We start from the raw sequence: 143,660 nt of genomic DNA, 5'->3' as shown, positions 1-143,660 counted from the left end.
TTTTATAGATACTCCATTCTCTGGTATATATATATATATTGAAACACATATAAATAATATACACATACATATGCAAGTCCTAATTGCTGTTGTGCTGTGAAGAGGCGCCGTGATCAAGGCAACTTAGAAAAGAACGCACTTAATTGGGGGCTTGTTTATGGTGCCAGAGGGTGAGTCTGTGACCAGCATGGCCGGAGCACGGCAGCGAGCAGGCAGGCATGGTGCTGGAGCAGGAGCCGAGAGTTCACATCTTATATGAAAGATGGAGCCACAGAGAAAGGAAGGGACTGGGCCTGGCGTAGGCTTTTAAAACCTCAAAGCTCAGCCCTAGGGACATTTCCTCCAACAAGGCCATGCCTCCTAGTCCTTCCTGAAACAGCCCATTAACTGGGAAGCTGGCATTCAGATATACGAGCCTATATATTCTCATTCAAACCACCATTGTGTGTGTGTGTGTGTTGTGTGTGTGTGTGTGTGTGTGTGTGTGTGTAATGCTAGGGATGGAGCCCAGAACTTTCAACATGTTAGACAAGTTTTTTTTTTTAAATCAAATGAGCTACATCCTAAGCCCCTTTAAGTTTATCTTATTTTATTTTTTGACGATTTCATAGCCAGTACAATGGCTCTGTGGGTTAAAACACTTGACTCTAAGTCTGAGGACCTTAGTGTAATCCCGGGACCCCACATAGTAGAAGGAGAGGACTGACTCTTGCAAGCTATTCTCTGATGTCCCCATATGCTATCTATAAAGAAATAAATGTAACACAAAACTTAAAAGAACGTTTTGTAGATGTACACAATGTATCTTACTCATGTGTGTCCCCACGCCCTCCCGCCCTCCCGCTACTTCTAGTGCATCACCCTTCAAGCTGTACGGACTCTCTTTTTTCCTTTCTTTTTCTGTCTTTCTCCCCCCCCCTCCTGCCCCAGACAGGATTTCTCTGTGTAGCCATGGCTGTCCTGGACTTGCTTTGTAGACCAGGCTGGCCTCGAACTCACAGCGATCTGCCTCCCTCTGTCTCCCGAGTGCTGGGATTAAAAGCATGTGCCACCATGCTGGTTCATTTTTCTTTTCTAACCCACTGAGTCCAACTAGAGTGCAGTTCCTGATGGGTCACCCATGCCCTAGTGGAAGGCCACACACCTAAGAGTATATGAGCAGCACAAACTGGCCTTAATGGGTTTTAAAAAAACAAACAAACCTCCAAACTGAAATGACACAAAATTAGATGACATGGGAAGGGGAGGGCGTGCAGATCTGGGAAGAGTTTGGGGGAAGGGAGTGAATATGATCAAAATGCATTATACAAAACCCCAAAGAACTAGCGACATAGTGTTAAAATAAAGAAAATGGTTCCTCCAAATACTATAGTCAAAGGCCCTAACAGACACAGGTTTCAGACTTCTGGGCAGAAGGGCCTCTCATAGCCCTGTGACAATATGCAGAGAACTGCGCAGGGCCAGGCTTTGAGCCCAATAATTGCCTGGTGAGAAGTGTCCCATCTTCCCCAAACCCTGCTCTCTAGGCCTTTCTATATGTCTTGATGCATGGTCTAGACTCTAGACCTTTACTGTCTGCTATCATTTTGAAGTGTTTAAGGTTTATGGTTTTTGTAGAAAATATGGCTTTGTTTTCGTTTAAACTTTTTTTGTGTGTGTGTGCCTCATCTGTGGTTCAGCCATTCACTGCCCCAGAAAGAACATCCTAGAATAAAATCTTCAGCCCCTGAGTATTTGCGATTACAGATGTATGCTGCCATGTCTTCCTCTGTTATTTATTTATTGAAGAGACTGTGTCTTTGGGGATATAGGAGCTCAGGGGCAGCCAGCAGAGGGTACATCCTGGGCTAACAGTAACATCATCTGCGGACAGGCAGGCAGTGTTTAAAGGGTTTGCCTTTGCTCTCTACCATGTACATCCACTTTATGTTCCCATACCTGAGGCCTCTTAGCCCCTCTCCTGCTCAGTCCTGCTCATGCCCAGTCACCAGGGGCTCACTCTAGCACCTCCCAAGGGCACTCAGGGTCTTCTGGAAGCCTAGTTCCTATGGTGTAGCGAACATCTGGACAGTCACAGCTGGGCCACTTTGCCACAGGAAGCTGTCTTACTCAGAGAGAGCCCCACAGACTCCTTAGGAGCAGATGAGGTCGCATTATGTAAAACAAGACAGAGTTTCCACTCACTGCCCTCAGCCCTTGCTTGAGAGTTTTTGTTTTTTGTTGTTTGTTTGTTTTTTGTTTTCATTTTTTTTCCCAGAGTTTTTCTGTGTAGCCTTGGCTGTCCTAGAACTCACTCTGTAGACCAGGCTGGCCTCGAACTCACATCAATCTGCCTGCCTCTGACTCCCGAGTGCTGGGATTAAAGGCGAGTGCCACCATGCCTGGCTCCAAAGCAGATCTTGTGCAGCAGACTCGGGCATGTGTCTATTTGCAGGCAGGGCACAGACAACCAGGCACTTTATTAAATGCTGGTAGACAGCCAGTTGCAGCCTACACTGTCCCTTTAAGGCGCTCTCCACACTCAACCCAAAGACACAGCAGCCCTCCAAGTCGAATGGGCTTTCTCCTTCTCCTTGAGGTACAGGAAGATGTGTGCAGCTTGTTCCTCCCTGCTTAATACTCCCTGCACAGACCGGGAGAAATCGGCCATGGCACCCCCCCCCCCCACACACACACACTATATGCGCTGGACATAGGAAGCAAGGGGAAGCAAGCTGCAGGTAACTACCTGGTGTATTAGATGACCCCCAACTTTGGCACAGATTTTTTGGTGGGGGGTTGAAAAATCATCTTATATGGTAGATGCCCTGAAAAGGAGTTACAGGTCATTGTGAGCCACCTGATGTGGGTGCTGGGAACCAAACTTGGCTGTTTCGGAGGAGCAGCCAGGGCTCTTAACAGCTGAGCTATCCCTCTTCTTCCCCAGCCTTCCGGGTAGTTTGTACTGCAGGCATATGCCACTGTGCCCAGCCTACCTTTGGTTCCTTACAGCACCATCTGCTGAGTACCCAGGCCAGTCCTTCATACTCTGGCACTGAGATGGCCATTTGCTGGAGATACAACTTTTGGCTTGTAGCTTAGGGTGGGTCTTCAGCTGGAGGCGTAATTCGGTGGTAGAGCACTTGCCTGGTGCGATTTAAGCCTGGGCTCCTTCTACAGAACCAGGGGAAAAAGCCGGGCATGGTGGCGCACGCCTTTAATCCCAGCACTTGGGAGGCAGAGGCAGGTGGATCACTGTGAGCTTGAGGCCAGCCTGGTCTACAAAACGAGTCTAGGACAGCCAAGGCTACACAGAGAAACCCTGTATCCAAAAACCAAAACAAACAAAACAAAACAAAACAGAATCATGAAAAATGTTGAAAGGGTCTTTTGGCAAGTGTGGCGTGACTGAGTGGCCTGGTTAAATGCGTCCAGGAACCAGCCACTGACGAAGGGAAGCAAGCAGTCAACCCTTCTGAGGTTTGATGCAGAACTATTTCATAACCATGTCCTCGAGGAGCAAAACTGTGAGGACACTGACATAGCTCGGGGCCCTCCGAGCACCCTGAAGAGTGTGAGAATTCTAGGACATTTTTTTTATTAATACCCCATTCTATTAATATTCTGTACATTCTGCATATACAAAGTTAACCTTTCGACTTCACGTTCACATTTTAGAGCATCCTTCTAGCCTGCGGGCTAGATAAACAGGTCAGCAGGTCAGCTCTCTAATAGTAACCGTGGACCTAATTAAATGCAAACAGTACCACTGTGCCTGTTATTTCTAGGCCTTCGCTTGTGTGGGATTGCTGTACGTCCGCAGTAAGATGAAGGACAAGTTTCTGGGCCTTTCCACTGTCCAGGAAGCACCAAAATGGCTTAGAACAGTGGTTCCCTCAGCCTTCCTAGTGCTCCGCCCCTTTGACACAGTTCATGTTGTGGTGGCCTCCTATGTCCCCACCCACCCACAAAATTATTTTTGTTGCTACTTCCTCAGCCTCAGTGTCTTGTCATAAGGAAGACATTACAGTGCTTGTTGGAATAGGCTGGCCCCATGGCTGAATCACAAGCAGCCGAGAAGACACCAGGTAGTTAGAGATTAGTAAAGGGCACACAGGGCCAGCTGGTGTATTCTTCAAGCATATAACACAGATGCAGGAGCACAGAAATGGTAAGGAAGGAAATGGTTGCATATGAGGCTAAGCCCGGAGCTTAGGAGTGGATCAAAAGGCAGGGCTCATCTCCAAGGTGGGGGGTGGCCTGGCTGCGTCGAAATGCAGGTTTAGGTACATAGGTTACATCAGAAGTAACAGTGTGCCCTGCTGCATGTATGGGCTGCTTATTTGTTAACGCTTTTGTGTCTTCCCTTCATTAGGAATTCATTTATTAACCCGGCTTATTGGTATACACATGTGATGTCAGCTATACAGGAGCCGGAGGCAGGAGGGTTCAAGGCCTGTATGTTACAAAGTAAGTTCAAGGCCAGCCTGTTGCAATTTAGCAGGATTGTCTCAAAAGAGAAAGAAAAAAGTGCTGGGAGCAGCTGGACATGGTGTTTGCCTGCCTTTAATCTCAGCACTTAAGGGGTAGAGGCAAGAGGAAGTCTGTGAGTTCAAGGCCAGTCTATATGGAGATTCCAGGTCAGCCGGGACCATATGAAGAGACCCTGTCTCAAAAATAAATAAATGAAAACAAAAGGCTGACAGTGTAGGTCAGTGGTAAAGCTCTTGCTCATCATGTGTAAGGGTCTTGGGTTCCCTAGTCTGTCTCTGTCTCTGTTCATCTGTCTGTTTGTCTGTCTCTCTCTTCTCCCTCTTCTCTCACACACTCACGCTTATTCTTCTCTTTTGTAATTCAGAGGATGATATGCAATTCTTTGCATGCACTAGTAAGCACTCGCCACCAAGTGATACCTCAGCCTCTCTATGCCTTCCCTTTATAACCTTTCCCATATACAAATCTTACGATTTGCTTTGTTTCGTTTTTTGTCGAGATAGGATTTTTCTGTGTAGCTTTGGCTATCCTCGACTTGCTTTGTAGACCAGGCTAGCCTTGAACTCACATTGATGTGCATACCTCTGCCTCTCTGAGTGCTGGCCACCATGCTCAGCAATATACTATCATTATTTATGTATTTATTTTTGGTTTTTTGAGACAGGGTTTCTCTGTGTAGTTTGGCTTTCCTTTGGGAAGCATTTAGCTCCTCAACCCTTTAGACATATACATCTGTGATATGCAGTGTTTACCGCAAGCCTCTTTCCCCACTGCCAGCCTGGGTGTGAGCCCTGTGGAGTGATTCCCAGCAGGAGGGTCAAAGACACCATTATAGAGCCCTGTGTTGAATGGCTCTTCCTTAGGGTGAGTCCTTCTCCCTCCCAACAAATCCCCCAGCTCTGTTTTCTGGGGTTCTGTATGCCTCTTGGAGACCCCCATGGATTTCCAGCTGTCGTCCGTAGCCTAAGCTCTTTAGACGCCCAACCCTTACGTCACCGGGCCCTGTGTTCACTCTGTCCTCGCCCTCGAGCTTCCCTGTTCAAAGGGCCCTAGTGGCTTCCCAGGACCTGGTCTTCATTTGCAGCTCCGTTTCTGTTTCCCGATCATCGGATCTGGACATATAAAGTCTGTACTGGGAATGGGAGGTGGTAGCTTGGAAATCATGAAAAAAACAACAGATGAGGAGGACCTTGGGTTCTGTCCTTGGCTTCAGGGGGCAGGGCCAGAGACACACCAGGGAGACGCCAGTTCCCAGTCCCTGTGTGGTTGGCCTGCCCTCCCTACCTCCCTCCCTCCCTCTTTCAATAATACTGGGGATTGAATCTAGAGCCTTATGGATGTATGTGCTTTACCACTGAGCTGTATCACCAGCTTTTTTTTTTTTTTAAGGGAATGGCATCTTGCTGTTATTCATCTGACCTTGAACCCCCTGGCTCAAGTGAGCCTCTCACTTTAGCCTCCACAGAAGTAGAGACCATCGGTGAGCTACCCCCAGCTGGCTTCTTTTGATATTTCTGAGTGGCTCCTCTCCTGCTAGGGCCTTTTCCAGGTCAGTTCTTGGAGTAAAAAAGGGTCCCTGTGGAGCATTAGATTCCTGGGTTTGTGTAGGATGGACATCTTCGCAATTGACAGGTGCCCACTTCTAGCTTAACTTGAGGGAGTTCTGTATAAGAAGTATAGTCAGGCTGGGCGTGGTGGCGCACGCCTTTAATCTCTGCACTCAGGAGGCAGAGGCAGGTGGATCTCTGTGAGTTCGAGGCCAGCCTGGTCTACAGAGTGAGTTCCAGGGTAGCCAAAACTACATGGAGAAATCCTGTCTCGAAAAAAATCAGAAGAGGAGGAGGAGGAAGAGGGCGAGGAGTCAGCACTCCATCTGTGGATCCCACCAACCACAGATAGGACAGATTTGAAGAAAGTTTCATCTGTGCCAAAAATGTACAGATATTTTTGGTTTATTACAGAAATAATAGAGAATAACAGCTAATAACATTTGTCGCATTTGAAGTATTAAAAACCACCAGAAGTTTCTTAAAGGACTGCAGAAGATATATGTTGGTTTTAGGCAGATGTATGTCATTTTATGATCCCTGAATATGTTTGTGTATATTTTGGTGTCTCTGGGGAGTCTTGGAACCAGCTTCTTCAACTATTAAGGGATGTTTCTGGAGGACAAGAATTTTCTCACCAATTTCTGGCGCAGAGCACCTGATCTTGAGTAAGAGGATTATTCATTATTCATAATAAGCCCTTTAAAATCTTTACTTATCAATTTTGTATGTGTGTACATGTTAATGCATGCATTCACGTGTGCCATGGCATACATGTAGAGGTCAGAGGGCAACTTTTAAGAGTTGGCTCTCAGGCTGGAGAGATGGCTCAGAGCTTAAGAGCACTAGCTATTCTTCCAAAGGTCCTGAGTTTAATTCCCAGCAACCACATGGTGGCTCACAACCATCTATAATGAGATCTGGTATGCGTGTGTGCAGGCAAAACACTGTATACATTAAAAAAGAAGAAGAAGAAGAAGAAGAAGAAGAAGAAGAAGAAGAAGAAGAAGAAGAAGAAGAAGAAGAAGAAGAAGGCGGCTCTCATCTTCCACCTTCTTCAGTTCAGGTGTCTCTTATTTCTGCTGCTGTTCAGTGTACCCCAGGCTGACTGGACCATGGGCTTCTGGGGGGATCCTGTCTGCTTCCCCTCTCAGCATAGCCACGCTGGGGTTACTGCATCTGGAGTTTGTAATCTACATTAGTTACTTTGTGGGTTTTTCTTTTTTTCCACCCTTCTCCACTCCTTTTCTTCTTCCCTTTAAACTTCCTAACATTAGATATGAGAGAAAAAAGGGATAGAGAGGAAAGGAAAGAGATCCCTGAGTAAAGTCAGGGGTTGGAAAGGGAGTGATGTCATTGTTAGACTACTTCCTGCTGATTAGAGGAGGTCATGCTCCTTGGGGCAAATTTGATCTTCAATGTTAGGATATTTGATTTCTTCTTCTAGTTTTTTCTTTGCTCATGACTATTTAACAAACAGCGACCAACAGCAACGGACAATCCATACTGCCTCTCAGGGCCCTAGCTTTATATACCTTGAAAGGTCTCCAGAACTCCAAACGTTACACAGTTGCAGAAACTATCTGGACCTGGCACAATCATGCCTCCGCTAGAGCATGAGGCAGATTATAGTCAGCTGCTGTGAAGCAGATCCATCAACCCCCATACCTGGGATTAAAACAAAAACATACATTTGTTTTGTTTTTTCCAGACAGGGTTTCTCTGTGTAGTGTTGGCTGTCCTGGACTCAATTTGTCAACCAGGCTGGCCTTCAACTCTCATAGATCTGCCTGCCTCTGCCTCCTCAAAAAACATCCTTATAATATTGCTATCTTTTAAAAAGAAAAAATTCCAACTGTTCAATTTTACCAATAAAGACTCAGGAGCCGGAGGCTGGGGTGAAAACCTGCTAGCTCAGAGAGACAGAGAAAGCATCCGCTGACTTTCCTACTCCGCTCACGTCTCAGAGGAAAAAACCCAAGAGGCTCACTAGCTTAGCTGAGGCCCTGGGAGGAAAAGGCTAAAAACCCAAGGCCAAAGGCTTACTAGCTCAAAGCTCAAAGGCCCCTTCTTATCCACACTGTCTTAAATACTCTTCAACTCAAAATCCCTCCTACTCTTTAATCCCTGTCAGATGGTTTCTTGCTTTGCCACTTGACCTACCATTAACTTTATTAACTCCTGTGTACAGAGAGCTCTTGGATTAAAGGTGTGTGCTAGGGCTGAGCCACACCTAAGTCACCTGTTTACAATAAACAGAAAGTTCACAATCTTGGGCTTCACATTGGGATCAAATATCCTGCAACAGTCACTTCAGACTCTTTTTTTTTTTTTCCCTTGACAGGACCTCACTGGCTAGCCTGAACTCGGTATGTAGACCAGACTGGCCTTGAATTCATAGACCATCCTGTCTTTATTTTTCTGAGTGCCAAGATCAAAGGTATGTGCTACCATGTCTGGTCTGCATCTGGCTTTTACCATGGACTCCAGAGATTACACTCAGGCCATTAGGCTTGCATAGAAAGCCCTTTTACCAATTGAGCCATCTTCCTGGTCCTATAGTATGCTCATTTGACAATACCCAAGTATACTGAGGTGACTGTTGGTGGGGGTGGGGGTCACTACAGAGCTTCAGGATGGGGTTTGTTACCAGAGGAGCCAACCATCTTATTTGAAGATGGGAACTTTCAGCCCCCTTACCCCATCTTAGGGAGAGAAAGAGATTGTATCAGTCACCAATGACCTACAATTCGTTCACCCTCACTGTCTCCATCAGTGTTCTGTTGCTGTGAAGAGACGCCATGACTATAGCAACTCTTGTAATAGACTAAGTCCCTGTGAGACTGAGTCCCTGACCTATACAGTTGGGGGCCACCCTTAGGAAGTTAGTGTCGGGTTGGAATTGAATTGTGGGATACTTCGTAGTGGTTGTGAAAGCGATGTGGGGGACAGAACAAGTTCCTGAAAGAACTTAAAGTCTGACTCAGGGCAGCAGGACTGGCACACAGCAGAGATGGAGAGGCAGAGTGGATGTGCAAAGAGTGGTCTGGGAAGGCTGGGAGACTGCTGTGGGGCCAGAAGCTGCTGGCTCTGAGTTGACTCAGGAGAGTCGCAGGCTCACGGTGGGAAAGTCAGGGCTTTTTAAAGAGATGTCATTTGCTCAGGAAGATGGGCATGCGCCAGAGGCTGCGTGATCTGAAGATCCAGGGCCTGGGGCAGACTTTTATTTTTATTTTAAAATTTTTTATTGATTCATTTTTCTATGTATGTATGTATGTACGTACGTACGTACATATATACATATGTCCATGCACCTGCCGCGGCATGAGTGTGGAAGTCAGAGAAAAAACCTTGTCAAATTTTTCTATAGGTTGCAGGGATCCCAACTCAGACTTGCTCTGCAAGCTCTTTTACCTGCTGAGCCATCTCCCAGGTGCTGGGTCAGTGTTTTCAGTCCAGGGTTGTGTCATGCTGACCAGGATCCCTCTGTGTTAGCTTCTCATTGCTTGACATAAGAGTTAAGAGAGGCCGGGTGTGGTGGCCCACACATTTAATCCCAGTGCTCGGAGGCAGAGGCAGGCAGATCACTGTGAGTTCAGGGCCAGCCTGGTCTACAAAGTGAGTATAGGCTACACAGAGAAACCCTGTCTCGAAACCCCCACCCCTCAAAAAAAAAAAAAAAAAAAAAGAAAGAAAGAAAGAAGAAAAAGAATTAAGGGAGAAGGGATTTATTCTAGGCTTGGTTGTTTTTGATTCTAGATGGGAGGTAGCAGCTGCTCACTTCATGACAGGCAAGAAGGGGGGAGGGGAAAGGGGGGAGGGGGAGAGGAGAAGAGCGAGGAAGGGCTCCCAGGACACATTCCCAGTGACCTAGTTCCTAGTTTCATCCCCTAAAGTTCCCAGCATGCCCCCAAATAGTGCCACCAGCTGGGACCAGCCCTTCAGCGCGTGAGCCCTTTGAGGGATGCTTCATATACAGACTAAGGCGCAGAGATTTCCTGTATCCTCCCTGAGCTCCCATGTGCGTGGTCCTCTCTCGTTATCAACAGCCCCCACCAGGAGAGAACATTTGTTTCCACTGATAGTCCTGCACTGATGCCTCGTTACCACCCAGACTCCGAAGTTTGCACTGGGGTATGTCGGGATGCTGTGCGTTCGGTAAGCTCGGGCCAGTTTATCATTTGTACCTATTCACAGCCTAGCATATTTTCACAGCCCTGAGGATCTTCAGCATTTTGTCTCCCATGCCTCCCAATCTCTGGAAATAGCTGGTCTTTTTTCTGTCTCCAGGATGGTGTGTTTTCTAGAATAGGGTGTGCTTGGAGTCATACAGGTAGACCTTTCAGATCCGTTTCCTTCAGTTAGGAAAACCCATCTAAGACACCCTCCCCCACCCTCCAGTCCCCCTCCCCCCTCCGGCTGGCCTGGAACTCGCTGTATAAACCAGACTGGCTTCAAACTCACAGAGATCCTCCTGCCTCTGCTTCTTGGATTAAAGATGTGGCCACCATGCCAACTCAACTCTTAAAAAAAAAAAAGAAAAGAAAAGAAAAGAAAAAACAAACCTCAAATGTCTTTATTTTCATTCACAAGTGATAGGAAAATGAGAAGGAAACTAACCATCGAGTAAGTGCAAATGTATGCGTGTGACCGCCCCTCACCCCCCACCAGTGCAGATGTGCTCATACAAGGATGAGAAAGATGTACACTCTTGCCAGCTCACGTGGGGCCGTTAGCTGATGGACTTACACCGGAAAGATTAATAATTGTTTATCTACCCATCCAGTGCACAGGAGGAAAACGTCAAATTCATGCCCGTCACTACCAAAGACCAAAAGCTCACAACAGCCAAGGGAAACGGATTTACTCTTTCTGGGTCCATTCCAGGCTTTGTTTTGCTAATGGAAAAATTCAATGTACTATCTCAGCGGCTGTTCCCAGACTCTGGTTTCAGAGCAGGCAAACCATCTTATAGGAACAGATTTTCAGGCTGAATAGAAGATAAAAATGATCGGCCCAGGAGGCTAGAGAGATGGTTCAGAGGTTAAGAGCACTGTCTGCTCTTTCTGAGGTCCTGAGTTCAATTCTCACCAACCACAAGGTGGCTCATAACCATCTATAATGAGATCTGGTGCCCTCTTCTGGAGGGCAGGCATGCATGCAGGCAGAGCACTATACATTAAACAACAACAACAACAACAAAACCTTAAAAAAAAAAAACAAACCTTAAAAAAAAACTAAAAAAAAAAAAGGACAAGCCATCGCTGAGCTCAGATCTGATGCATGCCAGAAATCCGGGTCTGGCAAAGCTCAGATGCTTACATGCACTGTGCTCTGCTAGCTTATTGCTCCTAGGGCCCAGGGGCTGTGCAGGAAGTGAGAGTGCCGTTAGTGTGGTAGTGGTCTATACTGGGGCGAAGAGACACATGGAAGCAACCCCCATTATCAGTGCTCCCAGGTGTGAGGGAAGCAACAGGCCGAACTGTTACATGTGTGCTTGACATTAAAGTGTGAGGTTGAAATGCGCAAATGCTCAAGACTGTTCAGTAAGAACGTGCGTCCTGTAAAAAGGACGAAATGAAGTCGGCCTCTGGGAGGCCATGATTTTTAACTCATGGGAAGACCATTGTAGGGCCGGAGAGTTGCTTCAGTGGTTAAGAGTCTTGTGGCTTTTGCAGAGGACCTGGGTACTAGCACCCACATGGTGGCTCACAACTGCTTCTTTTGTTTTATTTTGTTTTTTCATGATAGGGTCTCATTACATAACTGTGCCTGTCCTGGAACTCACTGGCCTCGAACTCACAGAGATCTACCTGCCTCTGCCTCCCAAGTGCTGGGATTAAAGACGTGTGCCACTATGCCCTGCTGGCTCACAGCTATTTGTAACTCCACTCCTAGGGCATCTTCTGGCCTTCACAGGCACCAGGCATGCATATGGTCCGTACGCCTGTGTACCTTCAGGCAAAGCACTCGCACGTGTAAGATAAAATAGAAACATCTAAAATATGCTTGTTCTGTTTTTTAAGGGAAGACATAACAGAGGTGAGTGGAGGAGGAGAGCAGAGTGTCCCTGTGGCTCTGTCCTGTGACACTCAAATCACTAGAGGGGTCTTTCTTTTCCCTCTCTTCCTCTCTGCCTCTCCCTACTCTCCGAAATCAGAAGCAAACTGCAGGAGGATGTTTAGTCAACCAGGAGAAAGCTGGGGTGCTAAAACAGGAAGCAGGACCAGGAGCGACTACATGAGAGAGGATGAAATGAAAACACCTTCCTGGCAAGACTAGGAACAGGACAAAATGGCGTTTGATAAGGAATAGAAAATATATTAAACCACAGTGACAACAACAACAGCAGTAACAACAACGACGTGTCGCTTGTCTAACATGTGTGAGACCATGGGTTCAATCTCCCCTGAGCCCACAGCCATGCAAATGAGGCCTTTCAGGAACTTCTTCTTTTTCAGACCTGGAGACGCAGCACCCTGAGTGGAGCCCACCCAGCCTGGCCTCTGCCTGCACTGGGGCTGCCAGGATCCATAGGCATCAGCTCTGGTGGCCACATTTAGAAAACATGGCCACTTCATCCTAGGTGTACCCCCACTGTCCTCACTGACATGACACTAACAAGACAAATCGCTTGCAGCATTCAGGCTCAAACTGGGTTTTTTGTCTTTTTGTTTCTTCTTCATCCTGCTTAGGTGCTCTGCCACTGATCCACATTTCCCACCTCATTCAATATAACAATTATTTAACAATCAATTAATTAAAATATTTATTTATTTATTTATCATGTATACAGTGTTCTGCCTGCAGGCCAGAAGAGGGCACCAGCTCTCATTATAGATGATTGTGAGCCACCATGTGGTTGTTGGGAATTGAACTCAGGACCTTTGGAAGAGCAGACAGTGCTCTTAACCTCTGAGCTATCTCTTCAGCCCAAAACGATCAATTCTTAACCCCGAGGGCAAAGTGGCTACTGACAGCAGGCAGGACACTTTCATCCACATGTTTTTATGCTTCCTGGGGATTTTATGACCTGGGAACCCGGCCCAGGATACCATGTTAAGTATCACCAAGGCCCAGGAGGTGCTTTGATGTTACAACCTGCACAGCTTTGGTCTTGACATGACTGAGGTGACAGGGAATAAAGAAACGACAAGACACAGGGAACATTAAGCCGGGACCAGTCAGCTGTGTGCTCAGATGGAAACAGAGCAGCAACCTGCACAGCTGGATGAAGAGGAGAGTGTACAACTCTCGGTAGGGAGCAGTGTCAGACTGTGGTCATCGCGGAGAAGGACACTGTGATTGGTATTTTCTGCACACACTGTCAACATCTGTGCTTGGACCTGGGGGAGACCTTGCCATTCCCATGGGTCTGAAGCATCAGAGTCCTTGACGTGGCTGTGTTCATGTCCCCAGCATTCACTGAGGACTTCTGTCTGCTCCCCAGACTTCAGAGTATGTTTCTGTCCTTGCTTCAAACCAAACCCAATCCTTTCTGCTTTCACTTGGCTATTTGCAAACCGCATCAACGGTGCGTGAACATCTGTTAATTAAAAGGAGGAACTGGAGTAGCTGTGGAAGCCACCTGCACAGCCACCTGCCCCTTGACCAAGCACGGGGCCCTCCCTGAAGGGTCCAGGTGGGAGGGAGTGTGGGCTCTTCTCGACGGTTTTTGTTTAATTTGCTTCTGCATACTTTGGGCTTCGTGTGTGAGTTAACACAAATGGTGCCCTACATATCTGTGCTTATGCAATATGCTCTCTCTGCTTAATATAATCTGGAAAAAACTTCCTATCTTAGTACATATAGGGCAACCTGATCCTGAGGAGACGAACACTGGTCGTTTATTTGCCCTTCTCTGTGTTGACAGGCATAGGAGTTCTTTTATTTTGTGCATTCATATCGTGATTACAGACAGGGCCAAGAGGAATGTTCTGGTCCATGCCTCTGTGTAGGAGGTGGGACTTTTGGTCTAGGGTTTGCACAGTTTGATTTTAGTAGCTATGCTCAGTTGTCCTCCCAAAATGCTGTACTGACTCTACTCTCATCAGTGTTTACCAGCTGACAGGTGGACATGCGCTTTGTGTGTTGCTGTTGTCTATGGTTTAATGCTCTGGTATTTGTAATTTGTCTCGGAGTCACCTGTTCTCTCTGCTGAGCTGTTGATCTTCCTCACTGAGGTGGCAGACTTTGCCTGTCAGAGGTGGTCTCCAGACTAACATCTTTTTTAAAGGTAAAATTTGAAGTTAGCATGTAAAGTAATGTATTTCGTTACAGTATTTTCTTCTTCTCCTTTGTCGTCTTCTTCTTCTTCTCCTTCTCCTCCTCCTTCTTCTAAGATTTATTCATTTATTATGTGTATAATGTTCTGACTGCACATATACCTGCAAGTCAGAAGAGGGCATCGGATTTCATTATAGATGGTTATGAGTCATCATGTGATTGCTGGGTGCCCCGGCCCACCGGGGTTCGACTAACGCTCAGGAGGAAAATTTTCCTGTATATAGAGAGAACACTAGACACGAAGAAGGGGGCAAGTCTGCATTCTGATCAAACCCCGTTTATTGAAAAATTTCACAGAGTTTATATAGGCACAGAGGCATGGGTATTTGCGTAAGCAAGGGTTGCTATGGATACCTAACTCTGGAATGCTTCAGCAGGTTATCTACCTTTACAGCTTCTATAATTGCAGGAGAGAAATTCCAGGAAAGTCGTGAAGGATCTGGTTAGTCAGGAAAAAGCTCCCAGAACTGCTGCTCACAGGCAGCTGGCCTTTAATCTGATCTTATCAGTAATCCTACTGGAAAAGGAGTAACTCGGGGGTCGAGAATGACCAGCCTCCACAGTAAACCACAACAGGTGTCTAACTGCCGTCCTACGACAAGGTCAGTTGGTTTCTGGTGAATGGCAGACTGCTGGAGAAATAGGAAACTAGGCTCTGACAAGATGGCTGAACATTGGTCATGTAGCCTGTCCCCTACAGCTGGGAATTGAACTCAGAACCTTTGGAACAGCAGTCAGTGCTCTTAACCTCTGAGCCATCTCTCCAGCCCTCGCTACAGTACGTTTTTAATGTTTAAGTTTTGTATTTGTAGGTGTTTTGCTTGCATGTATATCACAACCACATGTGTGCCTGGGGCCTGCATAGGCAGAAGAGGGCATTAGATCCCTGGGCCTGGAGTTGCAGATGAGTGTGAGCTGCCGCGGGCGTGCTGGGACTCGAACCCAGGTCCTCTGTAGTGCAGCCCATGTTCTTAACTGCTGAGCCTGCTCTCCAGCCCACTACACTTTACCCTTACTGTCCCCACTTGCTCCGCTTCTTGCTTTCCCCTTCCCATGTGCTGTGACGTCACACTACATTCTATTGTTCTCTTTCCTTTCTCCCATTCTTTTTCCCTCTTTTAGTTTCCTTTTTCATTTCACCACACAGCTGAATAAAATTTGCTTGTGCTTATGGATCACTCTTCTTCTTTCTCTTCTTCTTCTTCTTCTTCTTCTTCTTCTTCTTCTTCTTCTTCTTTTCTTCAAGATTTATTTATTATTATGTATACAGTGTTCTGCCTGCACGTACACCTGCAGGCCAGAAGAGGGCATCAGATCACATTACAGATGGTTGTGAGCCACCATGTGGTTGGTGGGAACTGAACTCAGGATCTTTGGAAGAACAGGCGGCGCTCTTAACCTCTGAGCCATCTCTCCAGCCCGGATCACACTTCTTTATCTGTGTACCCATTGCTGGATGCCTACCCTTGTTCCATTTCTTAGTTATTGTGCATTGTCACTGTGGTGTGCTGACCTGTGCTCTCCAGGTATACACCCAGGAGTGCGCCAGCTCGTCACATGGTATTGGTTCTATTTGTAGTAGTAGTTGTTGTTGTTTTGAGACACATCTGTACAGAATTCCGGATACTGTGGTCCACTCGGTAGAACCCCGACTCACCTGGGAGATGGGGCTCTGGGCATACCTGTGGGGATTATTGTGATTCATTGATGTAGGAAGATCACCATAATTTTTTAAATTGCCCACTCTTTTTGTTTCTTTTTTGGCTTTTGGAGACAGGGTTTCTCTGTGTAGCCTTGGGTGTCCTGGACTCACTTTGTAGACCAGGCTGGCCTCGAACTCACAGCGATCCACCTGCCTCTGCCTCCCGAGTGCTGGGATTAAAGGCGTGCACCACCATGCCTGGCAAAAATTGCCCACTTTTAAGTGTGTGTGTGTGTGTGTGTGTGTGTGTGTGTGTGTGTGTGTGTGTAGGTATTCAGGTGCCGTGGAGTTTATGTAGAAGTCAGAAGACAACTCGCTGGAGTTCTTTCCTTTGACCCCAGGGGTCAGTCTCAGCTGATGAGCACTGAACTGAGGGTAAGACCTTTCCCTGCGCAGGGAATTCTAGGCTGCAGAGTGGAGACCGGGAACTGGGCGGCTGTGTGCATTCACTGCTCTGACCTCAGAAGTAATGTGAGCACCTGCTTCCTGGTGCCTTGACTTCCTGGCATGGTTTTACTGTGCCGGGAGCTAAAACAAAGCTCCTCCTTGAAGCTGTTTCATTAGACCATTTTATCCACAGCAACAGAAACGGAGTCTAGGCCAGTCACCTCTCTATTGCTGGTGAGTAAAGATCCCTCTTTCCCCATATCTGCCCTGGCATTTGCTGCCATTTGTTTTCTTGATGTCACTTTGAGAGTGGCGTGAGGTGGAGTGTCAGAGCAGCTGTCATTTGCATTTCCTGATGGCTAATCGCATTGAGCACACTTCCAAATGTGTGTCAGTCATTTGTTCTTCTTTGGAGAGTTGTGTATCCAATTTATTAGGCCATTTCTCGATTGGATGATTTTTTTTGAGGTTACTTGATTTTTGCAGTTCTTCATACATTCTAAATATAAATCTTGTCTCTAATACGTAGCTGGCAAAGATGGTTTTTCTCATTCTATAATCATTTCAGTGATTTCTTTTTTTCTGTGCGGAAGACTTTCAGATTTCATGTAATCTCATTTGAGATTACTTTTTTTTTTTTTTGAGTATGTTGATGAGTCTTTCAAAAAGTTCTTGCCTACGCTTCTATCTTGAAGTCTTTGTCACACCTACATGTTGCCCTAGCAGCTTCGAGTCTTCAGATCTACCTTTAACAGTCTGATACGGGTTGAACTGGTTTTTGTGCAGGTTGGCAGGTGCAGGTGCAGGTGCAGGTACAGGTTGGCAGGTGCAGGTGCAGATGCAGTTTGGCAGGTGCAGGTGCAGGTTGGCAGGTGTAGGTGCAGGTTGGCAGGTGCAGGTGCAGGTTGGTAGGTGTAGGTGCAGGTTGGCAGGTGCAGGTGCAGGTTGGCAGGTGCAGGTGCAGGTTGGCAGGTGCAGGTGCAGGTTGGCAGGTGCAAGTGCAGTTTCACTCTTCTACAGGGAAAATGCAGTCCTCCCTGCACCACTGCTCAAGACACCATCATTGTTTCTCAGTGTTGGCTTTTCCATATTCTCTTCACTTACAAATTTATTTAAAAATCTTTCCCTTAGGTTTTACACTTCATAGCTTACCTTAAATTTGCCAGAGTTTTTGTTTGTTTGTTTGTTTTGAGACGGAGTTTCTACATAACCTTTGCTGTCCTGGAACTCACTATGCAGACCAGGCTGGCTTCAAACTCACAGAGATCCACCTGCCTCTGCCTCCCAAGTGCTGGGATTAAAAGTGTGTGCCACCATGCTTGGTATGCCATAGTTTTGTAAAACAAAACAAAACAAAACAAAACAAAAAGCTTTTTTTAAGTTTGATCACTCTACAGCCTGATCCCAGCCCCCTCCCTCCTCTTCTCCTAATCCTGCCCTATTGCTCCCCACCCCTCCATTCTGTCCTCTCCTTCTTCTCAGAGAAGGGGAGGCCCCTAAGGGGTACCAACCCACCCTGGCACCTCAGGTCACAGCAGGAATAAGCACATCTTCTCCCACTGAAGCTAGACAGGGCAGCCCAGCTAGGGGAAAGGGATTCAAAGGCAAGTGACAGAGTCCGAGACAGCCCCTGCTCCCATTGTTAGGGGACCAAGCTGACCATGATGACCAAGCTGCACATCTGCCACACATGTGTATGGGGTCTAGGTCTGGCCTATGCATGCTCTTTGGTTGGTGGTTCAGTCTCTGTGAACCCCCATGGGCCCCGGTCAGTTTACTCCGTAGGTGTTCTTGGGAGAGAGCCAACCCCTGACACTATTAATGATACTTTGCTCTTCTGGCAGACAAGAGCCTAGCATAACTGTCTTCTGAGAGGCTTCATCCTGGAGCTGTTGGAAGCAGATGCAGAGACCCACAGCCAAACAATAGGTCGAGCTTGGGGCGTTTTGTGGAAGAGTGGGAGGAAGGATGAGGGAGCTGGAGAGGTCAAGGACACACGAGTTTTGTAAAATTTTAATTGATTGATTGCTTTTTTTTAAAAATGCTTTTAATTGAAATAGAATCACCTTACTTTTCTCCTCCCTTTCCTCCCTCCACCCTACCCATATTCGTTCCACTCTCATTGATAACCTTTTTCTTGTTGTTATGGTTACATATGTCTGTATATGTCTATGTATGCACGAATACATAAATATAGCACCCTGAGTGTGTTTTTGTTGTTAGTGTGTATAATGTTTCAGGGATGACCACTGTGCAGTGGACAACCAATAAGAGAGTTTCTCCCTAGGAGAGGGCAGCTCTCCTGGCAGCTGTTAGCTGCCTGTAGTTTTTTTTTTTGTCTAGGAGTGCTACCTTGTGAAAAAATTTCTCTTCCAGTCTTACTGATGCAACCATTTCTAGGGAAGACTGTTTCACTGCAGACTTCCTGGTGTTCCGGCTTTTCTCTATAATGACCCCTGAGCCCCAGATGCAGGAGCTGTGCTATATGGACAGCCCCACCAGGACTGGACTGATGGGTCAGAGATGCGTTGTGTCCAGTGTGGTTTCCTGTGATGGTCTCTGTTTGCTGTAAAGACAGGCTTCTTTGACGAGGGCTTGGTAGCTGCACTTATCTTTGGCATAAGGGTAAGATTTAGGATGTAGTTACACCCTTACACTTAGCTGCCATAGCAAAGTGGCAGAAGTAGACTGTTTGCTAAGGCCCAACAACCGCACCAACCCTGCAAAGCTAGGGAGTCTAAATGAGCTAGGGAATAGAAACAGAGTTCTAAATAGAACAAATAAAAATGGCTAAGAAATACCTCAAAGAGTTGTCATGATTCGTCCTTCCCAGTTAGGGAGACACAAACTGAAACAATCCAGGCACCGCTTCCCTCCCGTTGATTGGGCCTTAAATCCAATTAGGCAGCTGTTGGCTCCTGTGTGAGCCACATGTTGGTCACCTGTGAGTGCCACTTACAGGGCTTTACCGTGGATATCCTGCCATGCTGGCCATCGCTGTGGTTTATCGGTATTGTGGCTGGATAGGACTATTTAACCGTTTCCCTCTCTCGGCACCTTGCATAGTGTTTTCTGGAACCATGGAAGCTAGACCATGGGGAAAAGGCTTTCAGGTCAGATTCAGCTTGAATCATGAGTCCTGTGTACAAAGTGTGTGGTAACTTTAGCAATACCCTTCCCTCATACGCCCAGGAGGCAACCCAGGGCTACCTCGGTAGTCTGTGCTGTTTTGGGAGCTACTTGGACTACCTTGGCTGACCGCTGGCAAAGGAGGTTTCTCCTGCCTCGTACGGGGACTTTATCTGCCAGGGAGTTAAGGTCAACAATTGACAACTAGGACTTCATAAAACAGAAGTACAGTGCTGGGCGTGGTGGCGCACATCCTTAATCCCAGCACTTGGGAGGCAGAGGAAGGTGGATCGATGTGAGTTCAAGGCCAGCCTGGTCTACAAAGTGAGTCCAGGACAGCCAGGGATACACAGAGAAACCCTGTCTCGAAAAACAAAACAAAACAAAGCAAAACAAACAAACAAACAAACAAACAAAAAAACAAAACCCAAAACCTCTGTACAGCTTAGGAAACAATCAGTTGAGTTGAAAAAACCTCATAGACTAAGAGAGAATCTTTGCCAGATGTTCAATGACACAGGATTAATATCTGGAATATAAAAAGAATTGGGAGAGAGAGAGGGAGAGAGAGAGAGAGAGAGAGAGAGAGAGAGAGAGAGAGAGAGAGAGAGAGAGAGAGAGAGACAGACAGACAGACAGACAGACAGACAGACAGACAGACAGACAGACAGACAGAGTCTCAAGAAAATGAATGACCCTATTTATTATTTTGGTTTTTCAAGGCAGGGTTTTCTGTGTAGCCTTGGCTGTTCTAGACTCATTTTGTAGATCAAGCTGGCCTTGAATTCACAAAGATCCTCCTGCCTCTGCCTCCAGAGTGCTAGGATTAAAGGGATGCACAACCACTGTCCTGCCCCAAATGACTCAATTTTAAAAACGGACTAGGAAATCTAAATAGAGTTCTAAGTAGATAAATAAAAATGAATAATAAATGCCTCAAAAAGTATTCATCATTCTTTGCAATTAGGAAAACACAAGTTAAAAATGATTTTGAGATTTCATCTCACCCCCTCGGAATGGCTAAGGTCAACAGAGCAACGGGCCAGGCCATGCTGGTGAGACTGTGAGGAAGGGGGCCTCACCCGCTGTTGGTGGGATTGCAAATCAGTCCAGTCACTCAGATAATCAATAGGGAGAATCCTCAATTGGCCCAGCTGTACTCTTCCTCAGCACATGCCCAAAGGACTTGGCATCCTACTTCACAGACACTTGCTCAGCAGCGTTCGTAGCTAATCTATTCACAATAAGTAAGAAATGGAAACAACCTAAATAGCCTTCAGCACATGACAGATAGTGACAATGTGGTACATATACACTATGGGATACTAGGCAGCTACCCAGAAAAATGAAGTTATGAAATTTGCAGGTAAATGGATGCAAGCGGAAAAGATTATACTGAATGAGGTAACACAGACCCAGAAAGACTCATCTGTAGTTCCTAGCTCCAAGTCGTCAGATGGGGGTACATAGTATGAAGTGACCACAGAAACCAGGAAAATATAAGGGACCCATAAGTGGTGGTGTGGTGGTGGGGGTTGGGAGGAGCTGAGCCTGAGGGAAGAATAGCAATCCACAGATGATATAAAGTGGGAAATGGAGAGATGGGGAGGGATGGAGGAGAGAGATGAGGGGCGAGAATCACCAAGGATGTCTGACAAAGCCACAAAGAATCATACTATTTTATACATCTGCCTAAAATAATACACAATGCATATAAGTGTACACATACACACACACACATACACACACACACATACACACACACACACATAAAGTTGAGCTAATAATGTTGGGCTAACAATGCTCCTCACAAAATCCATAGACCAATTTATCTATTTGGTGTGTACAGGTGATTGGTCTGCATGTATGTGTGTGTACCAACCTACATACCTGATACCTATGGAGGCCCGAGGAGGCTGTCAGGTCTCCTGGAACTAGTTCCAGATGGTTGTGACCGCCATGTGGATGCTGGGAATCGAACCAGGATCCTCCGCAATAGCAGTCAGTGTTCCTAACCGCTGCGCTATCTCTCCAGCCCCAGTTTGTCATAGGTTTGATAGACACCTCAAATTTGTTTAGTGCTGTGAGACGGCTGTTTATATATGATATTACAAATGCAGTCAGGCAGCGCAGTATCATTTTTTTCGGTGCCGAGGATTGAACTCAAGTCTCAGGCATGCAAAGGGAGCACTCTACCAACTGACCTGTGGCTCCCAGTTTTGTTTTTTTTTTTAACATTTATTTCTTTATTATGTATACAATGTTTTACCTGCATGTACAGGTCAGAAGAGGGCGCCAGATCTCATTATAGATGGTGGTGAACCACCATGTTGTTGCTGGGAATTGAACTCAGGACCTTTGGAAGAGCTGACAGTACTCTTAACCTCTGAGCCACCTCTCCAACCCGGCTCCCAGTTTTTAAGCGAGCCATTTTGTCTGTCTGTTTTGAAGCAGGATCTCACTATGCAGCCCAGGCTAGCTTATAATTCACTTTGTATGTCAGGCTGGCTTCAAACACTCACAGCGATCCACCTGCCTCTGCCTCCAGAGTGCTGTGCTGGGATTAAAAGCGTGTGCCACCACCCCGGGCACTTTTAGGTTTTAAGAAGCTCTTAAATGTACAGGCCAGTTACAGGACACTATTCTCTTCCAAAGTGAGTATATATTTTACACAGTCTTCCACATAGTTTCAATAATAATAGTTTATTACGTATATTCTGAATTAAATTTCTCCTTTGGCAGCTTTATACATGTATATAGTGCATCCTGGTCACTCTTGCTTCTCTTTTATCCATCTCATCCCATCAACCTTTCCTCCTCTTCCTCTCTACAAATCCCTTACTCATATTCATGCCTTTTATTTTGTCACCCACTGAGTATAACCAGGGCCATGTGTGACCGTGGGTTTGAGACTATCCACTGGAGGCCGATGAGCTCCTCCGTGGGTAGCAACAGAAGACATTGGCCTCTCCCTCCCGAATCAATTCCTAGGCAATGGTTCAACAGGGAAGGCTACTGGTCCCTCATCTGCTCATCCACATCTGTCTATTGACAGGGCCAGTCTTGCTGAGGTTCAGTCGGCTGCTGTGAGCTCATGATTGCACTGGCTGTCACACCCCGAAGGTGGCACCTGGCAAGCTCTCTTTCTGTCTCTGTCTCTTGGGTTTTTTCCTGTTTCTTCTGTGATACGGTTTATTACCTATTTTGTGTGTCACAGAATTCCTACCTCATTTTTGATATCTGTCTTTACTATCCTTGCACGTATTCACCTTCAAGTATTAGTCTGTCAGGTACACAGGGAATTTTCTACTTGATGGTAGTTGATGCCAAATTTGATGAAACTGGAAAGGTTGACATTTATAGCATATTTAATCTTCCCGCCCAAAACCACAATCTATTTTATTTATTCACACAGTTTCCATTAAAATGTATATATATGATTTATAAGTTTATCTGTTCCACTCCATTTTGTTGGATTTACCCTAGCTGTGTTGTTGAGTTGCTGTCATGACTGACACCTGTCTTTGCATATTATAACTTACCATAGCTGATAGCTGGGAGGTTTGGCATAGGCAGGCAGCCACTTAATGGATTTGATTTGTTTTGTTTTGTGACCTAGTTTTTCTTTAGGGGTTGTTAGTTCAATTTTCTAGATAGAGGACTCTGCTGTTTGACAGCGTTGCAGGGTAAATCCTGACTCCTCTCCGTTTCCCACTCTGTCATTTCTGCCTGCTGTGGCGTTCTCATTTGTTTGGAATATTTTGTGTAATTAAAAATAGATTTTTCTTTGAATCACTATTTTTTTTTTAACCAACAGGAACATATCTCAAAGTTACCCATGGAGGTTTTTAAACCTCACTCTCAGAAAAAGTTACAATAGGCGTCAGGGTTGGTTTATTCTGATCCTGGGGATCAGGAAGAAAGGTTTGAGCAGACCAGCGAATGCTCTCCTGAGCCACAACCTGGGTCTGAACCTGAGTTTTTCTTTTGATTTTGAGACTGGATCTTGTTATGTGACCCAAGCTGCCCCCAACTCACAGTCTCCATCAGCCTCGCCAGGGCATTTCATTTATGGATTCATCTCCCACTTCATGTTGGGCTCTTAGAGGGGTTTTTCCTTTTGGGACCCAGAGTCCTTCATCACTGATTTTATGTGCCTTGTCACTTTGACATAGGGGCAATGAAACCTTCTTAATCTTTTGTGTCAACTTTTAAAAAATAAAAAAAATATTATATTAATTTATTCATATTACATCTAAATTGTTATCCCATCCCTTGTATCCTCCCATTCCTCCCTCCCTCCCATTTTCCCCTTACTCCCCTCCCCTATGACTGTGACTGAGGTGGACCTCCTCCCCCTGCATATGCTCATAGGGAATCAAGTCTCTTCTTGGTTTTTGTGTCAACTTTTAATTTTCCTTCAACTTATTTCTCATGATACTTTATCTTTTTTTTTTTTTCCTCTGTGACTTTCTTCAGACTGGACATTATGTAGTTTTCATCCTGATGGCTGCCAAGTGAAGAGAGGGAAGGAAACTGTCTTCTAAGTTTTCATGAACTGGTTTCAGGTGCTTCTCTGACAACTCCCCTCAAGTGTTTCTTCAGAAGCGGTGCCCGGAGCGGTGTGTGGAGCCTCTACTCCAGCTCTTCTGGAGAGGAGTGTCGCAAGGATGAACCGCTTTTAGAAATGTTTGCGACAGTCTCACCTACGCGTCTCCAGACCAGTTCTTACCCAGGTTTACAGGTGCTGGAACTGTCTCCCTTTGATAGAAATGCTTCTCATGTAGCCCAGGCTAGCCTGGGATTCTCCAGGTAGCCAAGGATGACCTTGAATTTCTGATCCCTTCTCCCAGTGCTGAGATTACGGGAGTGTCCAGCTATGCCTGGTTGTATGTGCAGATTGAACCCAGACCTTCATGCATGTGAGGTAGGTACACTGCTATCTGAGCCACATCCCAGACCTTCCTGGCTTTCTAGTCTGCTCCAGTGCAGGTAGGGCCTGCTAGAGTCAAGCTTGGTGGTGGCAGGGGTGGCTGAACCAAAGGTGGGGAAAGCTGAGTTCTTCTTCCCCAGTGCAGGCCATGTGCAGACCACATGCAGACCATGTGCAGAAGCAGGAGTTCTTCATATTTTCCTATAATTTCTACGTTTCAATCCTTTGCATTGTACGGATGCAATGGCCTCTGGGATTTATTTAATTTCCCTCACCAGCTTCCCTGTTTCTGTTTTCTCTCATGGCTCTGACCAGACTGAAGCAAAGCAGGAAGAAACAGGCTAGCTCAGCATGGAACCCACGTGTGAGCCTGGCTTTCAGAGCTCAGCTGTGTTGGGAGGGTCTGCCTTGGGTTGGCACACTTGGTTTCTGTTTCGTTTTTCTTCCTTATCAGTTGCTTTAGCCACCTTTCCTGGGCTTAGTTTAAATGCACAAGTCTGGGTTTTGAACTATAAAAGTAATCTGTTCATCCCCAACCTTTGTTTTCTCTAATAGATGTACCCTGGCTTGGGATAGAAAGTTCGCAAGTTTAAAAAGCAGTGCGTCTGTTGCTGAGTTGTTGATACCATCCACTTAGGTGTTTCGGAGCCCAGGCCTGTAATCCTCTACCTGGGAGGCTGACACAGGATTCTAGGCTAACCTGGGCTGTTGACCCAGTTTTAAAAAAGGATTCAGGCCTGGTGGTGTTGATTCCAACACTAGGGAGGCAGAGGCAGGTGGATCTCTGTGAGTTCTACAGCGTGAGTTCCAGTACAGCCATGGCTATAAGGAGAAACCTTGTCTAAAAAAAAGAAGGAGGAGGAGGAAGAAGAGGAGGAGGGAAGGAAGGAAGGAAAACAGTTTAGGGAGTTCACCTTTAATCCCAACACTCGGAGGCAGAGAGAGATGGGATCTGTGAGTTCGAGACTAGGCTACTCCATAGCTTTATACACCAAGTTCCAGGCCAGCCAGGCCCACACAGAGAGGCTGCCTTCACGTACTGTCTCACTTAGTGTGGTGTTTTCAAGGCTCTTCTCTGCTGCTGCACATAATAGCCCATCATTCCTTTGTGGACTGTGTAATAGCCCTCTGTAGCGAGCACAAGCTTTAGCCCATACTTTAGTAGATCGTCACTTGTGTTGCGTCCATCTTTTGGCTTCTGCGAACGGCGCTGGTGACCAGCTGTCTGTATCTATGAGGATTAGAAGTGCTAGGCGAGAAACCATTTTTATGTTTAGTCATTTGGGCTTGGGGAGACCACCTATTTCCCACGCCAGCTGTCCTGCTTTAACATTCCCACCAGCACTGGAGAAAGACGCCAACACCTCTGAGTTTCCATTGCAAGAAGCCAGTATAAGATTCAATGCTGACGTGCTCCCCTGTTTTCTTTTGAGAGTTACGTGGTCCTTAGTCCTTATGTTTACGTTTTGGACAATTTCCAGTTAATGTTTTTTTGCATGATATGAGGTTGAGTTCCATTTTTGCTCCTTCTTTTATTTTCTACTTTTTATAATAACATAACAAGACTCTGTCTAAAAAGGAGCCTGGTTTTTAAACTCACTCTCGTACCCTTGTGCTTTGCTAAATGTCCCCACTAGCTGTAGTAATTTTGTGCATGTGTCACTCTTTACGATTTTCTAGTATGGGATCTGCGCATGTTTTTGTTTTCTTCCTTTCCAATCTGGATGTAGTTATCATTTGTAACTGAACGCCTTTCTGTCTTCTGTGCACACATGTTTTTATGAGGGGGGGCTAATTACACTTATTTGAAAGTCTTATTCTGTTTGTTCAGTTACCTGTGGGTCCTTGAACATTTCCAGTGAAGCGCTGTCTTTGTGGTACTTGTTTTCTTGGGTGTGGTGTTCTATCAGTGGCGCAGGGCTCTGAGCTCATCCATGGCTTTTTGTTTCCTGTTTACCCAGTGAAGATGCTTTGCTTCTTCCTGCCTCTCCCCTCTAGGCAGCAGGGAGGAGCAGCTAGCCTTGCATCTGTGAGCCCCAGTGACAGCACCCCCAAAGTAGGACCATCTGGTCTAGTGGGGTTGTTCAGACTCTGGCTTCTAAAGCTCAGAGGTCTTGTTGTTTTGCAGGTTGAGGAGGGTCCAGGGTGCACCTCCCCCAGAGGCCCAAACCTCAGTTCTCAGCAGCCTGGCACCCTGTGCACCTTTCCTTGCAGACTTGAGCACAATCTGCCTCTTGCAGGAGTTTTGGAATGTGTTTTATTACTTCGCCAATTGTGGTAGCAAGGAACGAGAACGCCGACCTCATTGGCTTTATCCTGTTCTCTGCTTAAAAAAAAAAAAGGGTATACCATCCCTCTTTCCAAATGTTACCATAGGGATGGGCTCAGCTCATGTTGAGACGGTTCCTTGTGCCCTGAGGTCCCCTTTGATGGTGTCTGACTGCAGCCACACTACCTATTGGCAAGCAAGCTGATGGGAACTTCCCAGACTGAGTCCCACCCAGCCCTGAGAAGTTTTCAGAGATCCCAGCCATCGCTAGGGGCATCACTAGCAATGTCTATGTAGCCACTGTACCTGCTAGCTGCCGTGGCACAGTCATGGTTCACAGTCCTAGTGCTGGTGTGGGCACTTTACACAGACACAAGATGCATACGTACCCCACTGTCCTGCAGCATGGGCTTACAGTGCCCCGAAGCATCCTTTCCTCTTCATGGCTGTCTCTGCTACTTCTTTACATCCCTTCCCTTTCCCATGCCCTCTTGAGGAACTTGTTGCCATCCCTAGCATCCGTTTTGCTTCCTATGGTGTAACCAGCTGTGCTGCGGGAAGACCAGGGAGGTTGGTTCAGGTCCAGGAGCTTCTGCTGGCTCCGCCCCAAACCTGAGACACAAGGCTCATTTTTCCTACTGCCTCAGCTGAGGAGGTGTGGGTACATAGTTGGGGCAGTAGAGGTCCAGTCGCAGAGGGTCTCACCTGGTAGTCACTCTGTCTGGGGTGAGGCATGAGGTGCCCTCTGCCATGTGTCATTCTGCCCAGTCTGGGGCCAGTTAAGATGCCACTCCCGGGGACACCACAGTGAAGTGGTTGGTGGAGGCCATCTCATGACTCCAACCATGCTCTGGTCCACTCTCCCTCCAAGGACGAAGTAGGCAAATGAGCTTCCTTACTAGCTCGGGATGACTGCCTTAAATGTATCAGATAACTACAAGGTTGCCACATTAGGATTTGACTATTTGAGCTCTCAGCAGGATGCTAGGCAGGAGCCATTTCTGCTCTGAGGTGTGTTACAGCCCTGCGGAGCTGGGGGAGTGGTGCTTTGCTTCAGGTGTCAACTGAGGCCAGTTCCTGGCAGGGCAAGTATGTGGTAGAAAGCAGCTCCCTGAAAAGAGCAGCAAGAGTCTGCAGTGCTGGAAGCTGCAGGAAGGACTCTCCATCCACAGCTCAAGGTTTAGGAGTCGAGGCAGAAATGAGTCACCCTGCTTGCAACTAAGTCCTGAAGGCTGGCTAGAGTGAGCTCCCTATGCAGAGGGGAAGGGAGTTTGGGCAAAAGCCTCGTGTGCAGGAGGCCTTTGCTGAATCTATCTCCCGTAAGTCTCGAAGGCAGTTTCTTTTCTGTTAAGCCCATGGCTTTGTTGTTGTTGTTTGCTTGTTATGTACATATGCATGCACATATGCATGCATGTATATGTGCGTGTATGTATGGTCTCAGGACAAGCACATTAGTTGAAAAGTAGTTGGGTTCTGATTGGCTAACTGTGGGTATGCAAATAAGGTGAGAAATGGGACCAATCAGGGAAAGCAGAGCTGTCAAAATTTTCTGTCAGTTCTAGTCTCTTCATCAATCTCTGAAGGCCGCTGGCTGCTTCTCCTCTTGCTCGGGGCTCTGTCAGTTTTATTCAGCTGGTTTACATTCAGCCAGGGGCTTATATTTCCTTTGCCCTTGGGGCTTGAGTAACTTCCTGGGAGCCTCTTATCAGTCCAGAAGCTCTGTGTTGGGGGTGAGGGAGGGGGCAGGGTGGCTCCCATCTCCAGGGGTGGAAACCCATTTCAGGTCCAGACTGGAAGAATGGCTGAGCTCTGGGTACAGACACCTTAAAGCAAGGACAAGATGCCCTGGGTTGGCCAACCCTGCACTGGGATGAGGCCCAGCCCCTGCCTTTGGAGCAGGTTGCCTACGTCATCCCTGTCTCCTTCTGCAAAATTGCTGTTCCCTTAGCTGTGGCCATCCTCTCCAGCTAAGCAGACAGAGCCCATCTTTGTACTTCCTACTTCTGTGTTTCCTTTCTCTGTCTACTCATTTATTCATTTACCCACTCATTCATTAATTCATTCAATGAGTGTTGTTTTAAATGAAATTTCAATCCATTGCTTTTACCAATGAAGACTTTGAAGCCAGATGTTGTGGTGAAAGCCTGTTAGTTCAGAGAGGCAGAGAAAGCACCCTGCTGACTTCCTCCTCAGCCGACATCCCAGAAGGAATGCCTCCTTCTCCTAAGCCACCTCAAACAATACTTCTTCAAACTGAATGTCTCTCCTTTCTACTTCCTGTGTGTCTTTCTCATCTGTCTTCCTGACTTCCTCTTACTCTCTGTTTTCTTTTTCTTCTTTCTTTTGTTTTTCCTTAATAATCCTGTGTTTATTTCCTGTCAACTGGTTGCATGTTCCACTTCTTGGACCTATTGTTTTTGTTTTATTTAAGTTCTGCAGCCTTTCAGAAAACTCAACATCTTTGAAAATCCAAGGTCTCTTTAAAAATCCAAAAAATCTCTTAACTGTGGGCTCAATGGAAAAAAATTCAAAAGGTGAATATTTTACTACTCCAAGAGAAAAGAATCGCAACAGAGCTACAAGCAGATTAAAGCAAAACCAGAATCCAGAAGTGTAGATCTAATCCTGTAGCCCGGCGTCCAGCATCTTGGACTCAGTCACTAAGCTTCTGGGCTCCGAGCACCTTGGCAAGTCCCACTTCTCTGGCTCTGCCATGGCAACACACAGCTTGTCCAGCAGGCTCAGGCCAGCTTCAGTCCACGCTTGCTGCTGACCTTGGTGGTCATCCCACAGTCCCACCATCTGCAATATACTGGGGTCTCCACTGCAACCAAGGCAGTGTCTTCACCAGTGATTTCTTGGCCTCCCTCTAGGGACTCTGACCCTTCCACATGATGGGAAACCCCACAACCCCTTTAATGCCTGGGTTCTGCTATAGCTGAGGCTGCACCATCGTCCATGGCCTCTCCAAGGAGTCTGTGACCCTGCCACATAGTGCCAAGCCTCAGCTGCTCTCCACGACCCCACTGTGCCTTCAAAACTAGCACCACAAGAGAGACTGTACCATGTTACTACCTTTGGCGCCCCCTGGGCCAAGCTTTGTGTGTGCATCCCGAGGATATTCCCTCCAGAAGATTTCTCCTCAGTGGTGCCGGTCTGTGATTAGTCACAGCAGACTTTCCAGCTCCAGGTAACCAGTGTCTGTTCTCAGCAAAGCATAGAGGACTTCATGTCCAGATTCCTAATTAAAAACAAAAAACAAGTCACACAAATGGCCCCAGAAGAGCCTTTGGTGGACTCCCAAGCATCCCTCAAAAATTCAATGTTCTTATCTTCAGAGTTCCCACAACAAAAGTCCACTGAGTGTGAGCACTTCTGACCCAAAGTTCTAACCGCTTCCACAAGCCTCCCCACATACCAACAACGCCATGTCTAGCACAGCAATACACCACGCTCCAGGTACCAATTTCTGCCCCAGCTTGCTTCTCTGTTGCTGTAATAAAACACTGACCAGATTAAGATCCACTATCCACGGAAACGAGGGCAGGAATTCAAGGCAAGAACTGAAACGGAGGCCATGAAGGAATGCTGGCTGCTGGCTAGCTTTCAGCTAACTTTCTTACACAGCCCAGAACTACCTTACCAGGGGTGGCATCACCACAGTGGGCTGGGGCCGCTTCCTTCAATTAGCAATCATGCCACTACCCCAGAGTATCCTACGCCACCATCAGAGGACTTGCGTGTTCCACAGATGCCTGTCCCTATCACTGCTGGGTTGTTTGGGTCGGATCCAGATTTTTGTAATCACGGGCCTGCAAGAACCATTTTTACTTTGGCCACAAGGGGGCGCTTCCTGGGCGGAGAGACTGCAGTTGTCTGGTGTCAAGAGACAAGGAAGTGAGAAGGCTGTGAGATGCTCTTTCGGGCAACCTTCCTGGTGTTTCAAGGTCAAGTCCAGTAAAGATTTGTCTCGGATCTTTCCTTAGTCACTGTCACTAGTGCAGGCCGAGGTAGCAACAGGAAGAGAAAAGCCCAGAGCCGAGAGCCGAGGACTGCTGCGTTGAGGACTACTGGAAACCCATCAGCTTCCTGCATCCACACCTGAGTATCTCCGGGTTCCTCTGATGGGGCCTGGCCTGGCACCACCCTAGGACTCAGCACCACTGGTGGCTGATCCCTGACAGTGCCTGGCTTAGGATTTCTGAAGCTGGGCTCCCGAACCGCCCAGCCGGCATTTCCAAACCCCAACCCAATAGTAGTGCAATCCATCTGTACCCATTCTTTTACAGTTGTAAGCATCCGTGCAGGCCTGGAAGGGGTCCCAGTGGCTGGTGCCTGGATTTCAATGCCCTGGGCTCCTAAACAGCCCTACATGCACCTGGTGTTGGTTTCCACTTAGCTGTTGAAGAGCAGCCTTGGACTCCACCAGCAATGTGTGCTGGCACGTGACTGCTCTGTGGTGGGGACAGACCTGGTGATCCCTCCTGGTGATCTCATCCACCCCCTAGGATCAGTTCCGGCTGGCTGCAAATGTCTGCTCCCAAGTGGCCCAGGCTGTGCACCCAGTTCTTGAAGCATCCCCCACCCCTGCAAACTGTGGCTGGTGTCCCGCCTCTACCCAAGTTCCTGGCAGAGGCAGGCATTTCAGAACTTAGAAGTGGCTCCTGACAACAGCGCCAAAGTGGCCATGGCAGCAGGAAGGGAAACAGAGGCGCGGAGGCAAAGGAGTAGCGAGCCGATAAAGGCTGGGAGGGTCCAGAGAGGAGAGCCTGCAGACCGTGGTCACCACAAGGGTGCAGAGAGTGTATGGTCTCCTGGGTCTCAAACCACAGCCTGGGCACTGCCAGCCTGTGACTGTGGCCCACTTAGGGCTAAGGGTCCCGGTCCTTGGGGGCTGCAGGGAGACTCACTCAAAGGGCACCACTAGCCACAACTGCCCGTTTACTGCCATGGCCACTGCTGTCAAACACCAAGGAAAACAGAAGCCCAGAGGCCAGCATTTAGGAACCCTTAGTCACCTGACTTGTGACAGAATCCTTTTATCTACATGTAAGCTTTTTATCCCAATAATAAACGAGTCAGTTACACCTGTGAGGAGGCTCAGACGCTGGATTCGGATAAGGGTCTCAACCTCCAGAAAAACAAGAGCAGTTGACTGTTTCCCCTTCAACAGAAAGAAAAGAGGGCAGAGAGAGAGAGGAAGACAGGCAGGAGACTCCACTCTTAACATCCCAACTGGTCCACAAGGTTCTGTCTTTCCTTCTGGAAAGATCAAGCATCCAGACAGTGGTAGCGAGCTTTTTGGTGGTTTTGAGGTGCCGGACGTATGTGGACTTCCTAAGAAAAGTTTACTTAGCTTACAGTGTTGGGGCAGAAGGGCACGGCTCAGCTCTGCTGAGGGTCCTTGCTGTGCCTCATCATGGCAGATGACAACGGTGGGAGGATGGGTGGGGTAAGTAGTCAGTTACTATGAGGGAAGCAAAAGAGAAGAACTCTGTGGTGGGGGCTCAACCCTCTTCTAAGAGCTGCTGTTATCTCTTCTGATGACTGCGCCCCTGTGATCCAGGGACCCACCTCCCACTAGGTCCCACCTCTTACCGGACCTATAGGCTCTCCTAATCCTGCTACTTGGGGACCAAGCTTCCAAGTCACAAACCTTTGGATGACAACCAAATCATGTTTAAACTGTGGTACCCATCTCCCAGAAAGAACCAGTGACTTCTAAGAAAACTTTAGCCTCTGGGAGTTTAGTATTCCTTTAAAAATGTTTTATTCAAAATCCGGTTTCTGAGAGCCTGCCCTGTTGGACTGTTTTGGGTGTTTTGGGAGACTGTGTATGTCTGTATAGCTGGTGGGCACTTTCGTCATATTTTACATGTGTCACCTCCTCACTCTTCTCAGTTGATACCGTTTTAATGACATTGAGGCAGGTGTTTGGAGAGCCCAAGGGACATTCCCCTTATTTGTACAGCCTGTGAGTGGCATGGCCGGGACTAAGTCTGGCTGTGAACAGTGCTGTCAGGTCCAAGTCACCAGGTCCCTAAGGAGCGGCAGCAGAGTTCTGGCTCTGCTGAAAGGGGCATCGTCTGGTTGCAGCATCCCCAAGGCATCTGTCACATCTCTACCTTCAGCCGGACTTGTCTTGGTGTTGGTAAGAAGGTCCTTCAGGCTTAACATCTCACATTGGAGGCTCTTTTGAAGGGGACCATCTTGATTGCTGTCCTTGGTGCTGATCAGCAGGTCGCCTTCTTGGAACCACCTTCCAAGAACCTCAGCCCCTAACCCAACTCCCCAAGGCAGTCAATGGGTTGTCCACTCTCTACGCCAAGCTGGATTAGACTGGCTATGGTGGTACCTGCCTGTCATTCCCGCCCTTGGAAAGCTGAGGAAGGAGAATGGAGAATTCAAGATCAGCCACGGTTACATCCCGAGACACTGCCTGTCTAAAGAAGATGAAGAAGGGAGAGAGAAAAGGAGGGACCCATTTCCTGTAGGGTAGTTGCAGGAGCCCAGTGGAGACAGAAGCTCCCTAGGGTGGAAGGACGTGAGTAATTGGCTGTTATTGCTCTGATAGTCCATCACTGTTTTTACATACTCAGGAGGCTGAGGCAGGAGGGTCATAAGTCGGCCTGGAGTACAGAGTTAGTTCAAGACCAGTCTGGGTGGGGTGATTTGGAGAGATTCTGCCTCAAAATAGAAAAGAAAAGGGGCTGAGGGACAGAGGTAGAGTGCGTACCTAGAATGTGCAAAGACCTGGGTTTGATCCCTAGTACCGGCAAAATAAGCAAGCAACAAAGCAAGATAATGACTAAGCCCCAACTCTGTGGCCGCCATCTTCTGGCTCTGCTTCACTCTCTGGCTCAAGATGACAACTGAAGCTTCGAGACACAGTCGCCCTTTCTTCCACTCTGCCTCTGGTGCCTGGAAACATCTGCCCAGGATCTGGACTGTTCCTGGTACGGAACCTCTTCTAGAGCAGTGAGCAGTGGAGACCTGAAGTCTCACGTCCAGACTCAGTTACCTAGACAGCTCACACGCAAGTACATAGCCCTCGAAAGAGCCTTGTGGAAAGCTGCATCTGTAATGGGTCCAGGAGGGGGGAACTGAAATTCAGCCTGGGATGTACAGAATCCCCTCTTCCTTCCGGGTCCTTCTGGCCTGTTAGTTCATAAAAGGTACACGCTACGCATTAGCTTTGGGCGCAAGCTCGCGGCCCACATGAGAGAAAACATGCCTCAGTTCCAAGGATGTACTGGTGACCACGCTGTAGAGCCACAAAGAGTGTTCCTTCCACACGCCCCCGGAAATGGCCAGCACCATAATGAGAATACAGGAAAAGCAGGAATGAGTGCTAGAAGGTTAAGGTGTGGCCCCGACACATCGGGAACCTTAAAACCTTGCAAGAACACACAGGAAGAGAATGCTTTTTAGGATCTCAGCATTGAGAATTCCCCGACTTCCCGTCACAATCCAGGCAACAGGAGAGCAGAGTGCTTGTGCCTACAGAAGGGAAAGGCACTCCAGGAAAGGGATGAGTAGAAGCCAATGGAAGCTTCTAAGTTCCTGTTCCTAATTGCTCTGACAGGTAAGTTTGCTGAACAGTAACATGTCTGACCGTGTGTGTTTGTGTGCAGGTGAACACAGTGACAACAGTCTAACAAGGAACAGAAGAGAGGGCATGCGTGCTGGGCACGGCTGTCATCCTAGCAGCGGGCAGGCAAAGACAAGGTTTTAGAAATGCTTCTTGTGCTTGACCATGCTGTGCCTAGATGCAGCTTTCATGTTTTGCCTAGCTACTTTTCGGTCTATTGAACATTTTGGATATGCAGTTTGCTGTCTGACATTAATTTAGGGGAGTCAAAAATGTCATTTTTGGGTCTGGAGAGATGGCTCAGAGGTTAAGAACACTGTCTGTTCTTCCAAAGGTCCTGAGTTCAATTCCCTTGAATTGATGGCTCACAACCATCTATAATGAGATCTGGGGATCTGGTGCCCTCTTCTGGCATGCAGGCACACACGGGGGGCGGAATAAATAATAAAGAAAAAAATTTAAATGTCATTTTTGCTTTAAATATTGTGATATTATGTCTGTCCCTTTCTTCTCATTCTGATGTCCCTGTTATAAGTGCTTACACATAGCTGTTCCAAAGTTCTTAGATACTATGGTCTAATTTTTCATCACTCTTCCCTTTTCAGCTTTGTTTTTTTTTCTCCTGTTGTCATATTCTTAAGTTTAGAGATGCTTTCTTCATACAAGGCTGCTAACGAACCCATCAAAGTCATCCATTGGTTTGTTCAGCTCTTCACTTATTGTTAGGGCAGAGTAACTTCCCAGCTGCTTCTATGCTGGGCTGGACAGCCAGTGTCCTTGGAGAGGAGGAGGACAATGACCCTGAGAGTCCTCTCTACCAGAAGAGACTTGCTGTCACCACACAGCAAATTCTTCCAAGGAGTTATTGAAATTCATGATCCTACCCCCCCTTTTCTTTGACAGAGGACAAGTGTTCCCAATTGCTGACATTAATGGAACTTTTTTTCCCGTCCTAGATGTGGTGGAAAATGTCACTTTTCAAAGAAGGGAGAGATACCATCAAATTTAAAGTGTTGTATAATCCCTGTTGAGCCGTTGGCAAGCTCACCGAGAATGGTCTGAATTCTCCCATCACCAGGACTGGGAAAAAGAAGAGGAAAAAATAGTTTTAGTGCTGAGACTTTTTTTTGTTTAAAGACCATTGGGATTTTTTGAACTTGAACCGAATGCATTTTGTATTACGAGATGGTCACAGGCCAGGACCGGAATGCTATGGAGTAGATGGAACACTTGGTACCAGCTGGTGGTGGTGTTTCGGGTGCTTGTGGACCCGTTGGGAGGTGGGGCCTAGCTCGAGGAGGCGTAACTCTGGGTGGGAGGGTGGGGTGGGGGTCCTTGAGGTTCATCGCCCATCTCCACTTACTCATCTGTCTTTTCTAGTTTACTGAGATGTTTGGAGTACCCCAATGGATATATCCCCTCCAACTGTGAACCAAGATAAACTTCTCATCCGATGCCCAGGTGTAGGCAAAGTGGAAGATAATTTAATGTATGTGCATATGGATGGATGGATGTGTTCTGGGGATTGAGAACCAAACATCTTACTACTGATGTACACCGCCAGCCCAGCCAGAAAAGGAGACCGTTCTGCAAAGAGCCCTAGCCGTGGGTGGGAGGAGATAGACCGTGTGGAAGCTGGGAGGCATACACAGAGAGGCCCAAGGTGTCTTTTCAAAAGAAAGGCTAGATGTTCAAATGCAGGAAACCAGAAAGAGAGACATGAGGGAAGGTGTCTGTGGCAGAATATGCCACTCAAAACATAGCTGCGTGAGCCCAGATGATCACCCCTCAGGATGTGCTTCGAAGAGACACAAGAAGGCACTGAAAGCATGTCTCTTTGGCTGGCGGACTATTTTAAGACCTAGCAGACACAGAAAGGACATGTCTTCTGGTGTTCAGGTTCAAGAGTCCTCTTGGCTGTGCTCCAGAATTATAGATAACAGGCCAAAAGAAATGGATGAGTTCTACTCTCTTGGGAAATGTCCAGCGTCCTCTGAAGTGGGCATGTCAGTATCCACTCCCATTGGCCGTGTGGAGGCCCCAATGTGCTGCTCTGTGGTAAGTAACATATCACCACCAAGTTTTTTGCGTCGTGACTCTGAATCCCACCCCCCTCGCCCCTGCTGTTATTGTCCGTTATTCTGTTTTCCTGCCCCTGACTCACAAGAAAAATAACTTCGGAATGGCCATCTCTTTTTGCCCCTTTCTGTAGATAAGCTCTCCTGCACGGCCTGCCTGAATACTGCTTCTGATTTACTGAATGAGTGTCACAAGTAAAAGCAGCCAAGGACTGTGACTACACTCGTACCTTCGTCCTCTGGCCGCAGTGTCATACCCAAACGTGAGCCTCAGCTTGGCTCCCTGGAGCTGTTGCTCTGACAGCTTGACTTCCGGGGAAGGATCCGGGTCCTGGACGCACTCACGGAATGACACCCTGGACACACAGCGTAAGTCTGTGTGCTTCGCATGTGCAGCCCTCTTCAGCTGGTCGTGACTCAGACCTTTTCGTTAAGGTAAGGCTGTAGTCTGGAGATTAGCGCTCACCTGCGTCTTGAGGGTTGTTTCAGCGCAATCCTATTTCAAGGGGGTAGTGATCGCATCTAAATTTGCTGTCAGTCAGCCAGAAGTTACAGTAGCCTGGGAACCCTTGAGTTTGTAGCTGGCATTTGGAGGTGAGTACAGTGTCATCAGGTCTGTGTACTTTGCCCTGTGACATCTGGGGTCACTGTCACCCTCCTCTGGTTGCCTAACTACAGCCTCCCATCCCTCTCCTGCCTTGGGACCTCCACACCAGCTCACCCACTGCGGAAATGTCATGGTGCTGACCTCCCTCTCCTCCACCAAATCCTGTGTGGCTGTCAGCCCAGCAGGGCACACCACCCATGGGTTTATTTCCAGGGGGCAGTTGCTGTCTTCTAACGTATAACATAAATGGATTTTTTTTTTGCATATTGTAGCCATCCACATTTGCAATGTCCATGGAGGAAGGGGCTTTTGACCTCTTGACCATTTCTCTGTACCAATACCTGACACGGAGCAGATGTTCAAGGGATGCTAGGCTAGTGTGTGTGTATATATATATATTTTTTTATTTTTTTGCTCAAAATAGCAAAACTAGGACAGCCCCTTAAGTACTTATGAGTGGTAAATTGAATAACACACACACACACACACACACACACACACACACACACACACACACACGAGTTTCTACTGCTGTGCTAAAGTACTATGACCAAAAGCAACATGGAGAGGAAAAGGTTTATTTCATCCCATAACTCTCATGTTACAGTCCTGCAGTAACATGAAGTCAGGGCAGGAAGTCAGGGCAGGAACTGAGGCAGAAGCCGTGGAGGGACACTGCTTATCGGCTTGCTCTTCACGGCTTGCTCTGTCTGCTTTCTTATGCAGTGTTGGGCCACCTGCCCAGGACTGGCACCACTCACATCAATCCTTAATCCAGACAACACCCCACAGACCTGCCTACAGGCCATCTGACGGAGGCATTTTCTCAAATGAGATTCCATCTTCCCAGATGTGTGTAGGTTTGTCTCTAGTGACCAAAACCAACCGGCACAAGTATCTGTTTTAAAAATTAACAAATAAAAATTGTATACATTTATGACACATTGTTGTTTTGAAATAGATGTTGTTGTGAAATGGTGGAATCAGGCTAATTAGCTTTTTTTTTTTTTTAAAAACCTCACATAATTATAATCATTTCTAATTGTTGTTTTGGTCTTTTTGAGACAGGGTCTGATGTAGTCAGGGCGGCCTCCAACTTAGCTGACGATGACTTTAGACGTCTGAGATTCTCTGTCTCCAGCAGTACTAGAATTACATCTGTGTGTCACCATTCTTACTTCGTGTGCTGCTAAGGATTAGACCTCAGGCCTCGTGAGTGCCAGGCTAGCAATTACTAACTGACGTGTATCCCCAACTCTAATGTTTTGGTGATGACACATCAGGGGACCAAACAATTGCCATCGGGAATTAACTATGGCCATTCTCAAACTCGATTTCAATAATAAAGCGTGAGAATACCTAATCCAGAATGCCTGGGGCCGGAAGTGCTTTAGATTTTAGACATTTTCAGACTCTGCTATATTTGCATATTTACAATGAAATATCCAGTGGGAGGGGACCCAAGTTCAGACACGAAACTCAACCTGTGCTCCATGTATATTTTACACATATAACCCGAAACATCTACCGTGTTTTGGAGTGCCTGCTTTTGGACTGGTTGCAACCCATCCCAGGAAGGTAGGTGTGGAATTTTCCACTTGTGCTATTTTTAAAAAGCCATATTTTGATGCGTTTTTGAATGTCAGATTTTTTTGGATTAGGGACATTCGACTTGTTCAGAAATGTGATACAGAGTGTGGCCCTATTTACAAAATTAAAAGGCCACCGTAGCTACCGGAATGGAAAGTTCATACAGTGACAGGAGAATGATTATCGAGATGAGGGTCATTTGAGGGAGGGTGGGAGGGGCAAGTCATTGCCAAGGGACCCAAGAGGGTTCTCCAGAGCAGCAATGTCCTACTTCTTACCCCAAGTGGCGGCTTTTGTGGGCGTTCTCATTCTGATCAGTCTCCAGCCTGTAAACAGACGTTCACACATTCTTCTGAATGTCGGGCATAGCTCAAAATGTAAAAACAGGAGAGAAGGGGGGGCAGTCAGGAGGGTGGCTCAGGGGTGCCAGTGAATCCCCTGTGGGTTTACTGTGACCACGGAGCCATGTGGTTTCCTCAACAATCCTCAGACAGCTGAGGGGCCATGTGGAGAAGGAGGAGTGGGGTTCTTCTGTCACTGGAGAATGCCAGGTGACAGATCCAAAGGCAAAGGGAGGAAGGAAATGCAGGCCGAAGGGACAGGTAAGACTGTAACACAGCAGAGGCAGGAGAAGTCAGGAGAGAGAGAGAGAGAGAGAGAGAGAGAGAGAGAGAGCGAGAGAGAGAGCTGATGGAAACGGGGAGACTCCCAGCACAGGACCAGAGACCCTGAGAACCACAGCTGCCTGTGGGACCACAGTGCTGCCCGCTGGCCAGAGCGATAGTCACGGTGGCAGGTTTACGTTAGAGATCTTCAGGGGAGCACAGTTGGGACAAGACAGCATCTCATGTGGCTGTAACACTGGGTAGAGTGTAGAGGGCAGAGGAGGCAGGCAGATCTGGGAGACCACAGTGCTGTTTAGCGGGGACTCACACAGAGAGTGGCAGACAAGGAGAACCCCACAGCACACAAAGCGAGACAGGAAGCCTGCATGTTGGGAGCATGTAGGAGCAGGGTTAGTGTGGACAAAGGTGGGCTGTGTCTGGGCCCACTCAAAGCTACCTGACGTTGTCAGCTAAACAGGGGGGTAGCATGCTACGCTTGGCCACTGCTCCAGGAAGCTTGTCTTACAGTATTTGTGATTTATGCTGTGTCACCTGGCACAATGACAGATACGACCAGGATGGCTATAATTATGCCAAGGAGGCTTCTCAGAGACGAGTTTTCATCCCCACAGCTGTCCATCCACTCAAAACTGCCCAACTTGAGTGGGTGGTGCTCAGAACTATTCCTCAGTCTCTTGCTCTAGAACTCAGCCATGGACAAAAGATACACCCTCAGAAAAGTCAGGCAGCCACACCGAGGAGGCTTAGGGAGGGCATTGGGAAAGGTACCTGGCCACCTCAGTCCCCTGCCTAGGGTCTACAGTGTCAAGGAATTTTACCCTGGACCTAAGCTTGTATGCTCTGCCTGAGCAAAAAGATTAATATGCAATTTAAATTTGATATGAAATTACATAGACACTCCACACATCCACCCTTGGGTCCTTCTTTTCTGTGACCCAAATATTTATGGCTATGTTTGTGGCACAAGGCCCGTTGTAAACATTTTCTGTTTCTACAGTTTTGTTTTGTTGTTATTTGCTTTCAAAATTTTCAGCATTACTATTACAAAATACCTGAAGCCAGGCAGTGCATGCAGAACAGAGGGTTATTTAGCTTACACTTTGGAGATTGGTCTGGCCTATAGTAAGCTACGTTTTGGTTATGCAAACCATTGAGCCTGGCAATAGCATTAGTGAGTGAGAGAAGTCATATAGCAGGATATGCTATTGGAGACTGGGGAAGGCCCGGTAACTTATTAACAACCATTTCCTGAGAATTAAACCAGAGTCCCATGAGAATCAGCATTCTCAGAGAAGCAACCCCCAAAATCTAATCACTTCCACTAGGTTCTGTCACTCCAGTTCCGAGGGATCTGATGGTCTCTTCTGGCCTCATTGGGCACTGCATGCACGTGGTCCACAGACCTACATTTAGAGAAACACTCATCACAGACATAAAATAAAAGTAAACAAACCTTTAAATATGTATTAAAAACCTACAGACAAGGATATGGCCAGGTGTTCACAGTGGAAGCAATGTTTAATAGTTTAAATTACTTTATAATCATTAAAAATAGTTTTAAAATACATCAGGCATGGTGGCATGCACCTTTAATCCCAGCACTTGGGAGGCAGAGGCAGGTGGATCTCTGTGAGTTTGAAGCCAGTCTGGTCTACAGAGTGAGTTCCAGGACAGCCAGGGCTACACAGAAAAACACTGTCTTAAGAAACAAACAAAAAATTAGTTTTTTAATAATATAAGAGACAGCAAACTGTGCTATCTGTGGTGTATGGGGTTGCGTGGTCAGCATTACCAAGAGGAGACAGGTACTGTTTGTCACTCCTAAAGGTTTTTGCCATGCTAGTCAAGTTTCTGCTTGCCACCAGCTGGGGAAGCCATTGGTCCGTTTCCGTCTCTACAGTTTTCTAGGCCATCATCACATACGAAGTGTTGGGCAGATGACGCTGAGCTTGGCATCTTCCGGGTAGTGCAGCCAAGAACCCGTCATGTTGCGTTTGATACAGCTCTTCTCTTTTACCGTTGAGACGGTTTTGTTGTTGGCTGTACTGCATTTATTCACCCATCCATCTTCTATAGAATCTTGGGGTTGTTTCTGGTCTGTGGCCACAGTAGAGGTTTTAAGAAACCCCCTTTTCAGTGACCAATAGAATATGAGATCCTTCTGGCAACAATTTAGAAGGTTTGGACTTTCTTTAACCAGCCTCACCCAGTTGATGGGTGTAGATTAGTCATGCTTTGCAAGGGCACGAAGGCCATTTCCTAAAATAGGATACAGCCTAAGCTGTAAATAATATAAGTCCAGGCCAGGCCTGGTGGAGCATGCCTGTTAATCTCAGCGCCTGGGAGCTGAGGCGATTGGGATGGAAGTCCCCAGTCATCCTGGGCTACTCAGAGCCTGTGCCCATGGCGCCAACTACTCTGAGGATTAGGCAAAGGCTCCAGTTGAGCTCTGGAGTTCAGAGACACATACATTTACATATACACACACACATGCACACATATACACACATGCACCCACAAATACACATGTGCACACATACACATGCACACACACACGTGTGTACAAACACTCACTGAGACACATAATTTACATTCAAGCTTACCCCCTCAGCATACACACACACACACACACACACACACACACACACACACACACACACATACAGAGGCATACTTGGTGATCTGTCACCAGGAGCCTCCTCACAGTTAACACAGAATCCCACAGCTAGGCAGTGAAAGACTCTGGAGCACTCAGTCCTAAATGAGATGCCTTCATCATGCCCTATTCACCGAGGATCAGGGATCTCCGTGGGGGAGAAGGCAGAAAGACTTAAGAGCTGGAGGTGGTAGATGATGCCAAGGAAACAGTCTTCCAGACACAACAGGATGGATGCACACATGAGCTCACAGACTGTAGCCCCACCCGCATGACGGGCATCGGTTCCCATGGCTGAAAAAGGTGAGGTGGCTGCAAAGTCCCACCCCTAACCAGGGTCCTGCTTACAACAGATACCTGTTGGGAAAAGGAAAATTAGATTACCCACACTCCAGGACAGGCCCCGTGCCCTGGAGTAGTTGGCCAACACAAAACGGACTCCATTTCTGTGTGTGGGCTTTTTGTTTTGTTTTTGTTTCATTTTGGCATTTTTGTCTTTATGTTATTTTATTTGCTTGCTTCCCTGCATGCCCCCCCCCCTTTAAAGAGAAGTAGGGTGGGTAGGGAAGTGGGGGGAACCTGGAAGGGATTGGAGGAAGGGAACATGATAAAAATATATTGTATGAAAAGTTTAAATAAAAAACTGAACACTCATTAAAGATTGAGGTGGGGGTGGGGGAAGAAAAAAGATCCAAAGGGGGGGGGGGATTCTTTTCACAATGCAAACCCAGGTGCAAACACCTATTAATGTAGTCGCTGAATGGCTGCACTCTTTTAAAGAGTCTATCGAACACACATTTACTTTTGCTTGTATGTTACACTTACAAAATGTTTTAAAGTTCAGGTCAAGTGAACAAACCCACAGTAAAGGGAATGGTAGAGGGGACTGAAATTAGCCACATGGAAGGTGGGCTGCTTGGCTTGTTATCTTCCTCTTTGACCCCTGTTCTTGTTCTTCTTGCTCTCCTCCTCCTCCTCCTCTTCCTCCTCCTCCTCTTCCTCCTCCTCCTCCTCCTCTTCTTTAATAGAGAGCCAACCCAGGGCCCAATGCATATGAGGCAAACTCTCTCCTACTGAGCTAGATCTCCAGCCTTGATCTCCATTATAGTCAACGTCTGAAATTTTCCATAAAATATATTTTTTAAAGTGAGGTCATAACATCACTGTGTAAACTCCTCCAGCTGCTCCTCAGCTTTCTCTGTTAAAAACACAACGGGTTAGTGGTGACCAGGTCAGCTGTTCTGTCACTTGGCATATCCCGAGGGTCTCTTTACCACATCCGCTCTGGCCTCCTTCCAAGGGATCCCGGACCTCAGGGCCTTTGCACTCGCTCTTCCGTGGTGGGCCTCAGTTGCACACTCTTCGGGGTCAGCATAGTTTGACTCCGATTGGGGCCCTTTCATCAAAGATCCCCCTGGACCATCCCAAGTAAGTCCTTCGACTGCTACAATTGCATTTCATATCCCTGGATTTCCCTACTGTTCTTTCAACCTGATGCTTGAATGGTTTCCTGACGTTTTTACTTTTTTGTCTATTTGTTATGACAATGCCAGCTCCCACTAGGTAGGGGGCCATGACAGCTGTACCTGGTGGCCAGATCAATGATGACATCTAGCATGTAGTAGGTGTTCCAGAAACTCGCTGAATGAATGAGAAGGGAATTTGGTGTCTTCAAGAGGTGCCATGGGGTCCTTCGCCATGTTCCGCACAGACCCTGCCACCTGTGGCCTTGCTGTGCTGTACTTGTTTGAGTCTGGCTGCCTGCCCTGGTCATTCTGGATCCTAGGGCTGTCTTCTCAGAGACAGAAGGTTCCACTGGAATCCAGAGGGCTCAGATCTTCCCCATGGTTCTGGAAAAATGGGAGCCATAGAATCTCTCAAGGTGACTTTGGAGCCTGACCTGTCACTCACCAGCTCTGAGATCATGCAGGTTCACTTCACTTCCCCAGCATCAGTTTACTCATCTGCCCATAGGGAACCCAAAACCTATCAACCCCGCAGGGTGACTGGGTGAAAAGAGTGCTTTCGCTGCCAGGTACCGCTGATAAACATTTTCACAGCTCTCCTAGAGTCGCCAAATGGGTTTTAATGAGGCAGGCACATCATCTTTGGGGCCGTTGGCTGCCATATCCATTTTCAGAGAAAGCCTGGCCCGCCCTCTCCCGCGGCACCTTCGCCCCGCACCCTCTTCTGCTCGCCCCGCGCCCTCCCGCTCGCTCCCCGCGCTCTCGCGCCGCCCGCTCCCCGCGCTCGTGCTCCCGGGCGCCGGCTGCGGAGGGAGCTGCTCTGCCCGCAGCTGGCGCAGCGCGGGGGCGGCCGTGGGTGGGCGGGAGCCGCGGGCCGGGGCGCCGAGTATGAGCCGCCGGCGCCGGCCGCGCGCTGCTCGGGGCCGGGCTGCGGCGCGAGGGCGGCGCGGGAGCTACGCTGGCACGGACCGAGGTAGGCAGCGGCAGCCCCGCGCGCCCCTCGGGTCCTCCGGCGGGCCGTCCCCTCGGGTTGTCAGCGCGGGCGGGCGCGAGTCCGGGAACGGGCTCCGGGTAGGGCGACGTGGAGCTCCGCGTGGAGTTCCTGGAACTCCGCCCCGGGCTGGACGGCGGGACCCCTGCGCCTCTTGCACCTGCGGCGCACGGGGCAGCCGGGACAAGCATGGCGGGAGCGCACCGAGTGGCAGGCGTGGGCACCACTGGCAAGTCCACTGCCCAGGGCCTGGCGTGGGGGAGGGGGCCGGGGATCCAAGGAGCTTGGAGCTGCGCAGTTGGAAGTTTCCATTTGCTCTTGTGCATTCTGGGTTTGGGGTGGCATTTCACGCAGTTGCTGTTTGGCAAGGAATTGGGGCGTAAACACTGCATTTGAGGGTAGAGAGCCTGGGGCATGGTGAGGTGCGTCCCTCTGTCCCGTGGGCCGGGGGTCATTTGAAGGACCGTTTGGGAACGCACACTTCGACAGGTGTAGCTGGCTGGTTCTAGTCAGAATAAGCGTGTGTGTGTGTGTGTGTGTGTGTGTGTGTGTGTGTGTGTCTGTCTGTCTGTCTGTCTGTCTGTCTCTGTCTGTCTGTCCATCCTGCAGCCCGTTGACTTGGGGAGGGACTGTGCTGGTGGGTCCCTGCTCTTTCCATCCTTAGCTACCTCTGCGAGATGCAGCTAGTGGCTATTGACAGAAGCCTGTCTATTGGAAGCTGCCCGGGCAGTTGAGATTTGGAGGTGGCCAGGCTTCCCTTTTTGTTCACTTTTCCCTGCTTTTATTATCTTTATCCCACTGCGGGACAAGGGAAAGCCTCAGATGGCCACCTGCCCCGGGTTTAGGTGGGAATCCCCAGCTCCCACTTCCTTCTTGATTCAGTCTTGTCTACCCCAGCCTCTGTGGGCAAGACCCTTCCCTGCTGGGGCTTGGGTTCTCCGCAGCAAAGCAGCACCTCGCACCTGATGGGAGACCACATATTTGGACTTGTGAGCCATGATAGGCCGCGGGCCCTTCTAAGCCGTGGTTTCAACAGAATCACACCCCGGATCTGATGACTCCTGGGGATTTACATGTTGATCTTCCATGGCACCACTTAAGGACCACAGTACCCCAGCTCCGGAAGGAGATCCATAGTGGGAGGACATCAGGGACGCTTAGTTGTGTGGTCTGGGATGGAAGTGTGGGCTCCCTGGCTGTCCAGTGTTTTTGTTTGTCTGTTTGTTTGGTCCCTGCCCCTCCCCCACACACTAGGGTTGTTGATTGTAGAGCAGCAATCAGCAGCCCTTTGGGTGGTTGTCAGCTTGAAGTGTGTATGTGTGCGCGCGTGTGTGTGTGTGTGTGTGTGTGTGTGTGTGTGTGTGTGTGTGTCTTCCTGGCCCACAGGCCCTGCTTCTGAGAAGACAGAAACCAGACTCCATGATAATGTGTCAAGCTGTGTTCTCTTACACGTGTCCTCTGGAGTTTGGGAGCCCAAGCAGATGTTCCCAGGTAGGGGTGGCAGTAGCCTGGCCCCCCAAAAAACCATCCAGGAGTTTGTTTGTTTCTGAGATGCATCTTCCTGCTGCCAGCGTCTTTTACCTGGCAAATTGTGCCAATGGAACCGTTCAGACAGAACAGAGCGGGTTTTGGTGTAACTTAGCAACTACAGACAGAGGAGGAAGGAGAGGAGGAGAGGGAGGAAGAGAGAGGAAAACAGAAGGGGGCAACGGGCTGGGCCCTACAGAGGCCTTGCTGAGGGGGTAAGCAGCACCTGCGTAAAGTGTCCCCCTCCCCCTGGCCCCCTACACAGGTGGGGAGCAGGCTGCCTGCCTGGTTGCTGGGTCCTGGAGAAGCAATCAAATGGAAGTTGGAATATGCTGGAGTGTTTATTTTTCCCTTCCCAGGTAGAACCACAGCAAAGGGGCCTGCACTGAATAGCTAAGGTTGCAATTTATGCACAGTCACCCTCCACACAGCGAGGACCACTCTGGCTTGGGGCTAGGCTTTGGCCAGTGTTGTCCAGGCATCTGACAGGGCGTTGGAATTGTCTCAGAACTGTTGTCTCCCAGAAGCCACACTGCAAAATAGGTCGAGAGTGAAGATGCCCTGCCAAGGCAGGGGGGCATGGAGCTCCTTCCTGCTGTGGGGAAGGCCTCAGTGATGCCTATGTCTGCATGGCCCTATGCCATAGGAGAGGCCCTGCTGTGGAGAGAGACCTGGTCAGGGCCTCTCTGGCTTCTGCCAGGTCCCTACCTTCTGCTCTCTGGAGGGACTCCTCCCTCCCTCCTTCCCGCTTTTCCTCCTGAGGCCATCTGCTCCAGCCATGGTCTGCTCTGGCTGTTTTTCTCTCAGAGCTTCCAGAATCTGCCTTGTGTGATTTCCGCCCACTCCAGGCTGCCTCCCAGGTTCCTTTGCTAGCTTGCCCACCTCCCTCCTGCCTGTGAGTGTGCACTTAGCAAGGAAGTGATGTGCTAAGAGAGGGAGGAGGCGGGGTACTGTGTGGCTTCTTGGAGGGGGAAGTGCCCTGCTACCTTCTGGTCACTGGCCCTTTGGGGATCTGTGGTAGACACATGGCTTTTTTTTTTTTTCCTATACCTTTCTCACATCTTTCTGTGCCTAGAGATTGGGGATGTTGATATGCGTGAGAGTTAGACACAAGGGGTGTCCTGGCCCAATTCAGAGGAGGCAAGCCATTGTGAGTCCATCAGTACAGTGTTGCTGGGTTGGGGTCCCCAGGAGGTTTCCACACAGCAGTCTTGGGGTATAATTTGGAAAAGCTGGCTGGTATCAGCAGGGCCATGGTGTGGTTAGAACATGGGGCAGGGGTTGAGGGGGCAGAGTGCAGAGGGCCAGGATGTTACAACTCAAAGCTGGAAAGGGCCTTGTGTTCTGGCAGAGCTGGCAAGTGGCTGCCTTAGGTACCACATGGTGATACCTGTCAGGTGAGGGAGTTGGGTGTAAATGTTATCCATGGCTGGCCCTGTCTGAGGATGACAAGGAGAGATGCTGCACAGGGAGACCCAGATGACCACGAGTACCTCTGGGAAAAAAAACACCTTGGACCACACAGGTACCTATGACCCTGCCCTGAGAAGCCTCTCCCTCACCGTTTAATTGACACAGAACTTCCTCAGGAAGCCTTGGACGGTGCTGGGATGTGAAATAGGTTACTGAACGCACATTTGGTCAACTCCCCACCCCCACCCCCATGAGGACCACTCTGGCTTGGGGCTAGGCTTTGGCCAGTGTTGTCCAGAGCAGCTGACAGGCCCTTGGAAGCTGGTCTGTCTCTCTTGAGCTGGCTGTGGAGCCAGGGAGCAGAGCACTAGCTAACTCCTGGAAGGGAGGCCTGAAACTAGGCCTCTGGGGACTCCCACCGACTTAGCTTGGGGCCAGTGCTCACACGCGCACACGCGCACGCGCGCACGGGACTACTCTCATCTTCTGTTCGCCAGCTCCTGCTCACCCTCATTCCCATGCAAGCTGATTGGAAGATGCCTTCTCTGCTTTTGTACCCCACATTCTCACTTCCCACTCCCTCCCAGCCCACTTCCCTTCTGGCATGCACCCCTTCCACCTGGGAGACCCCCCCCCCCCAGCTGAGGCCGTGGACCTCACTGGCCCTGCTTCCAGATGCTCTGCCTCCAGGTCTGGCTGCCTGGCTCTTGGTTCTCCTTTTCCGCCAACCTCCTTGTAGGCCCCTCCGTGGCTTTACCTCACGTCTCAGGACACCCAGTGTTTCTATCTTTCAGGGTCCTCCCTGCACCTCCAGCATCTCCTCTTCACACCGAGCCGGCCCCCAACTCCCATCAGCCGCAGCTTGAGCCTGGTGCTCCTCTTAGCAATGTGTGTCATGTTTGCTGGACTTCTTCTGGGTGACCATGGGTGGCCTATCCACTCCCATCTTGCCCTCTGAGCCTTGTGCGCCTCAATATTGGCATCTGAGCGCAGCCGGCTGCAATCCTTTCTCACACTGAGGTGACATCCAGCCTGGCCCAGCCCGCCCCAGATTTTCCTTGTACCTCCTTCCACTTGCTGAACCCTCTGCTCGGCAGCCTGAGCAATTTCAATGACTCCCTTCCTCTGATACCCTTTCCTTACACAAACATGGCCGCTGCTAGGTTTCCCCTTAGCAGCACCACCACCACCACCATCATCATCATCATCCTTTTTTTGGTGAGTCTTCCTGTGGAGACATGATGTATAGGTGTCCAAGGCTTCTACAGTGAGTGTCCCCAGAGCTTGTTTGTCAGTGATTCCCCAGATCTCAGTCAGCCTCAGTCCCTTTGGAACCCCATCTCTCCCAAGATGCCCATTCCAATGAGATGTGGGTTGGAGTCTCTGAACTGCTGAGCACAGTGAGGCAGAGGAGAAGATCTGCATCTGAGAGCATTGTATACAGAGGTCTGAGACTGATAGAACACTTCATCTTCAGGGAGATGAGAGAAGGACAGACTTAGGAACTCTGGGACAGGTAGAGGGTATGGGGGAGTGGGCCTGTTTAGGAAGGATTAGTGGAGACAGAGCCAGGGGGATGGTCCCCTGCTTGTCACCAGCACTTTGGTTTCTCCAAGTCTCACCCTCAGACTCTACCTTAAAGAGAGAGTTCTCCCTGGATGCAGTTGCCATGACAACACTGTTAACAAAGACTAGCTTCTGTGGAGGAGGCAGGCTCACCCAGAAGCTGAGGGTGTTGGGGAAGGGTGTGCATTCTGATGAGTGTGTTTGCAGAGACTCATTTCCCCTCCCTGACTGAGGTCACCCAGAGCTTGAAGCTCCTCCTTGATCCTTTCTGCTTTACAGGTCTCTGGTACCCAGAGCCACCCAATAAGGATGTAGAGTGATTGCAGCCATAGCTAGGACATGGGGCTAGGCTCAGGGAGGCCTCCTACCTGGGCTGTGGACTATGTTTAGGCCTCATCCCAGACACATCTTAAGATGAGTTACTGTAGTTTGTTGTAGAAGCCCAGGCTCACAGGCCATTACCCCCGCCACCATGGAGATTCTGTGGCCCAGCCCCTCTGAGCTTTGAGCTCTAAACAAACATCTATTGGCTCTGTCCCCCGTCTCAGAAATTGTTTGAATTAAATGAGGCAGTACATCAGTGGCCCCAAGCATGTCACAAGGTGTGATCCCTGAGCTTCTGAGGGGAGCCTTGATGGAGAGATCCAGTTTTCTGTCCAGAGGGCTGAGAGAGAGTTGGCTGAGGTTGGGCAGGACATTAGGGATAAACCAGGTTGGAGGCTAGAGGCTTACGAAGGAATTTGGGGGAGTCCTCGGGTGCTGAGATGCAGAGCAGGCAAGGGGATATGTCAGTTACTCATTTTATTATTGTTAGCAATAGTGTGTAACCCCCACCCATGCTAGGCTGGATGGAGAGTTGAGTCCCTGGGAGACCAGCCCGAGAGCAAGTGAGCACTTAGGCTGTTCCAGGAGAGCCTAGGCCTTACCTCCACTGTCCAGGAAATACAGGGCTCATCTGGCGCTACACTTTGGGAAAGGGGCATCACATGCTCTGTGCCCATCCTTTCTCTCACCTTGGTGCTCCTGGGAGCCTGCTAAGCCAAGCAAAGTGGAACCTTACAGTCTGCTGTAAGGAAACCGCTGCTATGCAGGCGCCTGAGCCTAATCATTTTTCTGTCATGTGTAAAGGGGGGCGGGGTGGTAAGGAACCTTAAAGTCTTCCAAGGAGGTGTTGACAGTGGTCTAGCATGGCAGGGCTGGCCAAGGCTGAGAGTAGACAGGGGAGCATGGGATGGGGGAAGGGAGTCTGCATAGATGCAGTCTAAAAGGAAGATGCTTACAATCCCATGACATCTCCTGGGCCGCAGCCTGAGTGACGGAGCGCTCGCTCGCTCGCTCGCAGGGGTAGAAGCAAGCAGCAGACACACTAGTGAGAGCTTCTCCAAACTGGACGTGAGTACACCCCACCAGAGAGCAGACAGACTGCTCTTCAGTCCGTGCCTCCGATGCCAGTGCAGTTCTGAGGGCCAGAAAAACCAGACCAGATGATTCTAAAACAGTTGACTATTTGTAAGATTCCGAGATCATAAAGGCAATGGGAAATAATGAGAAATATATAATAATGAGAAATATGATGGGATTAGGGATAACTGATGCAAACAGTGAAGGGTATCTTGGGAAAGTGGCCATCACGTCACTGCAGACCCTGAGAGTCAATGTCCTCTGAGGACAAAGACATATTCAGGTGTCTAGCCTGTTTCCAGCTCCTGTGATGGAGAGGGCAGGAATATCATGAGGCCTGCAGGGGAACAGGCATGCCCTGGCCTCTCCCCGGCCTCAAGCTGTGTCTGGGGAGCTTCCTGCCCCACGGCATTAGGACACTAGAGACTTGAAGGCTGCTCTGTGGTCTGCAGCAGCCGTTGTGGCTCCGGGATGTGTCTTGGGATGACGCTGAGATTAAAAAGCCGTGAGGAACATTATGGCAGAAGAGCCACGAGAAGATTCCTACAGCGCATGTCTGGACCGGCCCTGGTCAGGCCGGAGAGTGGAGTCAGGAAGGAGATGCATGGGTGAGGGACTGTATGTGGATGCATAGCCCGTGACAATGTCTGGTTCATAGTCTGTGTGCTTACCGGCCTGCCTCAAACCCACCACTTCCCTGCACGCCTCCCTGTCACGTGCATCGTGTGTCCCGCCTACACTAACACGCCAAGGGACAAACTGTGTGGTATAGCTCTGTATCCGGAGCATACATTGCGGTCCCTCCAGGCTCTGGTACAGTATGGCTCATATCCCTGAGGAAATGGCATGCCAGGTTGGTCATGAAAGACGACGGAGTTCAGGGAGTGTCTTCAGTTGCCCTGCTGTTAATCTCAGGCCCCCTTTCAGGACAGGATCTTCTTGGCAGGGCCAGGAGCAGGTGCCCCACCTGAGGATCGGACACCCCTATGCTCCTCTACTCAGATGATGTAAGCTGCTAGGTGGAATTCGACCGAGAATTGCCTGTTTTCTCCTCTTTCAGGGAAGGTTAAGTACCAGGGTACCAGACCTCTAGGAAACACAATCCCAGCCCCCCATAGCTCTGAGATCATCTAGTATAGACATAGGTCACTACGGGGTGTGAGGACAGAGTGCTTCACATTTGCCCCCGATATCTATCCAGCCTGGCTAGTTTCTTCACTAGGCTTTAGCCCTGTGCTTGTCCACAGGTGGTGACCATCTGGTCTACCAGGCTGTGGACAGTGAGTAGAGGGATGGGCTGTGGAACCACACTCTTCGCAGGCCAGGAGGGCAAGCTATAAGGAGACCCACCAATCCCTGTGAAAACCTAGGTAGAACAACCTCCAAGCACACTCAGACACGTGATGAACACAGCTGGATGTGACAAGGGGGCTGGCATTGGAGACTGAGAGCATGTGTGTCCTAGGCCTGCGAACAGACAGGTGACATCAGACTGTCCCGTGCTATCTCTTGGGAGCAGAAGTAGACAATGCTCCCCTCCCCCACCAGAAGGGGCCTGCAGATCACAGATTTCTGAGCTCTTTCCTGGCTAATTTTTATCTATCTATCTATCTATCTATCTATCTATCTATCTATCTATCCATCTATCCATCTATCTATCTATCTACCTACCTACCTATCCCCTCCTCCCTCTCTCCTTCCTTCCTTTTTGTTTTTGTTTTTGTTTACAACTTAGCCATCTTGGAGGCTCTGTCCTCTGTTCTTCCTACCTGGCCCATGGTCCCCTCAGCTCCCGCCATTTTTTCTAGTCACACTTGGCTTCATGATTTTAGGTCCAGACCAAGACCCAAGTTCCATATGCCTGGCATGTAGCCAGGTTGTTATGCGTTCTTGGAGGACGTTGAATCCCAAACAACTGTTTCCCTTGTTCTCCATGTCCCGTACCACCCTCACTTTCCACGGCCGTCTGATCCCACGGCCCTCGGACAGGGTGAAGTTAAGTTTCCGGGAGCCCTGCCCTCCCTTCTGCTTCTCCTCACTCACTGTGGTGCTCTCCTTCCTCTCACACTTTCTCCGCTCAGGGTCCAGCATGGCCTGGCCACCCTCTATGAGAACTCTTCTTGCAAGACCCCATTGTCCTTTCTGCTGATGTCCTCAGCGGTGTTTGGGTTCTCCTTGGGGCAGGACCACAGCACCTTTCCCGATACACTACCACTCCCTGCCGCACCTGTCACTTACACTGCTCAGCTGTCTCCACTGTCCCTGCCCCGAGGACTTCAAGGCTGGTGGTTCTGGCTAGGGTTGGGCTGAGAGTTTCACCTGGCCTCCAGGAATCTGGATTGTTGATGGCGCCACCAATCATCCCCCCCCATCTACAGATGTCTCATTTTGCCAGTCTGTGACCTTGCTGCAAGCTTGCTTCCTATTCGTGTCTTTTTTTCCCCCTATTTTTTTCTATTCATGTCTTTTGGCCTCTGTCCTCTCAACTTCAGCTTATTGGTGACATTCTCTTGTCACATACCAACCAACTTCTACCTTACCACAGTATGGAGGTAGACTGGGGAGGCAGGAACAGAAACTTTCTGTAGTGGGGTCCTGGCAGCCCAGGACCTGTCCTCTCTTGTGTAGTAGCAGTAGTCATGTAGCTGGGAGTCTTAGCAGAATTCAAATAGGGAGTGCAAAATCCAGGAGCAGGCATAACTGCCCAGGAGCTGCAGGGCTGCTGCTCCACACAGGTGACCTCAAGAAAGTCCTTTGATGACCCTGAGGTCCAGAGAAAGAGTTGAGAGGAGCCATGTTCTCTGGGTTGAATATTAATTGTGAAAGTTAACTTAGAGCCCTTGGCATGTTTCTAGAATGCGGCAAGCGTGGCAAACTTGATGTTGTGATGGCGGCAGAGGAAGAGGTGGTGATGGAGGTGTTGATAGTAGTTTTGATGATGGAGGCCGTAGTAATAAAGGTGGTGGTTATGTCAGATATGGTGGTGATGGCAGGGTGGGGTGGAAGAGACCTGTGGAGGTGATGGTATTGGTGATAGAGGTGGTGGTGGTGCAGGAGACAATGATGGTTGTGAAGGTGACATTGTTGGAATGGTGCTGCTGGTGGTGAAGGCAGGGATGATGGTGGAGGTGTTGGTGATGGTGGTGGTGGTGGTGGTGATGGTAGTTGTGGTAATGAGGGGCACAGTGGGGGTAAAGGTGACAGGATTGGTGATGATGGTGGCGGTAGCGGCGGTGGCAGCGTGTGTGTGTGTGCGTGTGTGTGTGTTGGAGGAGACAGTGGTGGTGGTGGATATGTTGGTGGGTGAGGGTGATGGTAGAAAAGGGTGGTGCTGATGGTGAGGTGGTGATGGTGTGGAGGAGACAGTGGTGTGATGGTGGGAGTGTGAGAAGGAAATGTGCTATTTAGATTCTGGCAGCAGAAGCCATAAAAGCCTTCTAATACCTTCTTGGTTTGAGGAGGGCCTTGCTGAGGAACAGCGAGGCCTGCATTTGTGGTATGTGGGTGTGTCTGTGGGTGGCTGCACACTTGGCTAGCTCTGTTCCTCCTGCCTTTTATCCTCCCTGCCCTGGACATCTGCCCCCACATATCTGTGGGAGATGCCTGCCTTTGGGGCTATGGGGAGAAAGGCAGGTGCAAAGCCACATCCCCAGAAAACAGTGGGAACAGGTTGGCACCCCGGAATCTATCTCCTGGGAGCTGAATTAGAATGGAGGAGCAGAAGCAGGAAACTTAGCCATGATTGGAGGGTGAATCACTTTAGTTCCTGGCGCCAAAAATGTGTCAGGCATTTGGGTGACTTTCTCTCTACTTCTCGACTTCAGTTTTTACACCTGTGAAATAAGCTCAGGCCTTTTTGGGATAATTGTGGGGATGAAATAATATCTGGAGACAAACACCCCGGTGTATCCGAGTGTTTGATGATTTAGTGGCTCCGCGGTGGACACTGCCTGCCAGTGTAGTCTCAGCAAGCCAAGTGCCAGAAGAGGCTCTGACAGGAGCTGTCATGGGACTTGCATGGGCTGGGCCCAGGGCGTTAGGCTGATCTTAGCTTTGGCCTTCCAGGTTTAGGCTGACTCCCTGTTAGACAGCAGTAGGGCCACCAGGCTGGTCTAGACAGGAGACGTCACGGTCTGTGCATGGGGTGGGCAGCCTGAGGGTTGGTGAAGCCCTGGATCCTCCTGCACTCCACTTCCAAAGGGAAATAGCTCAGCATTTCAGGGAGGATGTAGCAGAGCTGGCTTGGCCTGAGTTTCTTGCCTCTTGTTCCTTCTGTTGCCATGGAAACAGACCAGTGAAGCTTCCTTCCCTATCTCTCACCCCCTGAAGCTGGTGGAATAGGCAGTCTGGAAGAACTGCGGGGCAGAGGGAGAGAAGCCACAGACCAGCTGATCCTTGACTCTCAGATGGGAGGGCGGGAAGGGAACAAGTTTCCCAGGGTCTGAGTGCAGATCAGTGCAAAGCCAGCGTGAGGTTGCAGACCACTGCCCCTAGGGCCTCAGGGTACCAATCCCCTGGCTGCACTGATTTTAATAGCATTCAGAAAGTACTGTGGGTCCCTGTGGATGCAGGTCCTCCCCATCTCCAGGGTGCCCTTGTTTGTGTTTTGGAAGTCTCTTCTGGACATGCCTAGCCTGTGCATACAGCAGCTCGGCACTCCATTGCACATGGCATTTTATTTTATGAGGCTGTGCTAGGGGTTATGTGCCTTGATTTCACACGGATGCATCTGAGAGCATCCTCTCCGAGTGTGTAGTGGCCTTTTTGTTTGTAACAGAGTGACGTGGGCAGTGCATTTGTCATATTGCTGCCTTTTAGGAAACCCTCTACCACAGCAGTACTGTTTGACTCCTTTTCCAGTGTGCACGGGGCCGGTTTCTCTGTTCCTTATCCTTGCCAGTCTGATTAACGGGATACACCTTATTCCAATTTTAGTTATCATTTCTCATGTAATGAATTGGATTTGGCATCTTTCCCTACTTATACGATCATCCTGGGACTGAGGCATATAGCTCAGTGGTAAAAATACGTGCTTAGCACATGGGGCATCCTGGGTTCGATCATACCAACACTGAAAATAAAAATCTCTCTGTAGTTTTTGGTGTTCTTATCATGTACAAAGATTTTGTCTGGATTGTTGGTCTGATTTGTTTAGATAGCATCTGTCTTGCTCTGTAGCACAGGCTGGGATGTAGCATCCCAGCCTCCTTTGCTGGGATTACAAGCGTGCACCGCCATGGGTGGCGGTTTTTGGTTTTGGTTTTTCAAGACAGGGTTTCTCTGTGTAGCCTTTGGCTGTCCTAGAACTCACTCTGTAAGCCAGATCTACCTGCCTCTTCCTCCCAAGTGCTGGGATTGACGATGCGCACTACCTCTGCCTGGCTATAAGATCTTTTAATCTGGGGAAACAGGTACTTTTGAGAGTGATTTATGAATATTTCCTACAGCTTATTGTTTTCATTTTGTGTGTTTGGATTTTTGCAGACATTTAAAATACAGGTAGCAAAACTTGATTACTTCAAACTGACTTGGAGTTTTAAAAACATTCATATTGAGTAAGAACCTCCTGATATTAGTTTCTGTGGGTCATGCGTGGATGCCTGCCTGTAATTTCAGAGCTCTCAAGCCAGCAAGAAAGTCTTCTCTGCAGCTATGAAGGAATTCCATGTGCGTTTTTTTCACAGGCTTATGACTTTCTTCCTCAAAGTCTATTTGATCCATCTGGTAGGGCTGCAGCTCACATTTTCCAGGTGACTCCCCGTTTACCCAGTGCCACTTGCTAACTACCTTCTCTTCACTGGCCCAGAGCCTCACCTGAACCCTGCACCAAGCTGCACGTGTTTGGGATTACTTCTGGATTTTCCTGATTGCTTGCTTGCTCTGTCTGTATATTTATGTACTGATGCTATATTTTAACTCGAAACTTATTTAGCGACAGGGGTCTTACTGTAGAGCCTGGTCAAATCTTGAACACTCAACTCTCCTGCCTCGGCCTCGTGAATGATATGAGCCATAGTGCCCAGCCCAATATGGGTTAAAATCTTAGCTGGCGAATATGGATGTGTTAGACATGGTTCTTATAGGGGAACAGAACCAATGTAAGGTGTGTGTGTGTGTGTGTGTGTGTGTGTGTGTGTGTGTGTGATTTGTTGGCTTGGCTAGCATAGTAGGAGTTGGTTAGCCTAATATGTGTACTGGAGAGGCAGAGAGCCTGGTACTTGCTCAGTCACAAAGCTAGATGTCTCATCATTGTCAACATGGTGTTAAAGGCCTGGGAGCCCTGCAGAGTTGCTGGCATTTAGTCATGTTAGAAGATGCCGAGAGCGTAATAGAGGCCCCTCCTGTGGGAGAAGTAGAGGCAGGCAGGTGACATGAACCACCTGTTGGAAAGCAATACCCAGTTTGAGGGTGACTCTTCCCCACTCAGCTGATCTTTTCTGGAAACTCCCTCATTGGCACGCCCAGAGGTGTGTCTCTCTGGATGATATAGATCCCATCAGGATGACAGACCAACCGTCAAGGGCCTGTCTTGTCAGTTTGATTCTCAACCACATTGCCTTATGCTATATTTAACATCCAAATTAAGACAATAACAACATCATAATTTCACTTAATATAAGCTAACTATCTCTTGTAGGATGGAAAATGCATGAACTATCCCTCCAGAAGAGATGACAGTCTCTCGAGGAATGCTTACTCTTTCAATATTCCATAGCCTATAAACTATATAGATTCAATAATAGTTAAACACAGATCTCAACTCAACTGATGTAATGTACATGGCACTGGAACAGAAGTGGAAGAAAATAAGACATCTATCTACTTAATATATACGGATATGTGCACACACATTAAATTCCTAATGCAACATCTCACTGACCTTTTTATATGAAATCCACGTTGTTTTTTAAAGTTAATTTATTTATTCATTTTATGCATATGAGTGATTTGTCTACATGTATGTTTGTGTATCACATGCATGCTTGGTACCCATGAGGGCCAGAAGAGGATGTGAAATCCCCTGGAGTTGGAGCTATAGGCAGTTGTGAGGCACCATGTTGATGTTGAGAACTGAAACCCAGATCCCTTGGAAGAGCAGCGAATGCTCTTGACCACTGAGCCATCGCTCTAGCCCTACAAATGTATTTTTAAATAAAATAGGACAGAGATAGTCATGGCAATTACAACTCTCCATTCTGTAACTGGAGCCCAGAACTTAGGCAAGTAGAGGACACAGGTGTGCAAAAAGCCTCACTCCACTTCCAGGGTGGTGCAGTCCTGCAGCCCTGCTTGCACCCCCAGCTACTGGAGCAGCAGCAGTGGGTGCTGGGTGAGAGCATATACAGTCTTCTGGAGAACCTTGCTCCAGCCTTCCAAGCTGCTGCCACCCAGTTGGCATAGTGACTGCATCTCTAAAATGCCATCCCACTGCTCACGCTTGCTGCTTCAGGTTGGATAAGAGCATCACAAGACCAGAGCATTCCACGAGCATGCACCCACTCTCGCATTTATTTGGCTGTTCCTTGATCAGATGGCGCGTGGAAAAGGCATTCTGTGACTACCTACGATGTAGTTTTGGCAGAAGCCGTACCCACCAGGAAAGGAAAACCCACACCTAGAGCGAGCGTCTGTTCCAGTAAGGACAAAGCAACATCTTCCAACAAGAGAAGTGGTACAGTGCGGTCACCCTGCCACCGGGTCACTGGTTGGTCACCCTGAGAATGGCACCACACCAGGATCTCAGGGCCAGGGTCTGCTGCTGGCAGATCTGGCACTCTGCAGCAACTGCAGCCATGTTAGCCTTGCTGAATGGAAGTCCATGTTGTTGTTGTTTTTGTTGTGTGTGTGTGCTCTTGTTCCAACAGAATACCTGACAAAAGAAACTTAGGGAAGGGAGGGTTTGTCTTGGCTCTCACAGTTTGGGGGTGAAGCCCACTACCAAAGGGGAGGCGTGGCAGTAGGAGTGTGAGGCCAATGTTCGCACTGTGTCTGTAGTCCTGAGGCAGAGGGACACGAAAGCTGGTCATCAGTTCAGTCTCTCTCTCTTTTTTTTATCCAGTCCAGGACTCCAGCCCATTGGACGGTGTCAGCACGCTCAGGGCTAGCCTTCTTTTTTTCAGTTAAGCCTTTAAAATTAATTATTTAAGTTACTTAATAGAGTACCAACATGAAACGCACCATTTTAATGCAATATTTTAAATTTATTCTTTGAGAATTTTATACGTGTATGCAATGTATTTTGACCCTAGTCACCTCCATTCCTCCTTCTGACATCACCCAGATTCTTTCCCCCAAATCTCCCTGCCAACTTCTTGTCCTCCTTTTAATAATAGAACAACCTAGAGTCTGATTAGTGCTTCCCGTAGACGCACGAGTGTGGGGCCATCCATTGGGACATGGCCAGGCTAACAGAGGCCACAACTGTGAAGAAAACTGACTGGTCCCTCCCTAGCAGCATCAACTGTCAATAGCTCTTCAGCTGGGAGCAGGGGCCCTGTGACCCTCCCTCGCCCACACTAGAATGTTGGCTCCATCGATCTTGTGTGTGTTGCATTAGCAGCCACCTGCGGTTGCTGGAAGACGCCGTTTCACCTCAGTTCTCCCTAACCTCCTAATCGTAAAGTTTTGCCTCTCCTTCCATGATGTTCTTTGAGTTCTGTGGGAAGGGTGCATGACATCGATATTCCCTTTATTTAAGTTAAGAGGAAAATATAGTCACATTGTTTCCTCTCTTCCCTGTCTTCCTTCCAACCACTTCCATGTCCCTCCAACCTCAAGTCCCCCTCAAATGGATGGCCTCTTTAAAAACAAGTTTTCATTGACAGGGTCTCTCTGTGTAGCCCTGGCTGTCCTGGACTCGCTTTGTAGACCAGGCTGGCCTCGAACTCACAGCAATCCGCTTGCCTCTGCCTCCCGAGTGCTGGGATTAAAGGTGTGCGCCACCACTGCCCGGCTCCATTGACCTTTTTTTGTGAGTGTAAATTTCACATCATGCACCCCAGTTCCACTCATCTCCCCATCTCTTCGTATCCACCCTCCATCCTTGAAAATTCCCCACCAAAATAAAATAAAATAAGACAGAATTAAAAAAAAATCTTGTCATGGAGTGTACTGTGTTACATAGTACACCCATTTTGTTCACACATCTTTACTTGAAAATGCTCATTACAATGAGTCACTGGGCTGTTTTGAGGCCTCTGGATTCTGCTGCACTATTTATTCTGGATCCTCACTAGGACCCTTCTGGCTTAGCCTGCTGTTGCCCTGTGTCATGGAGATCGTGCACGACTCACATATATGCCTAAGTATATAAACACACCCTGCTGGGCCCACTTAGCATGGCTTGGGTAGATTTGATTTCAAGGGTGATTGCTTTGTATTGGATAGCTAGTTAAGGAGCCTGGAGGGGCTAACTCTCCTTCCCTCAGCAGTCATTAGTTACCCTAAGTTCTCTGTCTAGGGGTGGGACCCCATAAAAATCCCCATGTTTGCATTAGCATGTCTGTTGATATTTTCATTGTTTAGGTCGTGTTTGAGCAGCTATATTGTTGAGGTATCATGGATGCAGCTTTCCTGTCATAATCTAGGAGACACAATGTCATGGCAGACTTCCTCTCTGCGTTATGAGCTGTTGTGGGCTTCTGTAATGCTCTACCCACATTGGCTGTAAAGAGAAGCTTCTTTGATGAGAGGTGGAAACAACATTGTCTGTATGTACAAGGATGAGTTACAGAGTGCAGTTAGGAATTACATGGTAGTTGCTCTTCTAAGACTCATGTAACTCTAGCCCAGCGTAGTTGGCTAGGTTTCTAGTATCAGGCATGATTTTTTTTCCTATTGAGTGGGCCTTAAGTCCAATTAGACAGTTGTTGGTTACCACCCAGGACTTAGATGCCACTATCACACCTTGAGGGATATCTTGCCAAGCTGTTCATTGTTACGGTTTGTTGGAGTAGCAGCTGGGTGGGGCTGTTAATTGCTTCCCTCTATTGGAAGTTTACATAGTACTTTCTAGTCCTTGAAAGCTAGAGCACAGGAAGGAGGCTTTCAGGTTAGGTCCAGCTAGAATCTTCTAAGCCCTGTGTCTGAGGGGTGAGGTGTCTTCAGCATTGAGGACTTTCCTTCAGCTCCGGAAGGCAGCCAACGGTGAGCAGCAGCAATAGTCTATATTGCTTTGTGGGTCTCTTAGACTACATTGACTAACAGCTTGAATGGAAGTTTTTCATGCTTGGTCCTGGGGCTCTTATTAGATAGTCTATGGCTTTTATGGGGAGCACTGTCAGCTAAAAATAAATCTATCATGTGACCCAGCTATAACACCTCAGGGCATATTCCCAAAGGACGTGACATCCCTCTACACAGCAGGGCCACTACCCCACATTGCTCAGCAGTGTTCATATCGCCTCCATTTGCAATACCTAAGAAATAGAAACAACCCATCCATCACCAGACAGATGGATAATGAGGATGTGCTTCTTACACAATGCGACACTGCTCAGCGGTAAAGAAAAATGAAACCATGAAATTTGCAGCTAAATGGATGGAACCAGAGAAGATTATACTGAGTGAGGTACCCCAGGCCCAGAAAGACAAAGGCTTCGTGTTCTCTCTCATCTGCAGTTCCTGGCCCCAAATCTTTAGATGTGAGTATACAACACAGAGTAACTGCAGAAACCATGAAAAGGGGAGTATAAAAGTACATAAAAAAAAAGAGTATAGATTGGTGTGAATAGCAAGATTCGGGTGATATGAAGGGAACAGTTTAGGAAGGGGGTCTAACAAGCCTTAAAGCATTGTATTACTTTATATTTACATATATATATATATATCATATCACAGACAGACAGACAGACAGACAGACACACACACACACACACACACACACACACACACACACACACACACACACCCCAAACACATGGAAGCTTATAAAATGGTAGGTTTCCATGTGGATTTTCCAAGCATCCTTAGTTATTCTCCCCCCTCTGCCTCCGCTCTAGCCTCCCATCCTCTTCTCGCCTCACTTAAGTCTTCCCACACCCCATTCCTCTTTCCCCATCGTGCCACCTGTGTCCTTCTGTCTCCTCTCCCACAGGTCTCTGCTTCCTCCATTCAGTGGCCCTTTTCTGGCGGGAACACTTTTTTCTTTGAAACAGAGTCTCAGTTTGTAGACCCTGGCTGGTCTGGAACTCACAGAGACCCTTTCCTGCCTCAGCCTCCTGATCGCTGGGATTAAAGGCGTGTACCAACCACACCTGGGTAAAATACTCTTGTAGACACACCTGGAGGCATGCTTTCTGGGTGATTCTAAATCCTATCAAGTTGACCATTTGGAGCCACCGTCATACAGTGCAGAGCCTCCATCCCTGCCACCCTGGCCACTTTGGTCATGACCCCGTCAGGCAAAGACAGGCATGGTTGACTGTTGTCAACAGAAAGGGACATTTCGTCTACTGAATGTTTGAAGTCTTCCTCTATAACGGTCTCCCTTTGGCAATCGCTTAATTCCATGGGAAACAAATACGTGCATGTCTTTTGCTATTTGGAGCGATCTGCTCACAGGCCCCTCCCCCCCCAATTCCAGTCGTGTGTATATATATTCCAAGCCCTCAACCATTCAACCATCCATACGTCAGTATATAGTTTTCACACCCAGATGTTTTCCCTTCCAAGCAAAATGTCTGACAGCACATGCTGCCTGAAGTTCTATCCACTATGAAGATGTCCATCTGCAAACCAAGCCCCCTTCTCTCCTTTCTAATCAACCGCAGGGCGCACCTCATGACGCTGTAGGCCCATGCTTTGGGATAGAATGCATTATAGCAGCAGTAGTGACCTACGCAAGTTGGGGGCCACTTCTTTGTATAACACATTTGTGCCTCCGGGACCTGCTAGAGCCTGACCGTGTACCGTGTCATTTTCACTTGTGGATGGATTGCTGTTGTGTGTGTTCAGCTTTATGGGTGGTAGGATCAGGTGGAACCCAGCTTAGGGTGGGTACCTCGACTTCCATGGTAATTTGGTGGCCTGTTATCAAGTGTTCAGTTTCTACGAAGGCCCTCTAGGAAACCAACCACTGATTTTCAAAGAACAAAGTCATTTGAAGATGATGGCTGGGCCGCAATACAAAATCCCTAGGCTCTCTGCTGTGACTCACCTATGGCGGCCTGTCCAAGGCTCCAGATAGCATTCCTAGCTGCTGTTGACACTGTGAGGATCATTGGGTCTGCTGGATCAGGTGGCCAAAGTGGCAAAACTGCCTACACAGCAGCCTAGATCTGTTGAAGTAACTTTTTCTGTTCTAGGGGTCATTCAAAGCTAGCAGCTTGTGGAGTCACTTGACATATAGGCAAGAGCAACACATCCAAAATTAGAATGTGTCACTTACCAAGCCCAATACCCGCTAAGCTTCTTCCTCGGTGGTGGAAGGTCCTATGTCCAACAACTTAACCTGCATCCCCACACCACTGGACTCTTAGAAGGTGTGTGTGTGTGTGTGTGTGTGTGTGTGTGTGTGTGTGTGTGTGTGTGTGTGTGTGTGTGTGTATGTGTGTGTGTGTGTGTTTGTGTGTGTTATAGGCTTTTGTGTTTTGGTTGAATTTATTTCCTGTCATCTGATGTGCAACTGTTTTATTAGCAACTCCCGAGTGGTTGCTACCTTCTGCTCACTTAGTCAGGTATACATAATGCCATCAGTTTACGGCCCAGTGTGATACCTTGTGGAAGAGAAAGGTGGTCAAGATCTCAGTGTGCTAAGTTATGATCCAGGGCTGGAAAGCTGACATGTCTGGGGCAGAGCAGTGGAAGTGCACTGATGGCATTGCTGGTTGAAAGCAGATGGCTGCCTGTGGTCCTTCTGTATAGGCAGAGAGAAAGAAAGCATTTGCAGGATCAGGAGCTGCATACCAGTCAGCCCCAGTGAAGAAATTACGTCCGGGCAGCACCTGCCGTTGAGGTTGCCACTTGGTTTACCTTGTGATAACCATCTCTCATTTCCCAGGTTTCATCCATCTTCTGGTCAGGCCACACAGGAGATAAACAGAGATGAGGTAGGAACCACTAACCTCATATCTTTCAGGTCCTTGATGGTGGTACAATTAAAGAGATTTTGACTTTCTCCTTTCTTGTTTTTTAAATTAGAAATTTAAATTACTTTTTGTTTTACGTGTATAAGTGTTCTGCCTGCATGTATCTCTGTGTGCCATGTGCATGCCTTGTGCCTGAAGAGGCCATAGAAGGGTGTCAAATCTTCTGGGATTGGAGCTACAGATGGCGGTGAGCTGTTGTGTGGGAGCTCCGAATCGAACCAGGGTCCTCTGGAAGAGTAGCCAGTGCTCCTAACCGCTGAGCCATTGTCCCAGCCCCTCCCTTTCCTTTATTTATTTTCTTCTCTTGCCTAACTGCTCTAGATACGTCTTCAGGCACTATATTGACTAGGAGTGGGGAGAGTGACGCTCACATTTCGGTTCTGATCTTAGTGGGAATCATATAGAGATTCTGGGTTGGCCATCTGTTGAGATGATCGTGTGGTTTCTGGACTTGAGTCTGTTGTGTGCTGGGCTTTGTTTATCGAGTTACATATAAACTGAGCCATTTCTGCATCTCTGAAATGAAGCCATCTCGATCATGGCGAATGATCTTTCTGATATATTATTTTTATTTATTTTGTCTCTCATTTTCTCTTTCTTTGAATACGCGTGTGTACGCACATGTGTGCGCACAGGCACATACATACCTCACCACGTGAGTGAATATCAGAGGCAACATCTTGTGAGTTGGTTCTCTCCTTCCATTGTGGGTTTTGGGGGTGGAATCCTGGTCATCAGGCTTGTGTAGCAAGCTGCCTGCTGAGCCATCTCCCTGGTCTTTCATATGTTCTTGAATTCAGTTTGCAAGTATTTTGTTGAGAATTTTTACATTTATGTTTATCATAATTTTATTTATTTATTGTTGTGTCTCAATCTGGTTTTGGTATAAAGGTGATACTGGCTTTGTGAAAAGGGTTTGAAGTATTCCCTTGAGTGTTATATTTTATAGAGTAACTTGAGAAAGCTTGGTGCTTGTTCTTTAAGGGTCGCAGGGCTCGGCGGCGAGCCATCTGGACAGCACTGTTTTTAGCAGGAAGGTTATTTTATTATTCCTTCAGTTTTGTGCTTGTTATAAATCTGCATATGATGATGCTTCTCTCATCTCGGTTTAACTTTGGTGGGTCAGATGCATCTCAAAGTTTGCCGTTTCTTCCAGCTTTTCTAATTCAGCGGACTATACGTTTTAAAGGAGTGCCTTTATAACTTTCTGAATTTTATCGTTATCTGTTGTAGTCTTGCTTTTCATCTCTAATTTTATTAACTTGGGTCTTCTCTCTCTTTTTCCACATTAATTTTGAGACAGTGTTTCTTTTTACGTCCCTCCCTTTCTGCCAAAGTTTCTCTGTGTAGCCCTGGCTGTCCTGGAACTCAGTCTGTAGACCAGGCTGGCCTTGAACTCAGGGATCCATCTGCCTCTGCCTCTTGAGTGCCGGAACCAAAGGTGTGCAACACCATGCCCAGTTGAGACAATGTTCCCTACTGAACATGGAGCTAACTGACTGGCTAGTGCGGCTGGCTCGCCAGCCCTAGGCATCCTCCTATCCCTGTGTCCCTGGTGGTGGCATTACAGGTGTGTGCCACAATTTCCAGCCTATACAGTGGTGCTGGGGATCTGAAGCCACCTCCTCTTGTGTCCATAGCAGGCAGGCTCTTTACTGAATGAGCCACAGATGTTGGGTTTAGTGATGGTGATGGGCACATTCGAACTCTCCTCATTGTGGGAGAGCAGACTTTACACCAGCCGCTCCAACACTCCAGTTCCCCTGAGCCCTCTGATCCCCTTGACCTCTAGCAAGGGGTCTCAGGCACCTCCAGCCTATTCGTGGTAGGCCTTTTGACTCAGTCTCTAACCACCCAATAAAACAAATTTCCAATTTCTGAGTATTTTAGCTCACGGCTGTAACCCCAGCATTTGGGAAGCCGAGGCAGAAGAGTCACCGTGAGTTTGAGGCCACCCTGGGCTACATAGTAAGTTTCAACTAGCTACAGACACAGTCTTTAAAACAAAACAAAACATAAACATTTGGTAGCAGTTTTAAAATTCATAGTGCTGCAACATCAATTCCAGAATTTCCGATCTGTGGGACTTATATCTATAAACTTAGCCCTAGTTTTAAATTTATTCCTCCATTATGGCTCAGCCTGCAAGCTCACTCCCATGTATATAGTCGCCAGACCTCTGCTTGTTGGAATTAGAAAACCCAAGATGTTCGTAGGAAAGTAGTGATCTCCTCATGAGTCCCCTCTATGCATCCGCTGAGATGTGAGTCTGGTCAGAGGTCTATTGGTGAAAATGGTGGTGATATGGGTCCTGCGGGGTCATCAGCATTTCCTGCTTAGCATCTTCCTCAGGGGCACTAATTGCCAGGTTGATAGACAGTGAAGCATTGATTCACTCTGGCAACAGAGAGAGGCCAATAGTGCAGGTACCTACTACTGATATCTATGCCTATATCTATATTGATGTAGATCTATCTCCTGTCTCTGTCTGTCTGTCTATCTATCTATCATCTATCTAGATATTTATCATTAGCAAGATGGTACCCTTATAATGTATCTGCCGCTAAAGGTGGATGTGTCCTTCCCTCTTCCTCCCCCCCCCCCCCCCCAGTTTTTCCTCTCCTTTTCTTTCCTTCCTTCCCTTTTCCTCCCCCCCCCTTTTTTTTGTTTTGTTTGATACAGGGTTTCTCTGTGTAGCCCTGGATGTCCAGGAACTTGCTCTGTAGACCAGGTTCATCTTAAACTCAGAGATCTGCCTGCTTCTGCCTCTGCCTCCCAATGGCTGGGATTAAAGGCGTGCACCATTACCGCCTGGCTCCTTCTCCCTTTCTTTAAGACAAGTTCTCGCACCGAAGCCCCAGCTTGCAAGAGACTCATATGTAGCCCAGGCCGACCACTATCAGTGAAGTTCCTGTCTCGGCCTCCTGAGTGCCACAACTATAGGTGTCTGTCACAAGTGGCAGTTTCCACGCTGTGATACTTACGTTACTCCATCCAGGGCATTCTGTGATGCTCAGTCCTTCGTGTTGTGTTTCAGCAGGTCCTAGTGTGCCCCGTCTGGTGGTGGCGGGCATAAGTATGATGGTGATGGAGTCTTGTCTCCTGTCCTTAGTCCGTTCTGATAGTTTAAACCATTGATTGGCAAACACCGTCTCAGTTAAGAGTCACATGAAGGACAAAATGATGCCTTTTTATTCTAGACCCCTCCCTGCAAGTATTATGGATCCAATCTAGAGCCTTGCCCTGCCTAGGCAGCACCCTCCCAATCCAATTATATATATATATATATATATATATATATATATATATATATATATATATATATATATATATATATATCTCCTCAGCAAGATAGTACCCTTCTAATTCTGTCATTCTTCATTCCTTCCAAACACTTTTGAAAAATTCCTCTGTGAATGATGTTTCTTCTTCAATGAGACCATGAGACCACTTATCTAGAAAGAACAGGATAAGTCCCGAATGCCTTCCAAAGCACTGTCCCCTGACGGCCCACCCCCCAACCCCTGCCACAACCTTTGCAGCTTCTGATTGTCTCCATAACCCAGCACATTCCTTCCTGTTGAGCCACCCTTGTCACCTCCCCAGGCACACCTCATCTTTCCTGCTGGTCTTCTTATATGAGAGACTGAGCACGCTCATTTGCTGTGCTGTGCTCCTTAACTGAGGCTGGCACCGTGGCTGACCGTCTCCTGGCACCAACGTGGGCCTGGAAACAGCAAGGTGACCACCTTTCTTCGTTACTTTTAAATTATTGTGACAAAACACCATGGTCAGAGCAGCTTATGGAAGAAAGCACTTAATTTGGGGCCCACTGTTCCACACGTTAGAGTGCATGGCCATCATGGCTGGGAGCATGGCAGCAGGCAGGCAGGCATGGCGCTGGAGCAGATGCTGAGACCCTTCATCTTGAGGACACAATGAGTGCAACAGCAACAGAGGCAGGGAGAGCTGATTGGGAGTGGAGTGGGCTTTCTGAAACTTGAGAGCTTGTTTCAGTGACACATCTCCTTCAACAAGGCCACACCTCCTAACCCTTCCCAAGCGGTTCCACCAACTGGGGACCCTGTGTTCAAACCATATTCAAACCATCTGACTACTTAACTTGTTTGCCTTCCAGTCCTGGTGTACTGAAGCGTGACCTGACACTGGGAAAGGTTTTTCCTCCAGAAATATAGGTGTCACTATGGCAGAAAAGCTTGCACATGTGGGAGGATGGAGAAGGGGTTGTGTGGTTGGAGGCCTACGTGGAACATTCTAGTCATTCCTGTTTCCTGTCTGCCTGTGGGTATGAGCTCTCTGTGATCTAGGAGTGATGTTGATTAAAGGATCGATGAAGGCCCATGATGGACACCCAGAGGTGCCTTGTGTTACTGAGAATACAGGGAACAGTTCCTAGTCTGCAGATGGTTGCTGCTCTCAGAATTCCAGACACAGGAGACACCAGATCCAGAGCATGGGGAGGCGGGACTTCTGTGGGGAGGCAGGACTTCCATGGCAGAGGCAGGACTTCCATGGGGCTGAGGCCAGAGCTGAGGTTCAGGCAGGAGATGCATTTCTACTCTGGAGTTTGTCCAGTGCAGTTTCCCAGGGCCCAGGTGGAGGCCTGAGGGAACGTGGAGAGTGAGCAGGCAGCACTGGACCTCCAAACTCCAGCATAGCATTGTCTGTCTGGGCTTGAGGATTCTGGCTGTGCCATACCCTGCTGTAGCTCGGTGCGTCTCTGATGAGGCAGGCTGATGCTGGGTGGGTTATGGGCAGTGAGTAGGTATCTCTGGCATTATTGACCCACAGGACCTCTCAGGGGCACAAGGTTGGGCTTTTATATGTTCCAGTTGGGGTGAGGCCACCTCATTGTGGCTGTAATTTCTGCCTGACACACCTGTCCCCTGGGACCACCCAGCCTTGCTCAGCTCTGCTGACCTGTGCCTACCATGGTAGAGTCTGGCAAGCGTGCTGAACTCTGTATGCAGTGCTTCCTGGCCCCTGCTTTCCATGCATTCCCTATCTCTGTGCTTAGATTCTGATGATGAACAGCTTAGGAGCTCAGAGCAGACCACTGCATCGACACTGTCCAGTACAAAACACCATCGGCTCTAAGTGGTCCCCACACCAGGCTCCACACCACACTCATCTTTTCATCCTCGGCACACTGGTCCTATGGGAGTGGATGCCTGGCTGACTCTCAGTGTCTGCCACAGAATGAAGGGGCTGGGGAGATGGTTCAGTGAGTAAAGCGCTGGCCGAGTGAGCTCAAGGATCCGAGTTCAGATCCCAAGTACCTGTACAAAGCCAGGTGAGGCAGAGGACATCTGTGCTCCTACAGTGAGACGGAAAGTGGAGAGAGCGCAAGAGCTGCCAAAGCGTGTGAGCCAGGTACCAACTAGGAAGAGACTGTGTCTCAAACAAGGTGTTCGGCAAGGATGAACTCTTAAGTACTGCATCCTTGCACGGTCTCCAGCATTAGGCTGTCTGATGGAGAAGCCCCAGCAGCTCAGTGTGCTTATTATATACATGAGCAGAGAGGCGAGATTATCACACACAGCTGAACAAGGATACAGGGTTATCACATGCAGACAAACAAGGAGGCGGGGCTTATTGTATACAGCCAGATCATGGAGACAGATTTATACAACCTTGGTAGGAACAGTCTCTGTTTAGAAGCACTCTTCAGGCCATAAACATCTGAGAGGAGGAAGTTACAGTGGACAGTCCTGCACACACTATTTGTATGTGAACCAGAAGGGAAGGCTTTACCACTGGAACATAGGTCTGGAGCTTTGGGGACTTTGACATGGCTGTGCCCATGTTAACAACACACATTCACCTAGGACTTCACTCCCTCAGGTTTCTACATCAGAGGTTGTCATCTGACTTCCACATGTGTGCTGTGGCACATGTGCACCTGCACACATGTGCATGTGCACGCGCGCACGCATGCGTGCACACACGTGCACACACACACACACACACAAATATACCCATGTACATCAAAAGCACATATACAAACCACATGCGGTGGCACAGGCTTTTAATCTCAGCAGTTAGGAAGCAGAGGAAGACAAATCACTGTGAGTTTGAGGCTAGCCTGATCTATATAGTGAAAGTTCTAGGACAGCCAGAGCTACACAGTGAGAGCCCGCCTCAAACAAAACAAAACATAATGCGTAATACACATCACCCCTACACAGATTACAATGGTGATAATGCTATAATAATAATTATAATGATAATCATGCAGAAATCTGAAAATAGGATTTCTGTATTCTTGGGGTGTCTATCTGAGCTGTGTTCAAGTCCTCCATGGGAGGCCAATGACTGAATAAAAATGTCTTCTGATAGTCTATTGAGACCACCAGCAACTGGGGATGGAAAAAAAATGGAAACAGTTATCACAATCCATATAATAAAATCTTCAAAGAATCAGCAGAAACAATTCAGAGTTCTCGGGTCACTCTACAAGGGGGTTAATGCGTGAATGGATATTATAGTCTGATAATTCATTTTAAAGTCACTGTGTAGCTCTGGCTGTCCTAGAACTTTCACTACATAGATCAGGCTAGCCTCAAACTCACAGTGACGTGTCTTCCTCTGCTTCCTAAGTGCTGGGATTAAAAGCCTGTGCCACCGCATGTGGTTTATATATGTGCCTGTGCCTCCCAGAGTGCTGGGATTGCAGACTTGGGCCACCAGGACCGGCTTATTAAAGATCTTTTAATATAGGCTTTGTGTCAGTCATACACAGGATTTGGGTGGAAATCGAAAGCTACTGTCTCATCACTGGGTGGTTCCTAAGAGGCACATGACAACTTACGCTGGGTACACAGGGCACAGGAAGGCAGGCACTGTTACTAAAGTGTTGTTTGGGATTCCCAGGCATCATTTGGGAAAGGAATGAAATCCCATGCAAGGTCGTATACATGCAGGCTTAAGCTGGGTATTGATATTTTAACACACACACACACACACACACACACACACACACATACACACACACACACACACACACACCCCACACAAACACACAAACACACCACACAAACACACACACACACACACACACACACACACACACACAAAGGGGATATTAAATTGGTGTCAGCAGCATTTATAGCCCATATTAATTGTGTTAGAATTCTTGCTTCTCAGCTGGAGAGAGACTTCAATTGGATTCTGAACAGGCTCTCATCTCCCCTGTCATCCTACCCAACCTAACTTCCTGATACCCGCTCCCTTGCAGCTGAGCCCCGAACTCACCCCCGTGGCCACAGAGCCAAGGACGTTGAATTCAGTCCGATGGTGACCTTTGGGACTTTTTCCTGGAGCCAGAGAAAGGAGGAAATGACAGGGCGGGGTCCTCCCCTGGAGTCACTTCTCTTCTTGCAGCACTTCAGCCCTCTCCGTGGCCCTGGGACCTCAGGAACCCAGGAGGCAGTTGGCAGGCCATCGTCTCACTCCGGGAGTGGCAGATAGCGTTGTGAGCACACAGGGACAGCAGAAGCTCTTCCCACCTGCCCACACTGGCACATTATAAGCTGGATCTCCTCAGAGGAGCCTCTGATTCTGGGCCAGTGGGGTAGGACCGGGACGAGGTGTGGGCGAGGAGGGTTTATATGCTGATGCCAATTCTGGGAGATACGGAAAACAGGCCAGAGGTTTTGAGGAAGTCCTCTCTGATTCCATGCCATGTTCTTGGTAGCAGAGAGAAGAGGGACGTTGAGGAAGTTTCAATTGGGCAATTCTTGGTGTCTTGGAGCCCTTAGCACTCAACCTGAATGGGCCTGTGGGGAGGCTACCAAGGGCAGCAGAGGGCTGACCTAGTCTCCTCCAAGAGCCTGGTACCAGAAGTAGCCTGGGACTTGGCAGAGAAGGGACCACTTGGTGTGATGTGGTAAGAGGCTCAAGGAGGGATGGTGAGGGGCCTAGCCGGGTAGCAAGGCTCCATCTTGCCAGGGCCATTGGATTCTGTTCTCTCTTCCTCTGGTTACTTTGAGCCCCCCTCCACTTTTTTTTTTTTTGCTGCAACGGCAATGCTGCTGGTCATCTAGGGGATTGCTGTCTATTTCCTGGAATGCCTAAAGAATTTAAAAGACCAGGAGAGACAGAAAACCCAGCTATGGAGAAAGGGAAGGTAATAGCTTTATCCCTTGGGGTGGGAGAAGACTTAGGCTGGACTCCACTAAATACTGGCTTGGATAATTTATAGGGCCCCTGGGTCCTTCCTTTTCTCCTAGTGGTCCTGTTTAGAACTCAACCCCGTGCTTTCCCACTGTTTCTCCTCCCAATTTCTTCCGTCCTCAGGGAACCCACTTTTGCTTTCCATGTCTACCCACGTCCCTCTGACTCTCCCTCATCACCGCCTCTCAGAGATTGACACTGACTGCTGTCAAGGGCAAGGGCTGGCTGCTCAAGGCACTTCGCACTGAGAGGAGGGTGGAGTCTTGGGGAACGGGGAGGGGAGTGCTTTTATGAGGTGGGTTTTTGGGCGAGTTCTGGGGATTTCAGTAAAATCCTGGCAGGCAGGCAGTCCACCTAGTGTTCCGTATGCAGGACCGTATGTAGGAGCAGAGGGACTGGAGGAGGGGAGGGAGGGGAGAGAGAATGCCAGAAGATGCCACGGTAGCCCAGGGTAGGGTGACCATTCTCAAAAGAGCCCCCACAGCAGCAGGCAGTCCGGGTCTTGAGAGTGATGAACCCAGGATCCGCCTTCAGGCATTCTGGTCGTCATTAGGTAACCCGAGGCCCCTCCCAGATGGCTTCTAGAGAGGAGGAGGAAATTTAGAAGAAGAAGTTTAAGCATCATTTTGTTTTTTAAGTTGAGGCAGTCGTGGTTCTGTCTCTCTTGGCTGCAGGTTGGTGCTGTCATGTTGAACTGAGTGAAGGTCATGATGCCCTGTGTCTGGGTAGCATTCTTCTCATCAGGAAGAATGTCCTTAGTGAGCTCTGGTTGTCTGAGCAGTACTGGTTTGTCCGGATGAGTTTTACCATCTCTTGGAGCATGTCCTGGGGACAGGCGCTGATGAGCTTTCCTTTACTGGGTCATAGGTGTGTGACAGTGAGCACCCATCATCAAGGGGGAATCAAGCTGACTGAAGTATCTGCATTTACTGGTGTCTAATATGAGACCTTGGATAGAACTGGGGTGAGCAACTGCTTGGGAGGCTCTAAGACCATCTGTTCTCTTCTGAGTTAATGAGAAGACTCCATGAGTATAGGTGGGCCCAAATTCTACACCATCTCCTACAAGGAAAACATCCCAAGGAATACTGGGGCCATGCCTACCAACAAAAGACAATCGGGTTATTTTTGTTTAAATATCTGGGGATCTAATTTACATTTTTTAAATTTTAGTTTCACAGTTATTAAGTTTTTATGTTTAAATTTAATTTTTATCCTGTTTTTTTCTCTGAAGAGCTATGACTTTAAAATGAATTATCAGACTATAATATCCATCCATGCATTAACCCCCTTGTAGAGTGACCCGGGAACTCTGAATTGTTTCTCCTGATTCTTTGAAGATTTTATTATATGGATTGTGATAACTGTTTCCATTTTTTTCCATCCCCAGTTGCTGGTGGTCTCAATAGACTATCAGAAGACATTTTTATTCAGTTTAAAAATATTTTAAAATTGGAAACAGTTTCCCCCATATAATATATTCCAATTACTGCTTCATCCCATCCTTGCTCTCCTCCCAGCCCCTCCCCACCCCCTCCCATCTGGAACCATCCCTTTCTGTCTCTCATTAGAAAACAAACAGGCTTCTAAGGGATACTGATTAAATAAAACATAGTGATATAAAACAGGAAACAAACACACCAGAATAGGACAAAACAAGCAAATAGAAGGAAAAGAGCCCAAGAAAAGGCACAAGAAATAGACTCAGAGACCCATTCGTTTGCACATACAGGAATACCATAAAAACATAAAACCAGAAGCCATACTACATATACAAAACACATATAGAGTAAAGAGGGGGGAGGAGAATAAAAAGGTAGCTTTTTTTTTAAAGGAAAAAAAAGCCTTGACATGACGTCATGAGATGAGGAACCTCCACAGATGCCACTGGGTTTGCTCTCGGTTGGCCATCATCTACTGCTGGGCATGCAGTCTACCTTCAAGAGAAGTTTCTTCTCCTAGTGAGATTTTCTTGGAGACAAATAAAATTTCATTTAAAACTGGCTATCAGTTGGAGATTGCTTCTGAGTTAGGAATGGGGGCCTGTGTCTGTTGCTTCCAGCTCCAGGACGCTATGTGGTGCAGACCTGTGGAGGTCCTGTGCATGCATGTTGCATTCTCCATGAGTTCATCTGTGTATTTGTCCCGCTGTGTTTAGAAGGCCTTGTTTTCTTGGTGCCCTCCACCCCCTCTGTCTCTTACTTGCTTTCTGCTTCCTCTTCTGCAGCCCTGAGGGGAAGGATTTGATGGAGACATCCCATTTAGGGATGCGTGTTCCAATGTCTCCCATTCTCTGCATAATGCCTGGCTGTAAGTCTCTGTATTTGTTCCCATCTGCTCAGGAGGAAGCTTCTCTGATGATGGCTGAGCAAGGAAGGCACTGACTATGAGCTAGTGGAATATCATTAGGAGTCATTTTATTGTTATATTCCTTTAATATAGTAGTAGTATTTGGTTTTGCCCTGGGTCCCTGGACCATCTACTCAAGTGGTCACCCAAGTGGTGTTGGGTATGAATTCCATCTTATGGAGTCAAATCAGATATTGGTTGGTTACTCCCACAGCATTGGGCCACCATTGCACTAGCGTGTCTTGCAGGCAGGACACCACTGTAGATGGAAGGGTTTGTAGCTGGGTTGCTGTTTACATTTCTTCTTTGGTAGCATTCAGAGTACCTCCCAGTGCCAGGAACACTAGACAGTAGTGGTGAAGGCTCTAGGCACCAGCTCCACTTCTCTGTGTCCAGCGAGTTGTGTAGGTGTTGTCTTCAGCAGTAGATCTTTGTCTTCTGTTTGTGAAGAACAACCTGTAGCCTTGGCAACAGCCTGAGTGGTTTTAGGGTTCCCATGGGACCCCTTTGGGCAACAACTCAATTAGATATAACCAGTTACCAGTACTGGAAGCTTCATTTGGTGAAAAGAGATGGCCAGATGGGGCTCTGTCTCCCCTGTTATTTGGCAATTTCATTTATATCACTGTCACATATGTATGTATTTAAGGGATCTTCTATTGTATTGTTTCCATTACTACCCCTATAATGGTCCTTAGTTTAAGCTCTCTCTCACTGTCATCCCTCCCTTGTCCTCTTCCTTTTTTCCTTTCCTTATTTGATCCTCCCATTTCACCAGCCACCTTTGTCTATCCATAACTACTCTAGTTCCTTTTCCTAGGGAGATCTGCCTGTCCCCCGAGTCTCTATACCTAACCCCTGTGGTTCTGTGGATTATAGCCTGGTTATCAACATGTAGCATTAATATCCACATACAACCGAATTTGTACCATACTTGTCTTTCTGGATCTGGGTTATATAACTCAGGATGATTTTTTTTTTTCTTGCTCCATTCATTTACCTGTGAAATTCATGATTCCAATTTTCAAATGACTGATTAATATTCTATTGTATAAATGAACATTTTCCTTATCTGTTCATCTGTTGAGGGACTTTTATGTTGCTTTCACTTTCTGGCTATTGTGAATGGAGCAGGAATGAACATGGTTGAGTAAGTGTCTCCATGGTGTAGGGATATGGCCAAGAGTGGTATGGAAGAACTGGATTTTTTTTTTCCGAGACAGGGTTTCTCTGTGTAGCCTTGGCTGTCCTGGACTCACTTTGTAGACCAGGCTGGCCCCAAATTCACAGCGATCCACCTGCCTCTGTCTTCCGAGTGCTGGGATTAAAGGCGTGTGCCACCACTGCCTGGCTAAGAGCTGGATTTTGAGGTAGATTAATTACCATCTTCCTGAGGAACTGCCACCTTGAAATCCATGGTGGCTGTCCGAGGTTTCAGTCCCATCAGCAGTGGAAGAGAGTTCCCTTACTCCACATCCTCACCAGCATGAACTGTCATTTGTTTTATTGATCTTGGCCAAACCAAAGTCATACCCAAGACTTCTCTCTCAAAGTCATTTTGATATGCATTTCCCTGGTGGCGACCATTTTGTAGAAGCTTCTCTCAGCCATTAGAGCATCATCTTTTGAGAATTCTCTGTTTAGATTTGTACACCATATATTTAATTTATTTATTTTCTAGTTTTTGAGTTCTTTCTATATATTTTGAATACTAGCCCTCTATTGAGTGTGTAGTTGGCAATTGTTCCCCCACTCTGTAGGCTGCTGCTCTGTCTGAAAGACGTTCTTTGCTGTGCAGAAGTGCCTCAGTTTCATGAGTTCCCACTTGGTTCTTGTTGCTATTAGAGCCTGTGCCCATGGTGGTCTCTTCAGAAAGTCTTTTCCTGTGTAAGTGGCTCAAGGCTATTCCCCACTTCTTCTGTCAGATTCAGTGTGTTTGGTTTGGAGTTGAGTTTTGTGCAGGATGATAAGCATGGATCTATTTGAATTCTTCTACAGGCAGCCATCTAATCTGCACAGCACCATTTGTTGAAGATGCTGTCTTTTTTCCATTGTGTATTTCTATTTTCTTTATTAAAAATTGGGTATCTGTAGGTGTGTGGATTTACATCTGGGTCTTCAATTTGATTCCATTGATCAACATGTCTGATCTTGTGCCAATACCATGCCGTTTTTATTACTATAGCTCTGTAGTACAATTTGAGGTCAAGGATGGTGATGCCTCCCATAGATCTTTTATTATTCAGGATTGTTTTAGCTCTCCTGGGTTTTTTTGTGTTTCCATATGAAGCTGAAAATTGTCCTTTCAAGATCTGTGAGGAATTGTGTTGGAATTTTGCTGGAGATTGCATTGAGTCTGTAGATTGCTTTTGGTAGGATGGTCATTTTTACTGTGCTAATTGTACCAAGGCTCTGACTCTTGAGAAGGCAGTTGAGTGGCAATTTGCAAGAATCTTGGAACCAGTTTGTCTCATTTGCAGTGACACAGAGGAGGAGAGGGAGAAGTCTTGGTCAGGATTGCCCATTCCCTGCCTGTATTCTCTAGTCCACATGGCTGGGCATGTCCAGTCTGTCAATAGGAAGCAGCTAGTGCGGTCCAGTCTGGAGAGGATGGACTACATGGATGGGCATGTCCAATCTGTCAAGGTGGGATTTCCACACCCACCTATGACTCAGTCTCCTGCCATCTGCATTTTCCTCCTTCAGCCTTCCCTAAGGACGTATTGCCATCTTGTTCCTGGTCGCAGGGACTCAGGCCCAGGTCTCTTATAGTTCTGTTTGTAGTCCAAGACATTTAATGCCGCCAGTACTCAAAAGCTCAAAACGCTTGATCTTCCCTAAGAGCCACTTTCCATGTGATGCTGCAGGAGGCTACAGAAGCCACGCCCTGCCCCCGCCCCTGCCTCTTACTGAGCAGCTGTTCTAGCCTCTCACACACTATGACCTGAGGTCAAGACATTTCCGAGTGTTCAGTATCTCCTCCAGGTTCACAGAGATGGAGACAGAGACAGGTTAGAAAAGACGCAATTCGGGCTCCAGCCCCTTAGTCCACTGTGGAACCCAACAGCCACGAATTATTTGTCCCAATCTGGGACTCATCCCCCTACCAATTCAGGAAGTGTCATTCATTTGCAGAAAGCCTGGAGCCAGAGCTGTTGTTAGCTACGGCCTCCCGGTGGGTTGGTCCTCTCTCAGATGGTGGCTCTGGTGCTTATCACATTCCTATCTGTTACCCTGGTGTCCAGGTAGGGAATGGGCGACCCTGACCCAAGACTGGAGATTTTTCAGCAGGCAATGCCTGATTATTCAGGATTCACACCTGTGACTTGACCCAAGTCTATTATCAGCCAACTGAAACAGGTCACACGAAGCTCGTGGGCACCTTTAGACTTGGCCGGGAAGGTGTCTGGCACTTGCTGGGCCTGCATTCAGGCCACTGCTACTTGCCAACCATTTGCCTGCTTTTCAGTAGAAGCTGGCTGTTCATATTCCTGTTACACGTCACTACACAATCATGAAGCCAAGGGCTCAAGGTCCCAGCAAGTAGTACTTGTAACGTGGAAAGCAGTCACACTTAGGGGGAGAGGGGGGAGGCTAAAGGCATCCCTGATGGGGCAGAGGTTGCCTAATCGGGAGGGAAAGGAGTTATGGTCCCGAAGGTCATCAGGAAAAAAGGGTCCAGGGCACAGCAATGGCCATCTGCAAAGTCACTCTTGGCCACTAGGATACCGCATCTTCTGCTCTGCCAGAGAGTTCCTGGCCATAGTGACGGGGCCTGGGGCAGGCCAAGGGGGGTGTGAGCAGTGGTCTCTTCTTGATCTGATCCTACAGTAGCAAGTGGTTTCTGCTACACCTTCTGTGCTCCTATGATGCTTCTGGGGCCTTTTCTGAAGGTGATTTCTTCATTGACAACACCGGGAAGAGATTGGGAAGTACCTGGGAAATGCAGGGACCTGGCCTAGCCTTTCAAGCTCCAGCCAGCCAGGAACCATCCCATTTAACCTTCAGTCAAGCCAGGATCTGCTCCCAGCGGTGGAGACCCCTGCTTTGTTGGTTTTCACATACTCTGATTGACTAAAGGGCACTTTAAAAAAAATCCTCCAGTCTGTATTTAGGCTAGGCAAGCATGCAGATAAACATTAGGTGTTCCTTTCAAATTGAAGACTGTCCAGTGGGTAAGATCACAACTTAGAGCATCCTAGAGATTTTAGTGCCTTAGGTGTGGGTACCTGTGTCCTCTCCTTCCTCACTAGTAACCATCGAATGAGGGGAAGCCGCTTCAGAGTATCTGCCCTATGTCACTCTTCAATACCCTGTGACCTTAATTCCCAGTCTTATCTTGCCTGTGCAAGATCCATCATTCAACAAATCCCCTGGAATGAACATTCCCTTTGACCCCTTTACTCAAGTGCATAGGCTTTAATTGATCTTGATAAGCACTCAGAACAAATAATTTTTTTTTCTTGATCTAGAGACAATGGGATGTTCTTTTTTCCTTAGCTTGTTTATGTCACAGCAACTAGAATGTGAAAACAAAAGTGAGGGGATGCCCAGGGCACAATGGGGGCAGAAACAAAAGCAGGAAGTAGGGAGGAAGAAGAGAGGCAAACAGGTTTGGTGAAAGGGTACCATCATCGACAGCCCCCCACCCCCACCCCCACCCTGCCCTTGTGATGGTGAGGTAGAGGGCCTCTCTATGTCCTCAATGGATTGATTGTTAGGCTGCTGAAGATGGAACCCAGCACCTTATGTGGAGGCCAGACTATGGCCACAGAGCTTGACAGAGGGATCATGTGTGTGTGAGCGTGCGTGCGTGCGTGAAAGAGAGAGAGAAGGGGGCACTTGTAAAGTCAGAGCTAAGAGAGGCCGTTCCTGCCATCACAGTCTCTGCCTCAGAATTCACATATGGGGACAAATATCTGGGGTACAACATTCACACTTTTCCTGAGAGCTCCAAGGAAAGCAAGGACAAGCCTCCCGTAGCCAGGTGGGTTCCAGAAAGGCAGCTGGAACCCCTCAGGGATAGAACTTTCCTTCTAGCCTACTTTTTAGCCACCTCCATCTGAATCTCAGGCACTTCCCACCTCAAACTCAAAGGACGCTGGGCGTCACTTTTCCTTTGCATTGGGAAACTTGAAGACTGTTCACAGAGCAGAAGAGAGTTGAGAAAGTCTTCCCTTCCCCCACGGACAACCTACACTCGTGCCTACACTTAGCTATTCATAGCTCCAGGGCCCAAGAGTGCAGCATGGGGTGAGGAAGCTGGGAGGCAGGGGGCTGATCTTCCCTGTGGATCTTTCCCAGGCATATCAGGCCGGGGGAAACCTGCTCTCTCCCACCATCCCTTCACAGGAAGATGATCCAGTCCTTGGAGGTCTGGTCTTCCCTGTTCTTGGCTTAGGCAAGATGACAGCTCTTTCAGCATGCCATGGGAAAAGGCCTTTTCTCCTCATCTCCATCCTCCCCTGCTCCAAGACCCAGGGCACGTTGGTGTTTTTAATAGGTGTTACATATAATATATATGATATATACATATGTGTATATGTATGTTGGTCGTAGGTGAGTTTGCCAATAGCACCTTAATAGAGCTAGCATTAAGCTTTCAGGCTGCCTTGCTTGCTGGGGGCAGCCTAGAGCTAAAGCTCACAGACTCACTCATCTAGCAGAAGCAGTGGATTATCCCCCGCCTCAGCTTTCCCATCTGCAAAGTGGATCATCAGGTTGCCAGTGCCCTAGCGGCTCTCCCTAGGGTGCAGGAGGCTCGGTGCACACTGCCGATTAGGAGGTAGCAACTGGTCATGCGAGGCCTGGCCAGTGTCTCCCTTAAGAGGCCTCAGTCACCAGTGCCCTAGTCCCACTCAAGGGCTGTCAGAAAGGAGGTTTAGCCCTTGCCTGCATTCCACTGGCTGCCTGTACCCCAGAGCTTTTCTCGCACTGTGCACCTGCCCTAATTTCTGCTCTTCTGGACAAATGTGGTGACCTCCCCAACTCTTTCTCTTTTGTCTAAGGTTGGAGAACCAACCACCTGCCCACATGGCCACTCCCGATGGTCAGTGAGGCTCAGCCCAGCTTTGCCACTTCCTGCCCTCTGCACAGGCTGCCTCCTCTGGGTCTTAGGTATGGCTTCTGTAAAACTAGGTATGCTCCAGGGCAAAGCCACGCTGCTTGTGGCTGGGGTGTCTTGGCAGTCTGCTTGGTGACGGTCTGGCGCAGTGCTTCCTGGCTGACAGGCATTCTCTCAGCTCTGTTGCCCAGATTCTAGGTCCTGATATTCCACACAGACATCCCACTCCACAGAGGAGATGGTATGCATGTGGTCTGGGCTCTTCTCTGACCCACTCCTGCTTCCTCTTGTTGCCAAGCAACGTGAAAAGCTGCAGTGGCATTAGGGTAGCTTTCCCCTCTTCCTCTCTTCCTCCCTCTGTTAGATTGGCTGCAGTAGGCTGTTCCTTGCTTGGGAAACACTGAAGGCTCCAACGAGATAAATGGCAAGTGCTGACCATCCTGGCCACACAGAGCTGTGCCTGGTGTGTAGTGCTGGTGTGTAATGTGTGTGTGTAATGCTGGTCCAGATTTGTTTAGGAGTGGACAGAGCCACGCTTTCCCTCCTGAGCCTTTTCTCAGGGCTGTAATGTGCCTGAGATCTCAGGAATGGCCTGAGTCTTCTCCCACACCTTGCATCAGGCTCAGGTGTGTGTGTGTGTGTGTGTGTGTGTGTGTGTGTGTGTGTGTGTGTGTGTGTGTGAATTCTGGTCCTGTGTCCTTGGACAGCTCCTTTCACATTTCCAACCTCAGTTTGTGTTTCTGTAAGGTGGGTCAGGGGCCCCTACTCAAAGGACTCACTGTGTGGGGTGGATGATTGTGTTATGTGGGTTTGATCTTGGGGTCACTGAGTCAACTCCCTTGGGGGCAAGATGAGAGCTGCAAGATGTGGGGGGGTCCACTGAGCATTCTCCTACCTGTAGTCTAAGAGATGGTGTGACTGTCCCCAGCCTTTCCATAAAGGTGTGGCTCTGAGATTCAACTAGGTTTGGGACCAGCGTGGCCCCCAACCCCACCCCCCCGGCTCAGCCTGTTTAGCTGTCTGGGACATCCCCAAAGGGGTCCAGGCGTAGGGTGGGAAGTCAAACAAGAGAAGTGGCTGTGGGTCAGGCAGGAAGGAGTTGTGACGGGCCAGCTGGTGGGAGGGCGGGAGGGTGTTGGCTCCTGGCAGGGTGGCCATGGAGGGCAGCGACTTTGGAGAGTTTCCCGGATCTGGTGTACTTCCCTCCAGGCGTTTCCATTTCAACTAAGCTTCAGTCTAGCTGGCCAGAGTTCCTGGACAGGGTGGGGCTCACCCTGCCAGGCAGTGACCGGGCAGTGGCCTTCGGGGCTTTCTAAGAGCTCCCTGAAAATCACTGATGCTGACCTGTTTCCTCTGAGATGCCTGGAAGTCCCACTCCTTGGCCCTTGGGAAAGTTCCTTGGTTTTTCCAGCTAGAGCTACTGGGATAGAGGACTCTCCACCCAACCCTGGGGTGGCTGGACCCAGACCCTTCTCCCTTCTCTATGGTGTAGTGCTGCCAGCCACACAAGGGGTCCCAGGTGATCAGACCCAGTGGCTACACATCTAAATGACACTCGCACAATTGCTCCTGTGCTGGGCGGGGCTGCCATTTTTTGTTGTCCCTATTTAGCCAAGGATTCTAGAGACCCCAGGAAAGCCCATGCCTAGAGTGTGGCACAACAGCGGGTCCATGTCTCTAAGCTTGCAGCAATGTCCTCCAGACTTACCTGTCCCATAGACACTTAGCAAACACAACTTTGTCCAGTGGTGTGACCAGGGTGACCCACTTGGATCAGCGCCTCCTGTGGCAGGGACACAAGGGGCCCAGGTATCGATGGGATAGATTTGGGTGTGGATGGTCAGCTACAGGTCTTATCAACAGTACACTGTGCACTGAATGAGGGTCGATGGGTGAGTGGGTGGGGAAGCAGTGTGACTGGGGGTCCCAAGGTACCATGAGTGGTGGAGATGGGCAGGAAGAGACAGATGATGAAGTCTGACTCAAGCTAACAATCTCCAGGACAGATGCTTGCCTTCAGGAGGGTGCTGGAGTCAATGCTAGCTCCTCTGCTGTGTCTGACACCAGTGAAGTAAGGCTAAAGAAGCCAAGTAGCCTGTGGATCCAAAGAGGCAGTAGGTGGAAGGCATCAGTTGTGGGAGGGAGGTGTTGTAGTACTTGTATGGTACCTCCATGGTCCCTCATGGACAGCTGCCCAGTGTTCTCAGTGTGCCCCAATGATGGCGTAGGACCCTGTGCCTTGTCCTCTGTAACCCCACACTTCATGAGTCCTGACCTTGGATGGTTTTGTCTAGGTAGTTTCTTTCTTGGGCAGTTGGGATCATGCAAAGCCTAGCCCCACGGTAGGAGCATTTAAGCTATTTTTCTGCAAAGGTTTCTTTCCCTGAGCAAAGCTGGCCTCTGGAGCCTTGATTGGTCCTCTGTGAGGCTGCCTGGGGTAGAGATGCTGAACCTTGTCCTGGGTCCAGCTCCCAAATTCAGGACAGTAGCCACCAGGGTGAGCATGTGTTATGCACGGAGCCTGGGGAGGGCGAGGACCCCAGCCTTTTCCTCCTGGACTCTATAGATGTCTCCATGGTGCGCACAAATGCAGCTGAGGTTGTGGCAAGGGCAATGAAGTGCCAGGAGAGAATCCCAGTCATCAACCAGTCTGTCACCCTGTGGGCTGTCACCTGGGGGCCCCTCATCAGCCTATAAAGGCCTCTAACCTCACCAGTGACTCCTCACACCTCAGACTGTCTCCTGCTGATGGTTTCCGGACCCTCACCTGCCATCAGGCCGACTTGAACAGTTAGGAGGGCCCCTCCATCTTAGACCTGGCAATTAAAGTTGAGCCAAGCAGTTAATTGGGGATCACCATCTCAAGAGCATTCCTTTGTTGTAAAGCTCCATATCCATGTAACAGGGTGCTCAAAGCTTTTGGAAATCAGGGTGGAAGCATCCTTTGGCGGGGTGTACCCACTCTCAGGGTGTGCTTCCTGGGGAACACACTGGCTAGACCCCCAATCCATAGAAAGCATCATCTGCAAGCCAGAGTTCCTGCAGTAAAGAATGGGATGGTGAGAATGTGCCAGTGGATGTCAGTGAGGGTCTTGGGTGGCTGGAATCTTATTGGCTCCATTGTGTAGTCCTTGCTGTATACGGGAGAGATCTCTCCAACTGGGCCTTTCTGGGGCTGGTATGCACTGTCTCCTTGCTTAGGTACGAGCACAGAGGAGACATGGCAGTCTGGGCCACAGACCTGATACTTTAGGAACTTAGATAGGCCTACAGGAAGGGGGTATGGGTGCTCTGCAAGGCGAGGGCGGGGGGCTGAGAAGGGCTTTGATGGCTGGTTGAGTTCTGCCATGGGTGGTCAGGGTGCAGGCGAGTAGCAAGTCAAAACTGGCCTGGCTAGGGGATTTGCTCCCAGCTTTGCTGTTAGCTGGAGGGTAGCCCAGCCTCCCAGGGTTTAATAGTGGAGAAACCTTATGGGGCTTGTGGGTGCCCCACAAACTCACGTAGCCACCTTCATAACTCTGGTGGCCTGGAAGAATGTCCCTGTCCTCTTTCACTGATAAAGTCACTGAGCTTGACCAGGTGAGGGGAGAGTGACTTTCCAGAAGGGACCCTGTAGCTACTTGCTGTGTGCCTGCTTCCCAGGTAGCTTTTCTGCCTTCCTTGGTACAGGAACTTGTGGGGAGTCACAGATGGACCATGCCTGAGTCAGTGTTGTATTGCTGTGAACAGATGCCCGGCCCTGGGAATTCCTATAAAGAAAAGCATTTAATTGGGGCTGGCTTACAGTTCAGAGGTTTAGTCCATTATCATCATGGCAGGAAACATGGCGGCTCACAGTCAGACATGGTGCTGGAGAAGGAACTGAGAGTTCTACGTTGGGACTGGCAGGCAGCAGGAAGAGAGAGAAAGACAATGGGCCTGGCTTTAGCATCTAAAAACCTCAAAGCCCACCTCCCAATGACACACTTCCTCCAACAAGGCCACACCCCCTAATCCCTGTCAAGTAACACCACCTTCTAATGACCAAGTATCCAAATCTATGAGCCTTTGGGAGTTCAAACCATCACAACCACATCACCCATTCAGTGGCCAGCTGAAGCCACTAGAAGGCATTTTGGGACCTGAACCTTTCCTGGTAGCTAATCAAGCTCTCCTTTCCCACCCGACGCACAGAGGCTTATCCTGCTTAGCTCTGAGGCCCCTTGCCTCTCTCTTCCTCTCCAGGCAGCCTTGCTAGAAATGGCTGCAGGGTGTTGATTCCTATAAGTCTTGGGAGCCCAGCCTCCCCCTGTTGGTGTTCACCAAGATCAAGGCCTCTGTTTCCCAGGTCTGGTCTCTCTGCCTTCCCAAGTCTGGCCTACAGAGTTGGGTCTGCCATCTACCGGCGGTATCTTAAGCACTGTATTAGTTACTTTTCTGTTGCTGTGATAAAGTCATCGCCATGACCAAGACAGTTTACAGTAGCGTTTACTTGAGGCTTACAATTCCAGAGGGTTAGGATTTTATCACCATCATGGCACGGAGTATAGCACCGAGCAGGCAGCATGTCATTGGAGCAGCAGCTGAGAGCTCACATCTTGATCCGCAGACAGAAGGCAGAGACTACGTGGGGTAGGAGAAGGGGGGAGGGGGCGTGGCAGGAGGATTTTGAAACTTCAAACCTCTCCCTTGTGACACACCTCCTCCAGCAAGGCCACACCTCCTAATCCTTTCCAAACAGTTTCACCACCTGGAGATAAAGTATCCAAACAGATGAGCCTGTGGGGGCGGGGGGAGCACATTCTCAATCAAACCACCACAGGCACCCTGTTCTGTGTTGCGTGTCATGGCGCCTTTGAGTCTGGAGGTGTTGTCCACTGTCTGGGGGAGGCGTGGGTGCCATGTTCACACACAAGAGGGGTACTCGGATTAGCTGCTGAACTCCAAGCTCCTGGTTCTGGTCAGATCTGGACTAGTGACTGGCCGTGATCTACCTGGCACGTTGTAGCTGGGGGCCCTGAGTGTATACATGTGGCCTGAGGTGGGCTGGACCAGAAGGACCTCCTCATCTGTCTGTTCCTAGTCATCTTGTCAGTGCTGTGGACACTCCCACCTCTGGATACAATAAGAATGAGGAAGAAATTGGAGGCTGGCTCATGGACACTTCCGGGCAAGACAGGTTCGAAGAGTCCTTGTCCACCACTCAGTCCATGTCATTGTCCATCACGTCAGCTAACAATGAGGTGGCCTAGGTTCTGGTATCCTGTTAGGTCAGACAGCACTGGGTCAGTGACCCCGATTCCTACTGACCTTGGTGGGAATGACACTTCCCGGCTGCCACACTGAGCACCCTCACTGTCTGCACATGGCCTCCCACAACTAAAGGCCGGTGTGGTCTCCTGACCACTGTAGATTTCGGTGGTTTGCTGCAGGCTCTAGTAGATGGGACTTCCCAGTTGTCTGCATCCCTTGCACCAATGTCTGCCTCAGCTACAACGAAGACCACTGAGTCAGTCCATGTGGGGCCTTTTATTTTCATGTGTGGAAGGTACTCTAGATGTTGCTCAAATGGTACGTTCCTGGTAGCACTCCACCTTGCAGAATGGCGAGGAGAGGGGACCCCTCAAGATGTTGGGATGGTGTTGACAGGCCCTGGCAGACTCCGTGCAGACCTGTCACTGCAGGAAGAATGGGAAGGGTAGCAAGGACCTGTTGCCGGATGCACAGGGACACTTCTCAGTAGTGCATCGGCTGACGGTCCTCACGCCAGGACTCGAATAGGAAAGGAAACTGAGTCTCAGAAACTGGGGTGCAGAAGAGCGAGCCCCAGTCCCAGTCTGTCTCCTGTGACACTTCTGGGTTCCTGGTGCCTTCACAGTCATCCCCTCCCAGCCTGGTTCTTCCTGAGGGCTCATCACCCCTACCAACTGGGAGCCAGGAAGTCCTTAATTGCTCAGACTAGCCTGGGATTGGGACTGACTTCCTCCCTCCAGGACACATCCTTGTCAATGGGGAAGAGAGACCTGCATGGGCATCTGGGCTGGGTGTCTTAGGTACATGCCCCAAGCGACGTTTTCCAAAAGAGATGGAACACCAGTTTTTTCACCCCGTGAGACCCTGCGACAGGTTTTGTGTTGTCTGCCTCACAGGCTGCACCTGCAGAGGGCACGGAAAAGACTTGATTTAAAAATATACATTGAACCTATATACTGACATGTTCCTAGGGGCATCATCACCTGGCTAAGGAACACAGAGACCTTGGTGTCTGTATCAGTTCCTGGTGGGGCTGGGGGGAGGAAGCTGATAAGGCTTCAGGAGTATCCTTTGTCCTGGACTCATAGATGGCTGCTGGAGGGCCCCTCAGCAGGCTCTTTCTGAGGGATGTAGAGCTAGCTGGCCCAGCTGTTAAGTCCAGGCAATCCCTGCTGCCAGCCTGAACTGTGTGCAGACACTGGCATTCCAGTTCTACACTGGCTGTACAGTTGGAGGGCTTGGACAGGGCCCTACCTTGCTGTGTGCCTGAGAACCACATACAGTTTTTAGAACCAGAGACTACAGGCCTCAGAAACCTATTGTAGAGCAGGATGCTATTTTGGGCATTTTCAGCTCTGATGGGACAGCCTGGGCCTGACAGGTATCACCCATGCAAGGTCACAGGTTCTGAGGAGAGGTGGAAAGGCCGTTAGTCCCAGGAGATGGGTTACCTCAGCCACTCTGGAGAGATGACTGGTAGCACCCTGTCGGGGAGTTAAGAGTGCTTTCCCACAGGGTAGACCCATACTCACTGCCTGACCCTGACCAGGCCATACCAGGGCTCTCCCCATCTCAGGACATCTCCTAGCCCTCCTGACCAGAGACCTTCCCCAGACACGTGACCTAATCCCTTTGCAGTTTATCAGTGGTTGACCCTTTTCCTGGGATGGTACACTGGTTATTTTTTGCCAACTTGACACAACTGAGGATCATCTGGAACGAGGGGACCCCCACTGAGAAATGGCCCCTTCAGATTGGTCTATGTCTGTGGGCCATCGCCTTGATTAATGATTGATGTGAGAAGGCCCAGCCCACTGTGGGTGATGCCATCATTGGGCAGATAGTCCTGGATTGGATAGGAAATCAGGCTGAACGAGCTATGGGAGCAAGCTGGTAAGCAGCATCTTCCATGGCCTCTACTTTAGCTCCTGCTTCCGTTCCTGCTTCCGGTTCCTGCCTCCGGTTCCTGCCCTGGTTTCGATTGGTGATATGTCATGGTAGGGAAAGGTAATCCAAATAAACCTTTTCTTCCCAAGACTGCATTTCGTCATGGTGTTCATCACAGCTGTAGAAAGCAAACTTGGAATGTACACATGAGTGAAAGGCCATTCTTAGCAAGAGCGCAGCAATCTGATGGGGTCAGAGCCCACAGGGGAGGCCTAATTAGGAGCCCTGAGGAGCCCTGTCCCCCAGTGTGATCTGTCCCACAGGTTGTGTTCTTCCTTTTAAGAAGAGCTCCTCCCAGCTTCCTTCTCACATATGTCTATCAAATGATTTGGGCCAGAGTCTAAAAGGGCCGTGAACTTGGAGGTCAGTGGTCATGGCCCCTTACTCCTAGTGCCTTCCACTGAGGAAACATGGCACATGGCAGATATTTCTGAACTTTCTTTGGCAGTAAAGGCCATTGTATGAAGGAAATCCAAGCTAGTTGAATATAGCAAAGGGTGAGCCACCTGTTTTCTGGAGGGGTAAGGTGGATGGTACCCAGCAGAGGCAGACAGTCCTGGGGTGATCCAAAGCACAACGGGGCATCCATCTGGGAAGTTCTTGGGAGGGAGGCTTCTGACATGTAGGTTCACTTGGGACAGAGTCACCCAGGAGCAGTGGGGAGGCGGCCCAGGGGTGTCTGGGCCTTTCTCGCCATGTCTTCCTTTTTGAGCAATATGGCGCCATCAAGTGTTTTAAGAAGCCCGGTCACTGGTCAGAGCATGCCTAGTATATGTAAGCACCAGCATCCCATCCCTAGCAATAGAAAAAGACACAGACCCCACTAAGGCAGGTTAAAGAAGAATGTGGTAGTCCAAATCCACCCTGTCTGGAGCGTGTGGATGGGGTCTTTGCAGATGTGAGCACGTTACAGTGAAGCCATGCTGGGTTCTAAAAAAGAAGAGGGAGAGACAGAGGCGAAGGCCTCGTGCAAACTGGAGGCAGAGACCCAAGAGGCAGCGGAAGGCAAGGATTACCAAGGAATGCCCAGTGTGAGAGACCAGGCAGAGAAATAGGGATGATGGGGGGGGGGCTTTCCCCAGAGCCTCAGAGGAGCCTGCTCATGCCCCACACTTGGGTTCAGGCTTTCAGCTTCCCAAACTGAGAAAGGGCAGATTGCAGTCACAGGCGGACAGATCACGGCCCAGGGAGGCTCCTTCATCTGCGGTTTGTCTTACAGTGCTTTTCACCTAGTCACCCGTGTCCCAGAAGCATTAAGTGAAAAATTCCCTAAATACACAATTCCCGTTTTAAACTGCCTGACACCCTAAGAAGGGCAATGAAACCTGGCATCACCCTTCACTTCTGCCTGGGAGGTGGGTTATCTCCTTGTCCAGTGTGTCCGTGCTGTGCATACCCTCTGCCAATGAGTGCCTGCCAGTTGCCAGCCAGACTGACTGTGTTTGTGTCCGAATCACCCTCATTTTACTCAGTGGCCCTAACTCACATGAATAGTGACCCCACCTCCACCCCCCCAATTCAGATATGCCAAAGAGAAGCTGACAGCTGTGATGTGCACAGAGTTTGGCACTGGCCGTGGTTTCATGTGTTCACTGGAAGTTTGGGAACGATGTGTCAGAGGTACCGCTGTAATTTAGGAAATGGATACAAACCTATATCCTGCCCTCAGAGCCACACCGGGGCGGCTCTCACCTCTTAGCTGCCCCACTCCACGCCAGCAATGTCAGCCTCCTCTCTGTTCTTTGATAGACCAAAGTGCTCCTCCTGCCCACGGCCTTGCAGCGGTGTTTCCTTGAACCTACAAAGGTTGTGTCCCACAGATGTGCCTTCCGAGTCCATGTGTATAAACAGCGCTCCTGACCTACCTTACCCACTCTTGTTTTCTCCACAGCACTCCCTGCCTACTGTGGAATATATTTTTCAGTCTTTGTGTCTTCTTTTCCACCATGCCAGCCTCGTGACCAGGACTTGGGTGTTTTTATTTACAACCTCCCACCACACTAACCACACTAACGAGGTAGATAGCTGCTGAATTGATAAGGAAAACCACCCCCACCAGCACCCCCACAAGCCAGCTGAATAAAAAGGGGGGGGAGCCCCCAGAGAAACATTTTAAGAAAGAGAGAGGCTGGCTCTCACTCATGACTAAGTAAATACAAATTAAATCTGCAGCAGGCACTTGCCAACTGTTAGATTATGGAGAAGGTGAGGGGTCTTGGGTTGCCTCCTGGAAGGGCACTGTGTGCCATGGTCTTGTCTGCGTGTGTTACACAATTGATTCAGATACAGGCTTGTATAGCATAAATCCTTTAAGTGGCCAATTTAGTGATTTTTTTTTTTAGTATACCTACAAGCTGTAGGGCCATCACCACATTCCAGAACGCTTTTATTATAAGAGAAGAAACCCTGTATCCATTAGCTGCCACTGTTCCTTCCCGTAGCCAACAGCCTCCACCATGCGTGGTGTGGGCATGTGTTCAGATGTCTTGGATATATCTGTAGACACGGACTTGCCAAGTCCCGTAATAACTGTTTAATGGTGTAAAGAACTAGCAGTCTGTTTTGCAAAGCATTTTCACAACCTCCCGTCTTCGCCAGCAGTATATGTGTGTTCGCGTCATCAATAACACTTGTTATTATGCGTCTCCTGATGATACCTGTCTCAGTGCTTGTGAGCTACTGCCTCACTGTGGCTTGGGTTTGCAGTTTCCGGACAATTAGCGCTACCGAGCAATTTCCGTGCATCTGTCAGGCCATGTGTGTACCTTCTTTGGAGAAACAAGACTTTCAGCTCTGTTTGCCATTTGTAATTATGACGTCCATCATTAAATTACTTTTAATATAATTAAAAGTTTCTATTGCAAATATTTATGGTACCTAAAGGCATCCCACACAGGCATGTGTTGTTCATATAGTACAGTCTCCTCCCCCCGCGATTCCTCTAGCTCCCTTTGTTCCCCAGGTGTTTTTTGGCTTCTAATTTCATACCATATGTATACACAATTTTGTGTTGCTATATAAAATCTAGAAACAACAAACAACAGAATATGTATTTGTTTCTCTGAGATTGGCTTAATTAGCTTAATATGATTTCTTCAGCTGCGTTCATTTTCCTGCAAACCAAGTGAACTCACTCTTCTTTACGTCTGAAAACAATCCATCATGTACGTATGTGCGCTAGAAGAGTGTGGCCTGCTGTAGGCTACCTGGGCTCTGTCATTGATTTCTAAAAGTTCTTTTTATATTACGGATATGAGAGCTTTATGGCATATGTGGTATGCAAATGTTTCCCTGTCCTTTTGCCTGTTCTCAAACACAGACATGCGCTCACACAAACATTCAAACACACACTCACACACATCTCATACACACACATGCACATGCACGCACACACACATCCTCACATGAACACACACTTCCTGAATCTGGCTTATTTCACTTAGCATAATGATATAAGGTTCCATCCACTTTCTTCAGACTGCTTTACAGCTGAACAGAATTATATTCTGTAATGTGCACCACATTTTCCTGATCACCTATTGACAGATAACCTAAGTTGGCCCCATTTCTTGGCTACTGTGAATAAAGCAGCAGTAATCATAGCTGTGTGAATGTCTCTGTGGCATGTTGACATAGACTATTTCAAATATTTATTCCAAAAGTGGTATAGCTGTCTCCTATGATAGTTCTGTATTAATTTTTTTTTGAGGAATCTCCATACTGATTTCCACAGTGGTGGTACCAGCTTACAACAACACCAGAGATGTCTTAAGGTTTCTCTTTCCCCACGTCCTCACCAGTTTTGTTGTTGCTTGACTTCTGTTTTTTTATAAAATTTATTTTATGTGTATGGGTGTTTTTTGTTTTTTGTTTTTTGGTTTTTTTTTGCCTGTATGTGAGTGCTTGGCCTCACACAAGTCAGAAGAGGATGTCGGATCCCCAGGAACAGTTTGTAAACCACCATGTGGGGACTGAGCCTGGTCCTCTGGAGGAGCAGCCGCTGCTCTTAGCCACCGAGACGTTCGTCCAGCCCCTGTGTGACATCTTGGTGCTTGCTATTCTGCCGGCATCCCCCCTGGCTTGTTGTTCTTCCAATTCTATCTTAACATGTTTTGTGTGTGGTGTGTTGTATATGATGTGATGCATGTGTAGTACATGAGCTTGTTAGTGTGGCCTTGTGCACGTGTATGTGTGTGTGTGTGCATGCATGTGGGGACAGAGGTCAGCATCAGGTGTCTTCCTCAGCGGCTGCCCGCCTTATTCTTTGAGGTAGAGTGTCTCACTGAACACAAACTTAGGGCCTCATGCCCGCAGGCAGGCAGTTTACCAGCTGAGCCAACTCCCCAGGCCCCGTATTCTGTTTTTGAGAGGTGTCTGTTCAGCTCAATAGCCTATCCGTTGATTGGATAATTTGGAATTTTTGCCTGGAGTTCAGTTTTTACGATTTTGTATATATTCTCTACATAACCACCTGTCTGGTGTGTCGTTGAGAAACATTTCCCCCTTTCTTTTTTTTTTTTTTAATTATTTATTTATTATTTTGTATACAGTACTCTGCTTGCATGTACACCTCCAGGCCAGAAGAGGGCATCAGATCACGTTATAGATGGCTGTAGCCACCATGTGGTTGCTGGGAATTGAACTCAGGACTTCTGGAAGAGCAGTCAGTGCTCTCAACCTCTGAGCCATCTCTCCAGCCCCCATTTCCCCCTTTCTATAACCTATTTCGCTCCGGCAATTGTTCCTTTTCCTTCCAAAAGCTTTTTCATTTCACTTGTTGATTCTTGGGATCTTGGGATTATTTCCTGTCTTAGTAGAGTCTTTATTTCAAAAAACTCTCCGGCAACAGGTTGAAATGTTGCAACTATATTTTCCTCTTACAGGCTCAAGGTTCAGACCTCATGTTAAGGTACAGGGTCCATTTTTTTTTTTAGCTAATTTTTGTATGGGCTGGGAAGTGCAGACTGAAATTCCACTCTTCTGTGTGTGAAGATCCCATTCTCCCAGCAGCATCTGTCAAAGGGGTTATCTTTTCTTCAGTGAGTGATACCTTTGTCAGAAACAGGGTGGCTGTTGCTATGTGTTTATTTCCGGGTCTTACGTCCTATTCTGTTGGTCTGTTTATGTCTGGTTCTGTGCCGGCACAACACTGTTTTGGTGCCGTGGCTCTCTGGTGGAATCCTTCTGCTAAGGGTTGCTTTGGCTATTTGGGGTCTTTTGTTTGGAAATGTGAACTGTGGGACTTTTGAACAGCGGGAAAGGTGTAACTGGAGTTTTATGAGGGTACGTCAGAGGTGGAGATTGCTGTTGGTAATGTGGCCATTTTCATATTATTAATTTTCCAATCCAAGGAGGGAGGAGGTCTTTCCATGTGTTGCTTTTCTGGGAGCCTTTATTATGGCTTCAATGGTGCTTAGTATGGATCTGTCTAAGCTGTTTTATGCCCATTTGATTTAAAAAGTAGGTCATGTGTGTGTAGGAATACATCTACCTCTTCTCGATTTTCCAGTTTTGGAAAAATAGATTTTCAAAGTATTACCTAATTATTTTCTGGGTTTCATTAAGATCTGTTGTAGTTGCCACCTTTTTAAAATTGCTTATTATATTATTTTGGCCTCCCTCTCACTTCCTATTTGAATTTATGTGGATGTATGTGTTTCAGTGGGAGACACCTATCTAGAATTTAGTAGGATAAGGTATTGAAGTCATCCACTAGTATTTTATCAGAGGATATCTGATTTTTGTGTCCACTAGTGTTTATGACATTGGGAAGCTGGTTCAGGGCATTTATATTTATAATTATTACATTTTCTTGATGAGTTATCCCATTTATTAGCAGGTAGTGACCTTTCAAAAAAATCTCTGATGACCAATTTTGATTTGAAGTCTTCTTTACCAACTTTCAATAACTGCACAATGGTTTGTTTTTAGCTTGTATTCACTTGACAAATCGTTTTACATCCTGTGACTCTCAGTCTGTGGTGTCTTTGCCAGTGAGGTGTGGTTTTTTTTTTTTTTTTTTGGGAAACAAAAGATTGTTGGATCCCCCAACCCCACTCTTTAATTTGGTCCCCTACTTTATACCTCATTGGTGAGTTAGGATCATTTATATTGGAGGATATTATTATAATATGTCCAGTAACTCCTATAGGTGTGTGTGTGTGTGTGTGTGTGTGTGTGTGTGTGTGTGTGTGTATGTGTGTGTGTATGGATGTGCTCGTTTGTGTGTGCACATATAGAGACTCAGTCTTGGGTGTAGTCTTGGGTGTCTTCCTCCACAAGCATTGCTGCCTCAACTATTACGTGGGGGCTAGGGACCTGAACTCAGGTTTTCATGCTTTCACAGTAGGCACTGTATTCACTGAGCCATTTCCCAGGCTGGATCCCTGTATTGATTGATACTTGTTTATCATATCTGCCCCATTATGTGCTACTTTACCATGTTGGACATGATAGATCCCTGCTGGCATTCTTTTGTTCACTCCTCATGTGAGGGTTTTCACTTTATGTGCTCATATGACTGAAACTGTCTTTCTTCCCTTGTGTATTGTTTTCCTTTAGGAATCTTCTGAGGTGATGACTAGATGGTAATAAACTGACTTGGTTTGTTCCTGTCTTGGAATACCCTTATTTTTTTGTCAATTTTAAATGATAGCTTCTTTGGTTGACAAGTATTTATTTTCTAGGCATTGAAATGTATAATTTTATGATTCTCTGGTCTTTAGGCTTGCTAATGAAAGTATGATGTTATTATTTATTCTGTGTTCTCATTTGTAAGTAAGTTGATACTTCTACCTTATAGAATTCTAATGTATGTATGTATGTATGTATATATATGTGTGTATGTATGTATGTATATATATGTGTGTGTGTATGTATGTATGTATGTATGTATGTATGTATGTATGTATGTATGTATGTAGCTTTAGGCAGGACCTCACTATGTATACCAGGCTGGCCTCAAGGGGATTTAAGGCTTACACCACCATAGCAGCCCTTTCTTATAGTTCTCAGTCTGATCCTTTTGTTATTGTTGTTGTTTTTGAGACAGGGTTTCTCTGTGTAGCCCTAGCTGTCCTGAACTTGCTTTGTAGAACAGGCTGGCCTTGAACTCACAGAGATCTGCCTGCCTCTGCCTCTGCCTCTGCCTCTGCCTCTGCCTCTGTCTCCTCCAGTGCTTGGATTACATAACGTGTGCCTGGCTTCGGTCTGATCCTTTTGCTTTGTATTTTGGACATCTTGACTGTAACGTGTCATGGGGAAGTTCCGGTCATGAGTTTAGACAAGAATTTTGTTCTAGACTCCAGATTTGGGGGATTTTCTGCTATCGTCATCACATGATTTTCCATACCTTTAATTCGTCTGTCTCAGCTTCTCCTTCAATCCTGTAGATTCTTAGGTTTGGCTTCTTGGTCATAGTTCAGATTTCTTTGGCTTAGGGTTACTCTTATCCCCTAGGCTCCTGTTTGAACTCACTGTTGCTCAGCCGTCCGCTGACGTTTGAATGTACTATCCCTCAGCTTTTCCCGGCATCCCTGACATTCTTCCCTCTCTTTGGTCATATTTTCTGCTGGCCTTGTTTGTTTGATTTATGGAGCTTTCAGTCTCCCACATTGATCTGCCCCCTGCTACTTCGCTTTCCTTGCTGACTTTTTCACCCATAGTGCTCACTTCCTCATCCACTTTGCTCAGCTTTTCTTCTGATTTTTTTTCCCCTCCAGGGCCTGGATTGAATTAATTCCCTCGTTTTCATCGTCCTGCAGGTCATTTGTTCTGCTAAGCCTTTGAAACCTCCATTTAGCATTTTCCATGCTTGAGTTCAGCCACTGAGCCGGGATCTTTTGGAGGCGCCATGCTGTCTTGCTTGTGTATATTACGTCTCCATGTTGTGACCACACGCATGTTGGCTTGGGCATCACTTCCTGTTTGATTTGAAGATCTTCCTGTTGAGAAAACCTTTCTGAAGGTTCAGTCCCCAGTGTAATTCAGAGAGGAGAAAACAAGTGGCGGTGTCAGGACCATCAAGCCGTGCATCACCAATGAGTGTAAAACTGAAAGTGGTGAAACTACTGCTGTGAAGTTGGAAAATGGTTAGGGCAAGTGTGTAAAGATGAATGCGATAAACGAAGGGGGTGAAGAAAGGGGGAGAAATGCACAGAAGAAAGCTCTTCCTCCACATTCCCTTGGCTTGTGGGGGGGACAAAGAGTTCCAGGGTTCTAGTGCCCAGCATGACCTAGCCACCTTCTTGACTGAGAACTGGTCAAGAGAAGACCTGGAAGAGCCTTGGGGCTCAGGCAGCTCTACGTGCCCTGCAGTGACACCTGTCTCAGCTCTTCGCCAGCCTTCTCACTGCAGTTTACGAGATGAAGCGGACCATGCAGGTAGTACCTAGTCAGAGAGGGCCGCTGTTGACTGACTTCCTGTGAGGTAAACACATGGGGGACACCGGCTCCAGCAGCCCCCTTCCTCCCCAGCTCCTACCCCTCCAGAGACCCTTGCCAGATTTGTGCTGGACATGCATGGGCTCCTAGCTCAGAACGTGCGTGCTTGGTTTCCTTTGCTCCACATCATGGTGCGGAGACCACACGACTGTGGGTGCCCTAGCCATGTTGCCACCAGCAGCCGAGGGTCATGGTTTGGCCACTTCCTTGCCAGCACTTGGCATTTTCTGCCTTTTCATTTTTACCAGTCTGGTGGGCGTGGAGAGCCCTCACAGTGTGGTGTTAGCTTCTCTCTGGCTGATGACTAATAAACTCCAACGACTTAAACTTGCTGCTGTCTCATGCAGTACTTCTCCGTAACTTTGTTTGTTACACTAACAGGGTCTTCTGACTCCTTCAACTTGGTAAGTTCTTATATACTATGGGCGTGAGCCTTGTGCTGTCTCTCTATACCTGCCTCCACGTATATGTCCCATCTACGTTTACATCTCCATCCATGTCCGTTTCCCGCTCATATCCCTATATGTATATACACATGCCAATCTATATCTTTATCCACATTACATATCCGTTGTACTATGTATAACTTTATCAATTTCTATGTTCACAAACATTTCTGTTTGTATCCATATATCAGGATCACTATATTCACATCACTATCCATATTCGACTCCACATCCAAATCTGTATATATATATATATACACACACACATATATATATGCACACACACACACACATACATATACATATATGTGCTCCACAGAGGGATCGCCCATGCCCCTATGCACACACATGTTACAGTTACTGGTTGAGCAGTGAACAGATAAAGATCTTATTCTTATGGTGTTCATATTCTTTTTGTTTTGTTTTGTTTTTGAGACCGGGTTTCTGTGTGTGACAGAGCCCTAACTGTCCTGAACTCCCTTTGTAGACCAGGCTGGCCTTGAACTCACAGAGGTCTGCCTGCCTCTGCCTCCCGAGTGCTGGGATTTAACGTGTGTGCCACCACATGCAGCCACTCATATTCTTTTTTTTTTTTTTAATTAAAGCAGACTAATAAATAAGTGGAAAAGAACTGTTGCATTGAGTAACACAAGGAGGAAATTCAGTGGTGAGGGGGAAGTGCCAGAGTGGAAGGTGACCTTTTAAATACGTCACTGAGAGGGTGACATACAGGCAGACTCCTATGGGGGCTGGCCCCATACCTGGGGAAGCATTCCATGCCAAGCCATGTTAGAGGCGCTGAGGTCCCAGAGGGGACCGAGTATCAGGACCCCGTGGCCCCAGGACTCTGGCTCTCAGTGTGATCATCAAGGGATTGCAAGTTATGGACAGTACTAACACCTTACTCAGGCTCTAATGGGGCCCATCCGCCTGCAAGAGCAGACAGAATGCTATGGCCTAGCATCTTGTCCTGTGCTTATGAGGATGCCCCAGGTCACTGTCTTCATCGAGCCAGGCTTCCCTGCCTTTTGTTCCGCCAGTCTCTTAGACAAGGACTGTTATGTACAGCCTCCATCGTCTGGAGGCTATGTGTCTTGCCTTTTCCAACAACCCCAGCAGATGTCCACAGACCACGTCACATATCCACTTTCCAGAGCTAAACCTAGTTAAGGGCGGTGGTGTCTTGAGTCAGGCACCATGAGCCCTTGCTGCAGGATAGCCTCACATGTGGCTTTAAGCAGGACATCTGACAGGAGTCAGCCGCTGGCCTGCCAGCTTCCCTAGCTCCCAGGACACCAGGGAGGACATGGATTGGTACATACATGAATGCTGAGGCCAGACTTGTGACAAAGACAGCTCCATCCATGGCACAGAGATGGGGCTAGACGGGTTTTCTTTCCTGTGGGGTGTGCAGAGGAGCCACTTCACTGAGGATCTGCGACGATGCCAGTGACATTTGTGAGTGAGCACTAAGTGATTCGAGGACAACATCAAGGGGCACCCCGGCCATCAGCTCCCTCCTCTAGCCTGGGAACTGTCTTGTTCAGAGGGACAGAGGGCAAAGTTTGCTTTGGAGCAGGTGGCAACAGGATCATTAACTGGGCCACGGACTTCTTGAGAACTGCCATCATCTTCTTAGGACCCAGGTGTCCGGTAGGGTCAAGGAACAGGGCTAAAGAAGACAAAGACAGGTACCTCTCCCAGAGGGAGGACCCCGGTTTCACACCTCTCAGTATTAGAGCAAGCTGACAGGATGGCCCAAGCCTAGCAAGGGCCCTGCAGGATCTCAGTGGGTCTTGACATCAGAAATCACCAGCAGAGGCCACTGCAAGCTTTGCATCCTCTGGAATAAGATGCAGAGATGTAAGAGGGGGCCCGGGTGAAAAGGGGTGCACACCTACACACACACACACACACACACACACACACACACACACACACACACACACCATCTGTGGAGCTGTTTCAGGAGATAGCGAACACTCTGGGCTCTGAGGCCCCTGAAAAGAAAGCTGAGGAAGGGAGCCTGCAGGAGAGAAGGGTGCCCCCCCCAAACCATCCCAGCCTGCTGAGCAGAGAGCAGGCAGGGTGGGATGGCGATCATCATCTTGACCAGGCTGGATATAGTCTGGGTCATCAGTGTCTGTTGGGCACAGTGGCTTGCTCTTGGGCAGTTGTCTTAGGCCCCTGGGTAATCTCTGCTCCTGCCTATAGTTCCAGCTGAGAGGGTCCCTTGTCTCCTCACTGTGGCATAAGTGACCAGCTTTGACTCCCAGAACCTGGCCCAGTTCTCTCTGCGCTCCCAGCCGCTCTTTCCCTTGTACCAGGTCCCCAGAGAGGGCCTTCTTTATTCCAACCTATCTCTGCCAACTAAACTCTGAGAGCTGGGGCAGCAGTGGGAAGCCATTGCAAGGTGAAGGTGAGAGCGACCGCCTGGCAGGATTCCTTCCTAGTGCTGTGGCTAGAGTGAGACTCACGCACCACGCGCCAGGTGTGCACCTCACTCTCGTCACTCAGATTAGCCCTTCCTCTGCCGCAGCTGTTTGTCTTGGTCGTGTTGTGAGAGATGGATGGACAGAATTCAAAACATTCAGACCAGAGCTGTGTGGAGTGAGTGCCCGTCTGGAGCGGGCACCTGCTGTAGGACAAGTGGGAGAGGCCAGCGGGAGGAGAATGGAGTCTTCGCTGGAGGTCACCAGCACCACGACCACCCCACCCCCACCCCCATAGAGCGTCAACCCTCACGCCATTCCCATATCTAGCCCTGTGCACCCTGCCGCTGGGCGCGCCTCACCACGTCTGGCCCAGTCCTTTGCTAGCGCCCCTCCCAGTCCCGCCCTCACCGGAGGGAAGTCCCCGGGTAGGGGCGGTACTGACTCAGCCCGGGAGGTTAGTCGGGTTTCCACACCTTCTGTGGGTCGGATAGCGGAGCCGCAGCCAAGATGTTTCTGGAACCCCAGGTAGGGTTGAGACATCGAGGGAAGGCGGGTCTGGAGCGCTCCAGGGCAGTGTCTGGACCACAGCAAGACAGCCGGGCTAAGGTTTCTGCACTTCAGAGCTTGAGAGGCGGGGCCAGGTCAGGAGGGAGCTGGCCTGGGACAGCCAGGGCAACTCTTTCTCCCGTCCCTATCGGGACACCTGCCGCCACTTGGGCCTCGCCCAAGGTTCAGCTGCTGCCCTCCTAAGCTCTGCGGACACCAGAGACTCCGGTGCTTGAAAACCTGCGCGGCGGGAGGAGGGGGAAGGATGGGCAGGGTGGGCTCAGCGGTGGAGGGTGCTGCAGGAGAACGCGCGCCCCCACACCCCCGCCCCGAAAGAGCAGACTTGTAAAGAGCAGTGGCGATCCTGGAATTTTCCCTATCCTTGGGCTCAAAACCACTGTTTACTCCATAAGTGCTTGGAGAGGGGGAGCGGTCTGCGATCATGTGGGAGGTGTGTGCTTGTATGTGCGATGTGGGCGGGAGAGAGAGAACGTGTTTATATATGGGAGGCTTAAGTGAGAGCCGTTAAGAGGCAGGTGTGGGGGCAAAGCTGTGCCTTCTCAAATGTCATGTGTTTAAAGAGAAGAGTGCCCAGTGTGGAGAAGGCTGAGAATTTCCCTAAAATTAATATTGAGCCTGAGCCGCCACCCGCACTGTCCCAGTTGTTCCATAGAAACCTCTTTTGAGCCAGGGTGGGCTGTGGGATTCAGGTGCAGTATGCTGTACGGTGTCTCTGGGGCCCTTAGCTTGGAGCAGACCTGCCTAGACCAGGCCCCGTGCAGACCAGTGATGTGGAATTGTGGAACTGAGGAGCCAGCACTAATGAAATGACGATGCGGGACCTCGAACACATGTATTAAGCACCTGCTGTGTGCTGGCACTGTAGTTTGCAGGGAACTAAGCAGGCCACAGTCCTTATCCTCGAGACTGATCGTCAGGCATGGTTCTCAACCTGTGGGTGGAGACACTTTGGGGGTTGAACGAAGGACTCTGACAGGAGTTGTATATCAGATTTCCTGCGTATCAGATATTCACATTACAGTTCTTTTTTTTTTTTTTTTTTTTTTTTTTTTTTTGGTTTTTTTTTTTTGAGACAAGGTTTCTCTGTGTAGCCTTGGCTGTCCTAGACTCGCTTTGTAGACCAGGCTGGCCTCGAACTCACAGCGATCCGCCTGCCTCTGCCTCCCGAGTGCTGGGATTAAAGGCGTGCGCCACCACGCCCGGCCACATTACAGTTCTTAATAGTAGCAAAATTACAGTTATGAAGTAGCAATGAGATTTTATGCTTGCATCACAACATGAGGACCACAGCAGTAGGAAGGTTGAGAACCACTGCAGTTAAGTAAAGTACAGGATGTGTTCTATATCAATAAGCACCAAGGGATGTAGATGCACACCCTAGGCATACCTCGGGAGGGATGCTCCTGGTTATTTTGCTGGGGCAAAACAACACTCAACTGCAGTGACTCATGGCACAGGCGATGTTTCCTCTGCTGACACCCATCCTGGGTCATTTCTGCTCTGCCTCACACTCCTTGCTAAGGAACAAAGTTGACATGGTCACATGGCAGGGAGAGGCCCTGCATTGGCATCTCAGTGCTCTAGCCTCAACGACACACATCATTTTACTAACTACTAAGGAGCTTACACGGCCTCACCCAGTCCTCAGCAGGAGTGGTGGTGATGACAGCCTGTGTACCCAGGAAGAGGCTGTGTGGCACACTTGTGCCTAGAGCTCTGGCTGCCAGTGTGGCGTGGTGCTTGTACCTTTGGCAAGGTTTGCCAGGAAAGGCCACAGAGATGTTCTGTGGGTCTAAGGACCCCACCAGGGAAGAGCAGGGAAGAGCTAAGTAGAAGGGACAGAAACAGACAAGAAGGCAGGACAGGCCTGGGAGGGGAAACCGCCTGGGTGTGAGGTTGGGCTTTTGGGAGCATTGCAAATTAGCAGGACAGGCTATGGCCCTAGGGTCTCGGAGGGGCTGCCAATGCCTGGGGCTGTTAGGCCATCACTGAATGCTTCATGGAGGGCTGGGGGTGGGGGAGGAAGGAAGGCAAGGACAGTGCTGGCCATGTCAGGGCCAGCGAGGGAACATAAGGGGAGCTCAGACTCCAGTGACAGAGACAGTAGAAGATGAGAGAGGGGCGATTTGGTACAGCAAAGAGGCCTTGCAGCTGACAGGACTGTGACATTGGGAGTGGGGTTGGGGTGTAGGCATCATTAGCCCGAGCAGAGACCATAAAGTGTGCAGCCATGCAGGCTGGGTATGGTGGCACGCACTCAGGGAGGCAGAGATAGGCAGATCACTGTGAGTTCGAGGCCGCAAAGCCTGGTCTATAAACAAGTCCAGGACAACCAAGGATACATAGAGAAGCCCTGACTCAAAAAAAAAAAAAAAAAAAAAAAGTCTGCGGTCATGCAAGGACGGTGTGAAATGTAGTTGGAGTGTGTACAGTCCAGAGTTAAAGGAAGCCTGCTGGCCTTCACTCCACCCTCGCGCCCTCCAGCTGTGCTGCCTTCCCGTATTCTGCCCTCTTCAAGCGTCTTGATCTTTTATGTGTGCTTCTCAGCAGAGGCAGCTGAGGATTCCAGCCTCTGGGAGTGGTGGCCCTGGAGTGCCTAGGGCTGGAAGAAAGTGGGGACAGCACTCCTGTCAGCTGTCCCTGTGAGTGCTGAGGTCCCAGACTGGTGGGCCCAGGAGCAGAGGGGTATACAACCCCTCTGTTGGGTCACAAGCCCAAGGCCCATGAGGACAACATGTGAGCGTGGGAGCTGAGGTCAGAGAGCTGGCCTGCCTGTGGAAGCTGTCTATACGCTGAGCTTCAGGCTTTTTAGGATCTGTTGAGAGTGACCTGGGCAGCCTGGGTCTGTCCGGACTGCAGGGTGAGTAAGGAGGCACAACTGTTGTGTCTCTCCACCCTTCCCCCCTTCACTCACTGGAAACTCATCTCTTACCCATCTTCAGGAAACCCTGACTTCTCCCTCAGTTTGTTTCCGACCCCTGTGCATCCTTGGAACCCACCTGACCCTTGATCTTAAGGAGATTTTTGTCACTCATGGTATAAAGTCTCCTTCTGTGGCTGAGGTCTCTCCCTTTCTGTCACCTGCAGCGTAGGCTAAGACACGATGGATGCTTGTTGGCAGAGTGGGGGAAGGAAGAAGCAACACAAGAGCTAGAAACCATCTAGTCCTGCCTCCTGTTTTTATATGCAGGGAAACTGAGGCCCAGAGGACTCAAAGCCTACCTATGTTTAATCAGAAGGTCAAGAGTCGAGGCTGGCCCCCTACTCCAGCCTCTATGTCAGGTTCCTCTATGTCAGGTTCTAGGCTGTGCATCCCTGAGACCTGTCCGAGGGCCCAAGACAAGGGGATCTTAGTGGCAGACATGTTCAAGGACCCTGGATGACCCCAACTGAGGCTGGAGTGAGAGATGGGGAAAGCTTGGGGAGGCAAGGTTGGGAGGACAGGAAATCTGTAGGCTCTTGGCCCTGTGGCCTCTCGGATGCTGGTGGTTAATGAGCTTCAGGAGGATGGCCCTGCCCCTGATGCAGTGCTCCTTCTCTCTGGGACGGATCCTGCCATTTCCCTAATGTCAGTGTGGCTTGCCCAGAAGACTATCCCTGCCTGTAGGGGGCCTGCAAAGGTGAGTCAGAGGAATCCTGTGTTGAGCAGCCTCAGGGAGTTGGGCTGCCAATGAGGGGGTCTCATGAAGTCCTCTCAGATTCTTTCTTCAAGGATAGTTACTGACTGATGAAATAAGGCTGCTAAGACACAAACTTGCATCAGCAGCCTTGAATGCAAGAGAGGCCCTGTGCATTCCCTACCTTCGCCCCCCCCCCGACCCCCACCCCATCCCCCGGCCACTATTTGACACAGAGGAGAAGCCAGCCTCATTCAGAGAGGGCTGCAATCCATTCAGGTGGGCTAGCATGGTCATCAGCGTGTGGGGTGGTGGTGACAGGGGCAGGATTTTAGGTGGATAGCTGAGTTAGTTGACAGTGCAGGCCCACTGGATACAGTGGGCCTCCGAGCCACAGGTGTAGAGCCTGCAGAACTGGGAGGTCTGGGGAAAGAGTTAGACAGTTAAAGAGACATACATAGTGATGTATACACAGACACATAAAGAGATGCTCAGACCCACCGAGAGAGAAATGGACATCTAGATAAACAAAGAGACAGACACACGTATAGATACACAAAGAAACACTGGCACAGATAGACACACACACAAATACACAGATGCAGACATGCACAAAGAAATACACAGATACACACACAAATATATATAGACAAAGATACATAGAAAGAGACACATAAAAGTATACAGATATACATATACAGTGTAGATAAGTATACAGTATACAGATAGATAACAGATACACGTATAGACACACAATACATTGATAGGCCTACACAGACACAGATATACAGAGGGATATATACAAAGACACAGAAATACACAGACCGAGACATAACAGACACAGAGATACATAAGCAAACACACAAGATACACAGACACACACACAGACAAGGACACAGAGACACAGAGACACATAGATACACAGAGAGATACACCAGAGCTATGCAGGCAGGTACAGAAAGAAATACAGCCACAGAAGCAGTTATGCAGACACATAGGTGCACACAGAAATAAACACGGAGATGTTTATACAAACGTAGTTACACACAGACAAACCCCAACACAGAATCAATCACACACACACATCGAAGTCTTCCCACTCCTGTTCGTGGGGCCTCTCATGCCTGTCCTACATGCTGCTGTGTGGGGAAACTGTACTCAGGGGCACGGGACATGGGTAAGCCCTCGGGTTTCTTTTTTTTTTTTTTAATATTTTATTTAAATTTTAATTTATGTCCATTGGTGTGGGAGTGTCAGATCTTGGAGTTACAGTTGTGAACTGCCATGTGGGTGCTGGGAATTGAACCCGGGTCCTTTGGAAGAGCAGGCAGTGCTTTTAACCACTGAGCCATCTCTCCAGCCCCCAAGCCCTCGGTTTTCAACAAATGAGTGGATCACCGAACTCTTGTTATTTTGAATAAATTTTTAACTCGGATTTTCTAAAACAAGGAAATTAATATTACCTACTCATAAGAAGGAACCATTTTTCCATTTCTTTTTCTTTTTCTTTTTGTTTTTTGAGACAGGGTTTCTCTGTGTAGCCTTGGCTATCCTGGACTCACTCGGTAGACCAGGCTGGCCTCGAACTCACAGTGATCCACCTGCCTCTGCCTCTGCCTCTGCCTCCCGAGTACTGGGATTAAAGGCGTGCACCACCAGGCCCGGCCACTTCTCCATTTCTAATGCCGATTTTTTGTGTGTGTGTGTGTGTGTTCTTAAAAATACACAAGACAACATTTCCTTGTGGCAGTTGGTCATCCTTGGCTTGCCCTCACAGTAGGGAGGACTGCAGTGGTTCCCTGGGTCTGTGCGTGCAGCTGTCTGTTACCCCAGTTCTGCACTCATTGCTGGACTCACCCAGAAGGGATGTACAGCTGTGTCACAGCTCTCCTGCATCTAGCAGAACCGTCAGTGTCTTCCTCCCGAGCATATTAATGTATTGATTTATAAACTTTCCAGCCTTATTTATCCCATGTTCCTGGAACAAATACTGCCAAGTCAGGCTCTATTATGTTTTAAAATGTTACTGTGTTCATTTTGTTGATTTGTGCTGTTTCTTTGCCTATTTTCCACCTACATTTATAGGTGTTCCACACTTCCATTCTACAGATGCTGGGCACATCTGGAGTTCTTGTCTATGTTAGTTTATGGGATGAACAGGAAAGCGTTTCTATATGACTGAATAGCTGAAGTTGTTTGTTTGTTTATTGCGGGGAGGCAGGGCCTCTCCATTTAGTCCTGGCTTCTCTGGATTTACTATTTAGACCAGGATGGCCTTGAACTCACAGAGGTCTACCTGCCTCTGCCTCTAGAATGCAGGGACTAAAGGTGCGTGCCACCATGTCTAGCTCTGAGTAGTTTAAGTATCATACAAAATTCTTATTCTCCAAGGCCTGAAATAATTCATTTTGGGGACTCTGAGCCAGCACTCAGTTGTATTTCCTGGTTGTGAGATCCAGTTGGCTGTCAGCTTACTTCATGTGCATTGTACTTATTGGTCTATCCACGTTCTAAACATGTTTGTCTCTTCTGGGTTATTTGTGTTTTCTAGAAAGACTCTAGGTCAAAGGCTTTCAGGTCATTTAAAGTTACACAGTGCAGTTTGTGAAAAGCTCCCCCACTCCTTTGCCTCTTCCTCCATTGTGCATATAGCTTCTCTCTCTCTCTCTCTCTCTCTCTCTCTCTCTCTCTCTCTCTCTCTCTCTCTCTCTCTCTCTCTCTCTCTCTCTCTCTCCCCATCTCTCTCAGTGGAATCCACGGCCTTGTACATGTTACAAAAGTCCCAGCCATTGAGCCATGCTTCCACCCCAGTCCCGGGAAAGTTTGTTCATTTGTTGTTGGTGTTTTGTTTTGTTTTGTTTTGGTTTTTTTGAGACAGGGTTTCTCTGTGTAGCCTTGGCTGTCCTGGACTGGCTTTGTAGACCAGGCTGGCCTTGAATGCACAGCAATCCCCCTGCCTCTGCCTCCCAAGTGCTAGGATTACGTGCTGCTGAGCCCGGCTTCGTTGTTTTGTGACCCGAGTCTCACTGTGTGGCCCAGGCTGACCTGGAGCTAGCGGCCCCTCCTGCTTCAGCCTCCCAAGTGGTGGAGCTATACACATGGACCACTGTGCCCCATTGCAAGATTTATCTTTTTAGTTGCATTTCAGAGAGTTAGCTCTTGAATTAAAGACATTCTACTCCCTCCAATTAAATCTATTTATTTACCTTCTGGCAACTCCTTCCCTCTCTTCCCTTTGCCATAATTCTGGTTTATTTAGAATTTCTGCGAGGGTTCCCCAGTCTGGTTTGGTCTCTCAGGAGCTAGCTACTCCTCCCTGCTTTTGCCTCAGGCTGCCCCATCCTTCCCAAGGGTCCTTTAGTTGTTGGCCAGGTGAGGGGGTCCCTGATCATGGTGGTCCCACTCACAGGCCTTAAACACCCACAGCATCACCTGTGAGCTGTAAGTCCTAGGATAATGGCATCAGCCCTTTTGGACATTTGTAGTTTTTCCTACAAACGGGATGTAATAATGTGAGCTGTTCTAGGGAAGGACAGAGGTGACAGTGCCACTGGCCCTGGGCGCCCAGGGCCTGAATACACAGGAGCGCTGCTGTGTTGGCAGCGTGGGGAGACTTAGACATGTGTTTTGTTGTGTTTCAGGGTCTGCAGCCACTAGATAAGGGCCCAGCAGAGACGTGGGTGCCCCTCTACCCACTCCTCCCACTCATGGACACACAGAACACTCCCTGTTTCAAGCCATATGGGTCTTAGGGATGCATCTCAGGACCTCTGCCAAGATGAAAATCCAAGCAAGTGGAATGATTTGTTTTTAAACACACAGGGGGAAAAACTTTTCTCAGTCTAATTAGGTGTCACTTAAAATTAAAAGGACCCCCTGTCCCTTTTTCTATATTCAGCAATCACAGGCAGCCATGGGGGGGGGGGGGGCGGGGCTGACAGCTCTCAGAATTGCCTACGTCAACCCCGCCCCGCCCCGCCCCGCCATCCACCCTTCTGGCCTAGCCTCTTTAGGGCCCTCATCTCAGACCCAGGCAGCTTGTTGTCTCCTCTCTTATGCCATGATCCTTGTGCAGGGCTGTGGCCTGGACCGAGCTGGCAGGAGTGTGCGCAGGCGTCTTCCTGTGGGATCCAGGCAAGAGTCCTGGTCACCGCCCTAGGCTCTGACCACCAGCCGGAGCATCCAATTCCACATTCTTCAGGGGACAGCATTTAGAAAAGAGTAACCAATGAGAGTAGCTTCCACATAATTTCTCCTCCTTCTTTCTAGCCCCCTGGGAACACTGCTAGAAAGAGAGCGGCCAGTAGCTAAGACGCTCTGTTTGCCTGTTGTCCATGTCCGTGGCTAATTTGGCTCCAGAAATCCAAGATCAGGAAGCCAAAAATGCATTCAAGGGAGGCCGTTAGTTCCTACAGAGTCAGCTTAAGAGGAGATGAGGTCATAGGCCAAGTGCTGCTGCCGCCCAAGCCCTGGGCCAGTGGGAGGCAAGCTTGCAGCTGCATTGCCTCCTGGGAAAGGCCAAGGGTTCTCTGATAGCCCACCTGCTCCCACCCCCACGCCTCTCAGACCTCGATAATGGGACAGTTATTGGTGGACAATGACAATTCTGTCCCCTGAGCAGCCACCAGAAGAAGCCAATGGACAAAAAGAATAAGTGGGGGAGTGGAAAGGGAGGAGAAATCTCAGACGTAGCAGAATCTGCAGTTAGGAGTGCGGAGATGGCAAGATTCCTCCGTTAATTCATAGTAAATACGGTAATAGAAGGGATTTCAGAAAAAAAAAAAAAAAAAAAAGAACCACGTGCCGGTAACAAAGCTTTAATTATCAGTGTTGCACTCAGGCCCTGCCTTTGTGGTGAAGCCACCAAAGGAGGTGCTGCGGCTGGCACTCTGGTTCCCATGGCAGCCGTCTCCTTGTGGGAAGCCAGCCTGATACCCTATGCCAGGCCCTGGCCTGTTCTAAGAGCACAGGAAGGCAAATGTGACCCTTCTTTTTTTTTTTTTTTTTTTAATCTAATGGCAGTTTATTTATTTTTGCATGCATGTGTGGGGCACATGTGTCATGGAACACACATGTGGAGGTCAGACACTAAGCAAAGGTCAGTCCTCTATTTCCCAGTATATGAGTCCCGGTGACTTAAACTCATGTCTTTGGGCTTGGCACAAGTGCTGTTATGTGTGGAGCCATCTCACCAGCCCCAGACGTGACCTTCCTTTATGGCATTGTGAATATGACTTCTTGAAGCTTGATATGTGGAAACCAACATCTGGCCCATTGCCACCCCCTGCCCCTCCCCCCCCAGCTATCTTATGTCCACTGGGCTTGGAGCTCCCATAGCCCAGTCACTGGATTAGGGGCCAGCTTTGTCTTTCCAAGAACTTCCTTGCTGTAGAGACCACAGGAGGTCAATGGGAGGAGAGGGTGACAACTTGAAGGGCCTATGAGCAGAGAAAGGGGCATGTTATTTCTATACCCCTAATGTGGACAGGATCCAGTGGTCACCCTAGGCCACTGTCACTCTGAGCCCCCATGCCTGGGAGAGGGCTGGATAACAGGTCAAGCAAGGGATCCACCTGCCAGAAATCAGAGGCAGCCTTTGTTTTCTCCATCTGCACTACGGGCCAATTGGCCGCCTTACACACAGGGTGTTAACGGGCCCAGAGGCATGGCCAGGGAAAGGCTGACTATCAGTTCGCTGTCTGTGTAGGACAGCAGCCATATCTGTGTCCTGCTCTTGTCAAAGCAACCAGGTGTAGCCTGAGCTTCAGAGCTTCACTTTACAGTCACATGTTGCGGGGCGGGGGCAGGAGCGGGGGCGGGGGCTGGTGGTGCTAACCCTTGGCAGAATGCTATGGCTGCCTTCTGGCCAGCTCAGGCCCGGGTATGCTTGCAGCCAGACCTTGCCCATCTGCTGTGTGTGGCTCCAGCAGACAGCATCAGTAAGAGCTCAAGAGATGGGGTGGAGAACACTTAACAGCTCTTTCAAGGGACCTGGGTTCAGTTCTCAGCACCAACATGATGGTTCGCAACTGCCCGAAGCTCCAGTTTCAGGGGATCCATCCAATATCCTCGAGTGACCTTCATGGTCACACAGGTGGTACATATAGATGCATACATGCAGGCAAAACACTCACACACGTAAAAAGCAAAAGCAAAACAAAACAACACACACACACACACACACACACACACACACACACACACACAAACAAAAGAAAGAAATCAGAAAATAAAAAAAGTTAAGGGAGACGTTTTAGTTCAAAGTGAGGGACCCTGGCCTGGCGGTTAGAGCTTGGAGGAGGGAAGACAGTCTCCAGAGGAAACTGGAGCAGGGAGTCTGTTGGGCTGCACAGAGCCTGGGGTGAAGACTCTCAGGCAATAACTTATGGGTAGATTGTGTCATGGGCAATACCCTGAGACACCGAGTCATGTGTTTATCACTCATAACTTGAGCCAGGCTCCCCAAGTGCCACCTGCTTCAAGTGGAGGTGGGAACTTCAGCCCATGGGAAATGACCTGCATATCTGAAGGTCAGAGGGCAGGGGGATTGATGATAACGTTGTGGTTAGCACAGGATAAGAGGCCTGTGCCCTACATGGATGCCTTGTTTTCCCTCAACAGATTCCCCAACTCCTATCCTGCACACATGGGGGGGGGCAGGGGCGGGGTGGTGGTGGTGGTGGTGGTGGTGGCTCCCTCTGTCAGATTCCCACTGCCCCTTGATGCATATGGTACCTCAGATCATGGTGGAATGACCTATCTGTGATCAGTGCCTCCTTTCCCTAAGTTTTTCTGGTTGGTGAACCCAGTCAGGGAACAGCAGATGACAAAGAGGGTAAGATGAGATGATGGGGAGGTCCCTGCCTCCGCCCTGACCCGAGGGAACTCTGGTTGGAGAGGGGTTGTGAGGTTCATTTCTGCTCCCTGTTAGCAGGAAGGCGCAGACCATAAAGGTCGGCAGAAGGAATGTCCCTAGCAAGTGCCCAGTAGTTTCCGAACCAGGAGATGCTTGGCGCTTGAGCCTCTTCCCTTCAAGGATGAGCAGCCGAGCCTGTAGGGGAGGTGTGCCCTTGTCTCCCGCAACACTCCAAGCCTTTTACGCTTTGCACTTCCCCAGCACCCTCTCACACCCCTAGTTTTAATTCAGAACCGCTGTGTTCTAGGGAGGGGTGTCCTTGCCAACAACCCGATGACAGCCTTCTGGGAAGTGTGACAGAGTCCCAAAGCCTCTGATGTCAATTCTCTGGCCCACTGAAGGCTTACAGAAATGTTTGTACTGGTACCAGGAAGCTGGCTGTGTATACACTGAGCGGGGAGCATTCATTAATGAGCAAGGAGTAAATGCTCTGGCACCTCAGCCCAGTGGTTTCTGGGAAGTGAGATTAGGAGCCATTTTGTAGGGTCCCTGGCAAAGCTGGGCTCATGCATCCCCTATCTGAGTCCAAGCAGCCAGCACAGCCCTGGCTGTGGCCTCTGATCTGCCCTTTCTGTTTTGTGCCCTTCATGGTAGGGGCACAGGGCTGGGCCCCAGCTCCATCCTGGAGCACCCCGCCCCCGCCCAGCCAGCAGAGGAGAGACATGCAGGATGTGTAATTTTCAGTTGCTAATTGTGACGTCCTGCAGCTTGCTGAGCTAAAAATAGTCTCCGTTTCTGTTGAGTAGGTTAAAAAATAGAAGCCTGGTGCTGCCTCAGAAAAGCAGACCCTCTCCCCAAACTGGCAGAGGTGGGGAGCCCGCTGAAGCCTCCCCTCCACCTCCTGGCCCAATCCTGGGTATTTATGCAAAATGCACCCTCAGGGTGGGGGGGTGGGGTTTCCTAGTTTTTTTCCCAGAAGTCCTGGTCCCTTTGCATGGGGCCCAGGGACAATGCTCTAGCAGCCTCGGAGCCCTTGAAACCATCTGGGCAGAGGGTCAGCCTCCCTTTTAGCCTTCCTCCATGCTCTTGAGGGTCTTGTTTCCACTGAGACATGTAGAGGACATGTTGGAGGCCTGTGAAGGAAGGCAGGCCCGGGCTTACCTGCACATCACCGCCAACCTGAGCACCTGAATGTATGGCCTGGGGGACAGGGCTTGGTGTCCCCACCCGACAAAGGAACATTCTTCTTCTGTGCTACAGGAGAGCCATGCTTACAAGAGTCAAGTTCCGTTGATGCCTAGCTCATGGCTGTCTCTGATTTCTAATATTAGACATTTAAATGTCGACAAGGTCAGTTGAAAGCTACTTTTACTTTTCTTAGAAGTTTCTAGAACCACAGACTCTTGAATCTGGGACGGGCCCTGGAATTCTGAATGTGCTTGGCAATCCTGCCCCAGACAGTCCTTTTCTTCAGCGTTGTAAAGAAGCTGCCAGATTCTTGCTTCCCGGCTGTGTGGGACTGTCTTCTCTGTATGCCGTTGTCTCCGTCTCTGTTGAGATTGTGGCTGGCTGTGTGTAAGGCCAGCCTGCTAGCCAGTTGCCTCTCTGGGGCTGGCAACCAAAGTTCTTCCTTTAGTGTCTCTGGAATGAGGAGTTGAGCTTTATAAAGCCACTTTGGGTCAGGTGTACCGGGAAGGCAAATCCTGCTCACCCCTGCCTCCTAGAAAGAGTTGGTGTTACAAGCAGGTAGCTGGGCCTCAGAAGTCTGTCAGTTGGAGCAGGCTGACCTGCTCTCATCACCCCCCCCCGCCACAACCCCTCCTGAAGGATAATGCTCCTGTCCTAGCTGATAACCATTTAGAGCCCTGCTCTCCCCACTCCCCTGCCTTGCAGTCTGGAGCCTCCGAGGCTTCAAGTTAGAGGTTGACGGACAAAAGTGAGGTTGTGTTTCCTGAGACCATGCCCAAAGCGTGCGTACAGTCACAGGTGAGGCGCGGGCTCTGGGACGGGAGTGACGGAAGCAGCTGGCTCGTGGGTAGTGAGTGCAGTGACTTGACTCTACTCTGCTGTCTACCCCTTCCCTGTGTCCGGCTAGGCTGATGGTTGGCAGCAAGGGGCTGAGTATTTAATGAGGCCACTGGAGGCCAAACACACCTGGGCCCTCCCACTCCACCTACCTCTTGTCCTCCGTGGGCATCTTCAGTCCAGGAAGCAGGAAAAGTGAACCAGAGTGGGAAAGGACAGAACAATGGCTCAGGTTCGGACAAGTACAACAGGAGTGGACGTGAAGACACCACCACACACAGCATGTAGAGTGAGGTCAGCCGGCACCTCGGTACCTCAGTCTGGATCTTCCAGTCTCCGTTTGCCACAGCTGTCCTCACTTCCAGGACTCCCCAGTGGGGACAGCATCTCTTAGTCCATCTAGAGTCTGTAGGCAGAGGGCACTATTCTCCAAGCACTGCCTCCCGGCTGTGGATGCAATGTGACTTGTTGCCTCAAGCTGCCATGCCTTCCCTACCACCGTGGGATGTACCCCCCGACTGTGAGTGGAAATAAGCCCTTTCTCATTTCAGTCGCTTTGGTCAGGTGTCTTATCACAGCGACAGGAAGAGTAGTTAAGCCACCACAGTGGCCAGGGCAAGCTTTCTCTGTGCTACTTGGTGCATAGAGCTGCACTAACATCTCTGCAGCGCCTGGAGGAGGGGGCCTTCTTCATGATCAGTGGCCAAATCTTGCTGACCCCTCTTTTCCTTTCTCAGGGTACCTCACAGCTGTAGGCAACCTGCTAACTATCTTGTTCTCTCAACTCTGTCAGATCCAGAGAGTCTCCCCCGGCCCTGGCTGCCTGCCACTGCTCTTGTGTGGTGCTGGGGCAGAGCTCCAAGCACACACCTGCTGGAAGGAAGCATCTCCACATCAAGGACCGTTATCATGTCCGCACTGCATCCTGCCTGGCTCACATCTCAATGTGCTTGTTCTGAACTCGGAGCCATCCTCCTGTGTCGTACCCCCCTACCACGTTTCCCACAGTCAGGTGCCCATGCTGTAGTCTACGATTGTGGTCCTGAGGCTTACAAAGATGGAGCGATGGCTCCTATCAACTGCTGGAGGGAAGCTAGCTCCTGGTTAGGTGTGGGGCTCCTGCCCCCTCTCTCCTGATAGTTTGGAGCATGTTCTGAATGTTGGGGGTCGGGGCGGGGGCAACAGAATCAAAACAATGACTGCTATCCTCCCAGCCCAGATTCCATAGAGATCAAAACTGAAGTGGCCTCCTGTGTGTGAGTGCTTCATTGGGGAGTGTGGTGCCGGGGAACAGCAGGCAGAATGCATAGTTACGGGAATGTGTTTGCACACCACACGCTGTGTTTGGCAGAGCCCTGTGAGGTGCTTGACTAACCGGACTGAGGGTGTGTGTGTGTGTGTGTGTGTGTGTGTGTGTGTGTGTGTGTGTGTGTAAGTTTCTCACTGGTTTCTGTGTCCCATAGATGGACATTTGCACACAAGGTGTAAAAGTTCCCAGGTGTTGCCCGTAGCGACCCCAGACTCTGGTGTATGCATATCCAGGCTGGGTCTGCTTGTCTCACTGCTCAGCAAGAGCTTTGGAGTGTGCTGATGGCTCTACGGTCTTAGGTCAGAGGACACGGTCAGAATCAGGGACAGCCACTGGACAAGTTGGCAGGGTACATCACAGGTCACATGGCCGTATCTGGTACTGCTCCAGGAATGCGCACATCCTGGTTTTCATCTTCTTACTTAGACCTCACTTGGCCCTACAAGGAGGAGGGATAAGAAACCCAGCTGGTTACAGCTGAGGGGATGGGCGTAGAGAAGCCTAGAGGCTTTGTCCCAAATGCAGAGACATCCATACCCCAAAGGAATCCACATTCCCAAGCTCTCTCCCATGTCCTGAGCCTAGGTAGGGCCTGCAGTCCTGAGAGAAGACTTAAGGAAGTGGGGGGCCGGATGGTCATAGCTTGCGTGTAGATGTGACGTGGGGACGTCCCAAGGCAGTGCCGTTGATGCTGGGCCTGGCATGGGCAGCAAGCATGAGTCTGGTAGCAGGACCCTGTGAGCCACTTCATGCTCAGGAAGGAACAGGAGAGTTCTGGGCAGGCACTGTGGCCGAGCCTCCAGGGAACGATAAGGCTGTGCTGAGGTACAGTGATGGGAGAGCCGCCAGGAGGCAACAGGGTGGCAGCAGGAAGCTTCTGGACCTGCTCACTTTGCCTGTCTCACCTTTGGCCAGTTGGCCAGCCTGCAGCTCATCCATTTCAGTGGCTAGCAAAGAGCATCCTGGGCTCGCCTCTGCCGGACAGCCTTCCATGCCCACCCCCACCCTGAGGCTCTCTCCGGCTCTGATGCCAATGGGTAAAGTTGGCTCACCCAACTTCAGTTCCTTTCATGCCAGGAGAACTCTGCCCACACAGGGAGGGCTACCTTCTTCAGTGGTGGCTCCACAGAGCCAGGGGAACCCAGGTGTGGAAACAAGTCTCTGTCTCTCCTCTGGGCAGGAGAGACCCTTTCACTAGACTTGCAGCCTGGATCTCTGAGCCTGCCCTCACACCACCTGGCTTGACATGGAAACTGAGAAGCGTTTCAAGGGCTGTCTGCAAGGAGGCAGTGAGTCACTTGTTCTGTCTGGCTGTGAGGAGCACTACGGAGTTGAGTTGATTGGGTCTGTAATTAGAAGGCGCTTGTTTTCTTGCTTGAGCGGAGGAGAAGGGTGAGGAGCGGTAAAGCCAGCGAGGTAGAGCCTTTTTGCCCTGTGCGTTTAGGAACTGTAGCGTGGCCCAGGCTAACTTCTTTTGGACTAGGGGCAGAGACAAAGGTGGGCCTCGGAAGCTAGCCCACTCTGTCCTAGAGTCCCTCTGGCCTATGGAGCTTCCGGGGTCCTCTGCAATGGTTTCTACCTCATAGGGGGTCTAGGTGCAGCCAGGAGCCTTGTGGGTGTACTTCCTGATACTGCTTTTTACCTGGCAGTCCTCAGAAGATGCCACTGCCAAGCTTGCCCCCAGATGGTGTAAGAGCCAAGCAAGATGGCTTTGAAAAGTCCCTGTGCTTTCCCCACAATGGCGGAAATCTTGTTTAGCTGGCACAAGGCATTAAAGGCTGGGATGTGCAGGGAGCGGATGCCTGGCCTTCTGTTTGCCTGAACAAGAGTCACCCTTGTGTCTTGATCAGGGACAGAGTCAACCCAAGCGCCAGGCCTGGGACAAGATCTTGCACTTTAACAAGACCCGCTGCTCTTACTGCTATAGGGGACCACATTTGACATTATAGAGAACCCATGCAAAGTGAGCTCCCTGTGCCATTGGCGTGCATGTGGCATGCAAGTGACATCAATCAGCGGCACCTGTGGTACAGGTGATGGGGGCCTAGTGTAGACATCTCACAAGGGACACCTTGGCTTCCTAGCAGTCTCAGATGTGCGCTTTGTCTGCCCTGAGGATCCCAGACCCTGAGGATCCCAACTCAAGCCTGACTCCTCCCCGCCTTTACTGCTAGCTGTCTCTGCATCCTGGTCTCCTTCACGCGTCTGTGGGACTCATGACTCTGACCTGACCTCAGGGCAAGCATCCAGGGCAGAATGGAATGACAGTACACAGAATAAATGGGATGAGTTGATGCCACCGCTTACTGTCATTTACAAAGCCGAGCCTTACAAAGGGAGCCTTTGCCATGTGCTCCCTCCAAGAGATTCCTGCTCACTTCAGATTCCCAGGGCAAGGTATCTCAGGGAACTTCCCCTGCCCCAAGGACTCCTGCTGGTCCCCCAGACTTCTCTCCTTGAAGGCAGCAAGGCTGTCCCTTCTACAAGCGCAGAACGACAGTATATTAAGACCTAGACAGCCTCCCCCTGGCTCTGGTTCTCTCAGCACGGTTAAACTTAGCAACCCCACCTGAGGGTCTCTACAGGGGCCGTGTGAGTCAGTGGGAAGCTAGGGCATGCCTCATCCTCACCGTAACCTTCAACAACCCCTTCTGTCCCGAGCCCCTGCTGCCTCTGGAGAGGCAAAACTCCAGTGGTGTGGGCTACGGAGGTGCTATTGGCCAAGGCTACCACCCGCCAGCCACCTTTGAACATTCAGAACTGTGTGAGGTTGAGGTCCACCCAAGCCTTTGTGAGACTCTGAGGCCAGCAGGGCCACTGCAGCGTTGTTTGACTGTACAGATGGTCACTGAGTACCACGCTGGGCCTGTGGAAGGACACAAAAGTCAGGGCACAGCCTCTTCTGGACTCGAGGGTTGATGGGAGAAGAGGGAAGGGATGCTTCCTGGAGATGGAGCACTCACGCTGCGCTGGGAGAGCTTAAGATTTCTTTCTTTGCCTTCTGCCTCAGTTGGCCTCAGTTTCGTGATCTGAAAAGCGAAGGCTTTTCTTGAGTCACGGGTCCACAGAACTGACTCAGAGATCCCTTAGTAAACACTCTGGGGCACAACGTTAAGCTTGCCTCTGTGTTTCTGATGCAGCAGGGCCAGGCTGGGCCTGAAGAGAATGTGCACCTAACATGGGTGAGGTGCCCCAGCCATGGGGTTTCTGGCTATCTGAACTTTAAGGGGAGCAAGCATTATGATAAGGGCTCCTCTCCCCTTGTCCTGGGGCTTTGTGTGACTTCCTGTACTCATGGCAAAAGATTTTTTTTTCAAGAATTCCAAAGAAACCTCAAGTTTTCCTGTCAGGTTAGTTAGAGTCACTGCCTACTGCTTACTGCCTCTTGGGATAGGTCATTGCTGTACAATATTGTGTGTGTATGGCAGGGTGGGGGGGGTCCTCTGTAAAGACAGTGGTTTCATGGATGTCAAGTTATCACAGTTTCTATATATTTGGCATTGTGGAGAAACTGAGTCAAGTGTGGCTGTGCACTGTTGGCGCTGAGCCCCGTGTTTGGGCTATGCAGGGGTCACAGCACCAGGGCAAGTGTGGAGTCATTTTTACTGCTCCCTGAACAGGCTCCCGTTCAGCGTGGACGGGATGCTGTGCTGGAATGGAGCCACAAACTCCAAACTCCGCTGGTGCTGCCTGCAGCTTCCATCACGTCAGGATGGTCTGACTCCTCTATCTGCCCTTGGCTGCAGGTGCCCTGAGTCCACCTGCCCCAGGGATGAGAGAGGAGAGGCTAGCTCTATGGATAGTGCCATCTAGTGGACATGGGAGGATATGTTTTCAGGATCAGGTACCTCACGGGCAAATGCTCTGATCCCTACTCAGCTGATGTATAATTACTCTTCTATTGCTATAATAAGACACTACAACCAAATCGACACGTAGAAGAAACTGTTTGGGGCTTGCAGTTTCAGAGGGTGTATCCATGACCATCATGGCAGGGAGCATGGAAGCAGGCGGGCAGGCGTGGTGCCGGGGCAGTAGCTGAGAGCTCACATCTTGAGACTCAACCACAAGGCAAAGAAAGAAAATTGGGATTGGTGTGGGCTCTGGAAACCTCCATTGCCACACCTCCTCTAATAAGGCCACACCCCCTAATCCTCCCCAACCAGCTCCACCAACTTCAAGTATTCAGACATAAGAGCCTATGGGGGGTGGGGAAGGTGTTGAGAGGGCATTTTCATTCAAACCCCTGCAGCTGGACAGTGGAAGAGACTGAAGTTCACGGGGCTTCTGATTGGCCACTGTCTCAGCAGAGAATTAGCCACGTGTGAGGTAGAGATCCTCTAAGGCAGGCCGTCCACAGTAGGCAGTCCCAGGATGCAGCAGCCCCACGGGGGGTGCCGCCCTGTCTGCCTCAACACCTGATTCCACATGTCCAAAAGCCAGTGACAGATGTTTCCCCAGACCCTGCCTGCTGCTCTGTGTTGTGCTGGTAAGTGGCTCAGGCCTGTCAGTTCTTGGCAGTATGCAAGGTCAGTTCCACTTCCCTCCTCTTCTGCTGCTACTTGGCCTGACAAGCCCTCCCAAGTGTTCCAGCAAAACCAGATAATCATCTTCCAAATGCCTCTTCTTTAGCTCTGCTGCTCAGAGCAGACTCTCAGCTCTCACAGCAGTGGCAGTGGCAGTGGCAGTGGCAGCAGCAGCGGCACATTATACCCAGGTCCTACAGCATGCACTGATTAGCCCCCGTCCTCCGACTGCTGTCCCTGCTCGTCCGTTAACTCCACATGCATCAGCCTCAGGAAGTTGGCATCCGATGCCCTGAAGGGTGTTCCTTGGCTCTGCTCAGGAGTTGCATAGCTAATGACCAGCCGTCAAACCACATCCATCCTTCACACCTCATCACTCAGGCTGTCTTGACCACAGGCTCCCTGTAGTTTTTTTTTCTCTCCTCCTGGGTATAACCCAGGCAGTCGGTGATTAGGACACAGAGAACCTACACTGAGTCAGGGTCCCTGGACTGAGACCTAGCGTGCAAGGAACAGGTGTTAAGAACATTCTCATCAGAGCTGCAGCACCCAGGGGACCACCAAGCTACCCAAGCACTTCTCCTTGGGGCTTCTAGTTAGCCTTGCATGTACATAGACTGCAGGCGGCCTAGGGCATCTGTTGTTTTTAAACAAAATCCCAAATGTTTAATTTTACCAATAAAGACTCAGGAGCCAGATGCTGGGACGAAAGCTTGCTAGCTCAGAGAGGCAGAGAAAGCACCCAGCTGACCTTCCTACCCAGCTCACGACCCAGAGGAGAAAAAGACCACTTTCCCAACACTGTCTCCAAAAAACCTCTCAAACTCAGTGTTCCTCCTTTCTACTTCCTGTGCGTCTTCCTATCCACCCTCCCATCTTCCTCTTACTCTCTCTGCTTTTTTCCTATGTTCACTTCCTGCCAACTGGTTGCTTGTGCCACCTCTTGACCCACGGCTGACTTTATTCAATCCTCTTTATAATATTTAAGCAGAGAGCTCTTGGATTAAAGATGTGTGCTAGGACTGAGCTACAGAACTAGAAACAGCCCCCCCTCCCCCCCGGGAAACAACACAATCTTGGATTTCACAATGTGATCAAATATCCTGCAACACATATCTCATGTCCTTTTCTTCTTTCCCAGGAAGCTATGCCCCAGACATCTGTGGTCTTCTCCAGCATCCTTGGGCCCAACTGTAACAGACAGGTGCAGCCCGGCATGGGGGAAAGAGGAGGTGGGGCCAGCAGCGGCTCCAGGGACCTCATTTTCCAAGATGGCCGCCTCACTTCTGGATCCTTGGAGGCCTTGATGGAGCATCTCGTCCCAACGGTGGACTACTATCCTGATGTGAGTGGCTGGGACCTGGGGAAGCTGGACCAGCAAGTGACAGGGAGGGGTAACCTGGGCACCAAGCAATGCTGCTTCTGGGGCGGGGGGGGGGGGGGAAGGCTCAGATGGGGCTGAAGAGTTGAGCAGGGCAGTAAGGACAATATTGCCTCCTGGGTCTTCATCACTTTCTACTCTGCACATGAACACCTCGTCTAGGGGAAGCTGACCTGACTTCCCTGCTGCCCTCAAGCAGGTGAAGATAAGGGGAGGGCAGATAGGAAGTGGAGATATATAAAGGGCCCATGTCTGGAGGAAGAAGAGTTTGGAGGGTAAGGCCAGCATGGGGGTCCTGTGACCTGGTAGCTCAGACTACTTCCTAGATGTCGTCTGAGATGTGCTGAGAAGCACAAATTCCAAAGGAAGAAGACCCACCCCTTCTCTGAGGTGTGTGGATGCCACAGCCCTTTCTCTGTTCAACAGTCCAAAGTTTTCCTCCTCATCTCATCGGGCATCAGGCATACTGGGAACAGAGAAGACAATATCTCGTCACGTTTGTCTTTCCTTTCACCTTTGATGGGTAACATCACTTAGCAAGAGTAGCTCTGCAAGCCAGTCCCAGCCAAGCAGCCCCTGTCCATCACTGTCCATCCTGGGGGCAATGTCAGGCGCTTGGCCTTCAGATACAGGGTAGGAGGGATTGCTGCTCTCTCTAGCTGTCCCTTTCCTTTCCTTTCCTTTCCTTTCCTTTCCTTTCCTTTCTTTTCCTTTTTTTGTCATTTGAGTTAAGGTCTCATTATGAGAATCTGGCTGTCCAGGAACTTACCATATAGCTTGGGCTGGCCTCAAATTCACAGAGATCCGCCTGCCTCTGACTATAGAGTGCTGGGATTAAAAGTGTGCACCACTATGCCTGGGTATTGTTTGTTTGTTTGTTTGGTGTATATGGGTATTTTGTTTGTATGTGTGTCTGGAACCTCTGGGACTGGAGTTAGAGACAGTTGTGAGCTGCCATGTGGGTTATAGGAATTGGGTCCTCTGGAAGAGCAGCCAATGCTGTTAACCACTGAGCCATCTCTCCAGCCCTTCTAGCTGCCTTTCTTTCTTTCTTTCTTTCTTTCTTTTCTCTCTCTTTTTTTTAATGTATTTATTTATTTATTTTATGTATATGCATACACTATCTTTATGCACACCCAAAGAGGGCACCACATATCAATACAGATAGCTGTGAGCCACCATGTGGTTGCTGGGAATTGAACTCAGGACCTCTGGAAGAGCAGCCGGTGCTCTTAACCACTGAGCCATCTCTCCAGCCCTCTTTTCTCTCTTTTCAAAACAGGATTTCTCTGTGTAACCTTGGCTGTCCTGCATACGTTTTATAAACCAGGCTACTGCCCTCAAACTCACAGCGATCCACCTTCCTTTGCCTCCCAAGTGCTGGGTCTAAAGGCATGCATCACCACACCAGGCTCTCTAGCTGCCTCTTAAGGGCAGTGTGGGGGCTAATGTTGGGGGTTGGTCTGGTGCTATATATTCAATTGTTAATTACTGGCCCCCAAGATCTGTTTATACCCCAGATGGCCAGGTGAAAGTCTATATTCTGAATTAAGAGTACAGATTACCCTCAATGATGCTGTCCTTGGACAACTCCATAGAGTAGCCTTAAATGCTTGGGACAAGGTTGATCAACAGGGACAGACGGAATTGTTTACAAAGATAATCCAAGGTTCAAATGAACAATATCAGATGCAAATGCTAGAGGAATTCTATTGGATCTCTAGCTTTTGAGAATGCTAATGCTGAATGCAAAAGCTGTTAGACCCCTGAGGGCAAGATCCACACCTCCATGAATGGATCAAAACTACTGCAGACACAGAAACAAATGCTCATGATTCAGTTATAGTTGGACAAACAGCTACAGGAGACATCAAAACACAAAATGCCCATTGCTATGGCTGTGAAAACTCAAGCCATTCCCTAAAGCACTGTGAGAAAACAGTTGCTAGGGAATTTTTTTCTGTAATAGGAATAATTCAGGGAAAAGATTTCCTATGAAATGTAGATGATGTGGAAGGAACAGCCATGTGGCTCATGAATGTAGGTCATCCAAATTAAGGCAATTCCTTAATTTCTCAAAGCTGACTAAGGAGTTTCGCTCAAGGCCCGACAAAAACAACATGAGCCATTTGTTTCCTGTCCCCCCAAAAAGGATTATTCTAAATGGCAACTAGAAATTTCAAGGCCTGATAGGACAAACAGGGCTACTGAAAACTTAGAAAAACCATTTAACGGAGGTAAGGATGCTCCTAGGGATAAAACAAGAGATGATAAATATACAAAAACAAACAAACAAACAACAAAACAAAAACCGTACAGATATTTTGACAAACTACTATAAAGGATAAGAGGCCAAAGTTAAAATTAAAGTTAGATGGCATTGAGACTGAAGGATTAGTGGATATTGGGGCAGATGTAAGAATAATTTCCCAAGATTCCTGGCATCCACTTTGGCCACTTCAAAAGGTCTCTAGGGCTGGAGAGATGACTCAGCGGTTAAGAGCACTGACTACTCTTCCAGAGGTCATGAGTTCAATTCCCAGTAACCACATGGTGGGTCACAACCATCTACAATGTGATCTGATACTCTTCTGGCCTGCAAGTGTACATGCAGGCAGAGCATTGTATACACAGTAATAAATAAATAAACCTTTAAAAAAAGAATTAAAAAAAAAAAAAGGTCTCTAAACAGCTCCTAGGGATTGGGACATTGTCTCAGGTAAAATAAAGTTTAAATTGGATTAAATAGGACCAGAAGGTCAAATAGAAGGTTAAGGCCGTATGTGGCAGACATAGTCATGACATACGGGAAACACAGATTAACATTCCTTCAACTTTAGAGACAAGCTGTAAGGAGGAGATGTCTCTAATAAATTAAAAGATGTTATTGAAGACAGCTACTGACTTTCCAAGCTGTGCACAGGCAGGTCACGTGGGGTAGCCAGCACATGGCCAGGAGCAGCTTGCTCTGAGGACTGGCCTGATGGAGCAGAAGCAGCCCAGCTGGGGCATGTGCAAGCCTTTTTGGGGATTTTGAGTGGGAAGCTTCCCAGATAGGAATGATCCAGGCAAGTGACAGGGGAGGTGTGGCTGGGGGAGAGTCAAGTAGCTTAGGAGGTTGGTATCTGCCCAGTGCTAGTGTTTTAGGCTTATTATAAGTCTAACAAGTCTCTGTGTCTCTTATTTATAAAATAGTGGGTTAAGGACTAACTGCTGCTGTATATTAATACAACTCTAATTAATATTAATAGGACAATTAATTCCACTTACATCTGTCTTAATACTTATATGCATCGATATTGAAAGCCAGCTTGGCTTTTCCACCTCTAAGGCCACCCCTGCCCTCCCTGGGCTCTGAGACAGGAAGCCTTTCCTGTCCTTCCTTCTGTCAGTCCTGTAAACCCTGTCAGGGATGAGATAGGGCTGCTGCTGCTGCTGCTGCTGCTGCTGCTGGCGATGCAGAGTGGTTGCTGAGAGACCGAGACAGAGCTGGGAGGAGGAACCCTGGGTCTGGAAGAAACCCACGGCAGGGCCACTTTCCCTCAACCCTGACTATGCTATGGAGCCGTGACCATGTGCCAAAGCGAGGGAAGTTCCCGTATGAGCTGTCACAGAGGACCTCAGCCTGCCGCCATCCACTTAGTTCTCAGAAGGCTGTGCCCTGGGACACCCCCTACAGGTTCCTCAGAGGGCAGCAGGTCAGGAAGCAGAGTGGGGAGTCCAGCAGTGCACTGGCTCCTCTCAGAGTTCCTGATCCCCCCAACCCCACACATGCCAAGCATACATGTACCATGAAAACACACAAAAGACCCCCCCCTCCTTGCACATGGCTAGGAGCCCATGCTGTGGCCCTAACATGCTTCTCCTTACATGTCTGGGTCGTCTGATTGTAAGACAGGCCTTGAGTGTCGCACCTGCTGGTTGGGATGCCTGAGCACTCATCCTGTACAGCTGGGACAGGTCACAGGCTGCTCTCAGGGTCAAAGGTACATCCGGTGTGCCAGGGAGAGCCTTGCGTGCCCCAATGGCATGAACATGTCCTGCTTCGGGTTGCACGCACTCCTTGCTGACTCAGTCCAGCTCACTTCAGGATGGGGCAAGTGAGTTTCTGTCCTATGGGCTTGGAGTTGGGGGGGGGGGGCCTAGAGACCTAGGCAGCCCAGTTTACAGCAGCCAAATAGAGGGACACCAGGGTCCAAGGAGGTTAGAGTCCCCCAGAGGACCCCAACCTGTCGTATCACCTGTCTGCAGGAAGGAGCCTGTAAAAACTGACCCATAGGAAGCACACGAGAACCATTGGTGGCTCTGTCACCTACGGCTTTCAGTTTGGCTTGGACCAGGCATCATGAACCTGGCAACAGGGGCCCATCATAGTGTGAGACAGAGAATCCTGGAGAATTCCAGGAGGGCTGTGCCTCCCGGGTTTGCAGGCCTAGCAGTGAAAGGAAACAAGGTCGTGCAAGATAAAGGAAGGTGTATAGGGACAGTCACGGGGTGATGGCCTGGGAGAAGCCGACTGTACCTGTGGAAGCGTTCTGACCCGTCGTCATTGACCCCTCCACTTCTTCTAGAGGACATACATCTTCACATTTCTCCTGAGTTCCCGGGTCTTCATGCCCCCTCACGACCTTTTGGCTCGAGTAGGACAGATCTGCCTGGAGCAGAGGCAACAGCTAGAGGCTGGGCCTGAGAAGGTAAGCCACCGAAGGGTTGGTGCCCTTTGGCTCCTAGGTAGGAGGGGGGCAGGGAAGAGAGAAAGTGGGCGGGGCACCGTATGGCTCAGCCTACAGGCCCAGGGTGGGCTGGGCTGCTCTGTCCTGCCACAGCCCCTCCCCACCTCCCCCCAGGAGTGGCCCCTCAGGCCTAGCAGTGTTAACCCTGGAGTTCAACTGCTGGGACTGATAGTTGGGGCAGTGCGTGCACCTCCTGGTGCAGGGTCCCACAGACAACTAGCCTTCTGGTCAGTGTCCAGATTCCCTGAAAGGAAGTAATACGGCAAAAAAAGTCAAACCAGTCTTGGTCACCGCTGCCTCCCTGGGAGTCAGGTGGCTGCGTCCTCAGGCTGGCACTTGTTCACGTAGGAATGTTTAGTACTCTCCACTGGGGCTGTGTGTCCCTTCTGGACTGAGACATTTGGTCAGGAAGCCACAAGCACTCTGATGCTCTGTAGGTCAGGTGAATGAGCCACTTCAAGGTCTGGTTCCAAAGAAAGGGGGAGGGGTTTGTTGCGCAGGCACTGGCGGGTCTGCCAGTCAGAGTGTAGCCTGATCCACTGTGGTCCAGCCCTCTCTCGCTGGAGGTTTGTGGAGGGAGCCCATGGACGTCCTATACATCCGATCAGTCTTGTCAGAGTTGCTGGCCAGGTAGTGCAGCCTGCAGCATCCGCTTGTCCCGGTGTCCGCGACAAGTGGCTGGCTAGGCTGAGCCGGGCAAGGCCTCATGAGCCTGAAGGTTGAGTCTGAGGAGGGTTAGCTCTCATGGCAGTAGCGGTCTTGAAGCCAATACTATGGCTTGCTTTGGGCAGTGGTGATGATAGAAACGAGATCAGGGCCTGGGAGTAGTCATGGCGGGACCAGGGGGCTTTGGCTTGTGTGGGCACAGTTGAATATCCTGATTTCTCCAGTGCCCTCCCTGCGCCAGCAGCTAGACAGGTGTTTTGAGCAGAATAAACAGCCTCGCCCAGCAGGCCATCGCCCACCCCCAGCCCTGTGCTGAGTGCGAGGTTCCGCTACCTCCTCGGGGCTGCACCCCCCACCCAGTGCTTGCCCCAAACTCGCCTTTGGCAGTGAGGGGCAGAGCGGTTTGCATCTAATATTCTTCTTCTTGGTTGTGTGTTTTTATGGGTGAGATGTTTAACCATGGCGAGTAGAACTACTTTTCTGTCATGGTGGTGGTGCGTTTTGTTTTTTTTTTGTTTTTTTTTAAGTGAACTTAAGTGAAAAAGCCCATGTCAGGGAAGTAAGGAGACAAATGAGAAGCATACAGTCTAGTGTAGCTACGGCAGGACCTCTCGTGACCACAGGGGCTGTGTGCCCAGCACAAACCCTGGGAAGGGTAATGTTTGTCATTGTCACCTTGTGGCCCCCTCTGACTTGGGGGGTCTTGCATATTCCCCTGCTGCCCCAGGCCAAGCTAAAGTCCTTCTCTACCAAGATTGTGCAGCTGTTGAAGGAATGGACGGAGGCCTTCCCTTATGATTTTCAGGATGAAAAGGCCATGGCCGAGCTGAAGGCCATCGCACACCGTGTCACTCGGTGTGATGAGGTGAGGTCCTCCCTTGGTCCTTGGCCAGGTTGCTTGGGTGGTTTTGATAGTGCGTGGGGGGGGGGCGTGTGTGCGGGAAGATTCTTATATAAGGTCCCTTTCCTTGCGACCTCCCTGAGGGTAGCACACACAGGCGATCGCATAGCAGGCCAGCAGTGGGCTACATGGGCCCGTGTTATTACAGTTGCTATGACTCCATCCTCGCCAAAAGTCAGCGCCCTCGAGCCCAAGTAGGATCTTTCTGCCTGCTCTTCTGGCTCCCAGACTTGTCTTGGCCTTGGCTGAGACAGAAGCTGAGGACCTACGTGGCCTCTCCCCAGGATGGAGAACCCTGTGCTTAGCAGCTCTTGTTTGCTAGGTAGGGAAGCCTGGAGAGAGACCCTTGAGAGGCCAGTGAGCCTAGGACACCCCACCCAGGGAGAGAGCCTTGCCTGGTGCCTTCCAGGTTTCTCCTGCTGTGGGAGGCAGGGAGTAGCAGCTCTGCTGACAGCCTCTGGGACCCACTAACCAAGCCCTATCCCTACCTACTGCCCCTCCCCTAGCAGGACAGCCCGCTAACCCCACCCTTCTCTGCAGTCCCAGGGAGCCACTCTGTGGCCCACGTTGTCATCAAGGGCTCAAAGGTATATTCAGGATTGGATAGGAGGGTGGGAGCCGAAGGTGAGATATAGCACTCTCTGGGATGGGGGCTCTCTGTGGTGGAGGTGGTGGCCATGCTGCCACTCCACTCCAGCATCCTGATGCAGCCTTAACCCCACAGGAGAACGGCACGGTGAAGAAGGCCATTGCCCAAATGATACAAAGCTTGCTGCTGTCCCTGGCTGCCCGGAGTCAGCTCCAGGAGCTTCGGGAGAAGCTCCGGTCACCGGTTGTGGATAAAGGGCCTGTCCTTAAGGCCAAGCCACCAGCCGCCCAGAAAGACATCCTGGGTGTGTGCAGTGACCCCCTGGTGCTGGCCCAGCAGCTGACTCACATCGAACTGGTCAGTGCCGCTGCATGCTCTCATGCTGTGGGGTATGGTCGGGCCACACTTGGTAGTGCTTAGCCACTGGGTGCTGCAAGCATAGCTCCCTGCCGGTCAGTCTGGAGTGTGATAAGGAAGCCCGCCTTGCTTGCTCTTGCCACGACTGACGTAGGTTGGTTGTTAATCCAACAGGGCAATGGGTATCTCTGTGTCTGGTGTTGGATCTGGAAAAGTGTAGCATCTCTGAAGGAGTAGCGGGGGTGGGGGGACGGTAGCACTGGCCAGTGGTGGCCCCAGGATACAGGAAAGGCCTGGGAGGAGATTTCTGCCCTGGACAGGTTCTTTCTGCCCCTGTAGTCCCCACCACATCCCTTTGAGATGCTGACCCCTCTCCTTGTTGTCCCCTGATGAAGGAGAGGGTCAACAGCATCCGCCCTGAGGACCTGATGCAGATCATCAGCCACATGGACTCCTTGGACAACCACAGGGTGAGTGAGCGCACTCTGGGAGCCATGGCTGGTAGTTGGCCTAGCTGAGCCTGTCACGTGCACCCCCACATAGGCTGGGTTCAGGTCTCACTCATGTGATATGTGCTTTGAAGTCCTGGACCGTACCACCGGGTAGGTGTGGCTGTGGCTGTGGCCTCCCTGGGATTTGTCGTGGGGGTTAGTGATAACTACGCAGAGTGGTGCATCATGGGAAAAGCCAATCTAGACTGATGGGTTAGCCTGTCAGAACACCTAAGGACCAGGCAGGCATGGTCCACATCAGGCTTTGGGGCTTTGAGACCCTGGCCAGCCAGCCATGGCAACTGGCTTGTTCAAGCAGGGTCCCCAGGGCTCCCTGTGACATGCTTTGTCCCTCTAGTGCCGAGGAGATATGACCAAGACATACAGTCTAGAAGCCTATGACAACTGGTTCAACTGCTTGAGCATGCTCGTGGCTACAGAGGTGTGCCGGGTAAGTCTCCGCCATAGCACACCTGTGTCAGACCGTCTCTGCAAGGCTGAGGCAGCCTCAAGTAAATGCACGCGGTGCCCACTGCCAGGACCTCAGCCTGCCCCCCCCAGTAGGCCCGCACATACAATAATGATTCTTCTCCATGACAACAAAGACCTCATCCCTGGAGTGCTCACCTTGTGCCCAGAACTACCAAACCCATCATAGTGGACTCCATTGTCCTCAGTCTGTGAGGCAGGTGGCCTCATTTCTTCTGTGGATGACAATGGCACTGTGTTAGGACATATATGTAGTCCCCGAAGGGTGCAGTCTCAGGTTCCTGGCAGCTAAGCCCGATGCCCTCCCTGCAGTCTTTGCCCAAGGGTCCCTTGGTGGCTCCATGCCGAGGCAGACCCACTGTTTGCAGGTGGTAAAGAAGAAACACCGGACCCGCATGCTGGAGTTCTTCATTGACGTGGCCCGAGAGTGTTTCAATATTGGGAATTTCAACTCCATGATGGCCATCATATGTGAGTGTCCAAGTCCAGGGGGGGTGGCACACACTTGTACTCCGCCTTCTCCATGCCCTGACCTCTCCCCACTGTCCCTCCAGCTGGCATGAACCTCAGTCCAGTGGCACGGCTGAAGAAAACGTGGTCCAAAGTCAAGACAGCCAAGTTTGACGTCTTGGAGGTACTGGTGTCTGACCTCCCTCACGCATCTCATGCTGTACAGAGGGTCCTCAGTGGGGGTGTGTGGGCAGGGGTGGAGGGGAAGGGTGGCATCTTTCCTGTCACTCTCACAGACTTGGCCTTGTTGGTGCTGGGTGCTTGAGCTTTCCTTGGCCTTGCTGCTTCGGGTGCAATCAATACCTAAAGTGAGCCCGGAAGAGCGATAGTGAAAGCTTGAACTAAGTGATGCTGGCCACTGAGCAGTCACCATCTCCTGATCCTGGGTCACCTGTGTCCCTCCAGAAGCTGGCAGACAAGTCATCTGACACTCCACATTGATGTATTTGGCCACAGACTACTTTGTGTTTAGAAAACACTGATACAGCCAGGCGTGGTGGTGCACGCCTTTAATCCCAGCACTCAGGAGGCAGAGGCAGAGGCAGGCGGATTGCTGTGAGTTCGAGGCCAGCCTGGTCTACAAAGTGAGTCTAGGATAGCCAAGGCTGCACAGAGAAACCCGGTCTCAAAAAACCAAACCAAACCAAAACAAAAAACAAACCAGAAGACACTGATACTGGTGCCTCCTGTCGTGGTTGAGGCCTGAGTGGCGTCAGTTTGCATAGTGGCTTCAACCTTCCTAATGTTGTGAACCCTTTAATTCACTTCTTCATGTTGTGGTGACCCCCAACTGTAAAATTATTTTCATTGCTACTTCATAACTGTAAATTTGCTACTGTTATGAACCATAATGAAAATATGCTTTCCGATGGTCTTAGGTGACTCCTATAAAAGGATCATTTGACTGCAAAAGGGTCATGACCCACAGGTTGAGAACCACTGCTTTAAAGGAAGGCCCAAGGGCCCCACAGGACATTCCTGGGTCACTCCAAGGCCCAGGGCCTCAGGGGATGCTTTGGGCTTTTCCTTCTCCTGCTGACAGCTGGCCCCCCCCAGGACTATGCCTTCTCCATTTGCTGCCTCATACTCTACAGAGGGCTCAGTTGGTCAGTTTGAGGGGTTTACTCTGCCTTCCCTGTGCCTATAGCACCACATGGACCCCTCCAGCAACTTCTGCAACTACCGCACAGCCCTGCAGGGGGCAACACAGAGGTCTCAGACAGCCAACAGCAGTCACGAGAAGATTGTTATCCCAGTGTTCAACCTCTTCGTTAAGGACATCTACTTCCTGCACAAAATCCACACCAACCACCTGCCGGACGGGCACATTAACTTCAAAGTGAGCCCAGCCCCTTGAGGTCCCAGCATGGGCGGGGCAGACAGCATTCTGGTACTACCACAGCTACCAGACAGTGGCTTTGTAGCAGGGTGGGTGGTCCTTAAGCCCTGCCTGAGGTCTAGATGGCCCTTCAAGGATGGATGCACCAGCGGACCAGGGCTGATGTTCAGCCTTGCGCTATGAGGCGCAGCTCCTGTTTTTCTGGGGTGGAGGATCTCGGGGCTTGCTGTCCCAGGCCCTGTATTTATTCAGGATGGGGGTACTAGTCCTGACTCCATGAAAGAGGCAGAGGAGGAGTATCCGTAGGGACTTGGGGGTGAGGAGAAGTCTTGGTAAGAAAGGACTTGAGCAGGATCCCAGATAAACTGAGGAACCAGCTTTTTGGGCGAATGGTCCCTGGACAAGGGTGGGGGGGGGGTGGCAGAACAAAGGTGCTCCTGGGAAGTGTAGTACACATTAAGTAAGGGGTAGTTACATACCGCACGTTCATACCCATGCCCGGATAAGGAAGAGTGTGGCCTGTCCTGCGGGTGGCCCTCCCTGTGCTGGTATGGCTGGAGGGTGGTTGCCTGAGGCTGGAGACACAGATGGGGCCTTCTGGGTCTCGGTGCAGGAGAGACACAGGTCGTGTCATGGCCTGATTGCCTGTGCAGAGGGCAAGGCAGAGAGGCCTCAGGGATTTCTGCTGTCTCTGGTGCTGTACGAGCTGCCACAGCGTCAGCCAGACTGGCACTGCCACCATCCTCCTGCAGACAGACAGACATGGGGCCCTCATCTCTGGCTCTGACAATAGCGTTACGTTCATTCAGATGACATCCTGTTGGTGTTTTTGTCCCTTCAGAAATTTTGGGAAATTTCCAGACAGATCCATGAGTTCATGACATGGACACAGGTAGAGTGTCCCTTCGAGAAGGACAAGAAGATTCAGAGTTACCTGCTCACGGCACCCATCTACAGCGAGGAAGGTAAGGGGGCGTCTCCCGCAGGACACCCACCTCCCTAGGGCACAACTGTTCTCATGCAACCCAGGCTCCCTGACCTCTTGAGGTGGCCCTAGAAGACAGTCAGGGACCATTCGGGTACCTAGTCCTTTTGTCTTGGGCCTCACGTAGCCCTGGAAGGAAGGGGTGCCCCATGTGTGGAGATGCTGGCTCTCAGGGTCTCTTCTCCATCTCTCAGCTCTCTTTATCGCCTCCTTTGAAAGCGAAGGTCCTGAGAACCATATGGAGAAGGACAGCTGGAAGGCACTCAGGTAAGACATGCCAGGTGCACACCAGGTGCATGCGAGCCTGGGGAGGGAGAGGGTGGGCATGGGCCAGGTGCACCTGAGCCTGGGGAGGGAGAGGGTGGGCATGGGCCAGGTGCACCTGAGCCTGGGGAGGGAGAGGGTGGGCATGGACCAGGTGCACCTGAGCCTGGGGAGGGAGAGGGTGGGCATGGGCCAGGTGCACCTGAGCCTGGGGAGGGAGAGGGTGGGCATGGGCCAGGTGCACCTGAGCCTGGGGAGGGAGAGGGTGGGCATGGGCCAGGTGCACCTGAGCCTGGGGAGGGAGAGGGTGGACATGGGCCAGGTGCACCTGAGCCTGGGGAGGGAGAGGGTGGGCATGGGCCCGGTGCACGCGAGCCTGGGGAGGGGAAGAGGGTGGGCATGGGCCAGGTGCACGCCAGCCTGGGGAGGGGGAGGGTGGGCATGGGCCAGGTGGGCATGGTAGAAACAGATCTGGCTTTCCCAGTGGACGGTTTGGTAAGGTGCTGAAGACTGGGCTGGGCTAGGGTCTCTTCTCACAGAGATGGCGCTGGCCCTCTGCCCACTCAGGGGAGCCTGATGCAGCCCCTTCTGTTCACCTGCAGGACCACTCTCCTTAACAGAGCCTGAGGATGCTGCCTGCAGATGTTGCCGGCGGAAGCATAAAATACGAATCAAGTTTAAATCGTGATAGATGTGGGACGAGAAAGGAGGAGGCCTCACTGGCTGGGGTCCATTTTGTACATAACTTTTATGAAAAAGAAAATGGTAATTATTTCATGCATCAGCCTTTGGCACTTACAAAGTTTTTTTTTTCTTTTTTCTTTTTGGTTGTTGTTATTTATTTTAAACAGGGCAGGGCCCTGTTTTGGGGAGGGGCGGGAAAGAGTATCATGGGAGATGGTAACCATGGTAACATCTTATTCTAATGAAATGTAGATTTTTATTTTCTACTTTTGATGATTAACATCCTATGAAAAAAAAAATTTAAAGTAACCCAACCAAAACCAATGTGAGCCCTGCCTGCTCGGACGCCTCTCCAGCCAGTGTCTCTGATGTTGGGGTTAGTGCCTTAGAGGGTACTGGGGGTCCAGTCTTCCTGCTCCATTGTTGGAGCTGAAGCCAACTCTGTCCTGTGCCGCAAGGAGCCCACCCTCAGCAGCCTGGGCCACCAGGTTCCCACAGGAAGTGCTGGAGTGGCCAGGGGGTCTCGAGTGCACACTTCTGGAAGGGGACCTTTAATACTACGGGCTTTCCAAAGTTTACATTTTCATTTTCCTTTGATCAGGGATTTATGGGGTTGGGAGGGGCAAGGGGGATGCCTGACAGCATATTTTCTGTGAGAATATGTTTGGCAAATTGTTCTTCAATTGTGTTTTAGAAGAGAGAGGAAAAAAAAAAATCTAAGACCATATAGGGAGGGCATTGTAGCATTGTAAGTCTTCTGGGCTGCACCTGAGCCGAGGTGCTGTGAGAGAAGAACCCACAAACCAGATGTGAGGAAGGTAAGGCTGTACCCAAGGGAAGGAGAAGAAAAATGGGTGTGTGGCAGGTAGCCTCCCCTCCCTCTGGACGGAGCTGCCCCCTCACCGTGGGTCATCTGAAGCTCAGACAATTAGCCAGGCAGCCCCCCACCACTGCAGCACTTCTAGATGAAAATGTCCAATGTGGAGCAGGCTGTTTCTGATCCAAACACGGGGGAGTGGTTCATCTTTCATGTCTGACTTCCTGGTGTGAACCCTGGGTCTTCCTTACTGAGCATGGGTAGGATGGCTGTGCCCTCAGACAGCTGGAGACATCTGCACTGATTTGCTTGGCTTGGGTGGGAACTGCAGTAGGGAATAGCCGTGCCATTCCCAGGGCTCCTGGGGATAGCCTGGAGATGGCCAGCCATGCCATGGGGAGGTGGGCTAGGTGGCCACCCTCAGCCTTGGGGAGCCGAGTAGTTACACTGTATTGTCACAGTGTTTGCACTTTTCAGACCTTCCAGCTAGTACAGAATGTATATTGATAGTACATATTGATTTGTTTATGTCTTTGAGATAAAGGCTGGAAACTTGAGAATATATATATTTGGAATATAATGTTAAAACATTTTTTTTTTCCTGTTCATGTGTTAAGAGCCTTCAGTATATGTGTGCTTCAGGGTCACCGGTTCTAGTATCTTCTTGAGAAAGTGTCTACATTGCTATTTTATTGCCCCACTTTCATACACCTTACATTTGATGTTTTGGTATTTGGAGTTGATCTCTGAGTATAAAGCTGTACCATATGCGGGATGTCAGTTGTGGTGTGACTGGGTGTACTTGCATCAATAAAAGAACACGTTGCTCTTCTCCCTTGCCTGCGTGTGTGCTAAGGCGCCTGGAGGTGGGGGAGCATGTGGGATGGGGCTGCAGGGACTCACTGGAGGCTTCCAAGTGTGGGGAGGGACCCAGGAAGGGGCTTCTGTTTGCAGCCAAACTCCATTCTGACAATTGGCTTTTCGGGTGATTAATGTGAGACAAGAAAAGGATGCACAGGACAACTGTTGTGGCCCTGCTTTTCTGAAAGAACCACACCAAGGACATAGGATATGGCCATAAAGGTTAGGGACACATTGTTAACAATGTCATAGTCATAATGTTAACAGTCATAATGTTAACGGTCATAATCTTTTGTCTGTGGGGCTGCTGTGTCCTGCAGGTACCTGCTAGGCCTTCCTATAAAGCAGTCTGCAAGGGACCTTTTGTTGTAGTGACTATACTGTAGGGCAGTTGACAGAGAACCCGGGCCCGGAATAGGAAGCCAAGCCCTCGTTTCTCCAGCCTGCCTACTCCCCCTGAGAACACAGCCCAGGCTAGATAAGAGCCTCATCCTGCACCTTCAGTACCAGCTCTGCTCCTCCCAAGACCAACACTGCCAGACAGAAAGTCACACCACGAAGGAGCCACTCCATCATCAGATCCAACCACTCTATTTCCGATGTGAGGGAGTTTAAGACGTAACCTCTACTGTATCCACAGGCTGGCTTAGATCATGTTAACATGATTTCTAGAAGAATTCTTTTTTAAAATATATTTTATTAATTTATTCATATTCATCTCAGTTGTTGTCCCATCCCTTGTATCCTCCCATTCCTCCCTCCCTCCCATTTTCCCCTTACTCCCCTCCCCTATGACTGTGACTGAGGGGGACCTCCTCCCCCTGTATATGCTCATAGGGTATCAAGTCTCTTCTTGGTAACCTGCTATCCTTTCTCTGAGTGCCACCAGGCCTCCCCATCCAGGGGACGTGGTCAAATATGGGGCACCAGAGTTCGAGTGAAAGTCAGACCCTACTCTCCACTCAACTGTGAAGAATGTTCTGTCCATTGGCTAGATCTGGGTAGGGGTTCGAAGTTTACTGTATGTATTGTCCTTTGCTGGTGCCATAGTTTGAGCAGGACCTGGAAACAGCCTAAGTGTCCCTCAGTAGAAGAATGGATAAAGAAACTGTGGTACATTTACACTATGGAATACTACTTAGCTATTAAAAACAAGGAATTTCCGAAATTTGTGGACAAATGGATTGAACTAGAAATGATCATAATGAGTGAGTTAACCCAGAAGCAGAAAGACTCAAATGGTAAATGGTATATACTCACTTATATCTGGACACTAGCTCAAGGGATATGTCTCATGAAAGTCTTCACTTACCAGGAAAGTGGGACAGAGGGGAGGACATCCTACTGGGACTCTAGGTGAGAGAAGCATGGGAGAACGGGGAACTAGAAGGATCCAGAGGGTCCTTGAAACCTACGAGAACATTATAATGCGCAGATCTAGGCCCAGGGGTCCCGCTCTAGAATAATTCTTAAAAAGGAAGTCATGGTAATATAAATCAGGTGAAAGGTCCCTCCCCCCTGCCTCCAAGAAGAGAAATTCCCGAAGTTTCAACCCTGGTATAACCAGGACACTTAGTCTAGATGTTCAACAAAGCTGAGTAAACAGTGCTATCGAGGGTATAAGAAGGCAAATTATATCCTTATCCATTTCTGGCAACACGGAAGGAGAAGCCCTTGCCTGCTGAAGATGACTAATAAAGTTATATAAAAAGTCATAAGCCCAAGTGGATGCAGAAGACAGGACAACATGGAAGCTAGAGTTTGCCTCAAAGGCAGGGACCACACACTCCGTTTCCAGGTGTGCAGGAGGGTGAAAACCAACCCAAGGCATGTGTGACCTTAGCCCCTATGACTGGCATGCCAAAACAGACAGACAGACAGAAGACACAGATGCGTGCGCGCGCGCGCACACACACACACACACACACACACACACACACACACACACACACACTGCAGTTTAACAGTGGCCTTGCAAACAATGTTCTGCTTTGGCCAGGGGAGTCAAGAAAAACTGCTGACTTGAACCTTGTCACTGAATGGAGACAGGGCAAACTTACTGCTGATAACTACAGATACACATTAGTGAACTTTCCCACGTTTTGCAACACAAATCACTAGCCCAGCAACCTTTAAGCAGAGACTATAGATGTAACATGGCACTCAACACAAATGACATCATCCCAAATAATCAAATGGTCTAACGTATATTCCAATTTGCAAGCTCACATTTTAACCTTCATTTAAACTTCTGCTAAATGCACCTTTTGGTTAAGACTAACCATTGAATTGTTGTAGCTTTTCATTACTGGATGCCTTGTTTGAGTTTGGTGATAACGTTGAGGGAATTGGAAGACTCCAACTTGGAGAGGACAAGGTTGGGAAATAAGGTCATGAGACATAGTGGCTATTTTAGCACATGCTATCAGAATTACAGAAGAAAAGAATGCAACAAATATCATGTCTAAATTTTTTCACAACTGATAAAAAAAAACCCACAAAAATCCAAGGAGTCAAATGAAGCCCGTATAGGATCAGAACAGGAGAACGAGATAGAACAGAGATGGAACACAGACCTGCAGACAGCCCGGGAAGGCTGCTGAGGGTCAAAGTGGAGCAGCAGTAAGCTGGCAGTTTGCAGAAGGAGCTCAAACCAGCCACAGGGACCCAGGGCACAGGGACGCAGCACACAGGGACCCAGCACAGAGGGACCAGGGCACAGGGACCCAGCACACAGGGACCCAGCATAGAGGGACCAGGGCACAGGGACCCAGCACACAGGGACCCAGCGCACAGGGACCCAGCACACAGGAACCCAGCACACAGGGACCCAGCACACAGGGACCCAGCACACAGGGACCCAGGGCACAGGGACCCAGCACACAGGGACCCAGCACACAGGGACCCAGCACACAGGGACCCAGGGCACAGGGACCCAGCACACAGGGACCCAGCACACAGGGACCCAGCACACAGGGACCCAGCACACAGGGACCCAGCACACAGGGACCCAGCACACAGGAAACAGCCTTCATGTGCTTGAAGAAGTGCAAGCCTAAAGTGTCTACCCTTCAAAACCAAAGGAAATAAGATACAAACTGAAATGGAGGTTGCTATAAGCAGATCTTCATCAAGAGAAACTCCAAAGAAGAGCTCTTAACCTTTAACATAATCCCCATGGAAAAGCCACATCCAAACGGACCACAAACGCAAGTTTGAAAAGCATTATAGTAATCTAAAAGAAAATATAAAAATTGTTTTATATTCTGGAATAGGAAAATGTTTCTTAAATTAGACATTCAGATTAGCAAGTGTATATGCAAAACCCAGAATACAATATACTGAAATATGCAAAGACTCAAAAACAAGGAATCGAGTAAACAAATGGTCCAATCTAAAATTTTAAAAGGCTATAGCTGGGTGCAGTGGTGCATGCATGTAGTCTCAGCACTCGGGGGTGGGGTGGGGGAGGCAGAGGCAGGAGGATCTCAAGGCCAGCCTGGTTTACAAAGCAAGTCTAGGACAGCCAAGGCTACACAGAGAAACCCTGTTTCGGGGGAAAAAAAAAAGCAGGTGTGGGGGGAGCTATAGATATGAGCAGAGAGTACTTAAAAGAAGAAATAAAAATGGACAAAACCAAACAACAACAAAACTTAAAAAGCAATCAGGAAAATGCAAATTAAAACTACTTTCAAGTTTCATTTTACCCCAGCTGGAATGGCTATGGTTAAGAAAATGCCTGACAACAAATGTTGGTGAGGACGAAAGGAAATGGGGCCCTGATCACTCTGCTGTGATTGAAAACTGGTGTGAGCTCCGTGGAAATCAGTGTGGAGAATTAGCAAAACACTGAACATAGATATAGTTTAACATATGACCCAGCGATACCACTTCTTGGCAAATGTCCAAAGGAGAATAACTTAACTTCACAGCTAATTTTTCGGCTGGGTTCACTGTAGCTCTAGTCGTATTAGCCAGGATATGGAAACAACGTAAACGTCCTCAGCGGACAATGGCAAATGAAAACACAGCACACAGACGCAATGGGATTTTATGCGGTTGTAAAGAAAAGCAAAACTGTGAAATTTGCAAGTAAGTGGATGGGAACTGGAAAATATACTGAGCAAAGTAACCCAGACAAACAAATATTGAATCTTGTCTCTTACCTGTGGGCCCTGGTTTCTGAAATGTTTAGATTTAAATACATAACTGGAAGCAAACAAGAAAGCTAGGAAAACAGAAAGTGCTGGGAGGCAGTAGCTCCGCAGAGTGGAGGGAGTGGGAGGGCCTTAGTGAAAGGTGGGGGGGGGGATGGGGGAGATGGGGGAGGAAAGAGAGGAGATAGCACTAAGGATGTTTGAAAAAGCTACAGGGAAACATCATTTTACAATCTTTACAGCACACATAATGTGCGTGTGTGATGGGCACCCCCTCCCACCCCCCACCCCCATTTCGGTGGACTTTTATTCACCGCAGGAATGACACTGCTCCTATAAGAGTTTTAGCCTATAGGCACTCTGGCTGCTCTTCCAAATCTCCTGAGTTCAATTCCCGGCAACCATATGAGATCTGGTGCCCTCTTCTGGTGGGCAGGCACACATGCAGGGAGAACATTGTATACTTAATAAATAAATAAATCTTAAAAAAAAAAGTTATATCCTGAGCCAAGCAGGCAGTGGTGGCGCACGCCTTTAATCCCAGCACTTGGGAGGTAGAGGCAGAAGGATCTTTGAATTCGAGGCCACCATGGCCTATAAAGTGAGTCCCAGGACAGCCAAGGTGTTTATTTGTTTTTTGTTTTTCAAGAGCCTGGGGCTGGAGAAGTCTCAGCAGGTAAAAGCACTTGCTGGTTTTACAGCGGAGGCGGGTTTCATTCTGTGAAAAACACCATTGCCATTTGGTGGGGCTATGTTAAATCTGTACTCACTTTTGGTAACACAGCCATTTTAACAGTATTGATTCTGGCCATCCGTGAGTGAGGGAGACCTTGCTGTCTTCTGCGTAGTTTCCAATTTCTTTCTTCAGTACCGCCCAGTTTCCATTTAGAAGACTGTCACCCTTTAATTAGGGTTATTCCTAGTTTTTTTTCTTTTAGGCTGTTTGAACAGGATTCCCCCGCTAAGTCAGTGGCTCTCAACCTGTGGGTCCCGGTCCATTGAGGGGATGAATAGCGTTCACAGGGGCCACCTGAGACCATCAGAAAATACAGATATTTGCACTATGATTCATAACACTAGCAAAATTACAGTTATGAAATGGCAAAGAAATCCTTTTATGGTTGGGGGTCTGAGGAATTGCATTAAAGGGTTACAGCATTAGGAAGGTTGAGAACCGTTGCCCTAAATGCTTTTTCTGAAGGTTTCTTATTGTCATATAGAAAAACTACGAGTCTTTATAGGAAGGTTTTGTATTTTACGACGTTGCTGAAAATGTTATTCATTTTGTACTTTTACGGATTTTGTGTTTTTTCTTTATTAAAAAATCTGATTTGTGTTGTTGTTGTTGCTTATTTGCCTGTTTTCTAAAGAGAAAAGGAGAGAGCATGGAGTTGGGTGGGTGAGGCGAGGAGGATCTCTGAGGAGCTGAGGGAGGAGAAACTAATCAGAATATATATTATATGATTTTTTAATAAAAAAGAAAAACGATCAGTTCTGAGTTTTCTGGTAGAGTCTTTAGGGTCTTTGATTGAATATGTGTATTGGTTTTTTAGCCTCTGTGTTATTAATTTATTCCCTGATCTTCCTTCCTTTCTTTTACCATCCGGTACATTCGAGTTACGTTTGTCTTATTTTTCTAAGACTTCAAAATGTTTCATTGCGTGATTTGAGATCTTACTGATCTCTTTTCATTTACTTTAGTACAAGGCTGGCCTCCAATTTGCTATGCATATGGGAACACGTTGAGATCCTGGTCTGTGCCATTGCTCAGTGACTCTGTACAGGTGTTTGCTGGAGTTGTCTGTACCTCACAGCTTCCTTTCTTTCCTACCAGAGGCCTCTGCTGGCCGCACTTAAGTTTGCAGTCTACGGACAGAGGTTTTCTCACCCTCCTCAGATGGTACCCTGGGGATACTAATGTTTTAACTTTGGGCCCTGTGTCTCCCAAGGCCCCTGGGAGGGTGGGGGAGCACCGGGGGAGCACCCAGAGGGATCATTTCAGGCAGAGGACCTGTGCTCTTGGCTCTTGAGTACTAGCCCCCCAGCCGAAGGAATGCAGCTGAGGGGCAGCGAGTACATTCCCGGTACTTGAGCAATTAATCCTTCAGCAGTGACAGGTGGTGGCTCCAGCGGCTGGTCCACTGCTGGCCTTGGGCTCAGCACTACCAGCCTCAGGGTGATTCTTAGGCCACGAGAGCAGGTCCTAGCCGCTGAGGAGAGGCTGGCTTTCTCTGCATATCTACCTACCTGCCTGAGCTGAGCCTCCTGTTGCCTGTGCCCTTTTGCTTGTCGGTGTCTGGACCTTCTGTTCCCTGTCTGACTTGTGGTTGTTCCTGAGTCTCAGGTCCCCAGAGTAGCTCAGTTAAAAATTTTTTTAAATTAATTTTTTGATCATTTCACACAATGTGTTTTGATCATATTCACAGCCAACTCTTCCCCTTAACTTCTCCGAGATCCGCCCGTACCTCCCTGCTACACCTTAAATTTATATCCTCTATTTTTTAATAAGTTTAATAATGTCTTGATTCTAATTCCCCTGCCCATATACTTCGGAACATTGGGGTCATCCACTGGAGGAAGTGTGGTCAATCTACTAGGAGCCACCATCCTAAAGAAAACCGACTTTCTCTTCCCCAGAAGCTATCAGCTGTTCCTAGATCCATAGCTAGCTTTGGAGGCTCATGGATCCTTCCCATCCCATGCTGGAACGATGGCTGTGCAGGCAGCCAAAGCTGCCTCAGTTTGCCTGTGTAGAGGTCCTGTCATGTCCAGAACACACTGTTTTTGCTCCACTCATCTCTAACATCTGCCTCTTACCATCTTTCCACTACCTCTTCCTTGATGGTCCCTGAGGTCTGAGCTCCCCAACAAAGGGTTCTTGGCCAGATTTCCAATACTAGGCATTTCCCCCTGTGGAGCAGGCCTTACACACAACTGGAAAGTGGTTGGTCATGTCCACAACATTTATGGCACTATCATGCCTGTATTAGTTAATTCTCTAATGGAACAGAACTGATAGAGGATATATGTATACATTAAAAGGGGATTTAGTTTTAGATTACAGCATGTGGTCTGGGTAGTACAGCAATGGCTGTCTCGCACCGAAGAGGGCAAGAATATGGTCATTGTTCGGTCCACGAGGCTGAATGTCACAGCAGTCATGATGTGATGCTGAAAGCTTGGAGGACTCCTGGGAAGGTGCTGGTCTCCAGTCTACATTGGAATCCCAAAGAAGTTGGTTCTGGCGCCGATGAAGAAATGTTACAAGAAAAGATAGATGCACCTGCTAACAGGAGTGAGGGCTAGTAGGCAAAAGCTAAGTTTCCTTCTTGAATGTGCTTTTCTATAGGCTGCTACCAGAAGGCATGGCCCAGATTTATGGTGGACCTTTTTGTTTCAAATAATTTGAATAAGAAAATTCCTCACAGGAGTGACCAACTTAAGTTTTAGTGATTCCATATGCAATAGAGTTGACAACCATGGTTAGTCACCACAGTGCCCATGGCGTGCCTTGCCATGCTGGTAGCTATTTAAGGAAGTTCTAAAATAGCTTTCCACATGACTTTTCTTTGTTGTTGTTGTTGTTTTTATTTTTAGAGACAAGGTTTCTCTGTGTAGCCTTGGCTGTCCTGGACTCACTTTGTAGACGAGGCTGGCCTCAAACTCACAGCAACCCGCCTGCCTCTGCTTCCTGAGTGCTGGGATTAAAGGCGTGCGCCACCATGCCTGGTCCCACATGGCTTTTTAAACACCCTTAGAAGCTACTTATCATTTCCTCAACTTCCTCCTTGCCTTTCTCTCCCATTTCCCTCCCTATTATTTAAAACTCTCTTCCCATTACTTCCATTTTCTCCTTCTTATTACCTGTTATATCCTTCTCATTTAAGATCTTTCTTTCCTCTCCACCAATAGTCACTTTGTAATTTTATGAATTTTATAGGTACTCAAAATTAAACACACACACACACACACACACACACACACACGCACACACTTCTAAAGCTTCAACATCAAGACCCACGTATTAGTGAGAACATGTGTTTGTCTTTCTGTGTCTGTGTTGGCTCACTCAGTATGTTTCCCAGCTTCATCAGTTCACCTGCGAATTTCTCAATTTAATTTTTCTTTATGGCCAAATAAAATTCTATTGTATTCTAATGTGTATATAGGCACCACATTTCATTGCCGTTTGTCAATTTACGGGCATCTAGGTTGCTTCCGTGTTTGAGCTACTGTGAATAGAGCAGCTATAAACATGGAAAGACATGTCTCTACAGTAGGAATAGTCTTTTGGGTTTATGCCGGGAGTGGCATAGTTGGCTACTAAGGGAAATCTATTTCTAGCTTTCTGAGGAATTGTTATACTGAGTTCCACAGCAGTTAGTCAACATTTTCACTCCTACCAACAATGCATGAAAGTCTCCATTCCCCACAACCTCTCTGGCATTTGTTCTTTTGTTTTCTTAAGCTTCGCTGTTTTGACTGAGATAAAATATTTCAAAGTAAGTTGGATTTCTCTGACAGCCAAGGATGGGCTTCTGAGAACCGTTTAGTTTCATAGTCCACTTAAGAAACAGGGTTGTTTTATTGGTGTTTAGTTTTTTTTAGTTGCTTGTATATTATAACACTTATACTCATCAGACATGTTATCTGGCAAAGACTCTTCCCAATCTGTGGGGCGCCTCATCAGTATAACTTTGCAGTATGGGGGCGTTTAATTTCACAAACTCCCACATGTTGACTGTTGGTCTTATGTTCTGGGCTCCCGAAGTTCTACTCAGAAAGTCCTTACCTTAGCCCACCCTGAGTGTATCCACTACTTTCTTCAGTTTCAGGTCTAACACTGAGAGTGTTGATGCCTTTGGAATTGGTTTGTGTGAAGGGTGAGAGAAAACGAGCCAGTCCATTCTTCTACACGTAGATACCCTGTTTTCCCAACACCCCTGTTTAAAGTTGATGTCTTTTCTCAACACTTTGCCAAAAATCAGGTTGATGTAGGTGCAGACCTATCTCTCTTCTACTGATCAGCAATTTTGTGTGTGTCAGCGCACACCACTGTCTTGTTCTTAGTTTTAATGGAAATAGTTTGAGTTTTTCTTCATTTAGTAGAATGTTGACTGTGGGCCTTTATTGTGTTATGTCCCTGGTGTCTGTGGATTCTTCAAGACTTTTGTCATGAGGGGATACTGGATTCTGTCCAGGCCCTTCCTGAATCTAATCAGATGATAATTTGCTTTCTGCTCTTGAGTGGTGGATTACGTTTATAGATTTATATATGTTGAACCATGTCTGCATCTCTACGAAGAGGTTGGCTTGACCATTCTGGATGATCTTTTGAATTAGTTTGCAAGTGTTTTATTGAGAGAATTTGCATCTATGTTCATCTAGGAGATTGGCCTACAATCCATGGTGGGGTAGTGGTGGTAGGACCTGGCCTGGCCTGGGTATCAATGTAACATGGCTATGTAACAAGAAACGGTGTCCACAATGGTGTCCTTCTCTGCATTCTTGTTCAACAATAGGCTTTTAAGTCTTAGCTAGAGCAATAAGACAACAGAATGAGATAGATACGACCAGGAAAGGAAAACATCTAAGCATCCTTATTTGTAGGTGATATGATTCTATACATAAAGCCCTGAAGACTCCACTAAAAACACCTACAGCTGATGAGATGTACTCAACAACAAACATACTGAGGAAAAAAAAACCTAAGAAAACAGCCCCAGTCACAAGAGCCTCAAAAGTATCTTGGATGACCTGGGCCCAGTGGTGCACACCTGTAATCCCAGCACTCGGGAGGCTGAGGGAGGCAGATCTCTGTGAGTTCGAGGCCAGCCTGATCTACAAAGTGAGTCCAGGCCAACCAAGGCTACACAGAGAAACCCTGTCTCAAAAAACAAAAACAAAAACAAAAGTATTTTGGACTTCATCTAACCAAGTAAGTGCAAGACTTTTACTATAAAAACTATCAAAGACATCCTTCTTTTTATACTTTACAGAATAATTAGACACAAAGGAAACTCCACCTAGTGGTCTAAGGTGGTCTACTTTGGAAAGTAAGCTCAATATACATAGAACTAATGATACAGAATTCTGGCACACTTACAGGAGTGTACAGTAATGCTCATGACACCACTGCATGTAACAGCAAAAGAACACAGAAAAACTATAAACAATCAAAAGCTAACCTACAATATAACAAAAAACCCCAAAAGCACCACAAATATCAATAAAATCAATATCATAATATATTCAGGAAATCCTACTCAATAATAAAAATGAAATCAATTTGGATATTGACATGAGTGAACTTTAAGAACATAATACCTTGGGCCGGGCATGGTAGTGCACGCTTTTAATCCCAGCACTTGGGAGGCAGAGGCAGGTGGATTGCTGTGAGTTTGAGTCCAACCTGGTCTACAAACCAAGTCCACGACAGCCAAGGCTAACACAGAGAGACCCTATCTCGAAAAAACAAAACAAAACAAAACAAAACAACACCACTAACAACAACCCCCCCAAAACCCCACAATACCTTATAAAAGTTAGAAAACATGTAATGAAATAATAAGATGATTCAAAACCAGACAAAATTAAATAGTAGAAATATACAGAGTTGGAATACTGTGAAGAAAAACAAGTGATAAATTATCACAATAATCAGACTGTGACAGTGACAGAAAGAGTGAGGATGTGTGCCCCAGAGAGGCACAACAGGGGCAGTCAGTGGTGCTGGATCACAAGCACTGTGCACTGGTGCTTGCTTTATTATTCCTTAATGTCACAATTGCATACTGTGTATGTTTTTGAACTTATGCTATTTCAAATTATAAAGAAATTAATTTACCACATTTTATTTAACTTTTGGTAACAAAATACTTTATTGGTACCACTTAATGTAAAAATATAGTAATGCTTTCATTACTTAGCTTCCATCTTCAAATAAAAGCTAGTTTCTTTAAAAAAATAGGAGTTAAAGTAAAAACTATTTGATAATCTCAAAACCAAGCCGAACCACATCTGTAAATCATGAAGTACCTTAACTTTAAACGCCACGTTCAGTGCTCTTCACAATAAACAACTGTACAAAGGAGATGCT

At 48.9% G+C, this 143,660-nt stretch overlaps 1 protein-coding gene across 3 annotated transcripts; it reads left to right on the top strand.

The window, feature by feature from the left end:
* Nucleotides 1-44,182: 44,182 nt before the first annotated feature.
* On the top strand, nucleotides 44,183-132,375 carry RASGEF1A (RasGEF domain family member 1A). 3 transcript variants are annotated; one of them, XM_084765603.1, is made up of 13 exons: nucleotides 44,183-44,313; nucleotides 118,479-118,682; nucleotides 123,290-123,412; nucleotides 124,845-124,982; nucleotides 125,743-125,964; nucleotides 126,360-126,434; nucleotides 126,814-126,906; nucleotides 127,313-127,415; nucleotides 127,499-127,578; nucleotides 128,602-128,793; nucleotides 129,635-129,758; nucleotides 129,973-130,045; nucleotides 130,645-132,375. In XM_084765603.1, exons 2-13 carry the CDS (start codon nucleotides 118,485-118,487, stop codon nucleotides 130,667-130,669), a joined length of 1,446 nt encoding a protein of 481 aa, XP_084621729.1. In that variant the 5' UTR covers nucleotides 44,183-44,313; nucleotides 118,479-118,484; the 3' UTR covers nucleotides 130,670-132,375. The 3 variants fall into 3 exon arrangements, with proteins under 3 accessions (XP_084621729.1, XP_084621730.1, XP_084621728.1); XM_084765604.1 differs by lacking the exon at nucleotides 44,183-44,313 and adding an exon at nucleotides 44,380-44,560; XM_084765602.1 differs by lacking the exon at nucleotides 44,183-44,313 and adding an exon at nucleotides 98,836-98,962.
* Nucleotides 132,376-143,660: the final 11,285 nt, after the last annotated feature.

This window comes from Acomys minous (assembly GCF_964271855.1).
Source record: "Acomys minous genome assembly, chromosome: 17".
In the NCBI taxonomy this organism is placed as follows: Eukaryota; Metazoa; Chordata; class Mammalia; order Rodentia; family Muridae; genus Acomys; species Acomys minous.
This window is presented reverse-complemented; position numbering and strand designations above follow the sequence as displayed.

Coding starts and splice junctions, on each gene's coding strand:
- RASGEF1A (XM_084765602.1), top strand. Junction 127,416..127,498: donor CTCCATGATGGCCATCATAT/GTGAGTGTCCAA, acceptor CTGTCCCTCCAG/CTGGCATGAACCTCAGTCCA. Junction 127,579..128,601: donor CCAAGTTTGACGTCTTGGAG/GTACTGGTGTCT, acceptor CTGTGCCTATAG/CACCACATGGACCCCTCCAG.